The sequence below is a fragment of the Akebia trifoliata genome, chromosome 11 (genome assembly GCF_017979445.1).
Source record: "Akebia trifoliata isolate Shusen 1 chromosome 11, ASM1797944v1, whole genome shotgun sequence".
NCBI lineage: Eukaryota > Viridiplantae > Streptophyta > Magnoliopsida > Ranunculales > Lardizabalaceae > Akebia > Akebia trifoliata.
Window position 1 is genome coordinate 29,571,375 of NC_141385.1, and position 144,179 is coordinate 29,715,553.

Genomic DNA, 144,179 nt, shown 5'->3' on the forward strand with positions numbered 1-144,179 from the left:
ATTTTTTGGGTAGTCTGATGCTTAGATCCTTGACTTATAAGTGATAAACTTTTGACTTTCTTGTTAAACATGCGAGTAACTCCTCTCCATTGACAACCCCAATCTGTTTCTAACAATTAACTTTCATCAATACCTTAAGATACAGGATTTTCCCTTTTAATCGGTAAGATTGCTTCCATATCATACTAGAGTGACTCTAGTAGAAGACTGTATTGAAGTGTAATATGTCCATAATGCGAATGGTAACTTCTCTGGCCAATCCTGGTGTGATGTGTGATTGACACATTTTCACGATGATTGTCTTGAGATTTTTACTGGCTGCTTCAACTATTCCATCAATTTTAAAATTCCAGCACTGATACATTTTATAATCCCTCCTCTGACTATGTCAGTCTATTCTGGTTTGTATATGTGGTGTTCTCACAGGATGGGTATATATTTCCTATTGAACAACACTCCAAATTTAACCGACATATCCTTATAGGACTATGTAAGCAAGTCTTTTGAATTTTTTGAAAAAATTCATAATCTCTTTGTGCTCCTCTAGGGATAAGTTAGTTCCAATCTGAATTTCTTGGAAATTATTTTTGTTCCGAGGTTAATGACCTTTAGTTCCTTGAGCAAGACATTTATCTTCTCATTCAAGAGGGGGTTCCTTATTAGAGGAATTTCTCTTTGAAGCCAATTATTAGTTAACTTGTTAATGCACTTAAGGTATTAAAAAATTTTCTTTATTCAATTAAATTTAGATAGGGCGACTGACACCATTGCAGACTCGACAAACTAACTTAACTAGAACAAAATAAGAAATAAAATGACAGACTTAATTACTGAATTGATAGAAAGAACTAGACTCAAGACTCATAAACAATTAAAGACAGTTACCCACAACGGGTTTGATTACAAACTAAGGACTCGAGAAACTATTTCTAAGCGATTAGACTGAGTCTTCTTCTTCAGATTCTTTGCATTCTTCAGACTTACTTCTTCCCTCTTGGCCAAGACTGTATGGTAGTGAAAACCTCATTAGGGACCGTCACTCTAGTAAAAGGGAGGCAAGGAGGTTTAAGATTGACTGATCGAATGAGAAAGATTGGGTCAAACGAGAGTTGAGTATTAGATATCATGTTCAAAATCTGAGGACGTTGGTAAATGGGTAGAGGGTTGGTAGTAACATTTGGCTGCTCAGGGGCAGGGACAGTAACTTTTTTGGCATCAATGAGGTCTTGAACTGTATGACGAAGAGCAACACAACGATTAGTAAGATGATCGAAATTTTGGTGAAACTCACAAAATAGGTTGGGATTGTAAGAAGTGGGGAGTGGATTTGATAAAGGTCGAGGTTGGAGAGGTGTAATGAGCCATTTACTTAATAGTTTCTGAAAGACAATGCTCAAAGGCATACCAAGATTGGTGAATTTCCTACGTGGTCGAGGTTGATTAGGGTTAACTTGGTTACTAGGCAAGATAGTAAATTGGATGGGTGTAGTAGACGTATGGGCTACATAGGCGTGATCAACGCTAGACTTAGAATTGGTGAAAGGCTTTTTGAACTTGTTGTCTAAAGGATTGGAAAGGATTCCGGAAGCGAAAGCATCTTCCAATTGGCTACCAGCTTGCAATAGAGACTCGAATGTAGAAAGGTATTGGGAGACTAGATGTCGGGCATACCCTTGCGAGAGGTTTTTTAAGATAATAGCCACTTATTCTTTCTCTGAAGGTCTATCCCACATTTGTGCAGCCTTGGCCCTCTAACGACCGATGAAGTCAGTAAATGTTTCCCCATTCTTCTGTTTAGTTGACTCCAAGTCCCTTCTTGAAGTTTCAATTTCAGTACTGTATTTGTATTGATGCTAGAAAGCCTTTGACATATTCTCCCACGTACCTACTGTAACTGGATCTTGAGACATCAGCCATCGTAGAGTTGATCCTGACAGAGTTCGTTGAAACAGTAATGTCATATGTTCGTCGCTAAGCCCCATAGTGCACATGTTAGTAACATACACTTTAAGATGCGTTTTTGCACAACCTACCACACTGAACTTGTCCATTTTAGGCATCACGAACTTCTTTGACAGATGAATTCTAGGGATACGGTTCAGGGCTTCAATGCTCGCTGCAATTTCATCGATACCCTTTATACTCTTCATAGCTGACTCCAGTTGAGACATTTTGTTGGCTAACACTGGATTCTCATCAACATACTCTTCATCTCCATCGAGTTCGAAGACTTCATGGGCACGTCTCGCTATATTTTCTTCTACCTTTTTTCCTTTCGGATCATCAAGGAGATTGCTAGCTGATTCTGAAATCTGTTTCAAGACTTCCACTTTGCCCTTTATATTGTTGATATCATTGGCAAAGGCTGCCAAAATCTTACGGATCTCTGTGAGCTCTGATTCTAAAGTCATTTCTGCCTGTTGACTTGGTACCAACGTTCGTTCTAACCGACTGGACTTACGACTCCAACTAGGAGGTGGACGTTTGAGTTTGGATGCAATGATAACCCTGAAAACCCCATCAAAGGTGGATTACTAGTTACGGACCCCAGAGTAGACTTTTAACAAATAGAGGTTTCTCTTGATAGCATGGGTTAAGTTAACCCCTAGATTCAAGATCTCTAACCAATAAAATATTCCCATCAAGAAATATTACATGAAAATGATTTACTGATCTTGTTAAGTATGAAATATTCAGACCATTGAATTAAATTGGCCGATGCAAAGTGATTGGGACTATGTACCCATTTGAGTTTGGGCCGATTCGACCCACTGGATCTGAATATTCCACTTGCAATACTTTATCTAATATTTTTAAGCCAATTAGTTCAACCGGTTCATTTGTTGATCCATAAGATCCATTTACCAATGGAACTAATTGGTTTAACTTGATATTGACCAGTATGTCCCATCAATTAAGTTTATTGGGTTGGACCGATATTGCGGGTTTGATTGGAGCGGTGTGGACCAGTCCACTCACTTACCTTTTGATTGGATTAAATAGAGCAACCCGGAAACACCCACGATAAGTTTGAGTCGTGGCCTACAGGGGAGGTTTCTAGACTCTAAGCTTACTATATGAAATATATTTTTATCTGGCCACCCTTGCCCAAATACACCTATATACCTCTCGATACGTGGTGACTTGGTTTGATATACCATATAGGTGATAATTTAAAACATCAACTCACTTCTCTAAAGCCAAAAACAGCCAGTTTGATCCCCAGTTGAGAGGTAGCATACAATGCTGAGCAAGAGCTCACTTAAATACCTCTCGTCTAGAATAGACGTAGTCTATCCCCCTCGTACAGTAGGGTACAGCGGGGCAAGATCTTGCTTAGGCACCGATTTTAACCAAGAAGTGCAATTGATATACTTAGATTATCTTTTACATACCTATGGGTACGAGTCAAGAGTTGTACCTTTCATAAATGGTTTGGCATCCCACGAGGGGACCGACCATGTACTAGTACTACGTTGGCAATCGGGACATGTGACTGTGTGACTCACAATAGGTCAAAGGTTCAGGTCTCTCCAGCCTGGTGCATCAATATACCTCTCAGAATCACTTGATCAGACGGTATTGATGCCCAAGTTTGATATACCCTAAGGTACGTGACTGGAGTTGTGGTTTTCATGAATGACGTCGCATCTCCGAAGAGACCGGGCCACGCACTAGGGCCACGTTGGCTATATAGGACGTGTAAGTGTGCAAAACAGTAAACGTGCATGTGGTATGTGCAACACAGGGTGGGGTGTGCCTAGGGCCTTTTCAAATAAATGGGTCTATAAGCCTAATCAAACCATCATAACATGAATATCATATGAATATTACCCATATAATTCATCACATCAAGATTAAGATCAAAACCTGCACATCAAAAAATATCTATCAAGATCATAGCAAATCAATTAATGAGCATGACATATAATAATTGATCAAACAAACATTGCAATAGGCATAATTTTTATAATTTTTAAGGTCCAATCAATGATCAATTTTGGGTGATCCAAAATAAATCGAGATTCCAATAGATGTTACATTGATGATAGAATGACAATGGTTGAGATGAGCTCACTCTCAGGAACATTAATTGTGCTAACATTAGATAAATTCAGATTTTCTGTGAATTAAGAAAATACAATCCGAACTTGCATCGATGATATCTAAGGCTCCCGATAACGAAATTGAGTGAACTCAGGTTCTAAATTAACCTACTCGATGAGATCTACATTTTATTAATAGATGCCCAGACTTAGTTCTCACTAAAATGTTCTGTAAAAACGTTTTGACATTGCTATCCCAACCTTCATTCAGCAATAATTCCAGATTTACAGATTGAACTTGCATCGATGATATCTAAGGCTTCCTATAACGAAATTGAGTGAACTCAAGTTCTAAATTAATCTACTCGATGAGATCTACGTTTTATTAATAGGTGCCCAAACTTAATTCTTATTAGAATATTCTGTAAAAACGTTTTAACATTGCTGTCCCAACCTTCATTCAGCAATAATTCCAGATTTACAAATTGAACTTGCATCGATGATATCTAAGGCTTCCGATAACGAAATTGAGTGAACTCAGGTTCTAAATTAATCTACTCGATGAGATCTACGTTTTATTAAGAGGTTCCCAGACTTAATTCTCATTAGAATATTTTGTAAAAATATTTTAACATTACTGTCCCAACCTTCATCATTCCATCATTTTCATATGTCAATTTGAATCTTTCATTATTTAGGGGTCATCAAAAAGTGATCCTTAATTGGAAAAAAAAATGTAATACCCAAAATCATCTACAATCAAGTTACAAAAATAAATAAATAGAAAAAATAAATAAAATAAATCAAAGTAAATAAAAAAAAACTAAGTCATCTTGGCAATGCTCCAATACTTGGGGTTTTTCAAGTTTGATCCTCAATAGTCCCCAGTGGAGTAGTCACTAAAAGCGCCCTCGATCCGCGAGGTGCGCGGATCCGCTTTTGACCCTTGAGGTTTGGGAGTCACCACCTAGTTATTACGGTTTAGGAACCGATCAATAACTTTAAACGGATAAAGAACTAATCTAAAACAGAAAAAACTGAATTCGAGGATCACATTACGGGGTTGGAAGGTGTTAGGCACCAACCCCGCCCGGCCAAAGCCGGTCTCTACTAATTTTTCAAATAAGACATTGCTAAAAAAAAACCTAGATAATAAAAAATAAGAAATTAAACATTTCCGATAGCAAAGACCTTGTTCCCTCAGATCCGACAAAAACTGATCCTTGCTTCGTTCTGTCTCCGAATTTGATTTCTGATCTCCGAGGTAAGGTATCTCTTTTCTGATCGAGTTTGTTATGGACTTTTGAGGTGTTTTTGAAGGGCTTTTAGGTATGTTTTAGGCTAAAATCGAAGAAGAGATGTTAGATAAGGAGTTGGGACTCCAAAACTAGGGTTTATGGGAGGCTAGGGGGCTTTTAGACCTACTTCTCTTAGGATTTATGATTTGATACGAAAATAGGGTGTGAGCACCCCTATTTATAGATTTTTTTAAGGGTTAATTTAGATAGAGTTAGTGTTTAATTAGAGTTCTTTTAGTTGGAGTTGTATTTTAGTTAGAATTGTTTTAGGTAGAATTGTATTTTAATTATAATTATTTTAGGTAGAGTTGTATTTTAGTTAGAACTCTGTTAAATAGAGTTATTATTTAATTAGAACTCTATTAGGGTTTTTGACTTTTGGTCTTATTTGATTGACTTTAATATTTTGACTTTAGTCTTAATTGATTGACTTTTAATATCTTGACTTTAGTCTTGCTTAATTGACTTTAATTTTGACTTTAGTCTTACTTGATTGACTTTAATACCTTGACTTTAGTCTTGCTTGATTGACTTTAAATTTTTGGAAAACCCCCCTCTATTATATCTTTAATTCTTTAGACCCCTAAATGGAGGGGTCCTTAAAGAAATATCCCACGAACCCTCAACAATTTTTCATTAGAGCCCGATTGATTGATTTTTTTAGTTTAAACTTTCAAATTAATTTTATTAATGTTTCACTTTAATTATTTAATGTTCTATTTATTAATTTCAAAATTTTCAATTATGAAAATTGTGAAATTACCATTTTACCCCCGGAGAGGACTTTTCACGTTTTAAGTCGGTTTTTAATGTTCTATGATGTTTTAGAATCGATTTTTCATAAGGAATTCAATGGAAATATTAGTTTGTGTCATTTATGAAATTTTTTATGTGAAATGGTCATGAATTTTATGAGGGGCATTTTCGTAATTTTGTCGAATTCTGTTAAAATTGGTGAAATGATTTATTTGGTTTCGATTTGTTGTTCTATGTCTTCGAAAGGGTTTTCCTAATCGTAATGTAGGCTTTAGGGTTGTTTTGATGTTAGGGGTATTTTGGTAATTTGATTAATTTTTAGTGATTTTTATCGTGAAGCTTCTTTTTGTCTGAAAAATGATGATTTCTAAGTTTTTGGGGTTATATTTTCCTAGCGTAACGTGGTTTCTACAGTCTTATCAGTTCGAGATACCTCATCCGGATTTCTGAAACATTTCTGGTAACAAAATAAAACAATGTAATAAACATCCATCATTGGGAATCATTGCGATCGGTTGACGAGTTGATTAATCAGGTGAGTGCAAAAATGAGGTGTCTACAGTGTGACACAAAACACTTATAAAATGAAATAGAGAGAAAGTTGAAATTCAGTAGGAGAAAATTGCTATTTTTTTAAATCTATTGTTAAAGCATATAAAAATTAGTACAATATATATATATATATATTGGATTGGTTCGGTTCTATTATACCTCTAATTCGGAACTGAACCAAATCAATTGGATTTTTTTTTTACAATCCACATCCGAACCAATCTAATCCAAAAGGCTTCGGATTGGTTCGGTTATCGGATTTACCCAATCCAATGTGCACCCCTACTTCTTACTGTGTAGACGTGAGCTAGGTGCTCCACTCGATGTCTCTTGATCCTTTCGTTAGCCCTACTCTGGCATGACTTTTTGCTCTCCTGTTTGAGGACATGTATCGCTACTACTCTTCATTCTTGCCCTTTAACAAGTGACTGATCAGGCCTCTGGTTCTTGTCTCGGGGTGGATTCTTCCTCTGTTTTCTATGCAGGTTCCTCAATTTGCCTTGCTCTGTCAACCTCTGCAGAAACCTTCCCAAGGCCTAACATTTGTTGGTAATGTGTGCCCACGACTTGTGATACTCACAGTATCACTCATCTCGATTTATCTAATCTCAAAGAAGTGGTGTCGGCTACTTAAAATAGGGCTCATTCGCTATGAACAACAAAATCTAACTAGGGGGCATAGAAAAATATGTCTCCTATTTTTTTCGTTCTTTGTTCTGTTCCAACGGTTTCTTTCTACTATGTTGATGTTGTTTGCTGGGCTTCACCACAATGTGTGTCACTTTGCTCTTCTAGGCCACATTCTAAGGATCATCTTCTAAGAAAATATACTACTCTACTCTTTCGAATAGTTCGCTTAAAGCGTCTGGTCTTTTCTTCATAAGAGATTTATATAACCCCGAACTAGATGGCAAAGAGTTCCTGAATGCCACTACGACTGTTCTCTTATCCCAATTCTCTAGGGACATTACTTATTCCCTGAATCTCCTTGTAAATTCTCTAAGGCTCTCCCCATACTTCATTCTCATGCTGAGCAACGCATCCATGTTTCCGTCATTCTTCTTGTTATCAATATAACGTGTTACAAAGGCAATGCAAATCTCCTCAAAAGAAGTTATAGATCCACATGACAACTTGTGGAACCATGTTAACGTGTTCCCCTGCAAACTTGAAGGGAACAGTCTTGCACAACAGTCTTTCATTTCCTTCCTACAAGGCAAGCATCTGTCGGAAGTGGAAGAGATGCTTTACCGAGTTTTTTGTCCCTGAGTAAGGGGTGAAGCACAACGGTATGAACTTCTTTAGAATTTTTTCCGTCAAAATCTTCGTTGTGAAGGGAGACTTCTGAATCCCCCTGATAGCTTGTGCTATCGTTGTGCCTATATCAATACTCTTCATCATCTCCTTCTTTTTCCTCATCATCTCTCTGATCTCCTCTCGAGTCAAACCCATTACGGGTTCTGCTCGAGTAGTTGCAATAGCAACTTCTGTCTCTCCTTCTTCCGTTGGGATCAACAGTGGAATACTTCCTTCTATATTCGAGGCGCGATCATCTTTAACAGAAGGTTGAGGATTTCTCAATGGGAGATCTTGTCTCGTTGGCTATTGATTTTCGAGACGCTCCTTTAGATTTCGATTCTACTCAACTAGATCATCCATTCTCTTCCATATCTCTTCTTGTTGCTTACTCATGGCCTTTAACATTATCAATAGTTGAACATCTGTGACTAATGCCACGGGTGGGGGTGCATTGACTTCGATGGTTCTTGTGGATCTCACCATTGTTTCAACTAAAATCAATATGCTATTGGTGTTCCCACAGACGATGTCAGTTCTGTGAGGCCAGAATTTGGTAGACAATGCTCCTAGACTCTGCCTCACTGATCCAAAGTCGTTCCTATCACCTCCTTCCTCGTGCCGACGTGGTACCTATCAAAATTCATTCTGACGCTCAAGTTAGTGAAATAGAGGAAATAATCTAAGGAACTAGTTATACCTCCAATCAACTAAAATGATCATTTCTTCTGTGTTTACTATGCTATTTATAGATCTTTATTGCAAATCAGGATTTTCTCTCTTTCATGGGTGATGATCTTGGCGAATCCCCTAATTTTGTGGATTCATAAATGGAAAGAGGATCTTTTGGATTGGTTGTACTATACTACATAGATCTCCTTCAAGATCTCTAGGATTAACGTGCGCATATCAGGATTACAATTATTTTATGACCAAGTTTGCCCTGCTTGGTAGATCAGGTCTCATTTAGTGCTGTGCTGTCTTTCTAACTAGACTAGGGAGATCTCTGCTTTGACCTGCCCTGTTGAAGGGTAACACCTGTATGCTGATCTGTGCATGGTACCACTTAATCAACTTGGACACATGTATAACTCAGATAATTGAATAGTTATTTCCCTCTACACTTAGAATACACAAGGAAAAAGATCTAAGGTTATGTGCACTTGCCACGTCGACCAAGTACATATTGAGTGAAAATATTCGAGTTAGATTACATTAGTCTTTATGATATAACAAAAGTTAAATTGATTCTTCATGAAATGGTTCTCATTTGTTAACGGCGGCCATTTCAAAATTTTGAAGAAACCCCTCTATTAGATGAAAGATATGTGGTGTTCACATGGAGGTATACTAGAATTAATAAAAATGTAGCGACTTCAAATGAATACATAAAATTACGTGTCATGTTGGAAGGTGGGTTCCTTCGAAAGGTTGAAGAGGACTGTCCGCTTGAAAGTCGGGACTCCAAAGTTTTTGTACATTATTATTTTCTTTCTCGCTCCACATTTTCCCGCGTTTTTTCTCAAAAGATCAGACGGACTAGAATCTTTTTAGGGTTTTTTTTATATTCATTTCTCATTTCTCTTACTCTGTTCTCGGTTTTTATTCTCTCGTAGAGCTCATAAGAACCCTAGTAAAAAGCATGGGCGACTCTAAGGTTTTCTATGAACCTCGCTCAACTCCTCCCCCTTCTCGATCGTTAGCTGGGATTATCTCGAAGATCTGCGTCGAGAACTTCATGTGCCACAGCAGCTTACAGATCGAGCTTGGTGAATGGGTTAATTTCATTACTGGACAGAATGGAAGTAAGTCGAAACGTGCTTTCGATTATAATCAAATTCTTCTAATTGGTAATTTCGATCTGTTTGTCTTTGTATCCATTACAGGTGGTAAGAGCGCTATATTGACCGCATTGTGTGTTGCGTTTGGGTGCAGAGCGAGAGGCACACAAAGGGCTTCTACATTGAAGGATTTCATAAAGACTGGCTGCAGGTTTTGTTTTGTTGGGTTTTTCAGATGTCATATGTTCTTGCAGAATTATTCTTCAATCGAACATCTTTTTTCCCCTATTGTTAGGCAATTATTGAGCTAATTGTAAAAACTTAGTTCCATGATAGCTGATTAAACTAGCTCAGTGAATTAGATTAAATTTTGATGGAAACATGTGCTCTTTCTTGTTGAAAGAATTGTGTCAGATTTAAGTCATTGAACTACTATTGATTCCAAAGATAAAACTCATATATTGGATTGACAGATGGTAATGAGATGTTGGTTATTAATCCATCCAACATACAAAGATGAGTTTGAGAGTTATGTTATGGTAGTAATGTTTATCCACCCACAAGGTGAAAGGTTCAAGGGTAAGTAGATAGCGAGTGATGAGAGACTTGATTGTAGATGTATTTTAAAATACCAAAGTCTTCAATACCAACCATTTGGTAGGGTAGATGATGTGTATTGTTGTTACAATCTCACCAGTGTGCCTACCTAGGGCAAGGAAAGGGCTAGTGTGACCTCCAGAGTAGAAGTGAAGCAATATTGTGTGTTTGACGGAATTGTAGGGGGAGTTGTGAGTTTAGCCCCATATTGACTAGTATAACACTTTTTAAAACTCAAAGAGGACAATGTATTGATGTGGGCCAGGGGTACTCAAAGTTGAGGACGGATCATCTAGTTGGGTGGGGAGAATTTCATACTCTCACTGGTGTGCCTACCCAAGCTAGAGAATGGGTTGTTGAGACCTTTGAGCTTGTACTGTTGAAGTAGAGCCGTTCTGTGTCTTGGATGTCATGACAAAAGGAGTTTTGAGTTTAGTTCCACATTGAATAGGTAGATGTTTAGAACTGGGCTATAAGGGTCAGCTTGACCCCCTTCGGTATGGCGTGTTTTAAAGATGTGCGAGATAATCTTAAAGCGGATATTATTATACTGGTGTGGGCCAGGGGCTTTACAATTGCCCCATTGTGGGAGGCCGGAGGTTCCATTCTCCTTTGTTAGTTTTTTCAATACCTACTAAATTTTTTCTTAGTTACTGGGATTTTTAAGCAAGAAAAATAGACCCGGGCTGAAACCTTGTTGCAAACATTTATCCAAAGGATGTGCATTTAGTGTGCAACTTGGAGGTTGGTTACCAATCCCCTAAAAATGATTTTTGGTTTTTTTTTATTATTAAAAGGGGATAAAAAAAGAAAGATTGGTTCAATATGGTGGAAAATGCCAATAGAAAAGGGTAAATTTTATATTAAAAAACATCATGCGTGATGATGTTTGCATACTTTGGACTTTTCTGTTTTGCTGTTTTTTCTTTCCTTTCTCCGTTGTGCCATTCTTGATGGTCACCTTGACTACTTGTAATGAAATCTGCATTTATCTATAAAAAAAATGTTTGCACACTTTGGAGCAAACTCAGCAAAAATAAAAAAAGATCTTTCTTCAAGTTGTTTTTCTAGTCTATTTGTCCTTGTGCTCGTTCTTATACCTATTTTTTATCTGATCAATGGTGCCAGGAACCTTTCTCATGTTTACATGCCTATTCTCTCATGCTTCTGGTTACTTGTTCACTGACTTGTGTTTCCCTTCGATGCTTGGCAGTTGGTTTTGCCTAATTTTTCAACATTGCCAAGTTGAAGTTTTCTGGATACTTTGGAGAGATTACTGTTAAAACAGGATCCATCTGGCTTAACTAGTTAGCTTTTTGAAAATAAGTTTTTCTACCCTCGAATAGGCATACTGGATCTTGGCATAATTGCAGTTGCGGTTCTAGCTCTCCATTGTACTGATTTTCTTTAAATGAAGTGACACATGCTATCCATTGTACTTTTTAGTTCACCCTTTAAGTTCATCATGATTTGTGATTTAGTTACTTTTAGTTTTCTAGTCATGCATTTCCCTAGGTATGACCCTTTAGTTGTTGTTGACATTAAGGCCTTTCGTGATAACAAATGATGTGACTTCTATTAACTTGTTATTTGCTACTATTATTTTTTGCAGTTATGCTCTTGTTCACGTTGAAATTAAAAATCAAGGGGAAGATGCTTTTAAGCCAGAAATTTATGGTGACATCATAATTGTAGAACGCAGAATTTTGGAATCGAGTAGCACCACTGTTTTAAAGGATCACCAAGGTTTCCATTTTTGCTCTATTTGTGTATCATTTTAACATCGTTATTTGTTATTTTTTTAATGTTTCTTGCAACATTTAGTTTTATACATTTTTTGCTTATGGATATATTTGGTCATAAGCAGAAGCTGCAGTTCGTAATAGCTAATTTTGCATACTCTAATCATTTGTCAATTTTCATTTCACCCTTGATGTTCTTTTGATTCTTCTAAATGTGAAATTTCAACACTTATGGATTTGGTGCTTCTTTAAGCTAAATTTTGATATTTTCTTCAAGTATTTGTTTTTGATATTAACTACTCACAGTCTCACAGATTCAATTCGATGAGAAAAAAAGTGTTTTACCTAAGGGTAGATTTAGTTGTAATTACCTAATGCCCAAAGTTTTGCTTCATAATAATCAATTTAGCCATAAAAAATAAAAATGAAGAATGAGAAAGTTGGGGTGAGCTGCACTCAAGGATTTTGTCAAAACCAATAAAAGTAAGCTACCAACCACTAAGTTAATTCAGTGTGTGTGAGTTGGGGGGGGGGTACTTTTAGAAGAGAATCATTTTCAAGATGGGAAAAGTGAGTCAAGTTTGACTGTTGGTGTAGCGATTTGTCTCTCATGGATCACTTTCTTGATCTATTTGCCATTTTTCACAAGAGAGGTAAGCTTATCTCCAGTTTCATGGTGTGGGAAAATGGAAGGGTTTTCAATGATTGGGGGATTGACTTAGTCGCAACATCCTAATTTGGAGGTGGAGGATAGAAGAATGTGGAAGGGCAACATGGATGGATGTTTTCAGTGTGTTCATTTTCATTTGGTTGGCAGCTTGGAGTAAAATCTTAATTACGGATCAGTTAATTAGGAGAGGTTTCTCTTGTTTGAACTCCTGCTACATGTGTAAGATGGATGGGGAGTCAGCTTGCCACATTCTCATTCACTATAGAGTGGAAAGAGAGATTTGAGCTCACTTTTTATCTCTTTTTGGAGTTGGTGGGTGTTTCTTGAAGTCCATCAAGTCCATGTTCGATGGATGGTTGCATTTGGGTGGTGAGTTCGTTGCAGGAAAGAGGTGGTTGTGAAGTGTTACACCTTTTTTGTTGTTTGTTGAGGGTTGCAGGGAGTGGAATAGCCATGTTTTTGAGGGCCGGGATGGTTGCATCTGGATACATCATTGTATTTCGTCTAAAATAGGTCAAAATAAGTGAAACATGAATGGCCCAAAACAGACTTATCACAAACTTTTGATTTGCGGCCAAATTTTACAATTCCAAATCTAGATTAAATCTAAATTGACACTTCAATTCTCTTTCGAGTAAGGTATAGAGAACATCTTAAGTTGTATACAAAACTGTAATTCTTTAATATTATAAATTTCGTTATATTAATTAATTTATTGTATAGTTATATAATTAATGGAATCATCATCTGATACTTTAATGCAGCTAGTTCCTTATTTTTGTTTTTAAGATCTCTTAGATAATATCGATACTATATTATATACATGTATATGGAAATGTTGGAGTTTTGGGCTGCTTTAAGACATCATGTTGGACACTAATTTATGTTAGACGCTGTTGCTGATAGACATGTCATTGTTATGGTTTCCAGATGATGGTTACTATGATTTGGTTTGCTTAAATGACTAATGTTATAAGTTGTATGATATAGCTTTTCGAAACTCATTTTTTTACCTTGAATTTTTTAATTTTAATTATAGTTTTGAGCTATGTATTTATTTGTTGCTCATGGTCTTATATTTTCTGACAGGGAAAAAGGTTGCCAGTAGGAGAGAGGATCTTCGTGAGCTTGTAGAGCATTTTAATGTGAGTGTGTTGTGTGCACCCTAATGCAATCTGTATGCCAGATGTCCTTGTTTAGACTCAGGGTCATGCAAGCTTATTAGTTTCTGTTGATTGTTTGATGGAAATTTAGCAATAAATGATCAATGTCCACATAATAGATTATAGGCATTTTGCGACAATGAGTTACTTGGTGTATGAATACATCTTTATCAATACAAGGATTTTTTTCTGAGAAGTAGAGTGAAAGATGTTTAAGGTGGAAATCAAATGATGAAATGACTAATCATCTCCGAATACGTTGTAATCTAGCATTGAAAATCTGGTGTTATATTATCAATCGTTTTGATTTAAGGACTTTACTCCAATCTATTGTCATTCTATTCCGAAGGATTTTTTACAATCTTTCATTTCTTGAGGTAGGAATCTATGGGGATTGACTACTTGCAGTTTGCTGGGGAGTCTTTGAAAGAATGAAACAGGAGACCCTTCAATGTAGAGGAGAGCTCTGTGCAAGATGTTATTACTAGTATCAAAGCACTTACATTTGTATAGTCTAAACTCCACAAGGAATTCCCATTTGCAATGCCAATCATGCAGGAAACAAATCAGAGTGCTTGAAATCGCTTGTTCTTTCAGCTGATATAACTTGCTGAATTCTTGCCCAGTAGAAGCTGGACTAGGACTCTCGATACTTGCTTGAATGTAAGGTTCTATAAAGGACTTTTGAGGTCCCTCTTTGATGTGCACTTTGCCATAATGGGGGATAGGGGGGGGGGGATTGGTTAGAAGTTTTGTTAGAAGATTAGGGTTAAGGAGAGAAGAAGGAAACTAGAGAAGAGAAATGAGTAGGTCACTCCTAATAGGGTTCAACCTCTCTTTTATATTAAAAACATGTGGTTGGTCGTGTGGGCTTAAGTATTGGGCCCACATGACATTAAATAAGAGGTCTAACACTCCCCCTCAGGTTGGACAAATTTGAAATGCCCAGCTTTGTACAAAAAGTAAGAAAGAAACTCCTAGACAATGGTTTTGTGAGAACATCTCCCAACTGATTTTCTAACTTGATATAGGGACTAGATATCTTCTTAGCTATCACCATATCACGAATACAGTGACAATCAACCTTAATGTGCTTGGTTCTCTTGTGGAATACTGGATTACTAGTTATATTACTAGCAACCTACTTATCACAATACATAGGTATATGAGTAGGAACTTCAATCCCCATCTCCTTTAGAAGATTCTGAACTCAAAGCATCTCACATGTAGTATATGTCATCACCTTGTATTCTGCTTCAACACTAGAACGAGTTACAACTTGCTAGTTTTTTATTGCGCCAAGTCACCAAATTACCTCGCACAAAGTTATAATACTCAGAAGTCGATCTATGATCAGTTTGACTCTCCGCCCAGTTAGCATCTGAGCCAGTAATAGATATAAGAGGTTAAGGTTTGTATAATAATCTTTTGCCTGGTGACCCCTTTAGATACCTTAGTATCCTATTATCTTCTTTGGAGTGAGCTACTTCAATACCCAAGAAGTAGCGAAGAAGACTCAAGTCATTAGTGTGACTGTTTGGCTAAATGAGTCTTCAAATTTGAGATACCACTAGGATCACTTCCAGTGATGATGTTATCATTCACATAAACTATCAACACAATAATTCCATCAGAAGAGTGCCTCACAAACATTGAATGATTAGAAATAGACCTAACAAATCCATAGGCGAGAACAACTGAGTTAAATTTATCATACCAAGCTTTAGACGACTGTTTCGGCCCATAGATTGCCTTCCGTAGGCAGCACACTAATCTAATGTTACTAGAGGCAACATATCTAGGTGGCTGCTCCATATATACCTCTTCCTGCAAGTTTTTATGTAGGAAGATACTTGATTGTATACACTCATCTGCACCCCACAGCTTGCTTCCCAGATGAAAATGGAGATAGATCCCAAGTATGATTATGATGAGGGCTTGCAATCTCCTCATCCACAGCTAGTTTCCACCCAGAGGAGGATAATGCTTGCGTATAAGAAGTAGGAACTAAAATAGCAAACAAGGAAAGTGTAAACTGGTGAAATGAAGGTGACATTTGATGAAAAGACACAAGATCAACAATTGGGTGCTTAGTGCAAGATTTAGTACATTTCCTTAAAGCAATATGTAGATTACTAGAGGTAAAAGTAGATGTTAGTGGATGTGGAGGAACCTCAAGTGAAGTTGATGATGAATCTGGGGCTGACCGAGAAGATGAAGATGCTTGGAAATGAATGCGTTGATATACTTAAGAGGCATAGTGGAAGGGTCACCCGCAGGAAGAATTAGAAGCACAAGAGATGAGTAAACTGTAGGAGACAACTTCCCTTAACGAGAAGACACAAGCTCCAAGTCAAATGAGACACAACATCTGAAAAATAAGGTTTAGACTCAAAGAATGTCACATCAACACTTATATTGCAACGTTGAGTGATAGGACAATAACACCTATACTCTTTTTGTATATGAGAGTAATCTAGAAATACACATTTGGTGAATCTTGGGAAAAATTTATCCAACCCAGATGTAAATTAGTGAATAAAGCAAACACAACCAAAAACTATAGGAGTAACAAGGGTGAACTTGAGGATAAACAAGAGAGAATGGTGATTGACCATTTAAAATTGATGATGACATGCGATTAATAAGATGACAAGCTGTGAGGGCAACATCACCCCAATAAGGCTTAGGTTCATGCATTTGAAACATATTGGCGCGCGCAACATCAAGTAAATGACGATGTTTTTGTTTGGCAACACCATTCTGCCGAGAATTATTAACTCAACTGATTTGATGAATAATGTCATTGTTTGGCTAAAAAGTATGAATAGAAGATTGCATGTATTCTAAGGCATTATCAGAACGGATAATTTTCACGAGTTTTTTTAATTGGACTAAAATTTCTATATAAAAAATAAGTAACACATAAGGTAATTCAGTGCGATCTGTCAATAAAAAAAGCCATGTCATATGAGAATAATCATCCACAAACATTACAAAGTAATGAAAATCAGGTACATTTTTTATTCTTGATGGATCCAAAATATCTATATGAATTATTTCAAAAAGATTAGATTGATGACTCTCACTATGACTTGGAAAAGAATTACAGTGATGCTTGCCCAAATGGCAAGTTTCATATTTTAAAATTGACATTGAACTCAACTTAGGAATAACATGACGTAAATTAGACAAAGACACATGATCCAATCGATAGTGCCACTGAAAGGTTGAAACTGGAGCACTTAAGGCAGAAGCAGGCGCATCACACATTAAATATTATAATCCATCTTTCTCATGTCCCAAATCAATCATCTTCCTCGTGAAATCCTGAAAGACACAATAAGAAGGGAAGAAGGTTACAAAGCATTGCAATGATTTTGTAAATTGACTAACAAAAAGTAGATTAAAAGGTAAATCAAGGATCAAAATGGTAGAAGATACGAGAAGAGATGAGTTTGAAAAAACATCACCTTTCCCAACTACATTATAAGTGAACCCATTGGCCAGTACAATGTGAGAATTAAGAGAATGAAAATTAGAAAAGAGACAATATATACCAGATATATGGGCACTAGCTCTTGAATCGATGACCCAAGATGAGTGAGACTTGACATTCATAAATGTGAGATTATTTGAAGTAGCTATGGGTGGAGTAGGTCCTGCAGTCAATGTAGTCAATTTTTGAAAAATCTCTCTCAACTGTGTGGTAAGATTGGAAGATGCAGTTCTAGATGTAGTTTGAGATGTGGAATCAGTGGAACTTTGAGGAAGTTACTCTTGAACCTGAATAACCCAAGCAGGTTTACCCCATTTATCCCAACAAAATTGCTCAGTGTGGCCAATGTAGCCACAATAGGTACACTTCAAATCACCACCATGACCACTACGTCGTCTTCTATAATGGCCACTACGACCACCTCTAGCAACACCATAAGAAACCCCAAATTTGACATCCTAGGAGGAGTAAATTGAAAACCTGAAAAAAAATCTCAAAAAATATATAGTATCCTTATGGATATTCTATGAAATGCGGCTAGGGTTGAGAGGCCAACAAAATAACGATACGAATAAAATCGCAAAACCCAAAAAACACTCGGAAAAAAAAATTGAGGTTTGGAAAAATTTCAAACTATTGATCGAGAAGCTGAAGAAGTCTATTTTTTTTGTTTGCAGAAAATATTGTTCACATGGCACTATTCACATGACACTATTCATAGATTTGTTATGAACATTGAATTTTGAGGCTTCAAAATTGTCTACCAATTTCTCAAACATTCATAAACACTTTAAACAAATACAAACCAAGTCCTAGATAAATATTTAGGTGTAAACAAACAAACCTCAAACACCTAATCCATTTTTGGAACCAAGGCCTTAGGGTTTGAAATTACCATATTGAAAAGGGAAGAGAAAGGGATTAAGAAAAAGAAAAAAAAAGAAGAGAAATCAAGCAGATCTAAGGGAAGAAGTGCTTTGATACCATGTTAGAAGATTAAAGTTGAAGAGAGGAGGAAACTAGAGAAGAGAAATGAGTAGGTCATTCCCAATAGGGTTCAACTTCTCTTTTATATTAAAAACATATGGTTGTTTGTGTGGGCTTAAGTATTGCGCCCACACAACATTAAATAAGAACTCTAACAAGTTTCGATGTGGGTTAACATGTTTTTAATGAGATGAGTAACTCAGGGTGAGCACTAGTTTTGAACTTAGGTCTATGGTTTCGACACCATAAGAGCTCTGCACAACATGCTTCCAAAATAATGTCCTTTATTGGTTGAAGCTCAGAACACATCCCTACTTCTTCAACTCAAAGGTTATCATCTTAATTAAACTCTTCATAACTAATTATATGTTACATAAAACATGCTCTAGAACAAAATTGAGATGTACCTGATTCTGAAACCAATTACTGATTGTGCTTCTAGGAGTATTGGTTGGGTATGTTGCACGAGTATTACAATTTACAGTTACAGATTGAACAATAGAGTTACGTTGGAACGGAGATGCATTGTTTCTTAAAACAAGGACTTTATGTATACCTGTGGCTGAAGTCTGGCAGCAGAAGGGGAGGCAAAAAGGGAAATGTCCCTCACTGGTCATAGAGTTTTATTTTATTATTTTGAGTGGTTCGGTTTCTTGCAGATTTTTGCACTGAGAAACTGAATAATTGAGAGTATTGTACCTTTGTTTCTAGAGTTCTGATTGTTATTTTTACTTTTTATTCCACTTGTTTGCAAAACTATTATACATATATAGGGTGGTGTTCGGAGGTCCTAAAGAGAGGCAAACATTGTGGCAAACATTTTGCAATGTATGGGTTAGTAGTTTCGAAACGGGCTGATTTTTGGTGAGGATGATCTATATGATGAGGAGATCATCCTCACCAAAAATCAGCCCATTTTGAACTTCTAACCCTATCAAAAGTGGTTTATAAAAATTGAACGGTCCATGATTCTTCAACTTGTAAACTAGGGTTAGAAGTTTCGGAATGAGCTGATTTTTGGTGAGGATGATCTCTTCACCATAGAGATCATCCTCACAAATATCAGCCCATCCTCACAAAAATCAGCTCATTCTGAAACTTGTAACACCTATTTTGAAAAATGTTTGGCTCAATTTAGGGCCTCCGAACACTTCCCATATGTATATATATGTATGTTCTTTTCCATTGATGGATAAAATTGCTCTATTGGAGGCATCATTTTATGTTCTCCCTCTCTCTCTCTCTTGATATGTAAAGGGTTAGTGGTTAGCAAGTGAAGTTGGGTTCACACCTTCAAGGGGGTTTGAACCTCAACTGTTATACTGTCAATTTTCTTCTTGCAAGCTCTTCAATCCTTTCGAATTGTTGGAGTCCTTTTTTGAACTGGAGTCAATTTCCTGTATTTTTGAGCATTTTAACTCTGTTCTTGAAATGGATTACATGTGGTATTGATGTGCTATTCTATTCATTGTGCAGATAGATGTTGAAAATCCGTGTGTAATAATGAGTCAAGACAAAAGCAGAGAATTTTTGCATTCAGGAAATGACAAAGATAAATTCAAGGTGAAATCAGGGTTTTATGAGTTGAGATCACATGCAAGGTTTCAGCTTCACACTTTTATTATTTTCTATTTATGCTCGTTGGCATTCATAAGGTTTTTACATATAGTGGTATACCTGCTCACAAAGAAGTTAAAAGGATAATATTTTATTTTTGTTACTTTTGTAGCAAATTCTGTCCATGGCACTGTTTTCTTTACTTGTTTATATTTACTATTTGTTGAACAGTTCTTTTTCAAGGCCACACTTCTTCAACAAGTGAATGATCTACTACAGAGTATCATGATTCAACTGGATGATGCCAATGCACAGGTTGATGAACTGGAGTCTTCAATAAGACCTATTTTGAAGGAACTTACTGAGTTGAAAGGGAAGATTAAAAGCATGGAACATGTTGTGGAAATATCTCAACAAGTGCAACAGTTAAAAAAGAAACTTGCATGGTCATGGGTATATGATGTGGACAAGCAAATCAAGGAACAAGCTGACACGATTGAAAAATTGAAAGAACGCATACCAACTTGCCAATGTAGAATTGATAGACAACTGGTAATTTTTTTCTTTCTTTTTTGATGGGTATAGAGAACTGGTAAGTTAGATACTTACAAGCCCTTGGTTTTACATTATTGATTTTCAACATGGATGGCCGTTGTATCCCTTGTTGAAGCATGGGTGAATTTTCACTTATATTTATTGGATACCTGTACAGTATCATTAAAGTAATTGGGTATATTTCCACGACTAGACACGCAAAATTCCATCAAGATGGCCTCTTAAAACTCCGAAAAAATAATGATAATTCCTAGAAAAATCAGATCTACATCCCCAAGTGATTTTTCTGACCTAGGATTTCTGCTCAATAGGTACGAATGCTAGTGTTAGCACCCCAGTGAGATTTATTTGCTTTTTCTCTAGTTTTTTGTTGATCTAGATCCTCTAGGGCTCTAATACCAAGTTGACAATTAATAAAGAACTAAGAGAGAAAAAGAAAAAAAAAATGATTGATGAGGAGAAAGGAGATTGTGTATTATGATTCACGACTCCTGAGGTTTTCTGATTTAAATTAAAATATACTCAGTATGGCAATATTACCCCTTAGGAAAAAGAAAAATGACATGCATGCATAATAAAGATAAAGAGTCTATTTTACCCTTACAACAATGCCAACATACATGCAGCCAAATAGGGAATCAGTGTCATCTTTTGATTCATTTTTTTGATAGATTATTTCTTGATCCATTGTTCTTTTGTGTCCGAGATTTTGTCCCAATTCCTGTCTTTATTCAAAATTCGTTGGGTTTTTCCTATTTCCTTCATGTTTTATTCGATGGGCGGAGTTTAATCCTGTTTACCAAGTGAAAATAATTGCCAATTCTTCCTTCTGTTATTTGTTTTAAGATGGGACCTAGTTTGTTCAATGTAGGTATACGTCTTTTCTATCTTCTAATCTTGTCATAATCAAGGTGGGTCATCTCAACTAACCCCCCCCCCCCCCCCCCTGCCCTTTTTTTTTTTTTTTTTAATAAATTATACTTTAAGAAAATACCAACATCTTGTAGGAAAATATGCCAATTTGCAACCAGGGATACATGCGAGGACTCAACTACCCTGACTCCAAGCACCTTGCTTTTCAAATGATTAAAGGCCATATCGGATACCGCATAAAGCATTACAAAAGACCTCTTAGGAAACTAGAAAAATTGAGAATGAAACAACATTGGACATTGGGACCTCAAAATTGATTAAATTCCCGCTGTCCACTGCCTTTGAAAATAGCCTAACCAAAGTCTTGACTATTATGTCGAAAAGGAAAGAAGATAGAGGGTCATGTTGCCTTAAATCTTTAATAACTATTAAAAAGCCACGTGGGCACTATTTCACCCAGATGGAAAAGTGTGTTGTGGACCTAACAATATTGTAAGTCCAAAACTCATACACACCAACTTGTATTTTAGAAACTCCCAGTCAATTTTATCACAGGATTTGTCAAAGTCAATCTTATAATCTGGCATACTTGAATTGATTATTTAATCAATATGCTCATTTGCAATCAAGATCCCATCTATGATCCATCTTCTTAACAGAGGCTCCATGTTCCGGATCAATCACAACATGAATTACTGATTTAAGCCTCAAAGCAAGCATTTGAACTATGATCTTATAGGTGGCTCTCACAAGTTTATTGGCCTAAAGTCAGAGATATCTTCAATCCTCTTCTGTGTGGGAACAAATGCTATGCAAGTATTATTGAAATAAATTGTCTTGATGTCTCTTGTCCTGGAAATCTCTAACCACCCGCCTAATACTTCCTTTGCTAATCTCCCAACTAATGATCTGAAAAAGCCATAGATATTCCATCCGGAGCAGGAGTCTAATCCCCATCAATACCTCTAATGATCTCCTGAACCTTTTTGTCATCAAATGATTTCTCTGACGAAGGCATAGTGAAGCGATGTATTTTCAGTTGTATCTTTCCTGTTTGGCCAAAACATGCAAACGTCTAACTTCCATCAATGCATTTTCAGTTCTATCTTTCCCGTTCGACCAAAACATGCAAACTTTTAGCTTCCATTAGAAAATACGTTGGATATAGAGAAGATTAGTACAAATTCTCCATGCCTCTCTCGAGATTTGAAATGGATGAAAATATGGTCAATTTTTTACTAATTATATAGAAGATTTATTTTTTATGATGTATTTTCTATGGGTGAGATAATCCACAACATTGAATATTTACCTTTGGGATCCCACTTCAAAAGGCATCGATCCTTTCATACTAGTGGCGCAAAGACATCTTCTAATTGCTTAAAAGCATAATACATTCATTAACCTTGCGATCCAATGATTGCTTAGAAGTGCCAGGCATTACGTAACTTCTCGATTGCAGTCAACTCTTTAATAGGGACTAATCTATCAAGTCTCGGGCAAATATCAAAATAACTTAGCACTTCTGCGCACTCATGTTTCCAAAGACTTATCTTTTTTATTGACCTTGAACTGAATCACCATTCTTGAACTCTTCATTGTACTTCTTTACATGCTGTTAGTCTCTATTGTGCTCTGAATCTTCATGTTTGAGAAAGAATTCCGAGAGTAATGAATCATGGTTTTACTGGTTTTACCTATGGTTTATCATCTTCATTTCTGCATAAATTATACTACAGTGTTATAGGCTTACCTTTATTAGCTGGGCTTTGTGGAATGATTGCAATTTTGAAATCAATCAGTATTCCCATTGTATTCTGGTTACTGTTGATAAGATTCTTTCCTTGCTTTCCTATATTTGCAAATAATCATACGTGAAGTAGCACTTCTTCTTCGAACTGGGATGCTTTTAGTCCTTTGATTTCAGTTTCCTGTTAGTATATTCGTAGCTAAATTTTGGTTGTTACATTACTAGTAAGCTGATTTTCTGAATACATTCTGTTAAATTTGTTTTACAGGGTAAGGTGGAGGAATTGACAGAATGTCTTACTCAAAAGAAAACTCAATTTGCCTGCCTGATGGAAAAGACATCAGAAGTGCAGCGAATGAAAGATGTGTTGCAGCAAAATCTTTCCTTGGTATGTTAGAACTCTTTATACTTCAAAGGCATGTGGGAGGCTAACTAGGACGGGGCTGTATGAGATTGGATAGTTTTTTTCTTCTTATTCTTCTCAATTTTTATAAGATTGGATAGTTAAAAGGTTAAAATCACTATATCTTAATTTTGAGATTTTGTTTCATCTCAAAACTCAATTAAATACTTAATATCAAATATTAATGATAGTTTAGAGAGTGGAAAGTAGTGATTTGGTCTTATGCTCCACGATCCCAATCAAAGACTGAGGGAGAACATGGTTACCCCTTTTTTGTCCTACACAACATGATGGCTTCAATTATACTCACTTGGAGGAAATATTGGACATGAGAATAAGCGCTAAATGGCATCCTTCAATGACATGCACAACATCAATAATTAGGTGAAGTGAATGACCAATCATTGTGAGATATTCTATTACTTACAAAACTTATCAAAGAAAAAATGTGAGACATTCTATTATTTGATCTGTACTCGTGCCCAACGTGGTAGTTTGTTACTAGCTATTGTGTATGGTGTGCACGAGTGAATTTACTACAAACTTTTACTATGATATCGATGAAATTAGAAATCATGTTTGTATTTTGGTCATAATTTAACCATTATTTTAGCTAGTTCAAGTTAGTTGTAGCCAGCTTGTTATGCTGACTTTCATTGAAAGAACACAACTGGTGTGTAATGCGGGACGCAATTGTTTTTTAATCTCACAGCATCATATTAGACTTGTTTACTTAATCCTGCATCAATGTGAAATTAGCCAAAGGGAGGAAGTAATGTGAGACATGGTGGATTTCCTGAAACAATATGTTGCATCAGTGTTGCAATTTTAAAGACTTAAGAATTCTGTAAATGATAGGTTCATAATCAGTATTTCTTGGTTTTTCTTCTAGGTTGTGGAGTAAAGCTTTTATATATGTATCCTCTCAAGTAAACCCTCCATGCTAATATTTGTAGATGGTGTTCAAGGAAATCACGTGTTCCTTTTTCAGTTTTTTTCTCACTTTATATGTACTTTTGATGAGAGTATTCTTCTCAGAGAACCCTGGTTTGGAGGAGTTTTTGATTAATCTTGGTTCTCTTCTGATTGTAACCTCCCACTTATGTGTCTTACATTGATGGATGAAAATTGGTTCTTTTGATCAGCTTGGGCTCTCTGGTCCAATTTGTGCTAGAATGTGGGGCATCCCTTTTCACTGTTAGTCCCTTTTATTGCTTAGCAAAATTGGAGAAGCCTTGGGAGGATTGGTCACTATTGATGAAGAGAATAAAATTCTTAGGAAGCTTGACTCAGCTCTGTTTTGTGTGAACGAGATAAATTATATTATTAGGGTGTTGACTATTTCACATAAGGGTGAATCGCGTGCTTCCATTCTAAATCATTTAAGCTGCCATGTTTATTTATTTATGATGGGGGTGTCCAGACCTGTAAGCAGAAGCTGCCATGTTCATTGCTACATAACCTACCATTACCAATTACGTTCAATGTTGTACATCACTTCCAATTGTTTAAAAAACCTAGGAGCGACTATAATGCCAGAAGATGGTGATGACATGGTCTTTCTTTGCAAGACACGTAACCTTTCAGATCAACTTAAAGGCCGTCTACACGTTGTCCCTTTTTTCATTGCCAAGATCCGTGGAAGTTCAATTAGAAAGAATTTGCCGTGATTTCCTGTGGCATGGTAAGGAGGGCTTGAGAAAATATCATTGGGTCAGATGGAGCAAGTTATGCTTGCCCAAAAAGCATGGGGGTTTGGGTTTCCGCAAATTTGGTTCGATGAATTCGGCTCTGCTGGGTAAGTGGCTTTGGAGGTTTGGAGAGGAAGGGGATAGTCTTTGGAGGAAAATTATAGTGGACAAATATGGTGTAAATGGGAATGGTTGGGAGAGTGGCCCGGTGAGGGAAGCGTTTGGGTGTGGAGTGTGGAAGGGAATCCTTAGAAGACTTCCGATAGTTAAGAACAAAGTGAAGTGTAAGGTTGGGAGCGGGAATAAGGTGAGGCTTTGGGAGGATTGGTGGTGTGGGAATGGTCTTCTTAAGGACTCGTTTCCGGATCTTTTCGATTTATCTTTGAAGAAAAATCAAGTTATTTCTACATTCAAGAGTGTGGAGAATGGGGTGCTGAATTGGGATTTTGGTTTTAGAAAAAATTTCAATGATTGGGAGATGGACACTCTACGGAGATTTATTGTGGTGGTGGGGAATAGCTATGTGCAAAACTCCTTGGAAGATAAAAGAATGTGGATAGGTACCCGGGATGGGAAGTTTATGGTTAAATCGTTGTATGATAGCATTGCTCCAAGGGGTACAACGGTATTCCCTCATTCTTTCGTTTGGGGCGGTAAGATACCTCCGAAGATATCAGAAGAGGTTTCATTTCTCCAAACCAGTGCTGTATGTGTAGATCTTAGGCGGAATCGGTGGATCACTTATTCATCCATTGTCGGGTGGTGCATCAAATTTGGTCGCATTTCTTACTTCTATTTGGGATAGTGGGTTGCTTTCCTCATTCAGTTAAATCGGTGTTAGACTGTTGGTTGGCCTGGGGAGCTTCCTTCTCTTCTTCGAAAAAGATTCTTTGATTTTTGGTTCCTTTTGCTATCTCTTGGGGTATTTGGAACCATCGAAATCTTTGCATCTTTGAAGGAAAAGTTTCAACGATAGAAAGATTAGTTATTTCTGTTTTGGAACTCATGTTTTCTTGGAGTAAACTTTATAAAGAGTTCAAAGGAATTTTCTTTGAAGACTTTGTAGTGCGGTGGGACAGGGTGTGTGCGCTTCAGCGAGATTAGTTTGGGGGTCCATATTTCTTTTTAGTGTTTTGTTGTTCTTGTCTTGTTAGTCTTGTTCTGTTTTTGGGTTGGTCATCTCGACCCCCTAGTCTTTTATTTCAATAAATTATCTTTATCGATAAAAAAAAAAAAAACTTAAAGGCCGATTTAGGGTTAGATGTATGCTTTTAAGTGGGTCTCCATGAGTGTATCAACCCCTTCAATGGGATAGATGTGATCCTCAAGCCCTTTTTTAATCCTATGTTTAGAGTTTTAGATGGGATAGACAAAAGGATAAGCTGGCACATGGGGAACTTTGGAACTAAGACTTGCTAGGTGTAACCAATTTGGTAGAAGAATGGATGAAGATTCATTGTATGGGTTGATTAATCAGGTCCTTGATAAAATTAAGCTACCATCGATTTTTGGTTCATTTGATTGTGATGTTAAGCACAACCTTCATGTTTTCATCATGATTTGGGACACGAAGTGGCAATGCTAGATGTCAATTGAATGACTCGATTCTTGTCTTGATTCAGATTATTTAATCTTCTGATCCCAAGATGGATATTGGAATAGGTCTCGCATGTCTTTACTTTAGATAGTTGACTTCATAAATAGTTTGGAATAGTTGTAGATTAGATTCAAAGAGGAAAAAGAGAAAATGATGGGGAAGATAGAGGAGATTAGGGAAAGAAAATGCCAGATTCGGGAAAATCAACTTTTTTCTCATTATTTAGATAAAACTTCTCCATAATTACAAGATATTCCTCATGCTGGTAATGATTATGTTAGAAATTCTTTAAAATAAACATATCACATAACTTAGTTATTTCTACCCCGTTCAAGTAGGGCATGGATATCAATCGTGCCCAACTTGCGAATAGCTTCATTCGGTTTTTTATTTGGAACCCCTTTAGTCAGCACATCTAGCAGTTGATCCTCCGACTTCCATATGGAGGCAAATAACTTTAGACTCCACTTTCTCCCCAATAATGTGTTTGTCAATCTCAATGTGCTTTGTAAGATTGTGCTAGATTGAGTTATTTCCTTTGCTTTGTTATTACATTAAGGTCTCATAGGGTCTGTTGCCTTAACACCAAGTTCACCTAACGTAATTTGAAGCCAAAGAATCTTTGCGGTACTTGAGCCATGACTCAATATTTGCCTCAGTACTAGACAAAGCAACCACCTTTTCCAGTACTTAGCCGCAATCCAATGTGTAGCTGTAAATGCGTCTATTATGAAATGACCATGATTAACGTACAAAATTTCCTTTCCAATGGATGCCTTCAGGTACTTAAGAACTATTTCCATTGCTTCGAGGTGAGGAGTCTTTGGGGTATGCATATACTGACTAATAGCATTAACCACATATACGATATCTAGTCTGGTCAATTGCAAGTATAGGAGACAGCCTACTAATTTCTAAAATTGTCTAACAGCTATTAACAGTTCTCCCTTTGTGTTATCAAGCTTCGTATTGGAATCTATTGGACTTTTTGCAGGTTTGGAACCAAGTTTCCAATATCACGAAGTAAGTCTAGCACATACGTACGTTGAGAAATAAATTAGCTTTTCTTGGAGCAAGCAATTTAAATGCCAAAAAAAAAAAAAAAAAAAAATCTTATCTCTTAGGTCCTTAATTTCAAATTCATAGGGTAATAACTCCTTCAACCTCTGTATCTCATGACGGCAATTTACTGTCACCACAATATCATCAACATATACGATGAGGTCCATGAATTCATTCTCTTTTCACAGAGATAGTGTTACCCGCATGACTTTGAGTGTGCCCCACTTTCTTCACTGTTTCATTGAATTTGTTGACTATGCTTGGAGAGTCTGTTTCAACCTATAAATGGATTTTTTCAATCTCCATGCCCTTCACTTTTTAGAGTTTGAAATCTTGGGGGAGGATGCATGTACACTCTTCTTCTAGTTCTCCATTTAAAAAGTGATTTCACATCTAAGTGATGTAAAAGCCAAAATAAATTTGAAACTAGGGATAACAACACTCTAATAGTGTTCATCTTGACTATTGGAGTAAATGTTTCGATGTAATCAATCCATTGGGTTTGAGTATGCTCTTTAGGTACATGTCTTTCCTTGTACCTTTCTGTTATGCCATTAGCTTTATGCTTTATAGTAAGCACCTACTTGCAGCCTACTGGTTCTTTTCCCTTGGGAAAAGCTACCATCTCCTATGTATTATTCTTTAATAGAACATCCATTTCTTCTTGGATTACCTTCTTCCATTCAAGATTTTTAATGGCTTTTGTAATACTGCTAGGGTGAGTGCAGGTGTACTTTTCGAGTGCTATTTGATCGTTGCTTACTCAATTAAATTAAAAGAATTTTTTCATTTGATAGTATTAAGACCAGATATGCTTTGTGTAGATAAATGTTGGGTGGTCAAGAAGCATTATGTTAGTAAATTAAATGTAATAAACATGAGGATGTGGGGATGGATAATTGGAAACACAAGATCACAAAATTAGAAATGAATGCAGTTGAGAAAATGTAGATGCTCCAATAAGCGATACACTAAGGTGCTGTTTGTTAAACTAAACAAATAAGTGCTGAAACTGTATAAGCGATGAATTTAAGTGCTGAAATTGTTGTTTGTTTATCAATCTGAATTGTGCTGAACTGATTCAAATTAAGCGCTGTAATCACATAAATGTGTTTGTTACTTAATGCTGAAAACTGGTAAATTGACTATATTACCCTTTTCAACAGTTGTATGTTTAAGGGGAAATTATTAATAAAATCCAAAAATAAAAATTATTTATTAAAAAAATACTAAATTTAATGAAATTCGTTTTGAGAACCTAGCTGAACAAATTCTCTCTCCTCCACATCATTTAAAAAGTAAATTTTAAATTTTTTTAATTCAAATTAAAAAATAATATTAATTCAAATTAAATAGAGAATATTAAATATAAATATTTCGTTAAATATTAAATATTAAATATTCCAAAAAAATAAAAAAGGAAAGAGGAAATTTCTCTCTTTAATTTGAATTAATATTATTTTTTAATTTAAATTAATATTATTTAATTTGAATTAATATCATTTTTTTAATTTGAATTAATATCATTTTTTTAATTTGAATTAATATTATTTCATTTGAATTAATATTATTTAAATACGTAGATGAGAGAGAAAATAGGAGAGAGATAATATTGGTGTGGGTTGCCTTATTAATTTGTGGGGTGCTTATATCATTATCCATAGGACATAAGAGGTAATATCATTTCAAGTATAAGGGCATACTTGTCCGTGTTGAAAAAGACCGGTGCTTATCGCTTCAGCAAAAAAATTAAGTGATTCAACTTTACTTAATGCTTTTCACTTATTTTTCAGCAATAAGTGTTGAAAATGTGGAGTAAACAATCGTGCTGATTGCTAAAGCTGAATTGCATTCAACATTAAGTGCTAAAATCAGAGTTAAACAAACACCCCCTAAGAGAAAGTAGATTGAGATAGTTTAAGCTTGTTCAACGAAGGTCCTTTACAACCCTAATTAGAAGAAATATTTAAGTGGAAGGTTCAAAAAGAGCGAGAGGTAGGCCCCCAAGAATGTGGAGTGAGATAGTGAAAGTGGTAAAGAAAACTCTTTCAAATAGACAATGTGGCTCTGGATAACGTGGAATGGAGGAGCATGATTCGTTTACCAAACGCTAAATCCTTTGTATAAGATTTTGATGATGATGATGAACCTAGGATGGGATGGTGGTACTTTTACATCTTCTTGTTGTTTTGGGTTTGCAGTGATGTGCATAATGGTCCGTCTGAATTCGTTGAAAATAGGAAAGGGTAATAGGGTCAGGTAATTGGAGGACAAATGTTGTGGGGAGTTTTCTATTATGATTGAGTTCCCAAGTTTGTCCCCCCTATTTAAAAACGAATGAACAATGTAGAGTTTCATTGATGCAATGCATAAGTTTCGTCTCTTCTACACTTAGTGTTATATGTTGGTTTCCATTAGTTTGTTATTTTAGTAAGGGTTAGTTGTTTGTTATTTCGGTTAATAACAACCTGAAATAGTTAGTTGTTTGTTGGAGTTAGTTAGTTGTTATGTTTCTATTTTTCCCATAAATAGGCCATCAAAATGTAGTTGTAAACAAGTTTTAAGTTGAATGAAATAGATTCAAGAGAGATAGTTTTCTCTTCAAACTTAACTTCTCAACTTCTTTTGAAGTTTTCAGACAAATTAGTCTAAATTCCATATTTGATTGCAGCATTTGGTATCAGAGCAAATGAGTTCAATCTAATTTGTCGGGAAGTTCAATCCAATTTCAGATCTGGTGAATATTATAGATTTTCAGATCTGTTTTGGATTTCAGATCTATTGAAGTTGCAGATTTTCAGATCTGTTTCTAACTCCAAATCTGTTGAAGATTGCCGATTTTCTGATCTGTTTTCAATTTCAGATTTGTTAAAAATTGTAGATTTTTCAGATCTGTTTCAAATTTCAGATTTGTTGAAGATTGCAAATTTTCAGATTTGTTGAAGTTGCAGAATTTTCAGATCTATTGAAGTTGCAGGTTTTGAGATCTGAAAATTTTGGTGTTTGACTATTGAAGTTGTGCCATTAGTTTTTTAAAATGAACCGACAACCATGAGGATGAAATCAACATGGTGGGGGATGCACCAATGCCACTATTAATCAGGAAGGAAATGAGACAGCACAACTTCTTAATCCGTAAGATGAGATGGAATACCTTTGAAGACAAGTTGAGGCTTTAACTGAAATGGTTCAATGCCTTCAACCTCCAATGGAGCAACCTCGAAGGCCTCAAATTCCTTGTTCTATGTTTGGAGATGATGATACTTCTAACTTGAGCATTTCCGACTTCGAAAATCTTTTTAGAATGAATCGGAATAGTACTTTCCGATTGGTGAATAGTATCAAGTTAGATCTACCAGAATTTCAAGGTAGCCTCAATCCGGAAAAAAATGTTGATTGACTTTATACTCTTGAACGATTTTTCGAGTATTATGAGGTTTTTGAGGAGTGGAATGCGAAATTAGTTGCCATCAAGCTTAAGGGAAGAGCCTCTGCATGGTGGAAAATATTGTGAGTGAGTTGAGTTCGAAGAGGTAAAGGGAAGATGAATGATTGGTGCAAGATGAAGAAGAAGCTCAAGGAGTAATTTCTTCCATGCAAACCATATATAAAGCCTTACACAATTCTCGACAACATAAGTGTGGCTCAATACACTGAGGAGTTCTATCAATTCATAGCAAGAGTTAATTTGAACAAAATCGAAGAACAAATGGTTGCAAGGTATCTTAGTGGCTTGAAACTATCTATTTAAGATATCCTTAGTCTACAAAATTTGTTGACTGTTTCGGAGGCCAATAATTGAGCATTGTTGGTGGAAAAGCAATGAAGTAGGAGTATACCATGGTATGAATCACAATTCTGAGGTAACTTTAGGACCGGACAACCATTTCGAGTTGATGATAAGGTTGACAAGTCGTTGAATGTGGGTAAGAGTGATACTGCTAAGGTTGGACAGTAAGAAAATTCTATTTTTAGTGCACTTAATTAGTCCCATACAAATCAATTTGGGGTTGGGAATCAGTTCCAAGGTGGCAGCTTCAAGTGTTATAAATGTGGTGAGCCCGATTAAGTCTTTGGACTGTAGGAAGAAAAATGGTCCGCGCAATAAGGCCACTTTTATTGGAGGAAATGGTGAAATCAGAGCCAAATGAAGAGCTATCTGTCTATGATCAACCTTTCAATGAGGACATCGGTAGAGATCTTAATGAAGAAGAAGGGCTAGCATTCATGAAGAGGAAAACTCTCTTTTGTTCTAAGTATCAAAGTGAGGACATGGTGGAAACAAAACCAATAGAAGAGCTGCCCATATATGACCAACCCCTAAATGAAGAGATTGGTGGAGATTTTGAAGAAGAAGAAGCTCTAGCACTCATGATGAGGAAAACACTCCTTATTCCTAAACATAACAAAAAAGAAGAAATTTTTGTTTCTGAGGTGCCAAAGGATGTCGAGGAACTTATGGAGTAATATGCTGATGTTTTCTCTCAAAGAAAGACAACCTCAAGGATCTTATATGCTAAATGATAGAAAAGTGGGTCCTTGCAAAGTTTTAAGCAAGATTAATGACATGCTTATAAAGTGCAGCTTCCTCCATATTTCAATATTTCTAATTTCTTCAATGTGAAGCATCTTGTACCTTATAATGCTGCTGACGTGGGCGCTATTGATGCTACTCCAACTTAAGGTCTAGAGGGGGGGGGGGGGGGTCTGATGCAGTGCATTAGTGTTATATGTTAGTTTCTATTTGTTTGTTATTTTAGTTATGGTTAGTTGTTTGTTAAGAGTTGGTTACTTAGGTAATTGTTTGTTATTTCGGTTAGTAACAACCTCAAATAGTTAATTGTTTGTTGGAGTGAGTTAGTTAGTTGTTATGTTTCTATTTTTCCTATAAATAGCCCATCAAATGTTGTTGTAAACAAGTTTTTAGTTGAATGAAATAGATTCAAGAGATAATTTTCTCTTCCAACCTAACTTCTCAACTTCTTTTGAAGTTTTCACACAAATTAGTTTAAATTCTAGATCTTATTGGATCATTCATGGTACATCTGGTGTGAAGTATCTTGGATTTCAGTTCAAAAGAAAACTAAAATGATAGGGAGATTGATTCCATTGCCAATATTTTTAGTTGCAACAATGATGCGCCCAATGTCCAAGAGACAAGGATAAACAAGTTGGTTGAGGTATCATGAAGGTTCTTTGCGGTGAAATCCTTTTGCTCTATGTTTATTGCTTAGTACTTCCTTTCCAGCTTTGATTGTCTGGGATAGTGTTACATAGACACATTGCATGGGTGCCATTGTCAGGGTATCGATAAGTGTTTGGTATGCCAACTTCTGGAAATTTAAATATTACTCCACAAAATAATATAAAAGAATAAATATCCAAGACCTATTTTAGAAATCATGCTTAAAATGAGCACCTATTACTACCATAGAAAATAGAGAAAGCATAATGTAAGAAGAAAAAGGGACTGTTGGGAACCGTTATGGTAGAACTGATTCTATTATTCAGAATTGTTATGCCATAGTTAATTGCGTTCGGAATATTTTTTGAAGAATGTGAACCCCATGATTGAAGATAATTAATTATTTATATTGAAAACAATACTGGGCCCAATCATTCTTCACCTTTTTGTGAGGGAGGTAGGGAAATTTATTTTGTTTATGTTAACTATTATATTTTTTTATATTTTTATATTACTAAATTAATCTATTTTTCTGTTTTTTTTTTTTAAAACAATTGATTACACAAGTAGTTCTAAACACCATTAACATCCCTTGATTTGTCTTATTTTTGCACGAACTTCGCTAAAGTATTTGTGATTAAGTGAACCATGCTACAATGCTAATTATGTCTTATTTTTACGCGTTGTGTTTATCAGGCTACAAAAGAGAGGCTTGAGCTGGAGGAAGCACGTTCTCGCAGAAGTAACCAAATTCAGAAGATGGTCAAGCGTGCTAGGTTGCTTGAGAAACAAATTCATGAGATTGAAGATCAACATATTAAAAATACACAGGTGGCTATCTGCTTCTTTACATGGACGTTAGGTGCTTTTGCTTTTAAACTAGTTTAAAACTTGGGGCACTGTTCCAATCGTTTGCTTTGTCTATGCTCTTTAAAAACTGTTTTCTTTCTTTATTGCCAAGTACGTTTTTCAGCTTAGAATCTTCTTTGGTCATTGTTATGTAACCAATAACTCCATCTGGTTAGTTTTTCTTCTATGTTACATTTCCACTCCCAACCCAGTATAAAGGACGACAGCTTCGCCAGGTTAACAGCCTGTGTAAAAACTTCACCACCTTGTAACATTTGTAGGCAATATTAGGTATTCTTCAAGTTTAATTTGTTTTCCTACCAAGATACGTGTTGTTGGAAAATACTTTTCAAATGGCTTGGTATATTAGGGAGGGAATTTGTTGACTGGCAGTATATTCTATTTTCTAGAGCCAAAAATAGGGTCAACATTTACATTTTTTGGATGGAAAAGGGAACTGAAACTGAAAGCACCGTGGCGGACATTGGATGGTGGTTCATTTAAATTTTGTGGTAAAGCATCTTCTCCCACAATTTTGTGTAAAGGTCAACCCTACCAACATATCTGTTTTTCTCCCAGTTTAGGGTTGGGATATCTTACTTTCAGTTAGGTTGAGGCCACATGTGCTGTGGAGTCCTGGACCTAGTCCTCAACCTGAGTCACCAGATGGCTAAACTGTCTGGCCAATCCACCCAAACTTGCTTAGTTTCTTTCTAGGTGAGTGTTGGGGGTATCTGACCTGCAATTGGGTTCATGGTGAAGGTCACAAGCATCGGATTGAATGGTAAGTCATTTATCTTTCTGATTGCTACACGAGATGTTATGTATACTCAATAGAGAATATATCCAAATTGGTGTTGGGATCATGGACACAACACTTTAACCTGCTGCTCCTAATTTATATGGGAGTAATGCGTGCTAGGTTCTTGGAGAGCATAAAATAAAAAAAAAGTAGAAAAGACAGAAGAAAATGGTGAAGTTCACGCCAGAAGAGGGCAAATAATTCCTTTAGAAGTGATTGCACTTCTGCATAACGTATTGAAATCTGAAGTTCTTTAATTATTAGGTGCCTATAAAATATTCTTACCATAACATCCTGACTCCATTCATTGTGCTTTCCTCGTATTATCGTGACCATCCAATAAATAATGAGTACCATGATCTTTGTGAGCTTACTTACTCAAAACCCCTATTCCTACATTGTGTAATATTTTAATTATTATACATACAATACTAGGTACTTGTAACCTATTCATCCAGAAGAATTATAAAAAAGTAATTCTCAAGTCTCATTAATGAGAGCTTGATATATATATATATATATAACCTAAAAAGTAAATAGACATAAATGTCCTTACATAGAATTAAACTAAACTAATTAAAAAGACTACATCATTTTCAATACTCTCCCTCAAGCTGGAGTAAATATATCAATTAAACCCAGTTTGACAAGATGAGAGTTAGTGACAGAAGGACCAACAGACTTCGTAAGCATATCAACAAGTTGTTCTGAAGAAGATACAAAGACTGTTTGTGGAGCACTAGAGCGAATTTTCTCCCTAAGAAAGTGAACATCAACCTCTATATGCTTGGTTCTCTCGTGAAAGACTGAATCAGAAACAAGCATGATGGCAGATTTGTTATCACAAAACAAAGTAAAAGGGCCAGAGGTTGGAAAATCTAGCTCCATCAGTAAAGATCTAGCCCAAATAAGCTCGCAAGTGCCAAGGGCCATAGCATGATACTCAGTTTTAGCAGAAGAGCGGGAAACTACATTTTGTTTCTTACTTTTCCATGAAATCAGATTACCATCATGGAAAGTACATAACCCAGAGGTAGATCTCCTATCTGTAAGAGAATCAACATAATCCACACTAGTGAAGCAAGACAAATGTGGTTGAATAGAGTAGTAGAAAAGTCCAAGACTAGGGCAAGACTTCAAGTATGGAAGAATACGATAAACTACATCAAGATGAGAAGTGTGTGAGACATGCATGAACTGACTGACCACACTAACTGCAAAGGTCAAATCCGGTCTTGTGTTAGATAAATTAAGCGGCTTACAAGTCTCTGATAAGAAGGATCAGGTTATAAATTATCAGATTTGGCATGAAGATGATTTTGATTCATAGGGGAGGAGGCAGGATGACAACCAAGCATATTAGTGTCTTGAAGGAGATGCAGTGTGTATTTAGTGAAATACCATGATGACAGCGGGCCACTTCTATTCCCAAGAAGTATTTGAGGGAACCCAAGTCCTTAACCCTAAACACACGATCCAATAACATCTTTACTTGGTCAATCCGTTGTGCATCATCTTCAATTACTATAATGTCATCCACATAGACCAATACAATAGTGCAACGACCATCTACTCCTCGATGAACAAAACAAGTATGATCTGAATGGCATCTAGAAAACTCCATAGATAAAGTGATCTCAGAAAAATATTGAACCTAAGCTCGAGGAAATCACTTCAGACCATACAGAGATTTGAGAATGTGACATACTTTCCCAGAATACTCCCTCTAAAGATGAAATCCGGGAGGAGGATCCATATAGATAACCTCAGTTAGATCTCCATTTACAAAGGCATTCTTCACATCAAATTAGTAAAGAGGTCAGGAATGACAAGCAGTTAAAGAGATAAGGAGGTAGATTGTAGAGAGTTTAGCTATAGGAGCAAATGTAAAACCAAAATCTTTTTCTGGAGTCTGCGTAAATCTTTTAGCGACTAGGTGGGCCTTGTATTGATCAACAGTGCCATCCGCAAGATACTTGATAGTGAAAACCCATTTACAATCAACAGGCCGTTCCCTAGAAGGAAGATGAACAAGTTCCCAAGTGTGATTCTTCTGCAAAACATCCATCTTAGCAGTCATGGCTCCAGTCAACTTAAGATCTCGTAAAGCTTCTGATAAAGACTGATATACCCGAATAGAATCAATAGCAACAAGGTAGGCTTAATAAGGAGAGAGTCCCTGATAGGAAATAAACTGGGCAATAGGGTGATTAGTAACGCATCCTCGCTTACCTTTGCGAAGTGTAATAGGCAAGTGAGAGTCAAAAATGGAAAAAATAGGTGTTAGAGTAAAAGATGGTATACCTGATTCCAGAGAAGAGGTTGGCAAGTCTGGTGAGAGGTGAAGGCGATGAGAATAGATCTTAAGAAGTGGCAAAGAGGAAGATGGATCCGGCAAATGAGAAGAGTCTTGTAAAGAAGATGAAGGTGGAGAGAAAATTGGAGAGGGTAGCACTATAGAAGAAAGATCCTACAAAGATGATGTACGAAAAAAAGGAACATTTTAAAAAAATGTAACATCAAAAGAATAAATGACACGATGAGAAGGAGGGTCATAACAACGATACCCCTTTGACATAGGTGAGTAACCCAAGAAAACACAATGAATGACTTTGTCATTTAATTTTGTGCGATTGGGAGTCTTATTCTGAAGAAAATAAGTATATCCAAAGACTTTGGGTGTAATGGGGAAGAGAGTGCTATCAGGTTGAAGGACATGAAGAGGTACTTGTCCTCCTAAGGTGCGACTCAGAACGTGGTTAAGAGGAAAAGTCGCAGTGAGGATTGTCATATTCCAATATAACTTCGAAACATGCATACCTCGAAGAAGACATCATACAATGTTCATGAGATGGGAATGTAGAGTCAAGTCAACTAATGAAGTATACCATGCTCATGAGATGGGATTGAATCCTATCAGAAATGCATTCCCTTCCATTATCAGATCTAAGAGATTTAACTGTGGTGTTGTATTGGGCCTTAATCATTTTAAGGAAATTAACAAAAATGTGGAGCACCTCAGAATGAGAACGCATCAAATAAACCCAAGTACAATGAAAATAGTCATCAATAAATATAACATAATTCCTATGACCATTAAAAGCAGTAACAGGGGAAGGTCCCTACACATCAAAATGGACTAAATCAAATGTTTTATTAAAGCGATGCATGTGAGGAATATAAGAGGTATGTGTGTTTAGAAAGCTCACACATAGAGCATTAAAACTTATGTTCACTACAAGAGGTTTTTAAAGTAGGAAATAAAGAACATAAGTGCTGAAAATTAGCATGTTCTAAGCGAGTATGCCATAAATCTAAGGTTTAAGTTGAAAAAATATGACTCTCGGAGAGTGGAAGCACAGACGTCGAAATCGCAGTAGGTTGAGATCCAAACAAATATAACCCATCTCTCATACTCCTTATTAAAAATCCTCCTTGAAGTCAGGTCTTGAAAAATACAATGAGTAGGAAAAAAAGGTTACGGAGCAGTTTATAGATTTGGTAATGCTACTTGCAAACTTTAAGAGATAAATTAGAAATATGAAGCACAGAGTCAAGTTAAAAACCAGAAGATAAGGGGATGGTACCCTTGCTAAGGATAGGAGTAAGGGACCCATCAGAAAGGCGGACCTTCTTATGGGTAGCAGGTAAAATAGCTAGACTCACCGGTTATATGATCAGAGGCACCACAATCAATTATCCAAGTCAGAGGAGCAGAGCCAGACCGAGTAACATGGAATGTAGAAGATGTACCTGGGGGCGTAGTAATTGATGTCACGTTCGAGGATGAGTGAGTATGAGCATGGATCTGATCCCATACAATAGCATCAATCTGAGTCTGAAGTTGTAGATCAATAGTGTCAATGGAAGCAGAAGTATCAGTAGGAGGAACTGATGATGATTCCACAGCTGCAGCGCGGGGAACAGACTTTCCTAAAGAGGGAGTGGTAGATGATCGCAACAGATGGGGATAAAGCTGGAAGTAGCAGGCCTTTTCATGTCTAGTCTTCCCCCAATGGCTGTAAGTAAGGCCACTCCTTTTACCACGGCCACGGCCCCACGACTTCTATTCTCAAGTCCTTGAGTACGAGAGTCAGAAAAAACCCGAATTGGCAGCTAGAGCCATTTGATCTGTAGCTGGAATAAAAATAATACCAAGAGCCGGAGTCTGAGAGAAAACAACACAGCGACGACGTTTATCACTATCAATGGTCGCAAATGTTTCAAATAGAGAAGGTAAATGAGTGGTGTTAAGGATCTAGGTCTGAATTGCCTTAAACTCAGGACGTAAACCCATGAGAAACTGGTATGTTTGATGTCGAGCAATCCGTGTAATCACATATTTGGCTGCCTTTACAAACAACACCATAGACTCAATAGTGAGAGAACTCCTCCCAACAAGACTAGAGAAATCTAAAATAATCAACATTCTGAGTTCCTTGGGTAGCTTGGGCAATCTCTCGATAAAGTTCATAAATCCTCGAGTCATTTTGAGTATGTGCGTATGTTTGAGTGATGGTTGCCCACAAAGAAGAGATAGTGTCATGATACAAGAACATGGTGTAGATGCACTGCTCCATGGAGTTAAAAAGCCATCCAAGAATGGTGCAGTTATTGATATTCTATTACTCAATTTTGAGATCAGTAAGAGGCGGTTTATTAATGGTTCCTGAAAGCCATCCTGATTTCCTTTTACTTCCTAGATAGTGCCGAATGGATCGAGACCTTGACTAAAAATTGCGACCATCTAATAAGGCATTGGTGATTCGTTGTGTTGAGAAATTTGCTCTAAGAATGATGTTAGAGTCCTTTGTCTCTTGATGCGATGCCATTACCTACTACGAATGGCAAAGTAAGAAACTTTGGTTTGAAGGGAGATCTCTTATAGTCTCAGTCAACAAAGGAAGAACCAACACCTTTTTCTTTTGTAAGTCAAATTAACCACGATAAAGTTTAGCTTAATTGCTGCCGCAAGTCAACACTATCACCCTTGGTACTGTCGAGAGATACACACAGCCAAACACTGCTGCCGCAAGCCAAAAGAAATTGAACATAGCAGCCCTAACAAAGCAGCCAACACCCACTCAAAGAAAATTGTAGCAATCCAAATCAGAAATAGCAGAAATCACCTTTGTTGATGTCGTAGGGCAAAACCAGTTCCCCAAGTGTTGTCGCAAGGCAGTAAATCTCCCAAACTTGCTGTCGTAGGACTTAAAAAACACAACAAACTGCTGTCGTGAATGCTAAAACAGCAAGGTGTTGTTATCGTGGGTCCAAAAACATAGCAGATTGTTGTCGTGGATGCTAAAATAACAAAGTGCTGTTATCGTGGGTCCAAAAAACCCTGCAGACTGTTGTCGTGGATGCTAAAACAGCAAGGTGCTGTTATCGTGGGTCCAAAAAACAAAACGCAGAATAGTATCACGATTAAAAAAAAATAAAACCTATTGGAGGGCACAAAAAAATCACAGCGTAGAATCGCAGCATGTGGAAGAATCTCAGAAAATTTATCGCAACATGCGATAAGTGGGATATGAATCAAAGATAAAAAAGATCCAGGTATTTTGAGAAAGGAGGAAAAGAGAAAAGAGGAGAGGAAACTTCAAGGTCTCAAAAAAAATCGAAGAGGAGAACCCAAGGAGAGAGTGGGACAACCTCTAGAAAAGCTCTGATACCAAGAAGAATTATAAAAAAATAATTCTCAAGACTCATTAATGAGAGCTTTATATATATATATATATATAGGATTAGGATCCGTGTACACACAAATCTACTCGTATATCTACAACGTGTTTTGTCCTATGTGGGCTAAAAGTTTCTAATTGAGCTGATTTTTGGTGACGATGATCCCTATGACGAGTAGATCATCCCCACCAAAAATAGCTAATTCTAAAACTTCTAACCCCATATTTATGAGTTGAAGAATCGTGGACCGTCCATTTTTTGTAAATCACTTTGACGAGGTTTAAATTTTCGGATTGAGCTGATTTTTGGTGAGGATGATCTCCGCATCATAGAGATCATCCTCACCAAAAATCAGCTCAATCCGAAACTTTTACCACTAGGAAAAAATATGTTGTAGATATATGCGTAGATATGTGTGTACACAGAACCCGACCCATATATATATATAACCTAAAAAGTAAATAGGCATAAATGCCCTTACATAGAATTAAACTAAGCTTACTAAAGAGACTACATTATTTCCAATACATCCCATAATAATCCAGCCTTTATCATTCATTTGCTTTCCTAGTCCAATCTTGGCCATGCAATAAACAATGGCTACCATTGGTGATTGCTCTCGGAATGCTTAGTGTTAGCTTTGCTACAACAATCGTGTGTGTTTGTCATGTACATCATCATGTTATTAGGTGAGCATATTTCTGTAGTATGCTTTCTATGTTGGGTTGGGTAGTTTATTTGTGTAATACTTTGTTGGAAATATCTTCCTATGTAGCCTTTTTTCCTTATGAAAATATCTTCTACTGTAATTAACATTCAAGTTACTCTTTGTTTTTGCATAATGACATTATTGTGGGGTCTTTCTGTTGTTTTATTTAGATGGCATAAGGTCTTGAAGTAACATTTTAGGAAAACAAGTACACGAGTTGTCTAGGGCAGACCTGTTTATCTAGTTCCTTGTAAACTTGAAACGGTAATAGCTGAAGATGGGATTCAGCATCTTATTCAAATGGTTGAGACAAATAAATACTCTGAGATAGGATGTCATAGTCTTGGTTATTGAAGAAGTTGACTTCAAATTGATGTTGATGTATTACTATATACTTCATTAGGACTTAGGAGCCAAAAATAATACACTTTGGTATGCTTGTTCGTATGGCATCCAAAGGGCTTAATGGTTAAATTTTTTATGACCCTAATAATCAGGAAGTATTTCCAAGTAGAAAGGTGAGGGCGCTTTTGGATTGACTTCTCCAAGTGCTTCTGGCTCTTGCGGGGAGCTAGAAACACCTTCATGTATGTTTGGATTAAGAAGTATTTCTGACAGCAATTTTTGTAGGGAGTTATTTTGGTGCTTTTTAGAAAAGTACCTCAACTTATACTTCTCAAATTTGCTTTTGTGGAGAGCACCAAATTCCTGTCATTTTAATAGTTTGTTTCTAATTATGCCCTAAAAAAAAATTGAAAATTACTCCCTTACCTATTATCTTCTTCGTTTTGTTCAAACCCTAACCCATACCCATCCATCTCCAACTGTGTTGCAAAGAAGAAAGACTCATCTCCTCTCTGGTCTAGATTCTTTCTCTTCCTTCTTCGTTCTCATCAAATTAGGTCTTGCGAGACCTTCTTCTCCGCCCAAGCTTTATTCACGAACAGTCTCATACGCTTCCACTCTTCGAATTCGATCTCTCGAAATCATCTCTTCTACATTTCAGTTGTTTGGTTCCTTGCCTTCGTTTTGTTTGAACCCTAACTCATACCATCAACGATTTTGTTCGTTTTGCTCGAACCCTAACTCATACCCATCAATGATTTTCTTCATTTTTTTCAAACCCTAACCCATACCCATCAACGATTGCAGCAATAGAAATCAATTTTATTCATCGAAAATTCCGATTGCAGCGGTGACGAAATCTTTCACTTCTTCAATCGATTCAAGGGACGATTTTATACAAGGTTAGTTTATCTAATTGTGAGTTTTCAGGATTTCTTGGGGGTTTCCTCTATCTCCAATTTCTGCAAATACATGTGAAAGATCAAGGAAACCCTTAAATATACTTCATCGTTAATTGTTGTTCTTGAATCTTAAATTGCATGATGCTATTGAATGCTGATTGTTCCTCTACCTGATTTTAAGATATCATGGTGAGATAGATGTGTGTCAGATTGGAGTACTTGAAAATATACTGGTTGAATTCAGATCGAGGGTTTCCTCTATCTCCAATTTCTGCAAATACATGTGAAAGATCGAGGAAACCCCCAAATATACTTCATTGTTAATTGCTGTTCTTGAATCTTTACTTGGACGATGCTTCTTGAATGCTGATTGTTCCTCTACTTGAATGATTCGTATATTGTTTAACAAATTTTATCATCTGATTATAATTTTCTTAATCTGTCAGTTTTTTTCCCTTGTCTGAATTCGGTAGAAGTTTGTTTTCCTATCCTTCGTAAAACATAGACATTCCTTGAATGTTAACCTTAACTGACAATAGTAGACGGGTATTTATGTGCATGTTGATTTGGTTAAACTACTTAAGTATAGGCAACTATTCTCTCTTCTGATAATTATCTCAACACCCAAAAACCTTTGTTACATCTATATTTTACTCTTACTAGGTATGTGCAAAGGATTATCTTTAGTTTCTTTATGTGATTATGTATTTATGACTATCTAATCTGATCCTTCACCGAGACCAAAGTTTTTAAAACGCAGAAAGTTTAGACCATCATACTAGTTATGGAGTGGAATGTTATGGTTCCATATGTGATTGTGATTATGTACTAATGGAATCAAATTGTCATTTACTTCTTATTTTTATGAAATATAATTTACCATGGAATTTCCCATGTTTGGGGACTAAAATGTAGAAACATTTTTTAAAGCTCATGAGTAGTTTAGATAAATAGTTTCAAGCCAATATCTTCATAATAGATAATCCTCTTAAGTTGTGCTAATGTTTCAACAAGCTTTTGAGGCTTACATATTGAGATTGACCTGTGGACCAGGGTTCCGAAAATGGTTTGAGGCTTGTGTGGAAAGTGAAAAAAATTTGTAATGTATTCATGCTATTTACACTTTTTTCTCCATTAGTGATATTAATAGTGCTTCAGTATGACTCCATTTTTGCTGTCATGTTTTTATACAGTTTTACGTATGGAGATATAGGTTTTATTATATGATAGTTGTCAAGTTTTTATGCAGGTTTTATTTTTCATATGTCCAATATTTAGGGGAGGTTCTGTCGATTTTTTTTTTTTTAGTAATAAAAAAGAAGTATATTTTGAGTTTAAAATGATGTTATAATGTCTTTATTGAATAAAAACAATAACTGTTACTTTTTGGAGCATAAGTTGTTGAGTTATAATGTTAAAAATAGTAATTGTTACATATAAGGGCATTCCGATCATTTTAACAGAATCCGGAATAGTTCCCAAACACAAAATTCTGTCAGAACTACTTCAGACAGTACTTCAAAAAGTACTTTTGGGAGTACTTATGTTCTGAGTACTTCTGGCTCCTGTAACCACACGGGCCCTGATATTCTTAGAAGAGGATTACCTCAATCACCAAAAAAATAGGATGTTCTTGAGGAACTATCTGAGCATTCAATTCCTTTTCTGTCCTCTCAATCTATTACTCCTACACAATTTAGCCTTGTCCAAACTATCGAACACCTATAAGTGTGAGGACTCCGAAGCTTCCACTGAAGTTGACATATTTGTGGGAAACCTTCTAAATGACCTCAAAAAAGAGTTTTGACTTGTCTTCTTGAGGAAAACAGTAACTGATATGGAAAGTTTGCTTGAAGCCATGAGGTTCTAAATGGACTTCATGTATCTGACAATGTCTGTACTCTACTGGATTAGTCTGAAAGTATGTAACCCATTGATTGGAATTGGATCTATAGGAGGAAGAAAGACACTGATGATAAATTGTAGTCATTTGAAACATGACAAGTGATGGAAGGTGATACTGGAAGGAGTTGATTTATATGCATGCTCAAGTCCATAAAGATTTTGCTGACAATAGCTGCATACCGTCACTATGAAATATGACAGATGGCTGTAAAGACAATGTTCTTGGATATTTAATACTGGTTCCCTTAGTACCCCATGAATAAAGATAGAAAATCATGGGTTTTGGAGTTCAGATTAAAGTTCTTATTTCTTGCTTTGTTTGGATGTTAGTCAATTTGTGCCTACGTGCAAAGATGGGGAATCTGTGAACTATTAATTGTTCTCCAGCAAAGGATACTTAGTTTGTTTCTTGTTTCAATTCCGAATTAGCTGAATCATGCCTATATTTGTGAGAGGGGTTTATTGTAACTTGGATACATCTGTCTTTTCTCTCAGAAGATGATTTCTTTGTGAGATTTCTCCCTTTCACGGTCTTTTGGTGTGTTTGGAAAAGATTCATGAATGTTCAATGGAAAATACATGTTAATATTCTTATCATCTAGTCATTTAGGTAGTTCATCTTAAACGCCCAGGCCTTTGATTCCCTTGTTCTTGTTCGCTTTGCCAAGTTCTTCAATGAGTTTCATACTTATTACAAAATAGGTACTGTTTAGGTTCAGAACTCCAAAACAAATGAGTAGTGTTTAAAACATTGCTGTCCTCATGTTTTCATATTTTCTTGTGTTTGGGATTTTTCTAGGTGAAAAGAAACCACGCTGATTAGGGTTTTGAATTAAAAACATCTTGCAAGTGTTAATATCAAGATGAAACATTCCCCTGGTTTCGTATTTTAACGTTCTTCTGTGAAAAACTGCATTTCTCTGTAATTTCTTGGTTTCTTTCATGTCACATTAGTTTTACAAATGTGTAATACATCATATCTACTGATCTATGTTGCGTTTATACGATTTATTTTACTTTCTTTTTTGTAGGATGAAATAACTGGGAAAGCTAGAATTTACTGATTTTCATTATAAATTAGCAGAAGCAACTTTTTTTTATTGTAAATTCGCTGAATTTGCTTCCTTTTCATTAATTAGCAGATTTAGGATTTTAGATTGTCAGATATAATTTTTTCATTTATTTTTATGGATTCTCCTGTTACTGCTTTGCTTCCCTTGATCATTGTAAAATTTAATTTGGTACAAATATCAACTGTCATGGACATGTGTTCTGTACATCTTTTTAATCTTTCATCACTATAGGCCGAAGAGTGTAAGATAGAGGAACTATTAAAGGGGCTCCAGGATGAGGTCGATGCGGCTAGTTCCAATCTAACAAGGTTTATTTGCTTGTTATTTTTCATTATCATCAGTTTGGCTACTCACGATGTTGCTATTTATTTTAAGATGTGTTTGTATTTTAGTAAGTGAAGTATTATTTTCAGGTATAAAGAAGAAGAGAATGCCTTATCTGATGAGCTGTCGATGGCAAGGGACATAATAAGTAAAATTGCTGCTGAGGTGCGATATGTTGTAAATTTTCTGTAGGTTGGACAAGTAAAACTTTTGATGAATGTTACTCTTGAGTTTTATCAGAAGAATGGTTTTTCCACATTTATTCATATTTCTTAAAATGTGCTAATCTAATCTGGCAATTGTCTATTCTGTTTCTTTGTTTTGTTTCCTGAGAAAGTTTTCTTAATCAAATTTTGTGTCTAATCATGCAATAAAGTTTTATTGCTTAGTGGTCAACAACGCAACATAGTAATGGTACCTATGACTAAGTTTTATTGTTTGAAAATAAAAATAAAATCTAGGTTTAAAATCTCATTTGGAGGCAAGGATTTGGTCAGGAGAAACCTGGAGCAGCCCCTATCAAAAAATTACGTTACATTCTAAACATTCAACGTGTTGTTTCAGTTTTTGTCCGAAACTTTCTGAGATGGCTTGTCATTTTGAAGCATATATTTAAGAACAAAAACAATATTACCATTTTTTCAATGCTCCTTTATTGATCAATGACATCCATTTAATTGTTCTCCAGTTCTTGTTTTAAGCCATGTTTCTTTCATTTTCCGAGAAATTGGGTCATCAAATGTATATTGTGTTTCCATATACTACAATTATTTTAAACAAAATGGTTGTACTTGTAACTTGCTTACATGCTTGAATTATCTATTTATCTATCTATCTATCTATATACATGTATACCAAGAAACAAATGATTTCTATCTAGCGTACTATGAACTGGATTTATTCTAGAGTAATTAACCATGAACAGAAATTCAAAACAATGAATCAGGTAGCATAAGTTTGAACCACCTACAATAGTTCTTTCATCCAATAACATAATAACTAAATGCTGGAATTAGGACTTCTACTACATTTTCCAAAAACATTCCTCCTAAGTGTCTATGTACTTCCTATGGTTAATGACATGTATTTAATTGTTATCCACGTCTTGTTTTAAGCCATTTTCTTTCATTCTCCAAGAAATTGGGTCATTAAATGTATATTGTGTTTCCATATAGCTTACAATTGTTTCTAACAATATGGTTGTTATCTATCTATCGATCAATATATATATATAAAACAATTGTAAGCTATATGGAAACACAATATACATTTAATTTTCCCAATTTCTATCAAGTGCACTATGAACTGGATTTATTCTAGAGTAATTAACCGCGAACCGAAATTCAAAACAATGAATCGGGTGGCATAAGTTTGAACCACCTACAGTAGTTCTTTCATCCAATAATGGGGGAGGGGAGGGGAGGTGAGGGTGTGCTACTAGTGGCAAGGGATGAATTTTTTGTCTCTCTCGTAGGTTCGTTTTCTCTACCATCTTTTCTTCTTTTTCAAGAAATTTTATTTGTCAAAATAAAAAAAAAGCATGCAAAATGTTTTGAAAGAGTTCAATTCTTTTTGTTTTCTTTGCATGTTCCAAGTGATCAACAACCACTCCATTAATTATTTCGTGTAAAAAACGTGATGTGGACATTTGAAATCATGGGCTTTTTCTATTGGGTCATTAGTTATATGTTATGTTTTATTTAGATTTATGCTTAGGAAGGTCTATTTTAGTGTGTAGGATTAGTATTTGGACTTATTATTTTTATGTTTTATTAGTCCATGATTTTAGTATGGATATTTGGGGGTAGTTTGATAACTTTATTATGTCTTTTTATTTAAGTTTACATGGGTTGAAAATTTAAGGGAGATAAAGTTACAAAACTTAGGGTATCTTTATAATTTTCATCTTTGAATTAAAGGTAGTTTAGGTATTTTTCTATTTAGGATTTTGTTAAAGTATTTAAAAATATCCTTGTTTTTTTTACAGCAAATTATTGAATAAAATTTACAGGATGTTCTCCTATCTCCATGGTTGGACTGCTTGGCGTGATGCCTTACTCCCTTGGTGTGATCCCAAGGTAAAACTGTTGGAACTTCTGGTCAAATTATCCCTAACTTTCACAAATACTGCTGAACCTTCTGGCCAAATCATCCCTAGCTTTCACAAAAACCTGTCAAATCTGTTTCTAAACCCTAACCCTATCTCTACACCTTGCTGCCCCATCAAATGCAACCCAGCTGAACCCTTGCAGCAGTCCAATATTTCTGCCGCACCCCGAGCCCCTAGAATAAGCCTTAAATATCCCAAACCAGTCCTAAACCCAACCTGCACCCTTCTAACATCCCTACACATTATTACCAACCTTTATCTCTAACCTTAATCCTACTTTAACCCTAACTGAACCCTGTAACTACCCCTAAACTTCTACCCAACCCTTGTACCCTGCCGGACCTTCAAATTACAACAACCAATAAACCAATCTAATCCACCCTAAACCCACCCGAATACTACCATTTATACCCCACTGAAACTAATTTCCATCCTGTAATACTGTCCTGAACAACCCCATAAGACCTTCCAAAACCCCACCTAACCTCACTGCTGCTGCATACCTGGCTGTAACTCCATTCCAACCACTTAAAACCTTCTAAACTATTAATTTAAACCAACCCAAACCATCCTGTAAACTTCCATACTATTGCACATGTGCAACAGCCCTGAAATCAGGCCACCCCTGGGGAGCTTTATCTTTTGTTGAGGCATGTGACTTCATATCCTTTCTTAACCTCAGTCAATTCCATTTTTGGCTACACTAACAAGAAAATATTTCAATAAATTGAGATTTGTCTGAATGTCATGTGTTTGAGACATGGTTACGATGTCGTGTCCATCATGGAAAATTCTTGAAAAATAGTGGCATTCACTTGAAAAATAGTGGCATTCACAGAGAGAATTAACATTGTGGTTTTCTTTTGATAATTAATTGTGGTTTATTAACTTTAAGATCCTTGTTTCCTCATCCTTCCTGTTTTATGTGTATCTTTTGTTGAACATTATTTTAAGTTCATTTGTTTTTTTTTTTTTTTTTTTGGGTTCGGAAAGAATGTACAGTTCTTGTTAATATCTTAAACTAAGTATTTATGCTTTGATATTTGTAGATTGAAGATAGTGAAAGAAAGTATCGCGAGATCTGTAATAACATCCGTGAGCTTCAACAACATCGAACAAACAAGGTAACATGGTCAATGGCACTTACCTTATGCAGGTATGTGAAAGCTTAGATGCATGCGTACTCACCATGCAAGCCTTTGTATCCAACAATATCATTCATTTATTTGTGGATTCATTTCTTTTGTACATTGTTGTTGGTTGCTTGGTCATGACAACTTTTATTTCTTGATAGGTGACGGCTTTTGGAGGTGATAAAGTAATCCATCTTCTACGTGAAATTGAAAGACACCATAGAAGATTCAAAATGCCTCCTATTGGTCCTATTGGGGCTCATTTGGTGAGTAGTGAAAAGAATATGATATTATGTGCATGTCATACTAATTGTACATTTGTTCATTTCCCATCTAGAATATAAAATTTGTTCATTCATTAATTTTGTCAATGCATATAATTTTTTTTTTTGTTTCCACATGTCAATTCTAAAATAAATTTCTTATCATAAAGAAAAAAATTCACCAGGATAGAAAATTATATGGTTGGGTATGTATAAAGTCAAGTCGAATGGTGAAAAACATTCCCTTGATGTATCATCTGAAGCTCTATCTTGGGCTGCTACCAAATAATTGATTTAGAAAACCTCTGGCCATTGCGATTCACTAGGTTCATATTTTTTCAAGTTTGACTTAGATTTTGGATACGAGATTTATCAGTGTAGTACTTATAGAATACCTCTTGTTATAGGGTTATTTTATATAGTAGTGATTTTTGTTGTTAGTCCATATTTTGATAGGTTTATTCTAATATAATAAAGGTATAGAGTGCAAGTAACTCTTTATCTCATTTTTTTTTTAAATTATTCATTTTCAAACCCTAACCTTAAAAGACTAGAAAACAACAAATAACTTGGTATCATAGCTACCGTCAGATCCTAAGAAGCACAAAATTGATCGAGAGAGAGAGAGAGAGAGAGAGAGAGAGAGAGAGAGAGAGAGAGAGAGAGAGAGAGAGAGGAGTAGAGAATTACCACTTGCGACATCTGATAATGTCAACATACATGTTGACACTATCTGACGCATTGTCAAAGTTCAACTTTGATGATTGGTTTTAAAAGTTCTCAATTTTAGGAATTTTTGGGACTAGTATTAGGTGATTTGTAGCATATTTGAGTGAGATGAAATTTTTTGTGAAAAATCAAAAAATTATTGAAAATCCAGATTTCATGTTTTTCTGACTCCTATATTCATTCGGCTTGATTTTTTTGAGGTTGATCACAAGGAAGATAATTTTTTTCCCCAATAGAGTTTTATAAATGAGGTCTTGAGTGATTTTGATCTTTATTAATGTATTGATATGGTATTTTTCAACCTATATTTGTCATTTTTAGGTCGTTTTTGCTATTTTTCGAATATTCTTACAATTTCCTTTTTGGTTGATTCTTTCATTGGAAATGAAGAAATTTTTTTGTTGGGCTTTAACAATGTTTGGGGTTGGAATTAACATCGAAATGGTTGTGGAGCCACTCTGAGTAATGTGAAGAACTTATTTTGGAGTTTTTTGTAGCCAACATAGTAATTGATATCTAGAGATAAAGAGTAAAGTTGTAAGGTCTGATTTGTGTTAATTATTTACTTTTTCAATGCCTGAGGTTAATCCATCCTCCAATGTTCGATTGAATTGTGTGGGGAGCATTGGGGCTCAAAATCATGCTCCCAACCATTAGGTTACAATTGTAAAGTATAATAGAGAAAATTTCCTTCCTTGGTTTTAATTTTTTGTGCTATACGTTAAACGAAAAGGAAAAGGAAAGGCTCAGGATACTTGACTGGTGCCATCATTGCCACTAGCCTTTTTGACTGTACATATGTTAGATGGGATCTATAGAATGTCTCTAAGATGTTTTGGCTTCTTCATCCCATGCAATCGAATATCATTGATCAATATCTATTCTTATCCACTGTTAAGTAGATATGAGATACCATCAATGCGACATGTAATGATGTTGGGAATACTACTTGTGCATATGAGATGCGAGATAATATGTAGAAGATGAGATAGGAAGATAAACCCATATGCACTTATTTCTTTACTCTTCGTCATTTTTGTGGGAAGAGTTAGGCTGATATTCATTTATGATGTTTAGAGACTGTTGCATTTAAGCAGTCGGTCGAAGAAAATAATGTTTGAATTCCTTGTTGGTTTGAGTTTTGATCATGAGCAAGTGTGAGTTCAAATTCCAAGCAAAGATCATCTTCGCTTTTATATTAGGTGAATACTTATCTATACTGAGAGGAGCAATGTTGTAATGTTATGCAGTAATCTCCTTTTCTTGAGAGATTTGTTTCGGCTTACAAATCTCAAAGAGGTGATAAAGATGGTGGTCATGTTAGAGGATTTGTTTGAGTGGGAACACCACTCGGATTGAATATCAACTAACCCATTGTAGTATGAGGTATGCTCAAAGAAGAAAACATCCCGAGAAATGAAACGCCTTCGAGAAGGAGGATGAAAACAACGGTATCCTTTCTGGGTAGAAGAATAACAAAAAAAAATACATTTAACGGCCTTTGGGTCAAGTTTATTACGAGTTTGGTCAAGAATTTGAACAAAGCAGACGCACCCAAACACGCGTGGAGGAAATGGAAACAAAAGACAATTTGGATGGAGCTTATAGAAGGGCGTGGCAAACTTAAGAACTTGGGAGGGAGTCCGATTAATAATATAGACAGTAGTAAGAATTGCATCGGCCCAATAGGATTGTGGTACGTTCATGCCAATAGAGAGGACACGGGTTAATTTAAGAATGTGACGATTTTTCCTTTCGGATCGACCATTTTGTTGAAGAGTCTTAACATTGGATATTTGGTGCTCAATGCTAGATTCTAAACAAAGTTTCAAAACCTCACTATAAGTGTATTCGGTACCATGATTAGAACGGAATGTCTTAATGGTATGACCAAACTGGGTATGAACCACAACAAGAAATTGCTTGAATATCCCATACACTTTACTCTTGTGTTTCATAAGATAGACGCAAGTAATACAACTGTGGTCATCGATGAATAAGACAAAATAGCGAAAATCAAGAGTGGATGTAACGGGGGAAGGACCCCACACATCAGAGTGAATTAGGTCAAACATAGTAGGTGCCGTAGTATTCATACTAATAGGATAATGAGAACGCACATGTTTAGCTAATTGACAAGTTTCACATGAAAAATCAAGTAAATTTTTATTATTAAATAAACTAGGGAACATGTGTTTCAAATATCTAAAAGAAATGTGGCCTAAACGTAAGTGCCAACGCATTACAAGAGCCTTATTAGATTGACTATTACTACTAAGCTGAGAAACAGAATGAGTGCTAGGTGAACCAGGGGTATCCAAGATATACAAACCATTCACTTCACGTCCAGTGCCAATCGTCTTCTTTGACCCTAAATCCTGAAAGACACAATGAGAGGGATAAAAAATTGCACTGCAATTCAAATTTTTGGTAATGCTACTAACAGATATAATATTAGTAGTAAGTTGAGGAACATGCAGTTTATTAGTTAAGGATAAAGAAGGTGTAACAGAAATTTGACCTTGACCAGCTAGAGAGGACAAAAAACCATCAGCAAGGCGAACCTTGCGATGATCAGAACAAACACTATAGGTTTGGAATAGGGAGGATGTACCGGTCATATTATCTGAGGCACCAGAATTAATTATCGATGGTGAGGAGATTGTGAACACTATGTGCAGATGTTAAGGTACCTGAGTGAGCGAAAGTAGAGACTGGCAGAGATGAAGCCTCCATCTGAGTGAAGAATCTCCTGAATTTTTCAAACTCGGCTTGGGATAGAGATATCGAATCCGAGAAAGAGGTAGTAGTTGAAGGAGGTGCTAGATCAGTAGTCGGCTGAGAGACTATATGCGCTGAAGGCCGTTGAGATTGTTGACGTTGTTGATTAGGACGCCTATGAAGCGCATAACAACAGGCCTTTACGTGGCCCAACTTTCCACAATGATCACACTTGTGTCATTGACGTGTAAGCAGAGACCCACTAGGAGATTGTGGAGAAGGTAGGCAAGCAGGCATGGCGGAGTGGTCTCTTGAAGAATGAGGTAGGACAGTTGTGCGACGACTCTCATCAGCCAACACATACGAATACGTTGTCTGTAAGGACGGAAACAGATCCATACCCAACAAATGAACTCTTGCATAAGACTCATCCCGGAGATTGGCTAGAAACTAAAAGACTCGATTTTTATCCATAATCAACGCATATAATCCCTCATCATATGGGTCCTTCCACGCATAGGACGAGGAATAGAAAGTTAACTCTTCCCATCGAGCACGAAGTTGTGATATGTATGTAGTGACTGAAGAATCACCTTGAGAAAGGCGGAAAATCTCACGTTCTAAATTAAAAATACGAACATTGTTTTCATGTTTGGAGTAGATGCTCTTTACGGAATCCTATATTTGTTTGGCTGTCGTGGAGAACATAAAACCCGTTGCAATATGTGGTTGTATAAATATAACTAACCAAGAACGAACCATAAAATCATTAGCAAACCAGTTGGAGTAATTAGGGTCGATCGGTGCAAGTTATTTGTCCATCCTTATGAAGTAGCCGATTTTTTCCTTTCCCACCAATGAACATTTCAACTGATCTTGCCCAAAGCAGATAATTTTGACCATTTAATTTCACGGTGGTAATTTGAATACCAGGAAAGTCAGTCGAATTAGAGGTAAGACCACCCGATCCATTACTATTACCAGTGATCGAGGAAGAAGACACCTCGGAAGCCATTAGAGATGATGTGTTTTGGTTTGAAGAGAATTCAAATAGGAAACTGATCGCAGCACCCCACTGCTGATAATACACGATCGTAAGAGGCGTGGAGGATGATCAATTACTACTGTAGGTGACCCGAACAGCCACTTGATGTGGTTACAACTGTCAAATAACAACTCTGCTGTGAGTGCAGTCGCAAACAGCAATACTACTGTGATCGCAAGTGCTAAACCAATCGTTTTCTGTGATTTTCAACCCCAACCAGCAACACTGTGATGATCGCAGGCTCCAAAAAACGACCAAACAGCAAAAAACAACCAAACAGCAACTCTGCTATTTTTTCCAGACTCAAACAATAACACTGTGATGATCGCAGGCTCCAAACTCAACCAAACAGCAATTCTGCTGTGATTGACAGACCAAAACAGTCACATGGTGGTAATCGCAGGCTGCAAACATTCCTTTTCTGTGCTCGCCAGCCCTTGTGGAGATCCAAAACTGTGTCGCCTGACTTAGTTTTCATCAAACAGCCAAGCTGCTGTCATCGTCAGCCTTTGTGGAGGTCAAAGATGCCATCGTTAGGCCAAACTAACCCCAACCAGCAACCTTGCTGTTGCTGCTGCCTTTGATAGTGACTACACTACTACCGTAGAGATTCAAACAATCCTCAAGACCCTATCACATGATGTGATTAGGGTGTGGAGCAAACAACCCCTGTAGGGGTGATCTAGTTATTGAATTCGAGAGCTGTTGATAATAGGTTTAAGGAGGAAAAAAAAGAAGTTATAGCAAGAAGGAAGAGATGAGAGAGAGAGGAGGAGACGATGGAACCTGGCTCTAATACCAAGTTAAAAATAATGAAAAGAAAATTAATTCATTGATTAACCCTAATTGGGCTTTAAAGGGGAATTACAAAGACTAATAACAGGTAAAGACAAAAAAGGACAAATGACTAGATAATTCTAATAAACCTGAATTATTCAACACTTATCTTCTTATTTATTTCTTTAATTCTATAGTTGTTTCACTCATTTAAAATTTAGGCTAAAATTATTATCTTTTTTAATTATAAACCTAGTCACTTCTCAAGGCCTGTTCTCGCTTTCTCGAGGAAGAAAAGTTTATATAAGCCTCATGATGTTTGAAACATCGATTGTACATGAAAGGTCTTATGGTGTGTTATAACAATTGTTGAATGCCTCAGTAGTGTTGTAAGCAAAGATTTAATTCGTGCTTCAAAGAAATGGGAATGTGAGATAAATGTAGAGATACTACAATATTCATGGAAATGATGGAAACATTGAAAAAGTGATGGAAATATTGGGAAACTTTTCATTGTAAGGGTAGAAATGGTAACACATACATGAAAGATCTTATGGTGTTTTATAACAATTGTCTAATGCCTTAGTAGTGTTTGTGATCAAAGATTTAATTCATGCTTCAAAGAAATGGGAATGTGAGATAAATGTAGAGATACAACAATATTCATGGAAATGATGGAAACATTGAAAAAGTGATGGAAATATTGGGAACTTCTCATTTTAAGGTTAGAAAATGGTAACACATTCATGAAAGATCTTATGGTGTATTATAACTATTGTCGAATGCCTCGGTAGCATTTGTGATCAAAGATTTAATTCATGCTTCAATGTCTATTTCTGTCTGTTTTGAAATGGTAATGTGAGATAAACGTAGAGATACAACAATATTCATGGAAATGATGGAAACATTGAAAAAGTTGTGGAAATATTGGGAAACTTTTCATTTTAAGGGTAGAAAATGGTAAAACATACATGATAGCACACCCTTAAGTTATCAAACTATAATAAATAAATAAAAAACATATGGATGTGGAAATGAAGATAAATAATGTTGTGTGCCGCCTTGACACTGGGATTGTGAGTTGAACAACAAAAATCAATAATATTCTATATGGAATGAAAATACATGCTAAGTGAACTAAAAAGTTAAGTACAACAGTAAGATGTAATTAATATATTACAAATACATCCATGTAACTAGAACATGTATGTTGTAAGTGTGTGCTTGTATGAACGTTCTAATGTGCTTAGAAGAATCAAAAGTTGATGGTATACAGATATCTAACTAGTTGCAGTTCATTTCTACTCACTAATGCATAGTATGTGTAGTTTACAAGGATTTTCAACATTAAATTTATTTATTTTTGTCAAGTTTCTAAAATTTATCATTAATTTTAGAATGTTTTATACAAAAAGAATACTTCTATCTTATTCTTCTGTTCATCTAAATATTTTTTCAAAAATCTTGTATTTTTATACTTAAAGAGTTTGATTTTTTGGGTCAAAATTTATTGTTCACTGAAATATTTCGTGAGATGAATCATGATTTTCCCTGAAATATATACGTATTGGTTATTTCCATATTGATGCTTCCAGAAATGGAAATATTTATTGGAAGTACATAGAAATTTTATGGATGGCTGCGATTATGTGATGCAGACATTGGTAAATGGTGACATGTGGGCTTTGGCTGTTGAACATGCCATTGGAAAGTTGCTGAGTGCTTTTATTGTGACGGATCATAAAGATTCTCTTATCTTACGAGGATGTGCTAGGGATGCGAAGTATAACCAACTCCAGATTATCATATATGATTTTTCTAGACCCCGGTAATAAAATTTCTATGATCTCATTTAATCTAACATGTAATTTTTATTTTATAATTTATTTAGTGGTGTTCATCTTGGCATTTTTACCTACTTATCTAGGTTGAATATTCCAAGTCACATGCTTCCACAAACAAAGCACCCAACTACTTTATCTGTTCTGCACACTGATAATCCTACTGTGTTGAACGTCTTGGTGGATATGGTAAGTTGGTAACTATACGACAGTAGCATAACTATTTACTTTTTCCTTTTTCTATTATTATTTTTCTTTATTTTTCTTCATATTGTGAAATGGTTGTTCCTTTGCATATATAATTTTGCTTCCATGATTTTAGAACTTGATCATGAAGTCCAGTCCATTGGTGTTAATACCAAATTGACTCAGATAATTCAAATCTGAGTCCTTGCAAGTAGTATATGCAATAGAGGTTCGAAGTCTAGTTAAGACAAGCGATGGTTGAGTAATGAGCCTTGTCAAAGGAAGTCAATCTGTGTATTAGTTCATAGTGCAGTGCCTAAGATTGAGTGTGGAGGTCCCTATTCTTGAGCATTGACAAAGGAAACCTTTAGTGCAAGACACTGTTATAGGATATCTCACATATTCTTTTCAAATTATGAACATTTTTTACTGTTTTACTTTCTTGGGGACATATTAGTTATTTTTTCTTTTAGAAAGGGTATTTTTATATACGAGGTCCTTTTTCATTGAAATAAAGGGTTGGGATTGTTTTGGCAATCCATGGGTCAGGGTTGGTCCATAAATCGGGTTCATTATATATGATTTTAAGATATTTGGGTTTATCCCCTTGAGATAGAAAGAATCCACTGGGCTTTTCTCTTTGTGGGCTACTTACAAAATCATTATACATGTATTTCATTTATTAAATAAGAAACATAATAATAAAATTTTGAACATGTACATAAAAAAAAAAAAATCAGCGTGCCCTAATAAAAAAAGAAAAAATTCCCCTTGTGTTCAGTTTTAAAGTTGAGAAAAAACAATTCATCTGTATTTCGAAATGCCTTGTTCATATTCTGTTTTGATTGCACAAAAGCCTTTTGTTTTGAACGTATGCAAAAAGGACCTATACTCCAAAGTTTTTTTTTTTCTTAAGGCTTTAAAAGTCACTATTAATCACGATTTGTTCACTATGTACTCTTCCATACTAGTTATTTTCATGTTATAAGGAGAGTTCTAAACTTAGATACATGATTCATATGGATCCACTTCATCAGTCCAAATTTTACTAGATTCCACTTTTAAATAACACAAGTAATTTTTGGTAACAATTTTAGTGGCAAGCTAGGTATTCCTTTTCCATTATGTGTGTCTGGCCTTTTCCGATTAAGGATTAGAATAACACCTTATGTATATATGGGTAGTGTTCAGCAGCCAAAGTTAGGGAGCCAAAAATTTTCCTATATGGCATAAAAGATTCGGATTGGGCTGATTTTTTGTGACGATGATATCTATGGGGAGGAGACCATCCTCACAAAAAAATCAGCTTAAGCAGAAACTTCTAACCCCATCAGAAGTGGTGTACAAATTAACGACGGTCCACGATTCTTAACTACTTTTGATGGGATTAGAAATTTCAGATTGGGCTGATTTTTTGTGAGGATGATCTCCTCACCATAGAGATCATTCTCATAAAAAATCAGTCCAATCCGAAACCTTTAAGTCATATAAGACAAATGTGTTGGCTCCTTAACGTTGGCTGCCGAACGTGACCCTATGTATATATATAGAACAGAAGTTAATATTTAGGTCAATAGATTTTTCATTTTAATCTCATATTCATGCTTATTTTGTAGGGTCATGCTGAGAGGCAAGTGCTTGTTAGTGACTATGAAGTGGGAAAATCAGTTGCATTTGACCAAAGGATTTCAAACCTTAAGGAGGTTTATACGTCGGAGGGATGTAGAATGTAAGATATTTCTTTTTAAGATGGATTTCTTTTCCCACTATATGTTACTATTCATATGTTACTATTCTGGCTGATTACTCTAGCTAGTTGCAATATCATATCAAACAAATAAATGTTTCAGCCATACTAATAGCCACAGTTAAATTGCTTTTTGTGAGAGTTTTTAGTGCAATATATTCTGCTATACAGTGTTTTTTCTGGGAAGTTCTATCATTATGGATGTTTGTTGGTTGATCTATGTTTATTTTCTCTTTGTTTATTTTTGTGAGTTAGTGCATCTGCTTATGCCAATCTTTCAAACTAAACTTACGTGTTTTTCCCTCAATAGATAATTTATCATTGATGCCTTTGTAGGTTCTGTCGTGGCTCAGTTGAGACCACTCTCCCTCCAAATAAGAAGATAAGAGCTGCTCGACTATGCCGCTCATTTGATGATCAAATTAAGATATGTGAGAAAGATGCCTCAAATATGCAGGAGCTAGCTCGACAAGGCCGAGGGAGAAAAAGGGATGCAGAGGAATGTCTTCAGGATCTTCAACGGAAACACCAAAGTATAAAGGTAATAATCTATGTTGTCATCTTACTGTCTTAATGTATGACTTGAAATGGCTATCATTTTTGTCAATTTCCTTTCTGTTACTGCAATTATTTTATTGCTTTGTCTGTATTTTCTGTTTCCTTCAATTTTTTGGTAGGATTGTGTGTATACCTGTTCCCACAAGGGTAATCTGCAGATTTTATATTGTTTGATGTCAATATGTGTTGTGGTATTTAAAAAAGTGATTCTAAAGGAAATCAAAGTGCTTGATGGGAAGGAATCAGAATTCAATGTTGTTAAAGATGTAAGAAATAAGTTTGAAGCAAAAAAAAAAAAAAAAAGTTCAATTGAATTCTAATTATAGCGGGTTAGCCCGAAAGGTAGGGGATAAGACAAAAAAAAAAGAATCGACCGTTCGAGTATTCCAAATCGCGCGGAAAAATGAGAGGAAGAGAGGCATATATATGTGGTATATATCCATCCATATTGAATTGCGGATACATCAATGATAGAATCATCTCTGATTCGACCAAATACAGGTACTCCGATAGAGAGAAGATAGACAAGAAATCAAATAGGAGGAGACAGAGCCACTTTTTCGATATAGGAATCCGTATCTAATGTCTAATGAATTCAACGGTTCCAGCATAAATGAAAGAAAGAAGGGGATGGCATCCCAATGAGATCCTAGTCTCAAAACAAAAAAGAAGGGATCGTGGATTATCATTTTGAGCTTTACTCAAAGAGAAAGAAGGAGATACTGATGGTCAACTTGATGAAGAATAAGGTGTTTGGTGTCAAACCCCTTACAGATTGTAGGGTTTTATCAAATTATGGGATGTAAGATGGTTCTCGTCCTACCTCATACTTTTGTCCTCCTTTGGGAACTTGTTATAGAAGAATTGTAAAAGAATAATTGTCAAGTCTCTATATGAGAGCTTGGCAGGAATTTATATTAGTAAAAAGGTAAAAAGACCAAAGTGCCCTTACAAACGAGAAATAAATAAAAGCTAAATAAAAAGTAACTAGAGTTAAAGTAATAACTAGATTATTTCCAATACTCCCCCTTAAGCTAGTGCAAATATATCAACTAAACTCAACTTGACAAGATGAGAATTAGTGATAGACGGACCAATAAACTTCGTAAGCATGTCGGCAAGCTGATATGAAGAAGGTATGAAGACTGTCTGAAGATCACCAGATCGAACTTTCTCCCTAAGAAAGTGAATATCAACCTCAACATGCTTAGTTTTTTCATGAAAGACTGAGTCAGAAGCCAACATAATAGTAGACTTGTTGTTTGTTGTCACAGAACAAAGTAAAAGAACCTAAGACAGGAAATCCCAACTCTTCTAGCAAAGAACGAAGCCAAATTAGCTCACATGTGCCAAGAGCCATAACACGATAGTCAACTTCAACGGAAGTGTGAGAAATCACATTCTGTTTCTTACTTTTCCAAGAAATAAGATTATCACCATAAAAAATACAGAAATCAGAGGTAGATCTCCTATCTGTGAGAGAATTAGTATAATCAGCATCTGTAAAATAAGACAAATGTGGCTGAGCAATGGAAGAGTAGAAAAGTCCAAGATCAGGACGCGACTTTAGGTAGCAAAGGATATGATAAACGGCATCAAGGTGAGAAGCATGCTGAGTATTCATGAACTGACTGACCACACTAACCGCATAGGACAAGTCCGGTCTAGTATTAGTTAGATAAATCAAACGACCTACAAGTCTCTGATAAGATGAATGGTCTGATAAAAAATCACCAGAGTCAGTATTAAGATGATGATTCTGATCCATAGGTGAGGAAACAGGACGACAACCAAGCATCCCAGTGTCTTGAAGAAGATCCAATGTGTATTTAAGTTGAGAGAACGAAATACCTCGACGAGAACGAGTCACTTTTATCCCTAAGAAGTACTTGAATGGACCTAAATTCTTAACTTTGTCAATCCACTGTGCATCATCTCTAGTCACAATAATGTTATCCACATAGACCAAAACAATGGTGCAATGACTATCTACACCTTGACGATAAAAGCAAGTATGATCTGAGTAACATCTAGAAAACTCTATAGATAAAATAACCTTAGAAAACCGTTGAAACCAGGTTCGCGGGGGCTGTTTCAGGCCATGCAGAGATTTAAGAAGACCACATATCTTCCCAGAATACTCTCCCTGAAGACGAAACCTGGAGGAGGGTCCATATAAATAACCTCAGTCAAATCATTCAAAAAGGTATTCTTCACATCAAGTTGGTGAAATGGCCAGGAGTTACACGCAGCTAGAGAGACAAGAAGTCTAACAGTGGAGGGTTTGGCGACAGGAGCAAACGTGGCACCAAAATCTTTCCCTGGAGTCTGTGTAAACCCTTTAACAATTAGGCATGCCTTATACCGATCAACAGTATCATCGACAATGTATTTCACTGTGAAGACCCATTTACAACCAACAGTCTGTGCTCCAGATGAGAGAGTGACAAGCTCCCAAGTATTATTTTGTTGCAAAGCATCCATCTTAGTAGTCATAACTTTAGTCCACTGAAGGTCTTGCAAAGCCTTTGATACAGATTGAGGGACTCGAATAGAATCAGTGGCTATAAGGTAGGTTTGATAAGTAGAAGAGAGATCCTGATAGGAAACAATCTGAGCAATAAGATGATCAGTAACACACTACTGCTTACGTTTGCGAAAGGTAATAGGTAAGTGAGAATCAGAAATAGAAGGGATAATAACAGGTATATGTGTGGAGGTAGGAGATGAGATACCTGAATCCAAGGAAGAGGTTGGCAAGGGTGTAGGGGAGTGAGGGCGACGAGAGTATACCTTAATCGTTGGCGAAGATGGAGGAAAAATGGGAGATGACAACACTATAGGAGACGAATCCTGCAAAGTTGATGTGGCATAAAAGTATGAAAGATTTTCAAAGAAAGTAACATCAAGAAAGTGTATGACACGGTGATAAATTGGATCATAACATAGATACCCTTTGGATATAGAGGAGTAATTCAAGAAAATGCATCGAATGGTTTGTCATCCAATTTGGTACGATTGGGTGTCCTGTCTTGAACAAAACATGTGCATCCAAATACTCGAGGTGTAATGGGAAAAAAATATACTATCAGGTTGAAAGACATAAAGAGGCACTTGTCCCTCTAAGGTACAACTAGGGATGCGGTTAATAAGATAAGCCGCAGTGAGGACTGCCATATTCCAATATATCTTAGGAACATGCATTCCTCGGAGAAGACATCGAACAATATTCATGAGATGGCGATTCTTACGTTCTGCCACCCCGTTCTGCTCAAGAGTATAAGGACAAGTCAATTGGTGAAGCATACCATGCTGTAGAGGGAGCAGAGAATACCAAGTGCCTGAATTTGAGATGGAACAATACAACAATGACGCTCATAACCGTCAATGGTCGCAACTATCTCAAATAAAAAAGGTAAATGAGTGGTATTAAGGATTTGAGTCCGAAGTGCTTCAAACTCAAGATGTAAACCCATGAGAAACTGATATATCTGCTGTCGAGCAGTCCTCTTAACAACAAGTCCGGCTGCTTTTGTAGATAGCTCAGCCATAGACTCATAATGAGAGAGCTCTTCCCAACGGGTCTGGAGGAATCCAAAATAATCAGCTACACTCTATGCTCCTTGGGTAGCTTGTGCAATGTCTCGGTAAAGCTCATAACTCCTCAAGTCATTCCTAGCGTGAGTATATTTCTGAGTGAGGACTAATCACAAAGACGAAACAATTTCGTGATACATAAACAGTGTATAGATCCGTTGCTCCATTGAATTGAATAGCCATCCAAGAATAGTGCAGTTATCGATTTTCTATTGTTCAAATTTGGGATCAGTGAGAGGTGGTTTAGTAACGGTTCCCAAAAGCCATCCAGATTTACCTCTACTACCCAAATAAAGTCGCATAGACCAAGACCAGGACTGAAAATTCTGACCATCTAGAAGGGCATTAGTTATACGCTGAACTAATGAATTTGCCCCAAGAGTTGTGTTGGAATCCTTGGTTTCGTGATTTTTCCTCATAGCGCACTAAAAAACAGTAAAACTTTGGATCGAAGGGAGATATCCTGTAGTATTAATCCAAGGTAGAAGAAACCACAGGTAGAAGGGGCAGCAGCACTGTTGCAAGTCTCTTAGTAGTCTAAACAGGAATATACAGCAAATCTACTACTGTCGCAGATCAACAAGTCTGTTGCAAAGTCTCACAAGCCCTCACAAGCAGTCCTACTGTTGTTTCAACCCGTCACAAGATCCAATGGACCTATTGCAAGTAGTCCACACAATCAAACAACAATCCTGCTGCTGTTGCAGGTCTCCACAACAGTCCAAATAGCAAAAAAAAAAAAAAAAAAAAAAACTGCAGCCAGCAGCCACACACACTGTCGCAACAATTTGTAGCCTTATCACAGTCAAACAACAATCCTGCTGCTGTAGCAGGTCTCCACAGCAATCCAAATAGCAAAAAAAAAAAAAAAAAACAGCAGCCAGCAGCCACATGCACTGTCGCAACAATTTGTAGCCTTATCACAGTCAAACAACAATCCTGCTGCTGTAGCAGGTCTCCACTGCAGTCCAAATAGCAAAAAAAAAAAAAAACTGCAGCCAGCAGCCACACGCACTGTCGCAACAATTTGTAGCCTTATTGCTGCTTAGGCAAAACAACCAAATCCAATTGTAGTCTAGTCAAAACAGCCAGTAGTATGGATCAGCGACCCTATCGCAACACTATCCTTGTCGCAAAAACAAAGTAAAAGAGGTGGAACCTCTGCATATCAGCAGTACTATCGTAGCTTGCAACACAACAACCTAGATCACAGACAACAGTCAGCAGTACAGAGGAGGGCAACACAACCCTTATCGCAACACCTTATTGCAGCCAGCAACACAACCCAGCTAGCAGCCCTTATCGCAACACCTTATTGCAGCCAGCAACACATCCCAGCCAGCAGCAGCACAGTCCAACACTATCGCATGGAAAAGGTATTATCACAACATGCGATTGGGAGCAAAAAATAAAGAAAAGGAAAAACCCCCAAAGGGGTGAGCCTCCAACGAAGACTTCTGCTAGGGTTTTTGTCGCAAGGGTTTGAAGGGGTGGATGGGAGGAGAAGAAAAGAGAGAAGAGATGGAGGTGGCAATGACGAAGCTCCAAGAGGCCCAAAAACGAAGGAGAAATCCCAACGGGGGTTGTCGATGGATCCTCTTAGGCTCTGATACCAAGAAGAATTGTAGAAGAATAATTGTCAAGTCTCTATGTGAGAGCTAGGCAGGAATTTATATTAGTAAAAGGGTAGAAAGACCAAAGTGCCCTTACAAACCAGAAATAAATAAAAGCTAAATAAAAAGTAACAACTAGAGCTAAAATAATAACTAGATTGTTTCCAATAGTTATAAATATGAGGCTATTTGGGAAAGGGCATATAAAGGGTGCATATTCTTGTTGAAAGATGGGATTTCTTTCTAAAAGATGAAAGATGACTCATATAAAAAGTATTTTTTCTAATGACCCTATGTTTTTCATGTCCTTATTTTCTATGGCAGCATCCATGGCCTGTGGTAGTGAATGATTAGTAATAAGTTCACGTGGAATGATAAAGAAAAATCTCATAAACATCATCCTGTGAGAGGGGGAAGTAAGCGTTTGCCCCAAAGTCATCCTGTGAGTAGGCAGTTCTTTGGTGAAAAGTTATCCGAAAAACGGTTGTGTATATCGATTTTGGATGTGAAAGTTGTAAGGTTATTCTTGTATGTTACTGAGTCTGGGGAGGTATCTAATAGGGAGAAAGAATGTAGGAAAGGCATTAGATTTGAAATTGGGAAAGAGTGTAAAGTCAGGTTTTAGGATGACCTTTGGTTGAGGATTTTATTGAAGATCCAGTTTGCTAACTTTTCTTCCCTTTCGAGCAAAAAGAACTAATAAGTTCATAGTTTCTTGGTTAGTTGATGTCTTCTCTTGGAACTTGGGTCTTGGAAGAAATTGAATGATTGAAAAGTGGGTTCCCTTAGGAAGCTATTCCAAGTCTCCTTGTCGTGAGTACTCTTAAGTATGGAAAAAGAGTTGGGAATTGGGATGAACTCTTCGTGGTTAGATTCTTCTGTGACGTATAGTGGTGTTATCAAAATTCTCTCCAATTGCTTCTTTCTCCAGTTCATTCATTACAGTTCTAAATCCCATCTAGAATGACCTTTTTTTCCTTGTCAATTGTGTAAGATAAAATTTTGGTGGTTGATCATCTAATAGCTCATAGACAAATTATTGTTTACCTTTATGTCATGTGCAAAGCAAGTGGGGAAAAAGTTGATCACCTTGATTAATTATAAAGAGTCTTGCACAACTTGGTCCCATTTCTTGTCCCTTCTAGATACATTGGAGTCTTCCCTAGCTGTTGTCATCACTGTTTATCGGTTGGTTTGGTAATGCTTTTAGTTCTAGAGGCAATATTCTTTAGAGTAAATTACCTTTTCCAATATGTTGGAGCCTTTGGAAAGTAAGAAGCAGTTGACCTTTGAAAGGATGGAGGAAAGCATTCGTTACATCATTTTGGCCGTTGGCTTGTTTTTCTTGTTTACATTGCACCCAGAATTCAAAGGGGTATTCTTTGTGGGTTTTGTATTTAGGTGGGATTCCATAGTGCATGTGTAATTTTTTTTTTCCTGTTTTGGTGGTCTTTTTTTTTCTTAACATTTTTGTAGCAGTCATTAGAGAGCAGGTTGTCTTCAAATTTTGAAGGCGCTCTTCTAGATCTTCTTTTCTTTTGGAGTTGGGCTTGTTTGGTTGAATCCTTGTTTGGTTGAATCCTTATTAGAAAAAACCCTTAAAAACATGAAATTTTGAGTTCGGAACAGTTGATGTTTGAAAGGAAGAGACCATAAGGGTATGATTGGTTGCACATGGAAAATAGGGTGGAAAACCATTTTCCATATGTTCGATTGGTTTTTGTGATGGAAAATGGTTTTTCACCCTCTTAAAAAAAAATCAGCAAAGTTTGGATTTCATTTTCCCATCTATACCCATTGGAAAGTGTAATCCACCTCTAATTTCCATCCCAAATCAAAATCCTAACCTCATATCTTCTTCCCCACCATCACATTCACCCTCTTCGTTTCCATTGCTAGCCACCTCCCTCCTCCTCCCTTCTCTCTCCCTCAGATTTTCCCCCCATGGTTTTGTCTAGATGAAATCAAACAATGGAATTCGATTTTCAAACCCTACCCATTTTCCACTACCATTTTTCCATGGATTTCAAGTTCCATGGAAAGTCACTTTCCACGCAATCAAACATACCCGAAGAAGAAATTGGGTTGATGAATAAAAGGGTGGAAGTTGTAAGTAAGTAGATCATACAATTTATATTGCTTCCACTGACATCTACTTTTCATCATCTAATGCCTTTTTCTGTTGCCTTTGTTTTTTCCCCAGAGGCGGCGTGAGGACACTGAGAGGGAGTTGAAGACTAAGCAATTAACAATGCTAGATGTGAAGAAGTCGTATACTACTGAGACTAGTTCGCTTCTCACATCCAATGTTGATGAGATTCATGAGGATATTTCGGTTTGTATCTGAGTACCAGTACTGTCTCTTAAGTTTCATTTTTGATGTGTGAATGCTGATTGTATTATATCATTATCATTCATGTGAGAGCATCATCTAGAAAGTTCATGCTGAAATAGAAGAACAGGAATTGTCCTTAGAAAAGTTCCAAGTGAGGATGGCTGAGGTGGAAGTAAAAGCCAATGATTTAAGACTAGAGTTTGAGAATCTATGTGGTATGCCAGCAAAGGTTTCTTTCATACTTTTTTTCATAATTTCCATCTTCATTTCTTTTTTGTTCATTAAAAGGTTTCTCAGCCATACAACTATTGTGTTCTTGATGGAATATGTAGAATCTGCAAAAGCGGATCTTGAAGCCTTTGAAGAAGCAGAACGTAACCTATCGATTATTGAAGACAAACTCCATTTGGCAGAAATGGTATTTCTTGCTGCTATGTAATTTTAATTTGTTTAATTTTTTTTATGCTTTTTATTAATATCCTAAAACTTTTTGGTCTCAGGAGAAGTCTCATTATGAAGGTATCATGCAAAATAAGGTTCTTCCTGATATCAAAGAGGCAGAGGCACTATATCAGGAGCTTCAACTCAATCGTCAAGTATGTCACTTTGTATTATGTGTATACACCATATATTTAGCATTCAAGTCGAGGCATTTGGATATAACTCTTGCATATTTCTGCTAGGATTTATTTGATGTTGTTTAAATTTACAGGTTCTATTTTTGTGGTCACTTTTATACTTTATTCCATACTTCATGTGTTTTGCCAATTTCAACCATCCTTTAGCTTTTGCTCTCCATTATTTTTATGGTTTTTCCTTGCAAAATATTAATTAACATCTTTCTTTTCCAATTTAACTTGTCCATGTAGCAAATATAACATTAAATATATGTATTCTCTCCTCTATTGACGTTAGTTACAAATCATTAGATATTCTATTACATATTCTGTTAATATCTTTATTTATTTATTTATTTTTTCTGTGAAGAAAAAATAACTGCTTATCTAAATATTACTGAATTTTTACTAAAAAGTTTTGACTTCAGAATATTCCATTAAACAATTTGACTGAGAAAATACTCCATTACAAGATTTGACCGTGAATACTCCATTACGGCTCTTAGTCAAAATTCGGTGGTCCTCATCCATAGGAGATATAGGGATGTTAGATATTTGACTAATAAAAATAGCAAAAGTGCACCATATCCTTATTAATGCAATGTAGTCTTGAATCTCATTATAAATACCATACTCATTCAGTGCATAAATAGAATTGGATTATTCAGTTCTTCCAGTATGAGGTGGTCAAATTTCAACTTTCTTTGCACCTCTGTAATTCATGTTGCTGAAAGTATAGCTGTTCCTCTCTTGTTTAATGCTAAGTCGTTTCTATGTTTATTCTAATTAACTCTGTTGAAAAAAGGTAGTTGTCCTGCTCAGGCAAGTCGTTGATGGAAAATTATTTTCAAAAGTAACATGTATTGCATGTGTCTCAGTCACCAAGTGAAATTGTAATTTATTTAATATTTGATGATGTTTTTAGTTATAGCTCCTCCATCTAATTGTTTCTTTGTCCATTGATTTGTTTTTTTTGTTTTACATTTGGTTAAACTGTAGGAGAGTTGCAACAAGGCATCTATTATTTGTCCTGAGAGTGAAATTGAAGATTTAGGAGGCTGTGCAGGAAGTACTCCTGAGCAACTCAGTGCCCAGTTAAGTAGACTCAATCAGAGGCTTCAGCAGGAGAATCAGAGGTAAGTATGATGGGCATGGTATGTCTTTCATCAGCATTATTTGGAGTACTTGAAAGTATCAAGTTCATTTGAGGACCTTCATTGGTAGATATGCTGAATCTATTGATGATCTCCGAGCATTGTTGGATAAAAAGGAGCGGAAAATTTCAAGAAAACAGAAAACTTATGGAGCTTTCCGTGAGAAGTTGAAGGTAAGCTCCAGTTCTTTTTTGGCTCAAATGCTGGCATTGTTGATGATCGAAATGCATACTCTTATCTATTTTATTTAGTTGTTTAATGATATTATTTGTATGACTAAGAACACCCATGTATCCATCATGAAATAGAGCGAGAGGAGAAAGTTCCTACTCTTATAACCCAAACACCATTTTTCATATTACAGAGTACAGCCGTAATTAATTTATAAACTTGTTAAAGAAATAAAGATGAAATATCGTATATCAACTTTAGCTCATCCTTACATGAATTTCAAACCTATTTCAAGGTTTGAAATGGCAAATTTTGCAACATCTTTACAGATGGTCATTCCTCGAATCTTCTAAACAAGCACAAGATCAACCTGTAGCCAAAAGTTAACATTCATATAATGCGCATCAGAAAGAAGAAAAATCTTCCAGCATGGATTCATCCACTAATTATTATTTTTTTTTTGAAATTTCTTTTGTATATCTGGTCGGTAATGCCTTTTAATTTGTGGCATGCCATAATAAATATCGTTAATTGGGCGTTCACCATTCACCAAACTATTGAAATTTGCTTGTATTTCCTTGTGCATATGTTTGTATGCCGGTATTTTATGGATGTTTTTGTGTTCACCTGGTTGGGTAGATATTATGCTCTTATCGCATTTTATAGGCACAATCTATGTTATTTTATGAAATCTACCTTATTACACAGTTATTAAAATTTTGAAGAAATTACTGTAACATGAGAGAGAGCATAACTTGGAGCTGTATCACTAGATCAGATAAAACTAACTTTTGCAGATTTATAGAAAGTAAAATACCGCTGCTTCAGTGTTTGGAATTCGAGGCTTATGCCTCGAGGTGGGGGTCCTTATAACACACTGCTACTTATTAAAAAAGCGTAAATGCTTGTGAGGCATATGGCTCATCCAACTGAGGCTTGAAAAAGTCTGATGCCTCATGCCTTATGTGTTGGAATCAATATCCTATCAATCGGGTATTAATTTCTATCAATCAAATATGTTATTTCAATCGATCAGATATGAGCTCCAATCATTCAAACATTATTTTCTTTGTCGGACTTCTTTCTTTTATTTAGTTGTCTTTCGTCCTCTGGGCACACATGGGTTGTAATTAGGGTTTCTAACGCATTCAATGTAAATATAATGTGATGGGAGACTGAACTACGTTAGTTCATCTCCTGTTCTATCGTATTTTCTTCTTCCTATGAATCTTCTTTTCTCTAAATCATTGTCTATTGGTTACAACCTTAGAATTCAACATGGTCTCAGTGCATGATCGTATTTCTGTCAGAGAATCTATCCAAGTATAAAACCAAGAGATTGATAGGGGGAGCCTTTGCAGGTTTGATTGATTGTGTATGAGAATTTGAGGTAAACCAGAAACCTCAAATAGTGGAATATCAAGGCCCTAGGATACGGTGCTCTTGGAGTGAATGTAGGCAAGTTTGTCAAACCACCAAAAATCGCGTCTCATAGCTTTGTTTGATTAAATTAGATTTTTGTTCCTTATGTTTAACAAGATTTATTTCCATTTTGTTTGCCTTTGTTTATCATTGTCTCTTCATGATATGCTAGTATAACTTATGACACCGTGTGTGTGTTGGGATAGGTGATTAGCCCTAGGTTGTTGATCACTCACATCTAGCCCTAGGTGATTAGTCCTACTCATATCTACATCTACGTACCTGCTGAATTCGTTTATTAGAGCTCCATATATAGATAACTCCTTCATAACAACTTAGAAACCTTTTAAAATACTAAAAAGTAACTTCCTAATCTATCTATAACATATTGCTAACCTTCTAATCCTATTAGAATTCAATTTGGACATCTAAAAGGACTTCTAATTATAACCTAAAGAATAAAAACAAATTTTAGAAGAGAATAGAAACATAAAAAAATTAGAAACTAACTAGTTAAGAGAAGCTTTTTAAAATTGAAATAGAAACTAACTAGGACTACTTAAGCAACTTAAAAAATAGAAACTCAATGAGGACCTGTCAAAGATTGGATCGAGTTGATTCGGTCAAACCGAGTTGACTCGATCAATGTTTCTGATTTCTTTCTTTGATGTATTTTAACTCAATCATATGCATTGAGATAAGTGTTGGCAAGCCTATCTTCATCATATAAAATGAGAGAAATATGTTTAAAAAGTAACTGTTGCAACCACTATACCTAACCAATTGGTGTTAGGAGAAGGCACAACTATGTATATAAGAATGTTATGGGTCGAACTGGGGTACAATATGTGAGCTTGTGACACTTGGGAGCAGAGGCGGATAACACAACACTCAACACTCTCCCTCACCCATAAGGGTGGAAAATTCTTTCGAGAAGATTTGAACCTGTGATCAAGGTATTAAAAATTGATATATTTCGGTCGAAATATGTTGGTTTCGAGAGCTATTGACATGAAATATGTTACAATGTCTATTTGCCAATATTTGGGTCGAAATCATTGGTTGTTTCGGTAAAATTTCAAGAATCTAGAGGTTCCATTTCTTTAAATCAAAATTAGAAGGAAAAAAAAACCCCTAATACCTCTATCGAGAGAGAGAGAGAGAGAGAGAGAGAGAGAGAGATAGAGAGAGTCACTCCAATCGCATTTTCTTCTGTGGGAGATTGTCGATTCACATGCATTGGCTTTGGCTTGGATGAAAGAATGGGAAAGAGAGAGAGAGACGAAGAGTCTAGAACTCTCCCAAATCTTTACTAAATGAAATTTGTTAATGTAAAGCATGGAGTTGGATAACTATCCAACTCTAAGCTTTGCTTGGAGAAAGCTGATACTTTTTTTTTTGAATGAGTTCATTTATTTTTGTTTTCTTCATTAAGAACACTTCTTTTCATGCTGACCACCCATCTATGTCATTCAAACAGTAAAAATTTTAAAATATAAGTTAATTCAAAGTTTTAAATATTAAATTTGGAAATTTTGTGGCTGTCTATTTTCAAAGCTTTTGATGAAGCCAACAAAATATTTTTATTTTAATTTTAAATCAGATCTATGGGGTAGAGATGTTATTTTGTCGACATGTCATTCTACATGGGCCCACAACTCTTTAGTAAGATTGGAATCAATGGGTCTTATCATTGTAATCAATTTAAGAAGTAATTTGGGATCATTTTCTATTTAGAAGTGGGATTCAAGGGATAAGTGGGCCTTTCACTCTAGTAATAGAGTGATTGTAAATTTGTAATTTGTTGCTGCTCCATTGCTATGTTGCTATGCATCATTTATCAGATCCTAACATTTGGACAAGATTTTTTAGACATTTTTATAATATTTTCATTATTTCCATGAAAATGTAATTATTTCCACACTGATCAAAATATTTCCATTTCTAGGCTGACCGAAATATAGACTGAATCGAAATTTAATACCTTTCCTGTGACTTGTACGGACCGTGCTGCTTTGATACCATGTAGAAGCCCATGGGCCTAACTCATCCTCACAAAACCAGCTTGTAAGGTGAGGATTGCCCCAGGTTTATATATAGCCCAAGGTCTTGATACCTAGGCGATGTGGGACTATCACTCTCACTTCCCACCAATTGGTTTTTGGTAGAGTGGTTCCCAACATGGTATCAGAGTGGGTAACTAAAGGGATGTAGGAGACACGTTACATGAGGAGTGTGAGCGATAGTCCCACATCGCCTAGGTATCAAGACCTTGGGCTATATATAAACCTAGGGCAATCCTCACCTCACAAACTGGTTTTGTGAGGATGAGTTAGGCCCATGGGCTTCTATAGGAACATTTTTCATGTGCTGTATAACCATCCCACAACATAAAAATATAAGTAGACTATGTTAACAACTTACTAATTTTGTACATGGAGGAAGAATCACATCAGTCCTCTAATGGAAATCAATATTTCCTGAAAAAATCAGTCAAATAAAGCATGACACGGCCTTATATGTTAGGATGTGTGTTGGGTTGGATGCATCCACTTTGGTACATTTTGACAACCAACATCTGTCAACTTCCATGTCCTAGTTTTAATAGCTGTTTGGCATAAAGTAGAACAAATTGCTTTGATGAGGATTTTCTACCCTTTATCTAGAATTTATATCTTTGTGTTTTCCTTTCAATAAGAACTTGTATTGGAAAAAAAAATGGTATCTACTTGGTAAAATGGTAAAGTACGCGAGTGGTAATACCACATATCTGGGATTGGAACCCACCTTCACCCTTATACCCATAAAAAATGGTGTATTAATAGTGTTCTTTATTTGGTCAATTCTTTGTTACTTCCGCATGCCAGTGGTTCTAACCATCTGTTAAGGGACAATGCTTGATGCATGTGTTGGTTAGCGATGGCATTGGTTTTATTTATTACCAACTTAGTTTTTCTGAGTACTAAGACAATTTGCTTAGACTAAAGTAATAAAAAAATTCATTAAAAAGCTGATTGGTAGCTAAAATAACTGTATTATTTATATTTTAGAAAATATTTGATAATGGATATTGTTGTGAAGTTCTTTGCGAGAATTTTCTTCGAACAATACTATTTTCAACATTTTTGAAAAACCAGTAATAAGAACAAGATACACTTTCCTTACTAACTTAAGGGTCATTGCTTCAAATGGATTACCAAATTGGCAATTGAACAGCACCGCCCTCTTGATTTCATGGTAAATCTTATATCCACAGAAAAAAAAAAAATTTGGCTTGATCCAAGGTTTTGAAAATGGATGGCTACTGAATTCCCAAATTTAAAATTAAAATTTAAAATTAAAATTTAACACTGAAAAATAATCCTTTTTAGATTGTTTTCTTAAAGTTCATAGAACTTTGTCCTCTACATCTCCATAGCATTGGATCATGTTTTTAGATGCCACAAGGCTAGCTCAACGACCCTTAGTAAGATTTGAAATCTTACTAAGTTACTAAGTCTAGACTTACTGGAAAAAACCCTACTTTTAAGAGGTGAAACAGATGGATATGGATGGATACAATTAGGTACTTCAACAATTTTGTAAAATTGAGGCTACTTTAAGTATGGCTTGGGTTATCATTTTAACAAAAGAGTTCAAAAGATAATACAGAAATGTCCCCGAAACCCAGATTGAGTTCCGGCTGAACCATCAATAGAGCAGCCGTAATCCCTTTACCCACCCTAGTAGAATGTGATTTGGTGGGGTGCAATGCAAATAGAAAACATCTCCGAGCGAGCGAAGGTTCAGGTAGTACTTTCTTTCCACAACCCAAGTGTGTGTCTGCAAGAGAGCTTAGGTTGCAAAGCTGCAGGATCAGTTCTGTCATCCAGAAAGATACATGATGCCTAAACAACAGTATTATTATAACTTGATAGACAATGGGCTTTTGTGGAAAAGAGTGGCAAAAAAGCATCATGTGCACAAAGGGTGTGCATGTGTAATATACAGTAGATAATTTCTTTGTTGTTCTTATTTCCTGATTTACGTCATTATGATATCTTTTAACTGCAGGCATGCCAGGATGCGCTAGATCTACGGTGGACCAAATTCCAAAGGAATGCGACTCTTTTGAAACGTCAGTTGACTTGGAAGTATGTGCTATTCCAGCCCTAATACAATCGAACACTCTATGCGCCTGCACAATTTGTCTGCTATTCTGATTGCAATTACTTTGTTGGATTAGGGTTCAGTGTTTCGCATTACTTGCACTCAAACTAGATATTTCACTTGTTTCTGAAATAAATTATTCTTTTCAATTAGATTTAATGGACATTTAGGGAAGAAAGGAATCAGTGGGTCCACCAAGGTTAGTTATGAAGAGAAGACTCTCTCAGTGGAGGTAAGTAAACTGTGGCTTTAGTTCAATGAGCCAAGTTTCTATAACATTTCCCCCTTTGTGTCACCTTAATGATTTTAAAATTTTCAATATGATTCTTATTTGTTGTATTTATTTATTCTGTCATAGGTAAAGATGCCGCAAGATGCATCTAACAACACTGTTCGTGATACTAGAGGGCTTTCAGGTTTTCCTTTGTTTTTTTCTTTTTTAATTTGTAATATGAACTCTGATATCCCTTCAGTGCTTTGAAAACATATTTTTTATGATCATAGATATTTTATTTTTGCATTGGATTAGTGACAGATGTTTGTATGTGATTGATAATTAGGTGGGGAACGTTCTTTCTCTACATTATGCTTTGCATTAGCTCTTCATGACATGACGGAGGCTCCCTTTCGAGCGATGGACGAGTTTGATGTGTTTATGGTTAGTGGTTTTTATAAAAAGTTGTTAACTTGTTTTCTTTTTTGGATTGTGAAGCTACTAAGATCACTTTTAAGTGTCTCGCATGGCTTCTATGTGTTCTTCAGGATGCGGTTAGCCGAAAGATAAGCTTAGAGACTCTTGTCGAGTTTGCATTGGCGCAAGGGTCACAATGGATATTCATAAGCCCACATGATATCAGGTAAAGGTTTATTTGCTTCATATCTTTAATGCTTATGTAGTCTATCAACAAAAAATGCGGTATTGCTTTATATCATAGATTTTTCTTTTTGATGCCGTTTCTGGATGGTTCAATTTTTAGGCCATATCTTCTAATGGCTAATACTAATACAATGATCTCATTTACTCAATGTGTTATCAATTTTTTCCTCTCCATTGCCTATACGTATCTTGGTTGGTAAGCTACATGGGCTATGGTCTGTTGTGAAGGTTACCTAAATGGTTGTAACTTCACTGATGCATAGGCAAGCCATGTTTATAGTGCTGAGTGAAACCAGCACACCTTCTGTGCGTATGGTAATGGTGGATTCGGCCTATTGCTGCAGAGTCAGCAAATCAGCTTGGTCAACAAGTCAGTCTTGGATACTGAACTTGGTCAAACTGAGACTGATAATGACACAAGTATTGTCTCATGTTAAAGCAGTGTTCCATAATCCTCTTTTCGTATAAACCCCATTCTGTCCAGTCAGTGTACCATCTCATATTTCCATCCTGAACTATTCAAGTTGCGGGCTGCGGGCACCTTTGACATCAGTCAGCTCCCGAAATTGCCCTCATCGTATAAAATTATTACATTTTCATAATGTATTATGGACCATTGTCACAAAAAATGGTTTATTTATTTATTTTTTTAAAGTCATTAGAATGCATTTTGAACCTCTAGCGAATAAAACGAGCAAAAAGCGTATCTAAGAAAAAAAAAATGTTTTTATGTTTTAAACCCTTTTTTAACTTTTTTTTTTTCTTATACAATTTTGTGTGGGCCTGTGGCTTACTTTTGTGGGCTTATGGTTGTATGTCACCTGGTTCATAGTTATTGTTTAATGAGATTTGGTACATAATTTATGATTGGTGATTTGTCAATATAGTTTAATGTGGGATTTCATCGTAATGTCTTTGTTATGGTTATTTTTCAGTAGGTGTGTTATTTTGCTCAAAAAATGTTAATGGTTAATTTTCTTTTTTCAGCATCATAGTATCTATAATTTTGTTGCAACATGTTATCATGCATATATGTTTTCAGTAGTGTGTTTTTTTCTAAAAATATATTGAAGACTTTGAATAAATGTCATTATATATAGTTTTTAATATTTTATATTTTATTGTGCACCCCCCTTGATGTTGATAGACTTGCCGACAGTTATCTCAATGTATAGGATCGAGTTAATATGCGTCAAAGAAAGAAATCAGCAACATTGACTGAGTCAACTAAGTTTGACCAATTGAATCAACTTGATCCAATCTTTAACTGGTTCACAAGGCCTACTCCAACTTCTTAGGACTCTTTCTTTTATTGAGTTTATAGTTTTTAAGTTGTTTAAGTAGTCCTAGTTGGTTTCTATTTCAATTTTAGAAAGTTTCTTTTCCTAGTTAGCTTCTAATTTGTTTTATGTTTAAAATTCGTTTTTATTCTTTAGGTTATAATTAGAAGTCCTTTTGGATGTTCAAATTGAGTTTTAATAGGATTAGGAGGTTAGTAATATATTATAGATAGATTAGAAAGTTACTTTTTAGTATTATAGAAGGTTTCTAAGTAGTTATGAAGGAGTTATCTATATAAGATTCAAAGAGTTCGTTTTGTTGAAGATTGATTAATAAAATAAACAAAAAGGTACTTATCTTTTTTGAGCATTAGATCCCGATATTGGTTCTTAATTTTAGAGTTTGCGATTGATTTCCATCAATCTCAAACCTAAATTAAGTTTCTAATCTGTTTCGCTTGACGTAGAGATTTTTCATTACTCCTAGTTCTTAGGATTTCACCATAGAACCGGATTTTAAACATAAACTCTATTTTGTGTATTCTCCCCTTTTTTGAAGTTATCTCTCACCATTTTAAACCTGTCGACTTGGTGACTGGATTCTAGACTGTGCCCCCATTAAAGCATCTCTTGGGTTGGATCGGGGTTATTCAATTCGTTATTGAGGTGCCAAACCATGAACCGGTTCAAATCGAACCAATTCGTGTTACAATTGGCATTGGGTTTGTGAAATGCAACGAACTACATCAATTTACTGTAATTTTTTATATATCCATTCAATAGCCCCTTTAACAGTCAAACAGATGGCATGCCCCGTAGACCCTTTTATGATGAGATTAATGAAAAATGAGCTTAATGCTCTCATCTTCAATCTAAAATGAAAAAAAAGCTTGAATTTTTTTTTCTTTCCAAAACCTACCATCTTCAACCTTTTTTACCCCTACTATTCTTTTTCAACCTTCAAATTCCATCATCTCTAACTACCCCTACAAACTGGGTACCTTTTTGAATGGTGAACCTCGAACCACGAACCCGAATTCGAACTAAGCGAACCCACTAACTTGGTAACATAGGGTTGGATTGTACATGCATGATCATTAAGACATACTCCCTCTTTGCAATCATTTCTGTAGAACTAAATCAAATGGTAATCCTCAAAAGGAAATGTACTATTAAAATGTCATCTTTTCACCAGAGACATGGGCCAAGGTTTGTCAATTGATCTGGTTGGGCACACAATCTGGTCCAGTCTATAGTCTGGTAATTTAGATTTTTGGATTTGGGTTCACATAGAAATTTGATAATGTAAGAAAATATATGATCTCTTTTATTTAGATATACGGTGTTTATAGTTATTTGATGCATTAAATTGGATTTGATCTGATTGGTCCCAATTCAACCCTAATCCAAACCAAGCCTGGCCCATTGACAGCCCTACTAGTGCCTAGTGCTATGTAACAAATTTGCTGCCACCTGGTAGCAGTCTGGAATTGCTTTTTCACTAATAATCCTAACAAAATAGAAGCTTGGTATCCATTATTTTAGTTGATTAGTTAAACTTGACTGAATGTGTTCTTGCTTTGTTGTTACTTGATTTTGGGATTCAGCATGGTGAAAGCAGGTGACAGAGTTAAGAAACAGCAAATGGCAGCTCCTCGTTCTTGATTTCAGAACGTTAATTGGTGTACTTAGTTTACCTATAATCAAATATTTAGGTGGCCCATTTCTTGTTTTTACAGTCTTTTGTAGAGCTGATCAAATTATTTTTGATCACTGAACTATATCTATTTTGTGGTTGTCTAACTGAATTTTCAGAACTAATTTCTGCCTTTTTGAACTTAGACTCATCATTTGTTCTTTGTTGATCAAACTGGATTTAATGGGTTTATACCTATGGATTGTGTTCATGGAGTGGTCCTGTGGTGTGTATGTTGTAAATGAAACTTGAACCAAGATGGATAAGTAATTAAAGGGGATCAAGATAGTTACCATATCATGGTTTAGTGTTGAGTGTATTTTTTTTATAAATATTTTGCATTGGATATCATTTTTCCGCTCATCATTTTTAAAGAGTCCCTAGATCCAGTGCAGGGATGCCTTGGCCACTGCACCGGCTTGTCGCTTACACATATTTTTCAATTTGTGGAAATTAAATTGATTTGGAAGATTTAACTCATTTGAGTTGGATCCAGAAAAGTTAAATCAAATTAAATCATGCATCCACCCAACCCTTATCCTCGATCATTATTTCTTAAAACATTTGACATTACATTTTAAAGAGGAATGTTGATGTAGGATAAGTGGTAGAAGAATTCATGGAAGGCTTGGATTGTGCAAGCTCCAATTGAATTGCGTCCGGAGTTAAAATCATCTGGTGAGACCCCTGTTTAAATGACAACGTCATCTTCAAGATCCAAAGCATGGTTGTGAACGTCACTTTTAGGCCTAAAATACCTTTGTTTACCCCTTTATGGAGTTAAACCTTCAATTCAATTTGATCTTTTCGCATCCTTCACAGCTTTTTTAGCTCGATGTAGGGATTTTAGATCTACTTGATAGTCAAAAGATTTCTATGCATATTAGTTTACGATTGAAGAAACCTATCTTTTTATTAAAACTATTGGGGTGAGATGATACTTTCACAAAAATCATGTTTAGAATTACATTTGATGTTTTTAAAATGGACTTTTATAAAATTTTATTTTTGGAAGATCAATCAAAGAACAATTTATTAGGGGACAAATAATTGCATGTTGGGAAATTTGCTGGTGTTGGAAGGCGTACTAGTAGTCCCACCGGTGTCATCACCAAGCCTAGAGGTGGCACTACCAGATGTGACTTTCTTCCACAAGAAATATACCCTGCAACGGCGGTACTGACACCTGCCACTGATTGTCTTTTGCTGCGAGAAAAACATGTTTTTGGTCATTTTGGTATTTTTTTTTTCTTTCTTCTAAAGGTTTTATAAATAAAAATAAATAAATTTGGGTATCAAAACTTGATTGAGAACTTTACTATTATCTCTTTTCAAAGATAGCATAAGGTTGAATAATTTTTTAGATGGAAAATGATTTGGGCCTAAGTTTGAGGAGTTAGTATTTTTTTGTTTCTTCTACTTATAAGTTAAAAAAGTCAGATAAATGATGTTTGTTTGGACCTTTTTGACTCTTGCGGATTTCAATTGATACCTAAAAGTAGTTCCTAAAAAAAGTCATCCAAGAGAGACTTCTTCAAATGGTTTTTGCGGGAAACCAAAAATGTAAAATGGCTCAATTGTAATTATCAAAATATCCTTCATCTTTAATAAAATTTTCAATCAAATTTATCCTTAAAAAATGAAATGAGATTATTAAAATATCCTTCACCCTTCATTTTTACTAAAATACCTTTCATCTTTAATCAAATTTTCAACTAAATTTAACCTTAAAAAGCAAAAGGGAATTATTAAAATACCATTCATCTTTAACCAGATTTCTAACCAAACTTAACCTTAAAAAACAAAAAGGAATTACCAAAATACCATTAATTTTTAATCAAATTTTCAATCAAACTTTACCTTAAAAAATAAAAAGGAATTATTAAAATACCCTTCATCTTTACCAAAATACCCTTCATCTTTAATCAAATTTCCAATCAAATTTAATCTTAAAAAAAGGAAATTATCAAAATACCTTTCATCTTTACTATCAAAATCAAAAGTAATTCATCATCACTATTTTATCATCAAAACACTCTTCATTTGCATGTGGATGTTAGATTGTGTATTATGTAGGTATTTTCTTTATCATATGTTCATTTTTAAGAGGATATGTTGGTGAAATTTCGATAGAATTATAAAATTTATAAATTTATTTAAATTGAAAATAATTATTTTTATAATTTTTTAATATAAATTTATTATATTTAGTGTAATTATACATTTATTAAGATATTTTGTTAATTTTTGGTGCATTATCAACATTAAGGGTATTTTGGTCATTTTATTAGAATCCAGTAATAAAAAACTGTCAAATAAACATCAATTTTTGGCTTATGTGCTTCTGTAACGAACATGTTTCTACTGGATGTGGCTTTTTAAGCTCTGGGTTTCTACTTCTTCTAAAAGCTAGCTTCTAGAGCTGGAGCTGACTTTTGTAAAGAACAAATCCTTAAAATTTTGAGAATTGCATTGTAAGTATGATGTCTTAGATTTTTAAACAAGAGTGTAGACTCTATTTGGTTGCGTATGTAGGCGAGTAGATATCCATAACTAATATTTAAATTTTATTATCTTGACGCGATGTGCATGTTTATTTACTTTTCAGTGTGAGCATATATATATTAGAATCTATCAAGGGGTCTATGAATGCTTGATGAGATAGTCTTCTATGTCGTTTTTAGAGTGACATGCTATCATAGGATAAATAGTTTAGATGGTAAGTTCTTTGTATGACACAATGTTGATGTGGGAGTGTACATAATCAAGATTTTTTTCCTTGTATCTTGAGGAAAACATCTATGTTTTTGCACACTATAACGTCAACTAGTGTTGAGTGCATTGTCGTAGGAAGTCATTTTAGAATGTCACTTTTCTGTTAGGATGTGTTGGTGGGTGTACCTGATTTAGGGTTGTTAATGGATCAGACCAGACCAGATCTAATCCGATCCGATAACTTTGGGTCTCAATTACGATTTAGATTCCGATAAACATCCGATCCGACAAGGTTCCGACATTGATATCTTATTGGAACTGATCCAATAAAATGTTAGAAATTATATTATATATATTTTAAATATATGAAGTTATTTTCAACGTTATTAGATCCGTTTGTTATTGGATCGGGTTTGAATCTTAATATTGAGATCCAATGAAAACTCAATCTATTAAAGAGACTGATCCATACTTATCAGATTAGTTTCTTTGCGTAAAATAAGATGCAATTTACGGAAGATCGGAACTTTCGACGGGAACATCGGATTACTTTTGATCCTTTTTAGAGAGAAACTCCGAGTGAAAAAAAAGAAAAAAAGACAAAAAAAAAAAAAAAAAAAAAACAATAACGTGCACCCCTCTATACCAAGGACCAAAGAGGGGTGCGCTATACTCGAAGAGAGACACTTAAGAAGCATAGAAAGACCGCAACTGGAAGGCAAGCAAACAAAAACTAGGGAAGGTCTCAATCTTTATCCTACCAAATCAACCCCAATCTGATCCGAATTCGATCCATTGACAGCCCTAATGTGAGATCAAAATGTTTGTTTCCCTCTCTCTTTACTCCCCTATAATTTTGAACAAGAGAATCTTTTCAGTTTCTCACTCTAGCTACACACCAAACGCACAAATGGACTTGCATGATAACTTGTCCCTTTTGGAGGCATTCTTCGAGTTCAATTCTTACTCATTTCAACTCAAATCTTGGAGCATCGGTTCCATTTTTTTTAAAGGATAATTTACCAAATAATTATTGGTATTTTCGTTTATTATCAAAACGTTACTAAGTGAAAACATGATTGTATTTTGCAAAAGTGACCAAACTACCCTCTCATAAAGTAGCTGTGAGATTTGACAGCTAACTGTGAAGATCATCCTCACCAAAAATCAACCCATTCCAAAACTTCTAACTCATGTAGGACAAAACATGTTGGGCAAATTGTTGGGTATATGGTTGGGTGCTAAACATTTCCCATGATTAATATGTAACTAAATGACAAATGTTTAATATAGAGTTGATTCAGAAAGTATATTATGTTGACAACCATTAAGTAATATGTTGAGAGACCTATCATATGAATATTAATTTATTGTATTTTTATTGTGTTTCCTTTTGACATTATATTCATCCTATATTTAAAAATATTGGATCCATTGTTGACAATTTGAAAGGATTTTGGGTCCATTGTTAACTAAACATACAGTATATGATGACATACTTTTAATATATTGGTGACTAAACGATTATATTACGTTCACATATTTTAAGCATCATATTAACAAAGAATGTTGATCAATTATGTCTTCCTTTGATGTTATATTCATCTTATATTAACAAATTGTGGGTCCATTATTGACAATTTGGAAGGATTTTGGGTCCATTGTTAACTAAAACATATATTACATGATCACAAACTTTTAATATATAGTTGACAAAATGGTTTGTCACGTTGAGAAATTTTAAGCAGCACGTTGACATAGGTGCAATATGAATAGTAATCAATTGTGTTTCCCTTTACAAGTTGGATTATATATGGAATTAGAAATAAACTTAGATTTGTTGTGTTACTATAATGGAGTGATAGATGATAACAACGGAGGAAACATCTATAAAGGAGATTGTAAGAAGATTCGAAATTGTTCTAGATCAATCAATTTTTTATGATTTTAAGAAGATTTTTGAAGTGATTAATCAAAATGATTCGAAAAAAAAACAAGGATAACCTTCAAATTATTATTTTTTGATTTATGTAATATTGATGGGGAACACGACTACATCACAATGATGAATAGACATCGCAAGAACCCTGACAATCTCACAATCATATGGATTTTGAAACATGAAAAAATATTGTGCTCTAGTCCGATGACTAACCTTTCTCCATTCCCGAATCAATCACAAACATGCACTTTGAATAAAATATACTCATTACTTTTTGGATTAACAGACGACATGAACACAAGAGAAAATATTAACATTGAAGAAGTGAAGATAGAAAATAGAAGACTTATCATCAATGAAGTAGTTTATCATACTTTGTCAAACATTAGAGAGAATAACACTGAGTTGGGCTCTTTCGAGAGTCAAGTCCTCGTAGCTCTCCTCTGCCTTAGTTGGTAGAGTGAAGAGTTGGATGGCCATGTTCTATTCTGAGTGACAGAGCATAGAGTTAAGCTCTTTCAGGAGTCAGGTCCTCGCAACTCTTCTTTGCCTTAATTGGTAGAGTGAAGAGTTTGACGGTCACATTTTTTCCTGAGTGACAAAGCACATAATAGGGCTCTTTTAGGAGTTAGGTTTTCACAGCTCTCATTTGCCTTAATTGGTAGAGTAAAGAGTTGGACGGTCACATTCTGTCTTGAGTAACATAACACAGAGTTGGGCTCTTTCGAAAGTCAGGTCTTCGCAACTCTCCTCTGCCTTAATTGGTAGAGTAAAGAGTTAGATGGTCATACTCGGTCCTAAGTAACAAAGCACAGAAATGGGTTCATTTGAGAGACAGATCCTCGCAGCTCTCCTCTACCTATAGTGGTAAGGAAAAAAGCTGGATGACTGCAATTAGGCCTAAAATGACAAAGAACTATAGTAGAACCTTTTTGAGGATAAGGGTGTGCATGATAAAACTATGCCTTGATAACATTGAGCTATATCAAGTATTGCATTAATGGCTGTAACATTGAGTTAGAACCTTATTGAAGGACAGTAACTCACCAAAACTACTCCAAAGCAAAAATGTTATATTGGTTAAAATCCTAAGCCATATTTTACTGTTCACCTATTTTCAAAAAAGGTTCAACCTAAGTAAAAATAACATAAAGTAAATCTTAGGTAGAAGAAATAGTGGTACAGTGCAAAAATTAGATAAGATTTTTTGCTGAAATGCTTAAGTAAAGCAAAGTATACAATGCAAGTAGTGCAAAAAGTAGATCAGATTTTTACAGTGCATGCAATTCAAAAATTAGGTCAAATTTTTTCTAAAGTACTTAAGTAAAGCAAAATGTATTGTGCAAACATTGCGAAAAGGTAAAGTTTATGCTATTCAGATAAGTTAAGAGCAAAGTAGCAGTTGTAATAAAAATAGAGTTTTTCATTAATAATGAAAGGTGTACAAGAGAAATCCCAAAAATGAGAGAGTACAGAGAAAAACAACAAAGTAGAGTATAACAAAAACCAAGAGACATGTTCTCATTCAATAGTAGACGATTGGTTGACAGGAAATGAGACCTTAGTTAGATTGGGAGGTGAAAATGCCCTTAGTCTGTAGGTTGCGGATCTGTTCTTTTTTTTTTTTTTTTTTTTTTTGTGTTTAGGAGTTGCCACCTAATTTTACGGTCTAGGAGCCGAATGATTCTAAACAGATAAATAACATTAATCTACGAAAAAGAAACTACAGGTCCAGGGATTATGTTATGGGATTGGAAGGTATTAGGCACCAATCCCGCCTGGCAAATGCTGGTATCTATTTTTTTCAAAAATTACATTGCTAAAAAATGACCTAAACAATAAAATAAAATAAAAAAAAACTAACTTTACCTGGATGATTGTGATGGATGATTCCCTTAGAACAGACGGAATGCGCTCCTCGTGTGAGTCTTCCTATTTTTGTCTCCGTCACTCAATTCGCTTCCGATCTCCAAGATGAGGTATTCCCCTCCTAGATCTGATTGTTTTATTTTTTGATTTTTCTGAATGTTTTGAGAATTTTTGGGTTTTTTTTTAGAATTTCTAGGTGTTTTTTGAGTAAAAAATGAGGTTTGGGTGTTAGGTAAGGATTTGGGGCTTTAGATTTAGGATTTTGGGAAGGCTAGGAAGAATTTTTGGCCTCTCTTTCCAAGAGTTTTTCTTGACGTGCGAGATTAGGTTGTGGAGTCTCCTTTCTATAGAATTTTTTGGAAGTTTTTCAGTTTGACTAGGTTTCTTTAAGATAAGATTAATTAGGATTTTAATTCTTACATACAATGAAAGAATATTATTTAATTTGTTGAAGAACCCTCTTGATTATATTTTTAATTATTTGGGACCTTCAGATAAAAGGGTCTTTTATAAATATCAAGTGGGTTCTATTTGAATAAGTGGGCCACCACTTAAAATTTGACCTGTGGGCTTGATTGATCCATGTTTGTTACTTAAAAAATAAAAACTATCTATCATGGTTGTTTTTATGGGCATTGATTATTGTCGGGCTGATTGTACTGCTCACCAACCTACAAAGATGATGCAACAAAAATTAGTCATATCAATCAATATTTATTTATTAATAAAATATTTTAAAATACAACATATTCAATTATCAGTGAGAATTTACCTTTCTAATTAGGGTAATAATCAAGTCCTTGAGTTTTTCCACCTCAGCATCTCTCATAATTTGTTGTTGCTTCAAAGACTCCAGTTTCTCCTTCAACCTATGTACCTCATCAGAATCGTTAAAAGAATTTTTAGAAGATGATGCAAATAATTTACTGGGAGTCAGTCCTAGGCCGACACCACGAACACGACCATGTCTATCAGGACCCAAGACCTGAGATAATACATCATTTCCACTTGTAATATCTTGAGAGCCTTCTAATAATAAATTCAAAAGTTTTTTTTATCTTCTCTTGCAAGATATTTAAAAAATTATTAGTATCTTCAAATTTAGATATTACCATAATTGGTAAATGCTTAATGAAAATTATTGTAAAAATAAACTTACAATCTTCTCTACCATGGCCAAATCATTGGGCTTGTGTGTTACGAGAAATAATATTGCTTGACTTGGCTCAATATTCGTTGAACTCTTTTCTAAAACCCCGAATTTTCAATTCGTATCTCGAGAAAAAAATAAATAGTAGAATTTTAAGAAAATCTTGAAAGTGGGACTTAGGGGTAAAATTTTAGGATGTTTCTGATCATTTTTAATAGAATCTGACCTCACCATGGGATTTAAAATGATAGAAAAACATACTTTAGCCTGTAAGCATGCTTAAATGCGAGTCCGAATATAAAAATTACAATATCCTCGATTACCGAGTGGGACCAGACTAAAATAGTAACTTTTTGATAGAGAAAGAATTATTAAAATTTGATTATAGTATTGGATTCGTAACGAAAAATTATTAATATAGACTATTTATATGCCATTTTTGGAGATCAGGAAGTCGAATTATCTTCAAAAATGAAAACGAAGTCAAGTTTAGGGGTCACATCAGGCCAAAAGTGTAAACTTTTGATAGAGATATAATTTGTAGAAATTGACTGTACCATTAGATTCGGAACGAAAAATTAGGCGAAACAGAGTATTCATTCGTCATTTTTAGAGTCCGGACGGTCAAGTTATAGTCGATCAAAACAATTGACAAAATACCGAATTCGTCCCAAATTTTATATAAATAAAATTTTAAATTTTTTTTTAAAACTTCGTCTCCTCCAACCCACCCAAACAGCGCGACATATATAGACGAAAATTTCGTTTTTCTTCCGATCTTCCACCTCAGATCCCTCGCAAACGGTCCACTTTCGATGATCGTCGCAGAAGAGAAAAAGATCCGCAGCTGCGTTCTCTATAAAACCCACCCAAGATCCATTCATTTCATCTTCACTTTCACCCCATATCGTCGAAAATCAACTGTACATATATACCTAGATTTCGTAAGTTCGACCTCGGATTTCATCCGTTTCGGGGTCAAATCGTCCTCCGCCGCAGAAGGGAGAATGGACGAGTACATCGGGATCTTCAAAACCACCGGGCCGGTTTCAAAAATCAACCACTTCGAAGTTTGGTCTGTCTCGATTTCCGCACCGATTGCCTGGATTTTCGCGCACGTACTTCGATCCTTTCGCCTAAAGATAGTAAGGAACTCTCAATTTCTATTATTAATCGTAGATTGTGAAAATTCATTTAGAATTTTATCAGAAATTTTTTGATGTATTTTCAAAATATAGAATTATTTTGTTATTTAAAAATTCACGCCAGAAATTGGATGTTTGATATGTTTAATTGTAATTTTTAACAAATTATACGTTGGTAGGGTATTTTAACGGGTTATTTCCATCAATTGGGTCGTGTGCACTGCTCGGACCCTGTTTTGATATAAAATTTATATTCTTTTTCAATATTATTGGAAAAAAAATAAATTTTATAGTTGGAAAATGTGATTTAATATTTAATGAACTCATATTGAGTTGATGAATATCAGAAAATGGATATTTTATGAAGAGATTGAAAACTATAAAAATCGAAAAAAGGAAAAAAGGGTATGAAATGGTAAAATGTCAGAGTCACACCCGAGGGGTGATGTCTGCATTTTACGTTGTTGTGTTGTGTGCAGGTTGGTGAACATATATCCAAGGAAAATATTGTTGGTTGCATGTTTATTTAAATTTCTGTTAGCGCGAGGCGCTGTTTACGTTTCCGTTATGTTATTTATTTTAGGCCGGGTGGCCACACTTGCATGGTAGGAAACTGGATATCCATTCTCAACCTTGTATTGTTAATTTCTCTTTTATTTTCAAATGAAAATAATATATATATATGTAGCTATTTTGTGAGTTGTTAAAGAGTCTGTGAATGCCTGAAGGGATAGTGCGTCATATCATCCGGAGTGGTGTACTATCCTAGGATGTACGGTAGGGACCACCAAGCTCATACGTGGTATGGGATGCGTATGAGAGTGGAGTCACAACTGGAATCCGGGTTTATTCCTCTCTATCTTTACCAGTGAACTTGTAATGTAAAGGTGGTCGTATACGAATGGTTTGTATATTTGGGAATCACATGCACGCCCGATAGGCATAGACGAAGATGATTAGTCAGTGATCACTAATAATCTATAGTAGTCGAACGTTCTGACACATCGAAAAGAGACCCATTGCTTATGGTCACGTCAAATGGCCAGCCTGAGCCAGATAAATGGTTAATCAAGCGTGGTAAACAGCGACCAGTCACAAAATCAAGAATTAAAAGCCAGAAAAGAATTATAACATCATGTCCCGACTGGGAGCAATCCAGTCGTGAATCCCAACTCTCTAATTCCAATATTCCACCATTGTGTATTACGTATCTGTTGCTTATTTTGATATATAAAATGAAATCCATGTTTAATGTTTCCATTTGATCAATTAGATTTGTATAAAAAGATAATGTTATAGTGAGTAATGATGATCGATGTAATGTGAGTTTTAAAATGTTTAGTTGCTCATCCTTGGCTATATGTACCAGTTAATCGTAGTTTCTTTTGTAAAATTTTACAGATTTTAAAATGATTTAGTTTGCTTATTCATTCATGTTAGAAAAGGTTATTGGTAGAAATTGTGTTCTTCCTTATTGGGTAACCATTGTTACTCACCCTTTTCTTCTTCATTTTTTTTAGTTTCAGATCCTAAGCTTGGCGAGGCAGGTATAGGGCACGAGTGAAAATCATCTGATGGGTCAGATAGACAGCCAGAGTTCGTCACTTGGTGAGTATTGGGGTTATTACCCCTAGTGCTGTCGATTTATCTGAGAGTAATATAGATTTTGTTATGAGTGATAGGAATTTTGTTAGAGTGAGGAATTCCTGTATAATTCTGTATATAATTTTTCTTCTTTCGCACTCTGATCTATCGTATATGATTAGACGTATATAGGCTTTCGCTAGTATTATATTTTGTTTGTTATATGCAGGATTGTATGTCGTTTATCAGGTGCATGTTGAACGCTTTGGAATGCTAACATAAACAGAGGAGACCATGCCGAAATTTTGAGGTGCCACCTAGTACCTCGAGATCTGACATGAGGATTTGTGTTAGAGTTTGGCGGGGCGCCACAGATGGTATCAAAGCATAGTATTAGATCCGTATGGGATACAGATTTGCTATGTTTTGAAGAGTTGGTTGATACCATAGATATTAGAGCGTTAGTCATAGAGTATCATTAGGAATTCGGTATCCGAACTCATTAGTAGTTCCACATTAGAATTACGAGTTCTTCTGTGTCTAGAAGTCTATAGAGCCTAGTAAACCTAAGATAAGATTCTACGTTTGTTCTGTTAGTAATGGAAATGGAGTCAATTACTAAGTTCCAGGCTACGGTAGTAATTCTTGGTTGCGTAAGAGCAGTTTTGGTCTTCTTCTGATAAGTGCCTTAATACGGATGAACATAAGCGAGAGAAGTGGACGAGGCAGAGGTCGAAACGCAGTAGAGACAAGACAAGTTTTGATCAGACCACTGACCTAATAGCACAGCTAATGTCATTAATGAGACAGATGGCTAAGTCTCATATCAAGTTTATAGAAGAAATATGAATAATACAACCATCACCACCTTGAAGCCAAATGGAAGGAAGGCAATTAGTATTTAATAAGAGACAAATAATTACGAAACTAGCAATTTATAGGAAAAATAACCATATGTGAGGTGTGATATTATAGACATACCAACTCAATGGATGGAAGAATTTTATAAGAAACAACATATACTACTAAATCAGTTGAAAAGAAGAGTTGTGATATATTACGAATGTGATAAATTGGGATATAAAGGAGAACAATGTTTGGGTCAATATCAATCGATTAAGGATGCGTGCCTCAAAAAGATGCTAGACAAACCAATTGAAGGAACAACAAGGCCACCAGATTTAAATAAAATTGATAATGTATTCGTGCCATCCCGAACAGACAAGACTAGCGATCTGAAGTGAGAGATGGTACAAGACTTACCACGATTGCAAGGTGCACCACTAAATCCAAGAAATGAGGAAGCGCTGGACTTCTTCGCAAAAGGGAAATACTATTCCACCTTAGAGACCATTACCACAAGGTCGTGTCTTTGAAGAATAAGAGAATTCTCCAGCCCAAAAGACAGGTAAATCCAAGGATGTGGTTGTAGAATTTTCAACGATTACGTCTATCAAGATTTGGGGAATTTTTCGATCTGATTGAGGTCAATAAGTGGGTTTTGAAGACCTGAAAGATTTTGAGTGACATGTAATGCCCAAGAGATCAGTGGGTGACGATCGATTACATTTTAGTTGGACGAGGATACCAATCATTAGTAATGTTTTGAGATGAATGTATTGGGAAATGGATCGTTTGAGTGGGTAGAATTCGAGAGGATAGATTTATATCCGAGACTGCTCGAGAAATCAAGCACAAGGAATTTTTGAGATTAGTGCAGGGTAATCTATCGATTATAGACCATGATATGATGTTCACTAGGTTGTCACGATATGCACCCGAGCTTATCCTGACAGATTTGCAGAAGGCCCGTAGATTCTTTAGAAGACTATAACCCTACCTAAGGGCCAAGAGATTGATAACTGAGACTACCAATTATAGAGATACGGTAAATCGAGCTTAAAGGATAAAACGAGAGGAGATAGAGTTTCAGACCTCCAAGGGGTAAATGAGTTGACCTTAGACTTCTTTTCCTCCCAGATCAGATATGGGGCAAGAGACCCATGTATTCGAAGCCAATCTCCTCCGGATCCATATATCCATAATATAGAACTCCTCAACTATCAAGTTGTAAAGTTCCCCAATCGCCAAGTTATAGAGCAGTTGGAGCTCCAATGATGCCAACAGGACCAAAGGAATCAACAAAGCGGGTTCAGAGCCTACAGACCCTAGTCTACCAACTACCTACTCCACAGAGATTTAAGAAGACAAGATCGTTGACATGTTATGCGTGTGATTAGGTGGGACATATCAAGAAAGAATGCCCTCTATCACAGTCGCGAGTAAGGGTTGTGACCCAGGAGAAAGTACCTGTCTCCGACGAAGTTTTGAAAAGTACGATTTCTAATTATAATGTTATAAATTGGAGTTCTATTCAATACTAGTTCCTCTAGATCATATAATTCCGCTGAGAGTTTGCACACTTGCTAGAGTTAGAAACTACTGACACGAATCGAGTAATGAAATTATCTATACCATTGGGAGGCCTTGCGAAGAAAGAATGAGATTTTTGGAAGATCATTTAAGAACTTGGAAAACATAGGTATTAGAATAGTTGTAAAGTGTGAGAAGACGGATGCAATTTGTAAGGCTAGTGATGTGATTATGTAGCAAGTAAAAAAATGTGTGATGTGGACAAGATAAAGTTAAATGAATAAGGTTTAATCGACATTACAATGATATTTAAGTAGTATCTAGTAGAAGTTGTAATTTTGGGGGTAGAGTAAGAAAGTGTGTGTCTTGCAGTATAATTCTACCACCGCAACTTGAGCAAGCCTTTAAGGTGTTCCACGTTTCCATGCTAAAGAAGTATTTGCTAGATCCTTCACACGTGGTTAATTTGCAAGAAAATTTATTGGATGTGTTTAAAGAAGAAATGTAGTATCATTATATTTTGTCAGTTTCGTCTCAACTAGTTAACTCCGACTGATTTCTAGTTGTAATTTCATCAAGTGCTGTTCAATTGGTACGCTAGTCTTTATATCAGTAGTCTAGTCAATTACTCTGTATATTACACTAGTCGATAAGTAGGTGTTTCTTGTATATCCTTCATGTCGAGAGCTACTTCCTCGAATATCAACATAGGGAGTTGCGTATCTTTCCTTTCGATTGAAGATGACTTAACTTTGGGAGGTCTAACGACTGAACTATTAAATAAAGCAGATCTTGCTTTACGACTTCTTGAATCGATTCTCCTCTTTTGAAAAGATAGATCATCTTTTCCCTTTTAGCTTTCTATCATCGGTGTCGGTTCTAACTCTTCTTTTGCCTTCTCCTTTCACTATCGCCTTCTAGTAGAGGAATTCATTATTATCGTTCTCGTTAAATGATCAATTCTTTCTACAGACAAGCGCTCACTTCGAGACTTCGATCGTGGCTCCTTTTCACTCCTCGAAATGAAAGCGCTATAAGTAAAGATATTGATTCCGTAGAAGCAGCGACTACCACCTGTCTGTGCCCACATCCATCCTAAAGAGATTTAGTAGAGTATAAGTTAGGAAGTGGGTCAATGTAAAATGTGAGAAAGAATAATCTTGTGACAATGTTGCATTAATGGTGACTTAATAGAATTGTGAGAAAACAGATGTAAGATTTAGCCCATCGAGTAAGATTTTAAATTATAAAGGTATAACAAAGGTTTTGAGGAAATATCGCAATAAGTAGAAATGTAATATTGAATTGAATATAAAGATAGTGGTGTGTTTGCGGTAAGACTATGCATTGAGGAGTAATATTCATAGCAAGTATAAGTAAAACATAACAGACGGTGTAATTGATAAGAGAAATAAAGATAAAGAATAGAGAAGATGTGAAAGGATTGTTGTTGATAGACATTGGTGGGGAAATGATACAAGGTGAATTCATTGTTATCTTAGGGTAATATAAATAGTGGATTAATTGGAGTATGAGTTTGAATTAGAGTGATTAATTAATGAAAGTGTTGAGTTGACGGAATATGGGAGATATAAGTCAACGAGTTATAAATGAGATTGACTTGGGACTAAGAATAGATGGTAATCGAAAATAGGTGGTGTTTATTATACATGTCGTGTTAGTGGTATCACGACTAAGCTCGATAATTTAAGATTTTAATTTCGAGGATTAAATTTTTATTAAGGGGGGGAGAATGCAAAACCATGCATTTTCAATTCGTATCTCGAAGAAAATAAATAGTGGAATTTTAAGAAAATCTTGAAAGTGGGACTTAGGGGTAAAATTTTAGGATGTTTCTGATCATTTTTAATAGAATCTGACCTCACCATGGGATTTAAAATGATAGAAAAACATACTTTAGCCTGTAAGCATGCTTAAATGTGAGTCCGAATATAAAAATTACAATATCCTCGATTACCGAGTGGGACCAGACTAAAATAGTAACTTTTTGATAGAGAAAGAATTATTAAAATTTGATTATAGTATTGGATTCGTAACGAAAAATTATTAAATATAGACTATTTATATGCCATTTTTGGAGATCAGGAAGTCGAATTATCTTCAAAAATGAAAACGAAGTCAAGTTTAGGTGTCACATCAGGCCAAAAGTGTAAACTTTTGATAGAGATATAATTTGTAGAAATTGACTGTACCATTAGATTCAGAACGAAAAATTAGGCGAAACAGAGTATTCATTCGTCATTTTTGGAGTCCGGACGGTCAAGTTATAGTCGATCAAAACAATTGACAAAATATCGAATTCGTCCCAAATTTTATATAAATAAAATTTTAAATTTTTTTTAAAACTTCGTCTCCTCCAACCCACCCAAACAGCGCGACATATATAGACGAAAATTTCGTTTTTCTTCCGATCTTCCACCTCAGATTCCTTGCAAACGGTCCACTTTCGATGATCGTCGCAGAAGAGAAAAAGATCCGCTGCTGCGTTCTCTATAAAACCCACCTAGGATCCATTCATTTCATCTTCTCTTTCACCCCATATCGTCGAAAATCAGTCGTACATATATACGGAGATTTCGTAACTTCGACCTCGGATTTCATCTGTTTCGGGGTCAAATCGTCCTCCGCTGCAGAAGGGAGAATGGACGAGCACATCGGGATCTTCAAAACCACCGGGCCGGTTTCAAAAATCAACCACTTCGAAGTTCGGTCTGTCTCGATTTCCGCACCGATTGCCTGAATTTTCGCGCACGTACTTCGATCCTTTCGCCTAAAGATAGTAAGGAACTCTCAATTTCTATTAGTAATCGTAGATTGTGAAAATTCATTTAGAATTTTATCGATTTTTTTTTGATGTATTTCCAAAATATAGAATTCTTTTGTTATTTAAAAATTCACGCCAGAAATTGCATGTTTGATATGTTTAATTGTAATTTTTAACAAATTATACGTGGGTAGGGTATTTTAACGGGTTATTTCCATCAATTGGGTCGTGTGCACTGCTCGGACCCTGTTTTGATATAAAATCAACTCGTCAACCCGATCGCGACGGTTCTCAATGATGGATGTTTATTCCAATGCTCTATTGGTTATCAGATGTGTTTCAAAAATTCGGATGAGGTATCTCAAACTAACAAAACTATAGAAACTGTGCTATGCTAGGAAAATATAATTCGAAAAACATAAAAATCATCATCTTGTAGACAAAAAGAAGCTTCACAATAAAAATCACTAAAAAATGACTAAATTACCAAAATACCCCTAATCTCAAAACATCCCTAGAGCCTACATTACGTTTAGAAAAATCCTTTCAAACACATAAAATAACAAATCGAAATCAAATAAATCATTTCGTCAATTTTTACAAAATTCAATAAAATTATGAAAATGCCCCTCATAAAGTTCACAATCATTTCTCACAAAAAATTTCATAAATGACAAAAATCAATATTCCCATTGAATTCTTTACGAAAAATCGATTCCAAAACATCTTGGAACATTGAAAAATGACTTAAAACGCAAAAAGTCCTCTCCGAGGGCAAAATGATAATTTTATAATTTTAATAATTAAAAATTCTGAAATTAATAATTAAAATATTAATTAATGTAAATTAAAATCCTAATTAAAATTAAAGTCAATCAAGTAAGACTTAAGTCAAAATCCTAAAATCAAGTTAATTAAGTAAAACTTAAGTTAAAACCTTAATCAATCTAATAAAACCAAAGTTAAAACCCTAATAGAATTCTAATTAAACTCTAAAACTATCTAAAAGAAACCTAATTAAATTCTAAAACTATCTAATAGAATTCTAATTAAACTTTAAAACTATCTAATGTAATTCTAATTAAACACTAACTCTATCTAAAAAGTACTTTAAAAAATCTATAAATAAAGGTCCCTACAACCTATTTTTGTATGAAAAAATAAATCATAGAAAAAATAGGTCAAAAAACTTCCCCAACCTTCCCAAAATCCTAATTTTGAAGCCCTAACCCCTTACCTATAATCCAAACCCCAAATTTTGTTAAAAAAACACCTAAAAATCCTTCTGAAACACCTAAAAATCCATAAAAAAATTAAAAAACTCACAGATCTAACAAGAAGATACATCAACTCGGAGATCAGAAGCAGATCCGGTGACAAGAGAATAGCAAGGAAATACATACGAGGATACTCTCCGTTAGTGTTGAGGGAATCGTTGTAATCCGTAAGGTAACTTTCTTTTATTTATTTATTTTTTTGTCTATTTTACAATGTAATATTCTTGGGAATTAGTAGAAACCAGCGTTTGCCGGACAGGGTTGGTGCCTAACACCTTCAACCCCGTAACGTGATCCCCGGACTCAGTATTTTTTTAAGTAGATTAGTTATTTTTATCCGTTTCGAGTCGATGTTTGGTTCCTAGATCGTAATAACTAGGTGGTGACTCCCAAACCTTAAAAATCAAAAGCGGATCCGTGCACCCCGCGGATCGAGGGCACTTTCACCTTCGAATATAACTCGCAATTGTGTTCTTACCTGATAAAGGAGCGTTACGAGAGTAAGGATTTCACCCCTATAATAAATTCATCTGAATTCAGCTTAACAGCAGCAGCCTCTGCCACAACCTTCTCATATTGCTATTCATCTCAACAAGAATCTATTGTTGTTTATTAAAGAAAAATGTAAAAATAGTAAAGCTTGTTCATGGTTGATATTTTCTTTCCTCCTGATTTTTGGTTAAATATTGCTCTTGGTGTCTTAGTATTAATTGATGAAATTTTCTTTTGTTCTTTTTACAATGCAACTTTTCTAGTTCTTATGTTTGTTTTGGAATGTATTTTCGAAAGAGTATTTTCCAATTGTAGGTAACCAAAAGGTGTGTTCAAAGAGACAATTCCGCTATGAGATATTGGTATAGATGACCCATCACCAACTAGAACATGATCAAATCTAGCATAAGCCTTTTTATGAACAAAATTACCATGTGTGTGTTATATGTGTAGTGGCACCACTGTCAGAATATCAATCTAGGTCTTGAGGATCATTAATAATGAGAGAAGTGAAGGCTTCCGAAATATGAGTTGTTTGGTAGGCATAATTTAACATGTTGTAGCACTCAAGAGTGGTGTGTCCTTTGTTTCCACAAATCTAACATGTAGAGGTAAGAGAGAAGTAACTAGAAGATTTTTTTGATTGTTACTTGTATTGGGAAGAAGACCCAAAAGGCCTTATTGAGATCGTTGGGGTGTGAAAGCACTTTGATAATTTCTTTTATGACGATTCCCTTGATGTTTCAAAAAGGGTTTTCCATGATATCTTCCTCCTCTCCCATTTCTTCAACCACCTCCAGCATTCCTTCTTGTGCGTGATTTTCTTTGAACAGAAAATGTTGATTCATAAGGTGTGGAATGAGATGTCAGACTTTTTAAAAGGAATTCATGACTAAGAAGATAAGGGATGATTTCCTTGAATGAAGGTTTTGTCAGCATCAGGCATAGTGTTTCCCATGACTGCAATTTGATCACAAATTGCCTTGAACTAACGAGCATGTTCTGAAATTGTAGTATTGCCCTTTTTGAGAAGTTGAAGTTCTTCACGAAGTTGCAATTATCTTATTTTTGATTTGAGAAAGAATGACTCTTCTAAGGCTGTCCAAATTTCATATGAAGTGCTAGTCCCATAACTTCACTATCCAATAAATCATAAACAATATAATATATATTATAGAATTATCTGAAAATGTTGTCCAATTCTTTTCATAAAATTTTATTATTTGAATAGGGATTCGAATTCAAATTTTTGACTATCCATTAACAACCCCTTGCATTATCTTGAACCTATAATCAATCCACTTCTCTCATCCTAATGGTTTCAAATTTGAGCTGGTCTCTTAGCCAAGCCAAGTAGTCTTGGACTCAAAGCCACATGGATGCTCTTAGCCAACTGGGTAGTGACCATCAGGATACATAGGAAAAAGGTAAGCGGTTCTGTGCCCTTGCCACATCAGCCGCACCAAGACTGTGTGCATTCATCATTATTCAAAATTTCCAGCCTAATAGTTTTCTACTTCAGATAAATTAACATCTTTAATCAAACTGCAACCAAAATCAACGTGCATCCGATAAAACCATAAACAATGGTGCTAAAGATGTCAAGTTTCTTATGAAAATGGTTATATACTCATACAAATTTATAGTTATTGGAAATAAGTAGGTACGAGACAAATGGAGATCTAGTTCTATTATGTAAATCCTTTAAAGTAGTGCAAAAAGGCAAAGTTTACATAATAATTTTCTGTTCTTTAATAAATAAAAACAAAAAAATGAATTTCACCATCCAATAATCAAATAATCAAAAATATTTTGTCACAAAGGCTACAAAGAAGGAATACATTTAACATGTGGAAGGTGGAGGGTGTTAGGCCTGTTCATCTTGGGGAGGATTTGCAAGGCAATCAAGTTCTTCTTCTATAAATGAATCAAGGCTGGGTTCGATCCAAGTGTAGAACCATTGTTCAATCTTTGTCCAGAACAATGGGAATTATTGGTTGGGGTAAAACACTAGGAATAACCCATCATATACAATGTGTAGTGGGTCGATGCTTACGGCCAGAATGTTAAAACCAATTGACTAATTTACAACAAAATATGAATTTACGTATCCACTAGGCTTCCTAACAAAGATGGGTATTCAAAGTGAAACATTATATAATGAGCACATAGAATGATTAATGGAAAGCATGCCTTTCTGATTCAACCGCTACAACTTTTCGCGGTTGAAATCAATAAATCACTGTGACGTGTAGTTTATCATCAAATGATTTGATAAGTATTTTTTTTCCATGATAAGCATTGAGAGTTATTAGTTAATATATGTGGAATGATATGAGGGAAGTCTGGTACACCATAAAAACAATCTACAATGGCATAGCAAATCAAGTTGTGTAAATGAACATTGGTGGAATCTAGTATTCAATCAAGGTGTGCCTCATAAGAGATTGTAATTGATTCTCATTAATTTTTTATAGTATAATTTGAGAATTGGGGATCTTCAAGTGGGACACATTTAATATGGGTACCATGTCCTCTAAGTGCTCCACCAGTGCAATTGTGTCAATAGTAGGCTGTTTTCAGGGTCTAGCACAAGAGCACCTCGTATTTTCCTCTAAAAGAGAAATTTTTAGTCTAAGATACACACCTTGACAATAATATATAGTGTTCTTAGATAGTATTCAATATATAGTGTTGACTTGAATTGAGCCCATAAGACTAGACATATGTTAAACTAACACATTGCTCAAAAATCTTAGTCTATCGATTTGTTAGACTTCCATGTTCAAATGGGTGGAGTAAATTGCACTAAAATAGAGCTAATAGAACTAGTACAACTCCTTGAACAAACCAACTTCTCTACAGAATAATAAGTAAAGTTAATTTTTGAAACTAACCCTTTTTCCCATCTAGCATATAATCAACCTGACACAATCTACTTATTAGAATATTTTCCTAACTAGCAGTGAGTTTTGGAATTTTTATCTTTTTATTTTTTATTTTTTACATTTTAGTACTTCTCAAGGACCCCCACTGCATTAAGATTATTTTGCAAGCATACCACACCTCTTTCGAGATGTATAGGCATTGTTATTTGACATGGAAGGATGAGGATACAACAACTAATATTCTGACTATAGTGTAGTCTTGTAGCAAATGTCTTGCCACCTCCTTTTGGTTATTTCAGTCAATGCATTGCTACTCTATGCTGCTAACAAAGTAGCCAGTTCAGCCAACTTACCCCCATGTGTTGTCATTTCTTCTCTGCCATATGGCTATAACCTCAACAACACAGCCCAACATACCACCTCATTTTATTCAACCCCTCAATTAACAACATACTAGCCATCTTGCCCTCAAATACCACCACATTTTTGCCATTTTGTTGGCAAGTCACAACATCGTGTCTGCATTTTTTTTTCCTCTGCCATTTGGTAGCTCACATGTTGCCATATGCTCACTTAGTCGTGTTATATGGTTGCTCACAAGGACTCCATATTGCTATGGTCTTCCCCATATTGTTATTTTAGCCGATTGAGATTAGCAGCTCATTTTCACTTCTTTTCTCTTTCATATATATGAAATATAAATGCTAAATAATTGAGAATAATTATATACAACTTAAGAATTATTCCAAAGATCTTAAAAGGCATGAGAATTTGTTTGCTAGGCATACCTTAGAAAGTAGAGCAACTACAACTGCGGAAATGCAAGGGATCTCTTTAACAAGTAGGAAGATAACACGCACAATAGTGAAAATTTGAAGATCCTTCAACTGCAATAGATACAATAAACCAAACGTCAATCAATCAAGCCAAAAGGCTTTAAATGATGAAAAAAATTCAATATGCTGATCTTTTCAAATTAAAATGACCACACAAACATTGTATAAGAGATGGTTGAGTAAATAGGGAATACAAATAAAACACAAATTCTGAAACCTGATTTACACCCCAAAGGTGGAGTGCAAACCAAATATTTTTATCACAAACTCTCCTCACCATTACAATAAAGATTAGAACTTCAAAACAAAAAAATAAAGCTACAACAGAGACCAACAATCATTATAATTGTCACCATTACAACAAATATTCTAATATCAACAATTGTCATCAAAATCTGAATCAATTTCATTGTCAACATAATCAATAGAAGAAGCGGGTTGCGAAGAGAACAATTGAGGATGTGCATCCACTATTTCTCCAGGCACATCTTCTCTAACCCAACTAATATCGACATCATCATCTTGTTCCAAAACCTGTCAGTGTCGATTTTTGAATGGCTCATTCTCCCAAACCACATCACCATCTTCAATATATTCGCCATTCATATCAAACAAATCCCTTGATTTAATCTTGATCACAATTTGTCAATCTAGTTCAAGTGAATCTTGCACATATAAAACTTGCTCTGCTTGAGATGCTAACACATATGGTTCATCAGATGGATGAGATCCTTTGAATAACAATCGTATGAAGTTCACAAGAGTGAATCCAAACTCATCAATCTTAATCCCTCTTCCTTGGGCCCTCACATCTACCCAGTCACATTTAAACAATACAAATTTAAGATTTTGAGAATACATAAACTCGATAATGTCAGTTAAATGCTCATAATACACTAAGTCTCCTGTAGTAGGCCTTGTGTCCCTAGCACTTGCATAGCTTGTAATATTTGCAGTGATCGCAACACCACTATTTTGACTCATGCGTCCCTTTTCTTTATACATAGTTTGAAACCTATAGCCATTTTGAACATATCCTTTGAGCCTTTTAGCTATTGAATCTAGACCCTTAGCACCACACTATTTGCTTGTTGCATGAGTTGAACTTATATAAAGAAATGAAGAAAATAAATATAATAATCGAGACATAATTTAAGTCATTAACTTATATGTATTAGGTGTGACTTACATGGTTCTTGAACCAATCTATGAATTAGTCGATGTGTATTTTTTATATATCACGGATACGTGATTGTAATCTTGGATTTTGCATCTTAACTTATCGAACATGTTGTCTGCAAGGTAGTGCACGTGTTAAGACTTGTACATATTTAGTGTAGAAAACTACACTTAATGAGAATGAGAAAGGTATGATAATTCGCCTTACTTTAGATATATTGCAACTTTTTCATGGTTAAACAATACATAACGATGCATTTGTTGCCATTCTATCTCACTCAAGAAAAATGGTTGGGCACTTCCTATCACACTTTCGTCAAGATTTTGTATTATTCGATTGAGCTTTGTTTGAACATTATGTAAGTATCTTGAGCAGAATGTAAGACATTCTTCTGCCGAGTAACCTTCAGCAATAAACCCCTCTGGTGGTGCTTTATTACGTGCATAACACTTTAGTTTGTATAGGTACCTATATGCACACAAACGTAAAATATGTGAAAATATGAAAGTACAATAAGTCACATAGATGTTTGATAACTTATAAAGTAAAAAAAGTAAATCTTTGATAACTTAGAAGGTATGAAAGGCCTTTTAACGGGATACATCCAAGGATATTGGACAGGTCTGCCAAGCCACATCTTCATAGTTAGATGGATGGATAAATGCATCATAATATCAAAAAATGCTGGTAGAAAATCCTCTCCAAATGATAAAGTGTAAGAACAATGCGTTATTCCAATTGTATCATATCTTGTTCTCGATAGACTTTAGAACATAATTCTCTAAAGAAATTACTTAATTCAATTAGTACTGAACTCACATTCTTGGGTAACAACTTCCTCACAGTCAATGGTAGCAATTGTTGCATTATAACATGTGAGTCATGGCTCTTTAGTCCTGATATTTTGCGTTCTCTAATATTGACACGTTTTGCGATATTTGAAGAGTAACCATTTGAAACCTTTACACTCTTTAGCACTTTACAAAATAACTCCTTCTCAGTCTTATCCATAGAGAAGCAAGCAGTAGGAAGATAAGCTTTGTTTGTGCCAAGTAGCACTTATGGGTGAAGGGAATGTCTCATGCCCATATCTATCAAGTCGAAATGAACTTTTAAGTTATCCTTCGACTTTCCTTCAATATTCAACAATGTACTAAGTACATTATCACATACATTCTTCTCAATATGCATCACATCTAGATTGTGTCTCAATAAATTATGCTTCTAATAAGGCAACTTAAAGAATATATTCAACTTCTTCCAATTATATGGTATGTTATTTTCACTCACTTGTCTTGATCGCTTACTACCAATATGTTTATCTAACCTAAAGGTAGTTTTATCAAGTTGATTCAACACATCAAACCCAGATATTGGAATTGAAGCAGATCTGGACTCTACATTGCCATCAAAGGATTTTTTATCACGTCAAAATTTGTGATCAATTGATAAGAATCGACGATACCCCATGTTATAATGTTTTCAACCCTTATACAAGTAACGACTACATGTCTTCTTCTGACTGTTAGGACATGCAAGCTTCCCTTTCGTATTCCAACCAGACAAGATGGCATAACCTGGGAAATCATTAATGGTCCAAATCAATGTCGTGTGCATAAAAAATGTTTCATTCCTCGAGGCATCATAAGTATTTAATCCAGTTTCCCATAAATCTTTTAGTTCTTCTATTAGTGGTCTTAAGTACACATCAATGTCATTTTCAAGCCCAAGGAGACCTGGAATAAGCAATGATAGCATCATAGAAAACTGTTTCATACACATTCAAGGTGGCAAGTTGTATGAAATTAGAAGTATAGGCCATGTGTTGTGAGCAATACTCATTGTCTGAAATGGATTGAACCCATCACTCGCCAATCCAAGTCTAATATTGGAAGGTTCTAAAGTAAAAGAAGGGTTAATGTTATCAAAATGTTTCCATGCTTTAAAGTCTGCAGGATGCCTTAACATCCCATCTTAATGTGACAATCATCATGGCATCTCATGATAGAAGCCGTTTTCGATGACATGAACAACCTTTGTAGTCTTGATTTCAATGGAAAATGAGTAATTGCTTTTCAACGTCCCATTGATAGTTGCTCCGTGAGTAATTGCAAATTCAATGAAGCCTTTCTCTCCTTCAATGTATTCTTGACTAAGCCTTGACTTATTGATCAAATTCCTATCCATGAGGTAGCTATGGACAAATACCTAAGGGAAAGAGGTTTCAAATGCATTACTTCAATATACTTTGACACATGGGAGACTCAAACTATATATATAGACTAAATAGGTCAAGGATCATTATTGAGCAAAATGAATAACAAACAAATAATAATATTTATACGGGAAAAAAGATAAAAAAGAACATGCATTTATCTTGGGAGAAAAAATATGGATTAGGTTATCAAGTATGAGTTTTGTTATGAAATTATAAGAAAGTCACTGTAAAATACAAATGTCGCTTTGAAATTGAAACAACAGATTTTTTATTCTTTACATAATAATTGTTAGTTAGCCAAGTTCACACCAAGTCAATTATCCTCAAAGCATGGCTACCTATGTCGGAGTTCTGAAAGCATTCAAATCTCAGTCAGAAATTCAAATCTCAAAATCAAACATCCAGTTTTACAAACTCAAAAAATAAGACTGCAATCATTACAAGAGGGGTTTTAGGTGGTGTTCATTGACCTTCTTCGGATTGTTCTATTTTTTCCATCTTAAGTAACCCTTATATTTTGAAAAGAAAAAAAACAATGAAACTTATAATACTTAAAAAAATTAAATAAATGTCAAAGTCCAGCTTACTTATAAAAATATTAAATATCATTGGATACTATGATTTTCTATTCTATTAAAATTGATAACTTGTTCGGAATATCTGTCAACGCAAAACCATTTGTCTATTATTGATGTCAACTTTGTAAGGTTCCCAATGAGGAACACTTCTATTCTTATAGAAATGTGCTTCACATACTACAAAGTATGTGGAAATTTGCTTCTCAAGGGCTTAAAAGACTTGTTTTGGTCCAACTTAACACTACATTAGCATTGTTTGTCTAGAAGAAGTCATGGAATGACATACATATATCAACTAGAAGTAGATTTTCACCTAAAATAAGCAGGTTATTTAAGTATTTTAGTAATACAACTTCCAATAAAAGTTATAACTATTACATATAATATAAAAAAATAGAAAAGAAGAAAATAAAGGGTTGGAACATACTCTGATGTGAGGAATTGTTGAAATAAAGCTCTGATGAGATCAAGACCTTGCCTAACTCTATGTAAACTCGAAGAATAAGACTGCAATCATTACAAGGAAAATCTGTCTTAGATGTGCTAGCTTGCAAGGAGACACTAAGCAACTAGTACGCACGTAGTGGTTTGTTGGCTGAAATGTGTAGTGAAAATAAGAGAGCTTACTTGTTTTGGGGCACAATTTGTTCTAACAATGACAACAACAACAACAATGGCAACAACTACAGTGGTTGATGTGGAAAAGTTACAGTTACATTATTTGGAAGCCAATTCAAATACCGTAGTGGTTAAAAGGCCTTTGACATATATAGGAGCTGTTGGTCCACCCACGAAGGTAAGCAATGTTTTATGTAGGATGCCACTTGGAGCAGTCATCTCGTTTGTGTGAGTGTTTCTGAATGAGGCTTGTTCAGCTTTGGAAGCAAAGCAAAGGATGAATTGGGTATCACAGGGAGGAATGGGATTGCTATGTATCTCTACCACTCATGATGGTTAAATGGATTTCAACTCAAGCAAGGGACTTTTGTAAGAGCAGATATGAACACACACTTGGATTGACATTATTTTAAATAGTATTGAATAAATGAACGAAATTATTTCTAATGGAACAATGCACTCCAATCAAGTTTGAATGAAAATTTTGTGAGATGGTAGTTAAACCAACTTCACATTACAAAGCTAAATGTTGGAAGAAGAAAAAAACAGCATCTTAATAGATTGAGCTAGCATAGAGAAGGATACTAAGATTTCCTTATGACAGAGAAATTTTTCTCAGGTCTATTAATCCAAAATTACCCAATCATATAAAACAGAATCAAAACAAATTATGTAAGCATAGAACAAACCATCATCATCATCATAAAAGCCTTGCAAGACTTAATCAATCTCATATAACTCATTACAACCCATATAATATGATATACAAATATGATTACACAATAAATATACTACAAATTTCATAAGTCCAATATTTTGGGAATATTGAGGTACTTGCTACCTCAGTTGGGATTCTGATACTCCTATCCATATATATGAAACATAAAGTATAGCAAGGGATTCTGACAGTCCAATATACATGAAATTTTTTTTGCTAGGCATACCTCAGAAAGTATAGCAATTACAACTGCGGAAATGCAAGGGATTTCTTCAGCAAGTTGGAAGATAACACGCACAACAATGAAAATCTGAAGCAAGGGAGATTTGATTAGTAATGTTAGTTTTCAAAGCAACAGGGCAGATCCACAACAATATAAATTAGCATTCTCTTAAATGGTTAAATGATGAAAAAAATTCAATATGTTGATCTTTTCAAATTAGAATGACCACACAAACACTGTATAAGAGATGGTTGAGTAAATAGGGAATACAAAGGCATCTTCAACGGCATTTTACTACAACGACAAAAATGGAAATCCTTTCTCTTACTGAAGTCAGAAAAGCTTCAAAAAATTTGTTGTTTCAACCAACCTCATATTTCTAGAGTTGCAAGAGCCCCCATCTCCACTACCTTAATTACCCAAATATTGAACATCTATCTACCCACAATCACTAATCTGCTCAAAACTAACCATTTAGTTTTCTTTTAAAATAAAATAAAAAATAAAAAACAAATTCTAAAACTTGATTTACACCCCAGAGGTAAAGTGCAAACCAAATATTTTTACCACAAACTCTCCTCACCATTACAACAAAGATTAGAACCCAACAAACTAGAAATACTACGACATATAAACTTTTCTTAGGTCTATTAATCCAAAATTACCCAATCATATAAAATAGAAACCAAAAAGGAAGCTTGCATAAACAATATAAAAGAGAGTTTTGGGTGGTGTGCTATGTGATCGAACAATTGAGATCTTTCAATCTATTGGTTGTGGAGAGTATGGCAATAAACCTCCAGCCAAGTACTTAATAATTGATAATTTCTTTGTTCATAGTTGTAATACCCTTATACTTTTCAACGAATGGGATCACATATAGGAAAATTTGGCATTTGTTTGAATTTGAAATTTCCTAATTGGATCAGAGTCAATTAAAACCTTTAAATTGCAGCATTTAGTCAGTATTGTAAGCATATTTGGGCATATATTTCTTGTAATAGTTGATGAGATTTAATATGCTGGTCTATTATTTTCTTTCAGAGCAATCGATAAATTAAGGTATTAAATAGATTGATATAGGGGCATTGCTGATTTATCTAACTCAAATGGGACCATAAAACTGTAAAGGGAGGTAGATTCAAGTGGAGAAACCTTTATATTTCAAAGTTGTAAAAAAAAAAAAAAAAAAAAAAGAATTATATCATTTAAAAGATCTAAGATTCAAAGTGACCATTCTCACAACAATACTAAAATTCAGGGAATCACTAATGCATCTTGATACATCATTTCCTTCACCTAGACTTGTTTATTTATGTAACACCCCAGATTTTCAACTCATATCTCGAGAAAAGTAAATGGTGAGATTTGGAGGGAATTATCGAATGAAAGACTTAGAGAAAAATATTCGAATATTGCTATGATTAATTTTAAGAAAAATCGACTTCGCCATTAGATTCAAAAGGATCGAAATATATACATTAGCCTGTAAGCAAGTTCGAATTCGAGTTCGGAGGAAAAAGTTATAAAATCCTCGAATTTCGCATTAAGTGGGACCCAAAATAGTGAAATTTCGTTAGAGCGAGAACCGAAAAGATTTGATGATACCATTAGGTCCGTAGCGAAAAATTATTCGAAATGGTATATTCACTTGTCAATTTCCGAGTCCGAATGGTTAAGTTACGAACAAAGTTAGAAATGTTGGGGAAATTACAAGTATACCCTCAGCTTTATTATAAAAGAAATCTTATTTCTTTTATTTCATTTCATTTCTCTTCTTCTCTAAGAAAACCCCAAACGACAGCCACTTCTCCACCCTAGGGTTTCGACCCATTTCCGTCAAGTTTGTGAGCGAACGAGTCCGAGTTGAACCTCGACGAAGAAGGCAAAGTTATCGGCCACGACGAGGGCTACAACTTCACCATCCTTACTTACCCATTCTTGTTCGTTTTCTCCATCCTCCATCAAAACCAGCCAGGTAGCTCGAGTAAACCTCAACATCTTCCATCCAAGGACTTCATCGAGTTAGGAGCTAGGTCTATACTTCATTGTAGAAGCGAAGGAGAACGTCATTGTCGGATACCTTGCAAACCCTCGCTCATTTGGCATCCAAGTCAACCCAACCTCAACTCTTTCGCCACCAACTTTGATCCTTGTACGAGTTCATCACCTTTGACGTCCACAACCAAGTAAGGGACTTCCAATTCTTATTGGTAGCTTTAGATTTCCGAAATGTGCATTTAGGGTTTTGAAACAAAACTTATTGTTTGTATTTAAATCGTAGAAAGTTGTTCTTTGATTTCAAAATCATGGTAGAAGTAGATGCTTTGATGATGCTTTATCAAGTTTTAACTAAGAATTCGTGGGTGGGTCGAATGGGAGAAGAAATCGAAAAAGGGGATCAAAAACTCGAAAGTTCGAGTGAGGTTCAGGCTGTAGGCGGGTAGGGTCGGTGCCACCGGCACCTACCGAAGGCATTCTGTCGGTCCCACCGACAGAATGAAGCTTCTGCCACCGATGAAATCAAGAATCGCCGAAAATTTTATACTGTCGCAGAACCGTCGGTCCCACCGACATCTGCCGATGACCAATATGTCGGTTCCACCGACAGAATACTGGTTCTGCCACCGACAGACACAGTTTTGATCAGAACAGTGTTCTGACTCTTGGCTTGACCTCTTCACACCTTATACACTATTTCTCACCCTTTATTTCATTAAAAACATTTAAGTAAATGTCCTCTTTAATTTTTACTTTCCATTTACTTTAAGTTCTTTAATGAAATTAAGGTTTTACCCCCCATTTCGGAACAATGAGAATGGTTTTAAGATCCAAATCTCAAAGGATCAAAATCTGAATTTTGGTTTAAAGAACAAAACGTAATTTTCGACGTTTTCGGCAAGTTTTCAAAATGAAATAACTTTCGCGTTTCTTTGAATTAGATTACAAAAACTATATGGTGTCGAATCTCATGATCGAGACTTTCATTTCGAAAAACCCGTTTTCAATTTCGAAAACTTGGAAAATTTGAGTTTCTGACACTTAGCCAAATTTTCACCAGCTTTCATTATTTTTAACAGCTTTTGCCCCGAGCATCGCTGGGACCTTGTTTTTTTTATAAACTTCGGTGATTTTCAATGGAAAGACCAAAAGAATGACTTTGAAAGATTGAAAAATGAATGGTTGATTTGAAAGGATGAAAAATGAGAATGTTGAGAGAATGGGAAAAGGGAATGAACGGTAAAATGTCAGAATCACACCCGAGGGGTGATGTCTGCATTTTACATTGTATGTTGTGTGTAGGTTGGTGAAAGGATATCCAGGTTATTAATGAAAGGGTTGCATGTTTATTTCCGATTATGTTAGCGCTTGCGCTGAGTACTGTTATTTATTTTAGGCCGATTGGCCACGGTTGCATGGTAGGAACTGGATATCCGTTCTCAACCCTGTTCTGTTAATTTCTCTTTTGTTTTAAATGAAAAATCATATATATACGTAGCTATTTTGTGAACTGTTAAAGGGTTTGTGAATGCCTGAAGGGATAGTGTGTCACATCGTCCGGAGGGGTGCACTATCCTGGGATGTACGGTAGGGACCACCAAACTCATACGTGGTATGGGACGCGTATGAGAGTGGAGTCACAACTGGAATCCGGGTCCATTCCTTTCTTATCTTTACCAGTGAACGTGTATTGTAAAGGTGGTCGTATACGAGTGGAGTGTCATTTGGGAATCACATGCACGCCTGATAGGCATAGACGAAGATGATTAGTCAGTGATCACTAACAATCTAGTAGTAGTCGAACGTTCTGACACATCGAAAAGAGACCCATTGCTTACGGTCACGTCAAACGGCCAGCCTGAGCCGGATAAATGGTTCCGCAAGCGTGGTAGACACGACCAGCCACAAAATCAGGAACTACGATGTTATTGGGGAATATCATGTCCTGACTGGGAGCGATCCAGTCGTGAATCCCAACTCTTTAATTCCAATACTCCACCACTTGTATTATGTATCTGTTGTTATATTTCGAATTACAAACTGAGAAGCATGTCTATCGTTTTAATGTTGTCAACGGTATTTGCATAAAATGGAAAATGTATAATGAGTATGGATAATTGATGTTATGTGTAATTTTTAAACTGTTTAGTTGCTCATCCCTGGCTATATGTACCAGTTGATCGTATTTTATCTTGTAAAACCTTGCATGTATTAAAAATATTCAGTATGCTTTATTCGATCATGCTTAGGAAGGGTTATTGGTAGGAATTGGCTGTGGACTTGCTGGGTAACTTTCGTTACTCACCCTTTCCTTCCTATTTTTTTTAGTTTCAGCACTTGCAGTTATCGAGACAGGCGCAGAGTCAGAAATTGAGGAGCATTTGGTCGGTCAGATCGACGACCAGAGTCTATTGCCTGGTGAGCACTAGGGCCACATCCCTTAGTATTGTCAGTTTCACCCAGGATGTATGTAATTTTTGGATTGAGAGTTTAGGCCTATGTTAGAGTGATAGTGTTTTGGTAAGTCTGTATATTGATAAATCTTCCGCACTCTGATCTACTTACATGTTAGATGTAATTAGTCTTCCGCTGTTATTTTCCTGTATCTGCATCTTTATATACAGGTTTTGTTATAGATTGGTTTATCAGGTTTGTGTTCCGTGAAACGCTGACATAAACAGAGGAGATCATGCCGAAATTTCGAGGTGCCACCTAGTACCTCGGGATTGGGCATTGGGATTTGTGTTAGCGTTTGGCGGGGCGCCACAATTTATGCCCTCTAAATCTCTTTTTGGAAAAACTCTCAGGGACTGACTTACTCCTTTTGTGCCTTTGATTCCATGTATGAGCATGAGCATGGTTATTGTTTAATACATGACCAAGTGCAGTCATTTTGTGAGATTGGCTTGTAATGACTCCAGATGTTGATGTATTCTAAGATAAAAATATCTCATAACCATCATAAGACCCTCGAATATGTTCGAAGATCTCGAAATGATCTTCAAGTTCCGGGGATAATTTGCAAAACTCCGTTTCCATCGATAATTTCATGGAGTTTTCCCGTATGTTGACTAGAGAATCTAACAGAGACAATTGTTCCTCCACTTCTTGCTAAGTTGTAGATGTTCCTGTTAATAGTATCCAAGAATGAATCCCTCTCACTTAAAGTGTATCCTTTATATATATCTTTATTTTATTTTCCAAATTCAGCAAAAACCAATGGCTTTCTTAAGATCATCCTTGAGCCATGGCACTCAGTCAACATAATCATGATTAAAAATGATTTTGTGAATAAAACAGGGAGTTCTTAACTCCCAACTCTACAAAGTTGCCAAATAACATTTAAATTAGAGCAACCATGCTAACCTGACTTACAAAGAAATACTCAAATACGCTCAACTAACGTGGAATGTGCACAGAACCATAGAATTTTTCCTCGAGATATGAAAGGAAAAAATTTATGGTTTTGTGCCCATTCAACGTTAGTTGAGTGACTTTGAATATTTTTTTTTTTTATAGTTTGTTTAGTATTATTCTTTAAATTTAAACTCCACTTTAAAAGCCTAAAGGCTGAGGGACTAGATTCCAAACAATCAGAAATGAATAGTAGAAGATGATGAAAATTAAATTTCAATGCATCTAGAACTAAAACACAAAACAATCAAATATATTTAACCAATTATAGAAAACCTAGATAATCTAAAGATAGAAACAATTTGACATAACAAATCAAGCTATTAACATCACAAAACTATAAATGAAGAAACATCGATTCACAAATACTACAAAGAAAAAATCCCTCGTAATCGAGCAAAAAAAAAAAAAAAAACTCTCAAATCTACCACATCTCAAATCAATTACACATAATTTGGAGTTTCAATATTGTACCTACTAATTAAGTAATATTGTTTATCTCGATCTCTAAACCAACAAACTTAGCTCAGATTCCAGTAATCTCTATTGAAAATCAACCTCAAATGTCCCATGACAAACTTAGCTTAGATTCAAGCAATCTCTGATGAAAATCTTCCTCAAATGCTACAAAATCTATAAAAAATTAATCCTAAACTATAAATCCATCGAATTTGATGGGAGAAAGAAATCGTATAATTCTTATTATAAGAATCATACCTCGTTCTACGATTTGGATTCTAAAAAACTCAAAGAGCTATGAAATCTACGATTTCGATTATCAAAAGTTCAAAGATGTAAATAGAAGATGAGACGAACTTGAAACAGAGAGAGAGAGAGAGAGAGAGAGAGAGAGAGAGAGAGAGAGAGAGAGAAATACCTGTTAGAAGAGAAGATTTCCTCCCTTAACATTGAAACCCTAGATGTAGAGGAGATGAGACAAATTTGATGTAGAGAGAGAGAGAGAGTTTCACAAAACTTCGATGAAACAGGGAGAGAGGTTTTTCATGAAATTTCGTTAGTTTTCGTGTGCAGTTATGTTTAATTTCTAATTGCTCGTATTCTGTAGTGACGCGTATTTTGGCCTACCTTAACAATATGTTGCTAAAATCAAGTATTTTTATTATGAAGCAACGTAGCATTGAGGTTCACAGATGAACATCTCATGTCTACAAATATTATAATATTTTATTAATTTATAATATTTCATAATATATTATTTTATAATGATCTTTATATAAATTTAACAATAGTTAAAACTAAAAAAATATTAAATAAAAACAAATACCATAAACTAATAATATAAGATAAATTGATAGATTTCTTCTATTAAAAAAAGAAAAATCATAAAATTCAGCCAATTGCTAAAGTTTAGCCATCAAAATCAGCCTGATTGGTAACCGTCTATTGAAGTCATGGGGGCAAACATTCATCGTGTGGTGGCGAGGTCGAGTATGCCACGTGGCAAGTAAAGTAGCTATGGAGTAAAGTTATAATTAGTAAGTACAACCTGAGGGGTAAAAACGGAAAATTTTCTTTTTAACCATCGTCAGTGATGAGATAAAGTATGCCACGTGGTAAGTACAGTGGGTGTGGAGTAAGGTAAAGTTAAAATCAGAAAGTACAACCTGGGGGAAAATCGAAAAAAGCTCTCTTTTTTTTTCCTTCTCTCAGCTGAAAATGACTGAAAACAACGTCCAGCCTACAAATTTTTCTCTTTTAATTTAATATAGAGAGATTTACCGAGCAGACCTCACTGTTCAATTTTTTTATTTTTTATTTTCTGATAATTCGAAGGCAACCTTACTTTATAAAATTTATTACCCACCAAACCTCACTTTATCCACGACATAAAATTTAAATTTATGAGGCCAATTTGTTACATAGCATACCTTAAGTGTGGATTTCAACATCATCAATTTGTGACCTTCAAAAATATAATCTGATGTCATAAAGTTTTAAATGATAAAATTCTAATAATTTTTCAAATAACTTAGAAAAAAATTTGAATTTTAACTATTGAATTTTAATTTTAAATTTAAGAGTTTGGTAGTCATCCATTTTCAACACCACTTATCAAATTGAAAGGATTCATTTGTTTGAATTTTTATTTTTTTAATCTGTGTTTTTCCTTGAAATCTAGAAGACTATTAAGTTGGATTTTTATTTTGATAATCCATGTGGGCCTAATGATATTTAGTAAGATTTGAAATCTTACAAAATAGTACTGATTGCAGGTTTGTCAAAGCAACAAACTTCATAAAGCAGGGAGTTTTTGTAAGAGAATTACAAGAGAAAGGTCTGCCTCTTTAATATATGATAGGCGCAACAAGTATATATAAATATTAAATATAATTATATAAACATGTAGACCGACCTAAACTTCTCCTCCCCCTCTTTTCTTAGTTTCTCAATCTCATCTCTGCTGTAAACCAAACTTCATTAATGGTAGATCTTCAAACTGTTTGTTGTATGTGCGGCGACATCGGTTTCCCTGAAAAGCTGTTCCGTTGCGCCAGATGTTGCAATCGGTTTCAACACTCGTATGAACATGTTTCATCATCATCATTAGCATCTCCTTCATAGTGTAACATCATCATCATAGACATCATTTTCATTCACCATCATCAATAGATGCCCATCACAGAATCCATAGGATATGTTGTGATCATTGATAGATACCCATCATCATAAACCACCACCACCACCACCACCATCATCATCATCATCATCATAGATATCATTTCCACCATCATTGATAGATACCCATCATAGAATTCATACCATAAGTGATCATTGAAGATAGCCATCATCATATACCACCACCACCACCATCATCATCATCATCATCGTCATCATCATTATTATTGAATATACATAATTATTTGTAAATGATGAACAGGTATTGCAGCAACTACTACAATGAATCATCCATGAAGGCAGGATTTTGTAATTGGTGTTTAAGTGAAGAAAGATGTGCAAAGCATGGGGACTCTTCAAATAAGTCTTCAGGAAAAGAAGTAGTGATAACCAGGTCTGATCATTACTCTGGAGAGAAGATCAAACAAAGTGCTAGGAACGAGACCGTCGAGAAAGGGAAGAACACGACCGCGGCGCCTTCTCCAAGGCCGGCCAGCCGAAGGTACAAGTTCCTCAAGGATGTATTGTGTTGATCAAGAATTAAGATGTGTGTGTGTTAGAACATCAATTATAAGTTCAATATATAGTTTTCAGTTTTTAGTGTATGTGTATATATATTAGAACCATAATTTTAGGTTTTCTCTCCTTTAAGTTCTCAAGGAGATATATTTGGGTTAGTCGTTTGTTTTTTTTTTCTTTTGCAAAGCAAGATAAATGAAATAAATTACAAGATTGGTCACCGTATATCCCAGATCCCATAGAATTATAATGAAATAGGCCTAGTCATCAGATCTCCAACATAGGCCACTTTCATTTGTTGCATCGTTTTTATTTTGTTTTCCTCATAAAAATGACAGTAAAGTATCTACTACTGAGTTTCCTTCTCATATTTGAAATAATCAACTTCAGATCTTTCATGTATTTATAATAAATGTTGTAGTAATTGATAAACAATAAAGGAAATGGCTAGATGATAACAGAAACCCTTCTTGTTGATTCACAAACTTAGTAGTTCATAGGGTTTAATATTTCCTTTTCTCCTTGATAAATATATTATTCTAATTTTATCTCTATGTCATCTAACCTTGAACAAACAAATAAATGGCACCACTAATAATATCATAAATAACTTTTTTGTTTCTTTCCCTATAATCATTTATTTTACTATTGCAAAATATTTCTTGTACTTTTAAGAAATATTTACGAAAAAGAGATCAACTTTTGACAAATTTACAATTCAGGCTCACTGTTCATATTAATTATCATAACCTGAAATGATAACGATTTTGAAGGTTTTTAAAGTGAGTATTTCGCAGGTTTAAAGTGACAATTTCACTTTGAGCCTGTGAAATTGTCACTCTAAACCTCCGAAATAATCAATTCGTTCTAAATATTTTTTAACATAAATGTGGTTATTCGCGTTTTGGTAATTAAAATGAAAAGCGATTGGAATAGTAAATAACTCATTTTCAGCTCACAAAATAGTAATTCACCCTAGTTTTTATCTCGATTTAAAGTTTTGCATAGTTTTGGAATGGTTTGATGAAGTATTCCAATTTTAATTGAGCCAATCAAAATATTAAATATTTCGAAATATATGAAATTATTTCGGTTGAGACCGTTTCGTTCTGAATTTTCTCTTGATTAAAACATTTCTTTAGAATCTTATTTTAAATTATTCTTTTAATCACCCTTTGATTTCATATCTTTGAAACATATCATGTAGGGTACTTATAGTGTACTAGGGACACCATTTTATATACAATAAAATAATCCTACACTTGTCCAAAGATTGGTGTGTTCTTTCAAACAAGTGACATACAAAAATTATATAATAAATTATCAGATATGTATGGTAAGATTGGTGGATTCTTTCATTAAATTAGTTTCCATGGTTGATTAGGGTTTGTCTCTTCAAGGACTTGCGTCCGCATTGCTGTTTTGAGTCTCTTGAGGAGAATTGAATGCATTTGGATTAGTTTACTTAACCACATGGTTGATAGTATCTAAAGCTGATTCCTTTTGGGGTTTGTTGAAACTATTTATGAGAACACTTATCTCTGTCTTCTTGTTTCTATATTTTAAGATACTTAGCTTTTTGGGAAATTATTTTTTCATTGACTGAGTTTTGTAAAAATGGGTAGAACTCAGCAGGAGCAACTCGAAGTACTTGAATAAAGAATTGAAGGAAAATAGTTGAGTGGTTGTTCCTTCTTGGCCATTCATTTATTTCACGGGCTCTTAATATTTTATAAGCTTAGTAATAGTGACCTATGAATATCTTCAAAGTGCACAAGTTGATCAACTTTCTTCCACATTTTTCTTTGGCCATTTATGAGAAAGCAACAAATGTCCTTTTCATTGGTCATGAAGTGACAATGAGACCATGACTTGCTTGTACCTATTCTCTTTCATTTCATATTTAACATATTAATTAAGGGCTGCTCAGTATCCGATATTATATCGATAATCTTACGTGGACACAAAGCATGCTTTTGAATTTAAGCTTTCTTTTTATTTGTTTTTTTCCTATCTGAGACATGTATTTTCTTCTAATTCACATGGACCTACAAACCATTTGTTTCCTTTGAAAAATCCTTTATTTCTTTTGAAACTAAGGTATCTGAGCCTCTTAGAGCTCCTGATTAATTTTCAAGATTAATTTTCAAGGCACGTGCAGTCCTCCCCGACACTCAGGACATACAAACAATTTTAATGATATGTACATCCCTATTTTTCTTTACTCCAAGTAATCACTTTTGTAGGACTTACACGGATAACATTATGGACAATACAACTGCGATTGCGAAGAGTGAATTTTTTATATCTTGAAAATTTTAATTCATTTTAACACCCTTAATAACCTTTTGAAGATTTTATTAAATTTAAAAGATATGGATTGCCCATTTAAATAAGAGAGTTGGAATTGGCGCCCCAAATTTTACTTATTACACTCGAATTAAAAATAAAAATCTATGTAAATGATCTTATAAGTAAAAGTTGGAGTGCCAATAAAAGTTCTCTCATTTTTTTTTTCTATATATTTTTTTTTGTTTATGATTATATGAGCCTAATCACAAGTGTAAACAACTATTGAAATTGTTTGAACGAGTGTTGCAACGTTGAGATAGTAATTTGAGCCATAGCCTTTAAATATTTGAATGGTGTGTTTTAATTTTTAATTTGGGTGAGATAAATTGTTTATGAAATTGGAGTGTAATAAGTAAAAATTGGGGTGCCAATAGCAGCTCTTAAATAATTAATTTAAGTTAACTGTTTTAGGTAGTCTACAATATTAGAATTGTAGACACCCCAATTTGAACGAACTCCCACTCGAAAGGGTCCAAAAACAACAATCTTTCAATAAAATTGGCCAACGGGCCTTAAAAGCTCGAATCACTCAAATATAATATTTTGATCGAACCGAGGCCCTTGAGACCTCCTAGTGATCTAGTGAGCCTATCAAAAAGAATTGGTGGACCCCCACCTTCATTGCTCCACTCCCAAACCCAAAAATACCCTATTTTTAATAAAACTCGCCAACGAGCCTAAAAAGCTCGACTTGCCAACACATTACATTTTGATCAAATCCAATATTTTCAAAAACCTCAAAAAAATGAATAAAATAAATAAATGAGACTTGGAACACCTATCATTTCCTCTACCTTCACTGCTCTATCTCCGAAATTAAAAATACCCCAAGTCCATCTATGGCCCACCAACCTTCAACTCTCTAAAATCAAATCCTTACTTTACCCCCTTAACCTAAACCTAACTCCACATAACCTAAACCCCAAAATATCTCCAACATACCCCACCCTACCCTAAAACAAATCCTACCCAATCTCAAAATAATTTAAAACCCTCCTAAAACTCAAGCCCAATACTATTAAGCCCAAACCCATATCTAATTTATATCTAACCCACAACCCTAACCTATAAACCACTACCCACATTAAATCAATCATCACTTTTTCATCAAAAATGACACATGTCCTCACCTCATCTCACATTCTTCATCAAACCACCAACTCCCATCTCCTTCTCTAAAAAATTAACTACCCCATTATTTTTTCTCTAAAAAAATCACATCAATCCATACCCCCCCTAACCTACTATCATCACCCCCTACTAACCAACCATCACCTTCCCCTAATCTACCCTTATCATTACCTACAAGCCCATATCTACAACCTAAATCTATACCCCTCTTCTCAAATCAAACACTCATTCTCTCCCATCAATTAAATTTAAAATCTCCATGCATCTTGCCACGTGTCACCATCTCCCTCACCCTCCTAACCACCCTCTTACACCCTCCATTCTCTTAAACCAAACACCACTCAATTACAATCACCCTCTTAAACACCCATCATCTCACCTCACCAAATACTCCACCCATTGGACCAAAACACAACCTATTTACCTCCATTAAATAATTACCCCTCTCACAACTCCTAATTTCATACCCCCACCCTCAAAACTCATGCCATTCTCTACTCTCCCAACATTTCACCCCATCTTACCCCTAACAATAACTTACAAACTCTATAAAACTCCCTCATTCTCAACTCTTACTACCTAATGAAAATTTGAGAAAAATCCCCAAGTCTCATAAGAAAAAAAATCTCTCTCTCAACCCTCTAATCTCAACTTTCAACTCTCTCTCATTATCATACCCAATCCCTCAATTCTCCCAACTTATCAACTCAATCATCAACCATCAAAAGACTAACTCATTATCATATCAAGATCAAGAAAAGAAGACTCATATTTTGGGAGGATAAAGAAGATTAAATCAAGTTCAAGGTAGGCTTAGGAGAAGAATCATCCCCCTTCTCTCTTCTACTTCTCTTCTTTATCTACACCTACACATACACCACCAATAGCTTGAACCATCAAAGGGCCCCTTTTTCAATAAGGGTGCCCTCAATGGTTTGAATCAATATTAAAGTCCCTCATACTTGAAGGCACATTTTAGATTTTTCAATTTCCTTTTATTTTATTTTTATTCTTAAGAATGGATCGAATCCAAGGTTACCACCATGGTGGATGGAGTAGGGTGCCTAACACCTTCCGTATATCAAACTGGGGCATCAGTACCGTCTAATCAGGTGACTCTGAAAGGTATATCGATGCACTCAGGCTGGAGTGACCTGAGCCTTTGACCTATTTTGAGCCATACAATCACATGTCCTGATTGCCAACGTGGTACTAGTACGTGGTCGGTCCCCTCATGGGTTGCCAAACCATTTATGAAAGCTACAACTCTTGACTCGTACTCATAAGTATATAAAAGATAATCCAAGTACATCAATTGTACTTCTTGGTCAAAACCAGTGCCTAAGAGAGATCCTACCCCGCTGTACCCTACTGTACGAGGGGGATAGACTACGTCTATTCTAGACGAGAAGTATTTAAGTGGGCCTTTGCTCAGCATCGTGCGTCACCTCTCAACTGGGGATCAAACTGACTATTTTTGGCTTCAGAGAAGTGAGTTGAAGTTTTAGATTATCACTTATACGGTATATCAAACCAAGTCACCATGTACCATCTGATTGAGTATGCTCGAGAGGTATATACGTGTGCTTGGGCAAGGGTGTCCAGATAAAAATGCATTATACGTAAAAAGCTTAGAGTCTAGAAACCTTCCCTGTAGGTTACGACTCGAACTTATCGTGGGTGTTCCCGGGTTGTTCATTGAATGGAATCTTATGATTGATGAGTGTATGTGAGTGAGTATATGATTGTCCTCAAGGATCAGAAATTTTGTTTTTAGAAATTAAATGGGTACACCGACCCAATAAAGAATCCATTTCTTGCAAAAATTCAATAATGACCTAGTCCATCTCGATCTAATAATCATGATGGACTGGGCCATTTAAATCAAAATGGAAATCAAATTTTCAAAGAAGAAAAATAGTTTACAAAATGAAAGTATTTTTCAAGAAAAGTTTTTTTCCAAAAGAAGTGTTCTCTAGAAAAATACGTTTTCAAAGAAAAAGTATTTTTCAGAAAATATTTTCCATAAGAACAAGATTTTTCAAAAGAAAAAGTATTTTACATAGACCTTGGAAGTGTACTAAAATACCCTTTTGTGTCAAACCAGGATGCTAGCCGTTGATAATAATCCGATCGACCAGTTAGTCAAAACAACCGTCATAGGGATGCACCTTGTAGAAAAGATCAATTTTGGGAAATTCATGTTGAGGAGTGATCTTTACTTCCATGAGTTTGAAATATACTGGAACCTGTTACGTGCTATGGCTAAGCGATGGAACCACTATCTTCATATATTACATATAGGGCATATGCACTTGTGCCCCACTCACGAGGATTATTGTGGCATCATGGGGATATCCACTTCAGGACCTTTAGTCAGGCCCTCATTGAAGATGGGATATTCTGGTGACCTCGCCACATGACTGAACATTTCCAAGGAAGAAGCCAAGGCCTTTAGTCTATAACGGAAGATTGGACTTAGTACCTTTACTAGGCCCGTATCGCTCCCGCAGTCATCCCGTCAATGTAAAACCAGAAGCCTGGTTAGTCACTAGAGACTATCTATTATGCCTAGGAATCCTAGCCCAATACATACTGACATCCAATAGTGATGGCCAAACTATCCCTGAGTCCTTTATAGATATAGCCTCTCAATTCTCAAAGAAAGCCACTCAGTACCTCTCATCCTAGTTGAAACTTTCCCAGGTCTAGATGTCATCAAAAATGGTAAGTGGGAAATCTTCAAAGGAATCTCCTACTTACTCTATATGTGACTTTGTGACCGTCTCAAAATTGTAGATGTTCCTTCAAACCTCGAGTATGGGCCAGAACACTTTTCCAAAAGAAACCTGTTAATGCGTCATAACTCAATCAAGGCTTGGAGCAAATGGTTAGACTCTCGTCTTGTCCGTCATATCGATTTAAGATGTCCTTGGTGGATGACTGATCCCCCTGTTCTAGGAACGAAAGGATCCCATTATGTTCGTCTAATTGGACTAGAAGAAACTTCTTTTTACCATCCTAATTTGATCTCAAAATAGTATGAAGTACCTACAGAGGTCTTTTTGCCTCAACCCAAAGCTTTCTTTCTTCCCGAGCCATTGACTGAAAAGTTAGTGCATCTCATTGAGAAGGCTTGGAACAAAAGCACCTTAGGGTATCCAGACGGACCAGTAAAATTCAAAGAGCCAGTTGTTAGAGTTAAGAAGGTCAAGCCTGACAGCAATCCTGATGACCATCAAGACAAAGCCAAGCGTCCATGTAAAAAATAGTTTAAATCAAATTTGTTGAAAGATGTTTTAATAAGAACATTTATTTTTCAATCATTTTCAATAAAACTATTTTTCTTTTGAATAAATATTTATTTCCTTTTTTGAATGATCATTGCGTGAATGGATTAATTAATGGATTGGTGCACAAACCTCAATAAAATGACTCCTCAAAATGTTATCAAAGGGGTAATACTGAAATTGATTAAATTTACCTTTGATAGGGTCATATAGGATTATCATTGCACCTAAACTCAAGCGTCCATTCCTAGTTGGAGTCGTAAGTCTAGTCGGTTAGAACTAGCTATAGTACCAAGTCAACAAGCAGAGATGGCTGAGATCACAGAGATCCATAAGATCTTGGCAGCCTTTGCCAGTGATATCAACAGTATAAAAGGCAAAGTGGAAGTGTTAGAACAGACCTTGGAATCAACAGGCAATCCTCTAGATGACCCAAAAGGAAATAAAGTGGAAGAGAAACATCCACGTGAAGTCTTCGAACTCGACGAAGATGAAGAATATGTTGATGAAAATCCGGTGTTAGCTAACAGAATGTCTCAATTAGAGTCAGTTATGAAGAGTATAAAAGGTATCGATGAAATTGTAGCAAGCATTGAAGCTCTGAACCGTATCCCTAAAATTCATCTACCAGAGAAGTTCGTATTGCCGGAATGGACAAGTTTAGTGGTACAAGGTGTGCAAAAACACATCTTAAGGTGTATGTTACTAACATGCGCACTATGGGGGCTCAACGACGAACAAATGACGTTATTATTTCAGAGAACTTTATCAGGATCAGCACTACGTTGGCTGATGTCTCAAGATCCAGTTACTGTGGGTACATGGGAGAACATGTCAAAAGCCTTCTGGCATCAGTATAAGTATAGTACCAAGGTTGAGACTTCAAGAAGGGATTTGGAGGCAACTAAACAGAAAAATGGGGAGACATTCACTGATTTCATTGGTCGTTGGAGGGCCAAGGCTACCCAAATGTGGGATAGACTTTTGGAGAAGGAACAAGTAGCGATTATTCTAAAGAACCTCTCACAAGGATATGCTCAGCACCTAGTGGCCCAATATTTCCCTACTTTTAAGTCCTTGTTACAAGCCGGAAGCCAACTCGATGACGTTTTTTCCTCTGAGGTTCTTTCTAACCCCTCGGATAACAAATTTAAGAAATCCTATGTTCCCAAACCTAGTACCAACCATGTCTACATAGCCAACACGTCAGCTACCCCAGCTCAACCCCCAGCCCGGACTAATAACCAGGTTCACCCAAGTCAACCTCGAACTCCGCATCAATTTACTAATCTAGGGATGAGTCTCACTGTAGCTCTTCACAAATTGATGGAAAAAAGGGCTTCTTACTCCTATCCAATCTCGACTTTTGCCTAATCCTTTGTAAGCTGGACACAATTCTAACTTGTTCTGCGAGTTCCATCAAAACTCTGGCCATCACACGGATCAATGTATCACCTTGCGCCATGCCATTCAAAACCTTATTGACAACAAAAAAGTCACAATCCTTAGCCCACCAAATGTCACCACTAATCCACTACCTACCTATCAACCTCCACCAACCCTGAACATGGTTTCCTACACTCTATTATTGTTTGATCTTATTTCTCTCATCCATCCAATCCAAGTCAAACCGCCTAGTTACCCCCTTACCGGGATAGCTTTCACTAATGAGGTTTTTATCACAAACTATGAATCATTTGATCTAACCTCGGAAAATACGTATTGTCTATCCCCGCCTCGCTATAGTAGTCCCGCATTCACTAGTTACCTATTGACTCAAATGAACCCGAAAAGTCCGGTATCTTTGACAGATGAAGATCCTTACTTGTTAACTAAAGAAGATGAGCCTTTCTCCCTCTCTTGTGATGAAGTTAGACATATGACTCGAGGGGGTAGAGTTTTTAAGCCACAAGAACTCTGTGTTGATAACCCTGCGACCTTGACAAGAAAGAAAGAGAAGATCCTATCAAAGAAAATATCGAAGAAGATAACTCCGTGATCAAGCAGTTGAAGAAATAAGGGGCCAATATCTTGGTTTGGGGTTTACTCATGGCTTCCACTACTCATAAGGAGGCTGTTCTCAAACACTAAACACAGTCGAAGTCTCCCTTGATATTTCTCCAGATCAGCTGGCCAGTATAGTAGGGGTAACTTACGTAGAGGATATCTTATCCTTCTCAGACTCAGATCTCCCAAAAGAAGGAGCAAACCACACAAAGCTATTGCACATCACAGTTGACTGTAACGGATGAGGGTACCTCTGGTTTTGATTGATCATTGGAGTGCACTGAATGTTTGCCCTTTGAAGACTACTACTTGTCTCGAATTTAAAGCTGAAGATCTCAAGCCTACTAATCAAGGGGTTAGGGCCTATGATAACACCAAAAGGGATGTACTGGGAATTTTACACATTCGATTGTCCATAGGCATAGCTGAATTTCTTGTGAAATTTTAGGTCAATGATATCCAGTCTTCTTTCAATTTACTGTTAGGAAGACCATGGTTACACTAGATCAAAGCCATCCATTCCACGCTGCACTAGAAATTCAAGTTTATCAAGGATGGGCTAATCATTACTCTCTATGGAGATGCTGGAATTGTAGGAATTGTAAATAGTACTGAAGCCAAGAATGAGCCGTTGCTTGAGATTCAACTAGAACAATAAGGGATAGAGCTTAGCGGGTTTGAATTTGAGAAAATCTGCCCAATTCAATGGGACCACTCCATGAAAGAATATTTCCCTATTGAGAACACCTCTAACTGTTACATGGCCAATATGTTCAAAAAAATGAGATTTTTCTCTGGTATGGGCCTAGGTCGCAAGCAACAAGGTATTAAAGAAGTACTAGTGATTAAAGAAGTCATCGGCACATCCAGACTTGGATATAAGCCTACTAAGGAAGACTGGGCCCAATACTGGAAGACAAAGCGGGATAAGGCAATTGTGAAAAGGCAAAGGCACACCACGGATCTCATTAAAATGAAGTCCTATCATAAGATCCTGAATGGCTATTTCGTGAAAGAAGAAAAAGACTTCCGTTATTGTGGGTTACCTAGAGCCGTTCATTGATCATATCACAGGTACTCGTCTGTCGGGGTTTGAGATATTCTTTGGTATGGATTGACCTGAAAATGAAGCAAGCACAGAAGATGAAGAAAAGAAAGTTGAAGACTAGCAGCTCAATCTGGACTCCCTCAATATTGAACAGTTATTCATTGAAGATCATAGTGTCTTAGTGTTATCAGTTGAGAAGGAGGTCCCAAATCTTCAATCTGTAATCAAACCCGCTGTTGGGTGTTTCTCTAACTATCATGTAATTAGTCCTTTGCTGCACGTCAAGATTGAGTCTGTCAGTCCTATTAGTCCTGTTTAGTCTGACGTACCTGATGAGTCCTTTATTTTTGTTGAGTCAAGTAAGTTAGTTATTTCTGCTGAGTCTGTTATTTCTAGTGAGTCTGTTTTTCCTGCTGAGTCAAGCGAGTTTGTCAAGTCTGCAATGAATCCTTTACCCCATCTCTTTTTAATGAAATGAAAGAAATTTTTGATTACCCCGAGGACAATAATAATTTAACTAATAATCTAGATTCGGAGGGAGAGTCTTGTGACGAAGAACCTCCCCCTGAAATAATCAAGTTACTTGAACAAGAAAATGAACGTCGGGCTCAACCTCTAATAGAGGAAGTAGAGGTTATCAACCTCGGAACAAAAGAAAGTCCTCAAGAGATTTGGATTGGGGTTACCTTATCTCCCGATGAATGCAAAGAGATAGTAGACTTACTCAGAAAGTTCAAAGACGTGTTCGCTGGTCTTATGAGGATATGCCGGGAGTAAGCACAAATATTGTTCAACATCGGATTCCATTATATCCTGATGCTCGACCAATCAAACAGAAACTTTGATGTATGAAATCGGAATGGACTCTGAAGATTAAAGAAGAAGTTACGAAGCAGATTAACGTCGGATTCTTGGAAGTAGTAGAATACCCTGAGTGGATTGCTAATGTCGTCTCAGTGCCCAAAAAGGATGGAAAAGTCAGAATGTGTGTGGATTTCAGAAACCTAAACAAAACAAGCCCAAAAGACAGTTTTCCTTTACTACACATAGATGTTCTAGTAGACAGTACAGCAGGGCACGCTTTGTTGTCCTTTATGGATGGTTTTTCGGGGCACTATCAGATAACAATGGATACTCGAGATATGCAAAAAATGTCGTTCATCACACAGTGAGAAACCTTTTGCTACAAGGTTATACTTTTTGGTTTGACGAATGCCAGAGCCACCTATCAAAGAGCAGTCACGACCTTACTACATGACATGATACACAAGGAAGTCGAAGTCTATGTAGATGATATGATAGTTAAATCTAAGGAACGACTGGGACACGTCGCTGCGTTAGAAAAGTTTCTCACAAGGATTCAAAAGTACCAACTCCGCCTCAACCTAAAAAAATACGTATTTGGAGTAACTTCTGAAAAATTGTTAGGATTTGTGGTCAGTCAAAGAGGGATTGAAGTAGACCCTGTGAAGATTAAAGCTGTCCAAGAGATGCCACCGCCTGAGACTGAAAAACAAATTCGAGGTTTTTTGGGTAGAATCCAATATGTCAGTAGATTTATCGCTCAACTCATCAACGTTTGCGAATTATTTTCAAGCTTCTCAAGAAGAATGAACCAACAGTTTGGAATGAGCAATGTCAAAAGGCTTTCGACCAAGTCAAGGAGTATCTCTTGAACCCACGTATTTTGGTTCCACCTACACCAGGTGAACCACTTCTTCTTTATCTGTCAGTTACGAAAGAAACTATGGGATGCATGCTTGCACAATATGACAAAGATACTCACAAAAAAATGGCTATATACTACATCAGCAAAAAGATGTTAGACTATGAACGAAAGTATTCAGTCCTAGAAAAAACTTGTTTGGCACTGGTAAGGGCTACTCAGAGACTCTAGCACTATATGCTATCTCATTCAATTATCTTGTTATCTCAGATGGATCCTCTCAAGTATCTTTTCGAGAAATCGACGTTGACAGGGAGAACTGCATGATGGTTATTGTTGTTATCAGAGTTTGACATCACGCATGTTACACATAAATCTATTAAGGGGAGAGCTGTAGTAGAATACTTGACAGATCACCCTGAAGTAGATGAAATAAGGCCTGTTGATCAATTCCCAGATGAAAAAATGAGAAAAGCAAAACAAAGTCTAAGTCAAAATGGTCAAAAAAGTTTTTTTTTTTTTTAAAGATTAAAAAAAAATAGAAGAATTTTTCTTGGTTTAATGTAGAGACACACAATTCAAGAAGAAATAAAAGTATCACGAAAAGATGTATCGGAGCACACAAAAGACAGAAGAACAATAGAACCAAAAGAGATAAATTTCAGAAGATGAATCAAGCATGATTATGCCTTCCAAAGGTTTGGTGCAATGATAAGAGCTTGAGGCCTCTAAAGGACGTGCGCTTAAACCTAAGCCCACCAAAGTTATGGCGTAGTACTAAGAGCTTGAGGTCCCTAAGGGACGTGCACTTAAACCTAAGCCCACTAAAGGTGCGGTGCAAGGATAAGAGCTTCAGGTCCCTAAGGAACGTACGTTTAAACCTAAGCTGACCAAAGGTGTGGTGCAATGGTAAGTGCTTGGTGTCCCTAAAGAACGTGCACTTAAACCTAAGCTTACCAAAGGTGTGGTACAATGGTAAGTTTGAGGTCCTTTAAGAGTGTGCACTTAAACCTAAGACTACCAATGATCTGGCATAATGGTAAGAACTTGAGGTTCCTAAGGGACGTGCGTTCAAACCCAAGCCACCCCTTTCAGAGCATGATTCTCTTTACTTTATAACCCATTTGTGGACTTATAATCATCATTAAATACTTAAGTTAAACCCAGTCATGGAAAGTTTCATCAACTCCAAATGCAAAGTCAACTTTTAACAAAGTGAACATAGATTTAAATCCTTACCCTCAAATCATTTCTTTTATCAAACAGTTTTAAGAGCCCTACATCATGCCACAAAACTTATTCTTTTTAAAAGCTTTGAGAGCGATACATCAAGCCAAGAATCCTAGAAGTTTAGGTCTATTCTTTGTCAGACCCAGAGTTTGGGAGGACCAACTTTGTGTTTTAATAGATTCAATCTAAGTTCACTAAAGGGAGATATGAACAAATAAGTAAGCTCGATCTCGGATAGATAAAAAGGAGTTTGAGTCTATGTCTTTGTGATTCGTTGCATGGAATTCTCATAAAGAGGGGTAAATGTAGACACCCCATTTTCACCTAAGCCAAGCTCGAAAGTACTAAATACTTTTCGAGGAAGTACATGATCTAAGGTAGCTTTCCAAGGGGTTCGAAAACCCCAATTTGCAAACAACCAAGGTCGAAAGACCATGTTTAGACAATTTTGACCTGGCCAAGGGTAACCTCAGCCATACAAATTTTTAAGCCTGGCCAAAGGTAACCTACAGCAAGGCAAATTACCCCTGAACCCTCTCATTAATGACTTTTTTTTCAAGAAAGCCCTTATATTTTACTCTTTTGCCCATTTTTTTAATCTTTCAATAAACCTACCATCATGGTCTTCTTGTAAATCCCTTTTGCTTTCAACAAAGACCCTTAGTCAAAATGGTCACCACATGAGTGTAATTACTACTCTAACCTCATCATGTTAGAATTAAATTAGGTAGTTTACTCTTATGCCCCCCAAGTCTATCCTCAATCCTGATAAGTTCAATGTAAATTGATCAAGTTCAAGAGGTTTTGACAACTTTGCTTAACCCATAGAATTCTCTAGAACTTGTGAACAAAGACATTCTTAGCCTTAGGTTGTTAGAGAATTAGTTAGGCTAGATGACCTTAATGTTGGAAATCCAAATCCATATATACATGCCATCTAGCCTAGTTATCTAGGATTTGACCCAAAGCAAATGATCTAAGACTCTTTTGCCCTCCTCAAAGAATTCTCTAGAAGCTATGATCTTTTATAATTCTATCATATTAATTATCATGATTGATGAGACTTATAGTTGAGTGAAAGACCAGTAAGTCCAAGGAGAAGAAATGTAATTTGGATTTTCTCTAGAGATTTTATTGAAAATATTGGGAACTCTATGATTTAGAAAAAATTTATCCCTAAGGGTCTCCCAAACTCCAATAAATAGGACCCCCATTCAAGGCAAAGAGGGGAAGAGTTAAAGTGAAGATAAAATTCTGTCCAAGTCTCTCATCAAAGAACGCTAGCCCACCAAAACTCTGTCCAAATCCATTTTCAAATACTTAAGAAGTTCTAACCAAGAAGAAGAAAAAGAGACCAAAGTGGGGTATAGTTTAATATTTCATATTTTTCTATGTAATTTTCCCTTCTAAACCTCTCTTCTCTATCCACTCCCCTCTTTACATTTATGTTTTCTTTTCCTATAACAATGTAGATCTTAGCTTACTTTAGTGAGGCTTGAAGGTAGAGAGTAAAACCTCCTAAAGTTAATCTCCTCTAATAAGCCCTTAATAACCTCCATGAGAGCATTTGATTTTATGTTTGTTTACCATCTTACTCATTTCAATTTCTTAGTTTATTTTTTGTTTACTTTTATTGCAACTTTAAATTCTTAGAATAGAGTTTTTTCTATTTTATTTCTTAATGACTAAAGAGCTAGAGAGTAATACCTCGTTGGAGGTAATCTTTTCTTTTTAAATCCATGACATGCATACACCATATGCACAAACATCACATCTTTCCTCTAAAATAGCTAAGGGTCAAATGTGAGAATCTACCTAGATACATACTTAACTCTCTAAGCTAACAAAAAATAGTCCAAAATGGATAAAAAATTCTCATACATGAGGTCTCTAATCTTCCATGGTGGTGTCCAACTCATGGACACCTTCTAAATATTAAACCAACAAAATGATGCTCCCAAGTGAGTATATAACCTTTTAAAAGGGCCTTTGGATCTAAGAAAGTGAAATCATTGTGAATTCTCATCAAGATTTTAGGCTCATAAAAATTTCAGCAAGCATCTTCTTTTGTTTATGACTTACTCATTGTCTTAATTTTTTTCATTTTCTAGAGATAAACTATAGTTAATTTTTCTTGACTTTTCTCTATAATCTCCTTTATTTTCAAAATCCAATAAAGAGTATAATCTTTACTTATGGCCATATATTGGTAACCATCTTAGGTGCTGATTGATTCAGCTTCTTAAATCTGTTGTCAGAATCTGCTGTCAGAAGACGAAACATTGAAAAACCTGTTTGATAGAGTTTTGTAAAAGTGCTGTGCTGTTGACCAGAATCTAGTAATTACTATTTGATACAGCTTCAAGAATCTGCTGTATTAGGGTAAAATGACCAGAATACCCTTAAGGTTGCTAGTACACCCAGAATGCATTAAAAATTATCATAATACCCCTATAAATATATAATTATAGTAAATATATATATATATAATAAAATTATATAAAAAATTTAAAAAATAATTGTATTAATTTTAAAATATTTATAATTCTAATAAAATATAGAAAATTTTATAATTTTATAGAAATTTTGGCAGCATCTCCTCTTAAAAATAGACATATAAAATTTTTCAGATAAACAAAATATATGCATAATACACAATCCAACATAATGTACGCAGAATGCATCAAAGATTACTAAAATACCCTTTATAAATATATAATTACACTAAATATAGATAAATATAATAAAATTCTATAAAAATTTCGACAGCATCTCCTCTTAAAATTGAACATATGAAATTTTCCTGATAAACAAAATACCTGCATAATATGCAATCTAAATTTCATATTTTACATAACACATCCACATTACATCGTATGTACATAACACATCCACAACCACCACATTTAGATTCTGGCATCATTTAAACATAATAATAGTTAATATAATAAATAAAACTGAAATAAATAAAAATATAAAAAATATACATCCAACAAATGCATACAAAATATATTTTTCATTCTTCTTATTTGACTCCGTTACTTTATCTTGAGGAACATTATCATTGATAATGTCAACTTCATCTACCCAAAGAAAAGGCCCTGCATGTCTCTATAAAGTAAAATAACACATGAATTAATATCAATGTCACCAAATATAAATACGTACCCAGCATTAATATCAATACCATATTACCTGTCAAGATGGACACCTATAAAACATTTTCCCATAATTTTCTTTTGCTTTAGCTGCGACTAATGTCATCACTCGACCACATGAACAACATGGTGGATACGTATAGTTTGCCATCAATGCTATTCATCATACACAAAGACAATAAATAAATAAACATAGAATCTTCGAAATATACTTAAAAATAGTATAATCTTTATTCAACATTTTTTAATAATATTTATAATTACAATATAAAATAAAAAAATAGAATATGAAAATACATCAATGATTGCCAGTAAAAATGGCATTAGCTATTAAATCCCTATGTATTTTCATTGTTTAGGGTTCTGACGACCTACTAATGGGAGAACTGGATACTCTTGATTAGTGATGCCCTCTTCTTCGAATCGAGCAAATTCTTCATCGATGATAACATGTTTTCTGAAAAAATTGTGCAATGCCATGCAGGCAATAACAATGTTTCGTTGTTTGTCCAAATTATATAAACGCATCAACTTCAAGATTGGCCATTTTACTTTCAAAATCCCAAAGGTTCGTTCAATCATGTTCCGAAGTGAAAAATATAAATTATTGAATAGTTCATTTCGACCATTTGCCCGTGATCTCCTATAGTCTTGTAGATGGTATCGAACACCTCGATAAGGTACGAGATAACCATCCATGAGTGGGTACCCAGCATCTACCAAATAATATTGACCTATTATCCAAAAAAATATATTAATTTCTAAAATTAAATATAAACAGATATAATTGGAAAACTTTTAAATACAGACCTGGTGGAGGATATGAAAATTTTAAACTAGGAGTATTCAATGTTTCAAGGAAGACACGTGAATCATTAGCCGACCCTTCCCAACCAACCACCACATAATTGAACAATATGTCAAATTAACATGTTGCCATTACATTTTGTGAGTACCTTATGTCTTCGATATCGTATTTGTTTCACTATTGGTACAAATGCACTAACATACGTCCCGTTTATCGCTTCAATACAATCCTACATATTTTTAAGGTATATTAATATATAAACATTAATGAAACAAGTATTTTTCAAATATATATATATATATATACATATTACCTTAAAATATGGTAAAAAACGAGGATTGTTACGGATGTACGAAGAGACTTTATTGAGGTCGAGAGGTACAATTAAGGACATTGATAAGTTCCCCATAGCTAAAAGAACTATGTTGAAATACTTACTAATCGATTGAACTGAGTGATCAAAACTATTTGCAACTAATCTTTGTCCTTGATTATGTCCTATTATTAATAAAAACATCGCTAGTTGTTCTTGAATAGTAATGTAGCGTTACATCTTCAGTAGACCTCGAACTTCCAAAATACTACACAGATTCAGAAATATGTGTCATTCTATTCTAAATAATGAATGACACGTAGTACGATTATCATCCAGTGTTTCCTGCACAAAATCAATCCCCTTTAACTGACTATTATTATGTGGCTCCCTATATAAGAAATTCTCGCAATAAAATACTGAACCTAGGACGCCTCCTGTAGTGACCATACTTAGAACACTTGAGTCGACAGTATTGGTGGAATCATCATTTGAATCGATAGTATCAGCCGTATCAGTTGAATCGATAGTATTCGTGGTATCAACATCTGAATCCATAACCTGCTTATGAATCCATATTAGTAGGATATATCTATCTAACAACAAATAAAATATCCATCTAATAGAAAATATTAATCACAATATCCATCTAACAACAAATAAAATATCCATCTAACAGAAAATATAATATGCATAATATCCATCTAACAGCTAAAAATAACTAATGTGTATTACACTCTATAGGTGCATCATAAAATCTACATAAATATTGTAGTAACATATAAAACATGTCTAAAAATCTTTTTCAGCCATAAAATCAGACATCTCGTCCTCCAACCACTCAAGATGAATATCTGCTGATCGTAATGCACAAAAAACCTCTCTGAATTGTTTGTTCTTCATAAATATTTTCAACGCATAACGATAGAGAGCACTGTTGGTGGGTACATCTGGTAGCTGGTCTAAGAGCTCGATCAACTCTTGAATATTGCCTTTCTTAAGTAGAGTGGGATTGGTAGAAGCGGATATCTGATGTGAACTGCATCTGCGAGCTTCTCCAATGACTGGCCAATTCGCATAGCAGTAGTTATCTTCTACCTACGACTTTGAGGTGGTAGAAAATCTCCACTTCTGCGTCGAACGTGGTCTGTGTGTGGGGGTACAATAGGAGTAGCATCATCCTCAAACTCATCAGCATCATCCTCAAACTCATCAGCATCATCAAGAGTAAAGTTTAGAGGTGTCTGAGACTCTAGATGCTGGGTCGACATTACATCATTTAGATCATCCGCATCAAGATTCTCATCCTGAGATAGTGATGCAGATGGCATTGTACCAGATGCAGGTGACCACATCCGGCTACCAATGACATATGTACCTCCAAAGATAAAATCTAATTGTTTCACAAACTTCAGAGGTTGCTTTCGAAATATTGCATCTTTTGGATGATGCTATAAAAAATAAAAAATCCTATTTTACATAAAAAGACAAAAATCTTAAAATAAATAAAAGGATAAATTAACAAGAAATGTACCTCTAACCACCAATCCCACCACTCATCACTTGCATCTAATATGCCGTTATCAACATCATAAGAGATGCCAGTATTCATGCAAATCTTATTCCAAAGTTCTCAAATGCCTTTTTTTCTATCCCATTTATTTTTCATTTGCCCTCTATCGTAATAAACATTAGTTATTTTATTAAACTCCTTAACCAAGAAATCATAACCGGTCTTGTCAAGTACTTTATGCGGTCTCCTCCCCTTCTTAACTAATTCATAGCAGATCTCGACCCAAACTTCATGTTGTTTGGGTGTTCAATCTGCTTTTGCATTCTTTGACTTATTATCTTCCATCTGCCAATGGAAATAACAAGAGAAGCCAGTAGAACGGAACATATCATATTCTATTTCAATTCATCATGTAAATTATTTGATTACTTGCACCATCTCAACCCATAATTTTTGCATAGTGTATAATCAAAGAGAGAAACTAGGAGGCAATGTCACATTATCATATAGATAGCCGAAAGAACGCACAGTTCTCAGTCCCACGGTGAGGGAGCCATGTGTTCTCAATCTTTGACTGTACAAAATATAGTAATTGTTGTGTGTATGTATATGTTTGCGTGTATAATATTTTTTAATAAATTTATATATTATAAAAACAAAATAACTTATCAAGTAATTGATTATTTAAATTTCTATATCCAAAGAAAACTGCAATTAACTGCAAATGGAGTTTTACAACACGCAAACTTTATGATACAAGTATTCCTCCTTCAGTATGATTCATACCTATATACAAGCAACTTCAAGAACGAGTCTGACTTTGAAGTAGGCAGCCCACTTCAAATTTTGAATGAATCCTCCTTTATTACAAGACACGTGGCGTTTTGAATTTATTTCATGCCCCTACATTTTCACAAAATTTTGAAACATTTCCTTGGAAATGCCACGTGTAATCTAATGGAGAGTGAGTTTCTTCAAAATTTTGAAATGGGTTGCTTGCTTCATGAAAGTCCAATATTCTCAACATTAAAACCTACGTTTTATAATATATCATATATTCTTATATTCTCCATAAATCGAATGTTTCTTTGAATGAGGAATATGTGATTGGTTACAATATTTAATATGAAACTTGAGCTCATTGATTGAATGGTGATGGTTGTTGAAAAAGATTTATCAAACAGTTGGTAGTCATTGACTTATTGTGAAGTTCTTCACCATCTCATCTTTCTCATTTTAGAGTCTTTTTTTAGCCAATGACTTAATAGGTTCTTGATCTCTTCCGTGTGTATATGATTTGAAAAATAACAAAAATACATTCAACGGTAATTTGTTTCCATTTATCACAGAGCATCTTCTTTAATCTTATTTTCTCTCTGCTTCCATACAAAGTGTGATCAATGAACAATAGTTTATTTGAATTCTATGGGCAAGGACTTGAAATTGAATTTAAAAAGGGAATAAAACATACAATATTCAGATTATTTATTTATCCCAAATATCTCAAAAATGTTGAACAAACATAGGGAGGAATCAATGAAGAAATTAGACGAACAACCAAGAAATTAAAAATGGCACAAACTAATCTCTAATGCAATCCCTTTATAAACAAATCCAAAATTTAGTTGATTCGATGATTATCCCTAAAATATAATCGAACATAATAAATTGGGAATGAATAAAAATAAAATAAAAATAATTATTAATGTAGACACCTCAATTTGAACGGGCCACTTCTCGAAAGGGCCCAAAAATATCGATTTTCTAAATAAATGGGCCAATGGGCCTTAAAGGCCCAAGTCATTGAAAAGTGACATTTTCACCAACCCGAGGCCCCTAAGACCTCTCAATGGTTTAGGAGGCCACCAAAAGGACTCGGCCTACCTTACGACTTCCCAACATTCACCGCTCCGCTTCCAAAATAAAAAACGTCAAATTTTCGATAAATTTCACCAACGGGCCTAAAAAGTCTGATTCGCCAACACGTGGCATTTTTGATCAAATTAATGATTGCAAAAATCTAAAAAAAATTAAAAATTAAAAAGGTGAGACTTGAGATGCCTACCCCTCCTCTACTATCACCGCTCCGCCTTCGTATTCGTAAAAACCATTTCTAAAACCCAAGCCCAACACTACAAAGCCCACAAATCATTAACCATATCCAATTCATTATCCAACCCATAACCCTAACCCATAAACCACAACCCACATCAACCAATCACTCTTTTATCATCAAAAGATGACACATGTCATCACCCCATCTCACCTCCCTCACCCAACTACCTACCCCATTAATTTGCTTTAAATCCCATCTACCCACACATCAACCCATCACCTTTTCTCTCAAATCAAACACATCTACCCACACCCCTAACCTATACCTCCCCTAATCTACCCTCATCATTCCCTACAAAACCTACATCTACAACCTAAACCTACACCATCCTCTCAAGTCAAACACTCAACCTCTCCCATCAACCTATCCCAACCCTTCATTTCCACCCACTTTAACACATGGCATCATCTCCTTCATCCTCCCAAAATATCATCAACCACCTCTTTAAATCCTCCATTCTCTTAAACCAAACACCATTTAATCTCAACCACCATCTTAAACTTACCTCACCAAACACTCCACCCAAATGGGTTGGGTAGGATCCAAACCATTTAGGTCAAAACTCACCCATTCAACCCCCCTTCCCTAAATACCCTCCAATCTCCTCTAAATTACACCCACTTCTCTCTCAAACTCATAACCATTCTACCCATTTTCTTTACTTCACCCCATTATATCCCTAAAATAACTCCTAAACATCTATAAATACCCTCATCCTCTTCCCAAAAATGGCCCCCAACCTTCACTACAAAATTCTCTCCAACTCTCTCTACTAACAACTATCACCCCTCTTACTAAGAAAAATCTCATCAATTCCCTCACACTAACCATTCCCAAGTCTCATAAAAAAAATCACACATTACACTCATCTCCATTATCATCTCTTCTCTACTCCTTCAATCAAAAAAAAAAGAGTTGTATTTGTTTAAAATACTAAGGACTCAAAAAGACTCAAGCAAGAAGAAGAAAAGAAGAAACAAGATACAAGGTGGGTTCAAGGCAACCCCCCCTCTCTCTTCTACATCCTCTCCTCCTCCCTCTTCTATCACCCCTCTCCCCTTCCTTTTATTTTTTAGGATGAATGGACCCCAAGGCTAAAGGTCTATAAGGGTCATTTCCATCAATGGAATGACCCTATGATCAAGCCGAAAATGAACCCCTATCTAGGGTACAAATGCACAACACGTGGCACATCATTTTTCGTATTTTTTTAATCAAATGACCGAGTTGAGTTGAGGTTACCACTATTTAGTGGGGAGAAAAGGGTGCCTAACACCTTCCCTTTTCTCCAACCGAGCCGCTTACCCCGGATCTTAAGGTTTGATCCGTACCTTATCCACGTGAGTCACTAAAATGCCAAAATGTTACTTTTTCAAAAATGCACATCGGGTGACCATTCACACCCACTTACAATATGAATGGTGGCGACTCCAAATCATAGTAGATGTGGCCGTCGTAATGACGAAATCCCGTGTCTACAGCTTGGCGACTCCGCTGGGGACCAAAGGCTCCACCCTCGTGTCAACTCGGTTATTTTGGTAAAAAAAGAAAAGGTTTCAATTTTTATTTTTTTTTATTTTTGCAAGCTAACAATACTTGTTGTGTTTGTTGTATTTATTTTTTAGGTAGGTTTCCTTTATTTATTTACTCGCTTGAAAAAAAAAAAAAAAAAAAAATCCGATTTTCACTTTATTTCTCCGATTATGTCATTTTAAGCATGCGTATCATCAAACAAATGAAATTTTTTTTTTTCTTTTTTGGCCCAAGCCAAAAACCAGAGGCAATGTGCCTCAAAATGTGTATAAAAAAATAAAAAATAAAAAATAAAAAAAAATAAAAAAGTCGTTTTTCTTCTTTTTTGGCCGAATGGACAGTCGAACTCAAAATGATCATAACTTTCTCGTCCGATCTCCGATTAGCTATTAGTGCATATCGATTTGGGGTAGAACAAAATTTTCTACCAAATGAGACAAAGTCAGCAACATTTTGACGAGTCAGAATCGGTTTTTGAGCTCATTTACTATCGTTTACGCTATCATTTCCGTTTGACGTCTCGTTGCGATACAAAATGAGTAGGGAAAAAGAGCATAAAAAAAAGAAAAAATTTGGCCCAAGCCAAAAACCAGAGGCAATGTGCCTCAAAATGAGCACAAAAAAAAAATTAAAAAAAAAAAATTAATTAAATAAATAAATTAATTAAATAAAAAAAAAAAAAATTTTTTTTTTGCTCAACTTGTTCATTATATCAGTCTTGGAAACTTTCCTCTTGGAATTTATTTTTATTTTAAGTTTTAAAGCTTCAAAAGATCAAAACGGATCATCTTTTCCAAACTCAAGGCGTACCGCTCGCCACTTTTTGATTGATCAAAATGAAAATTCAAAGTGATCATTGGGTGGACTATAAAAAAAAAAAAAAAAAAGAGAAGTCCTTTTATGATTAGTTCATTCGTAAATTTTAAAAAAAAAAAAAAAAAAACAAAAAGATGAAAAAAATTGATTGGTTGATGATGAATGCGCGACTCTTACGGACAAATTATCTAAAAGGCTATGATCTGGCCAACGGGCCTACTCATTTGCAAAATGCCCCGGGCGCACCCTATCCTATTTGCACACACCACTAGCACGTTTACTTTACTGTATTGCACGCTTGCATGTCCCTAATAGCCAACGTGGCACTAGTACGTGACCCGGTCTCCTCGGAGATGCGACGTCATTCATGAAAATCACAACTCCAATCACGTACCGTAAGGTATATAAAACTGGGGAATCAATACCGTTTGATCAGGTGATTCTGAAAGGTATATTGATACACCCATGTTGGAGCGACCTGAGCCTTTGTCCTATTGTAAGCCGCACGGTCACATGTCCCGATTTCCAACGTAGTACTAGTACGTGGTCGGTCCCCTCGCGGGATGCGAAAACCATTTATGAAAGCTACAACTCTTGACTCGTACCCATAGATATATAAAAGATAATCTAAATACATCAATTGCACTTCTTGGTCAAAACCAGTGCCTGAGCAAGATCCTGCCCCGCTGTACCCTACTGTACGAGGGGGATAGATTACGTCTATTCTAGACGAGAGGTACTTAAGTGGGCCTTTGCTCAGCATCGTGCGCCACCTCTCAACTGGGGATCAAACTGGCTGTTTTTGGCTTCAGAGAAGTGAATTGAAGTTTTAGATTGTCACCTATACGGTATATCAAACCAAGTCACCACGTACCGTCTGATTGAGTACGCTTGAGAGGTATATAGGTGTGCTTGGGCAAGAGTGGCCAGATAAAAATGCATTGCAGTAGTAAGCTTAGAGTCTAGAAGCCTTCCCTGTAAGTCACGACTCGAACTTATCGCAGGTGTTCCCGGGTTATTGAAAGAAACTCGATGATTGATGTATGTGAATAATCAAAGTGTATGATTGTCCTCAAGGGTCAAGATTTTGTTTTAAGAAATTAAAATGGGTACACCAACCCAATAAAAAATCCATTTCTTGCAAAAATTCAATAATGACCCAGTCCATCTCGATCCAACGATCATGATAGGCCGGGCCATTTAAATCAAAATGAAAATCAAAATTTCAAAAAAGAAAAGCGTTTTCAAGAAAGTGTTTCAAAAGAAAAGTAGTTTTACATAGACCTTGGAAATGTACTGAACTATTCTCTTGTGTCAACTCAGGATGCTGGCTGCAGGCAATAACCCAATCGACCAATTGGTCAAAACAACCATCACGGGGATGCACACCGTAGAGAAATTCAACTTCGCAAAATTCATGTTGAGATGCGCTCTGTACTTCCACGAGTTTGAGATAGATTGGAACCTTTTGCACGCTATGGCTAAGCGTTGGAATCCTTATCTTCACGTCTTCCACATTGGGCATATGCACTTGTGTCCTACTCATGAAGACTATTGTGGTATCATGGGGATATCTACTTCAGGTCCTTTAGTCAGGCCTTCATTGAAGACAGGATATTCTGGTGATCTCGCCACAGGCCTAAACATTTCAAAGGAAGAAGCCAAGGCCTTAGTCCGTAACGGGAGATTGGATTTAGTACCCTTATTGAGTCCATACCACTCCCGCAGTCATCCCATCAATGTAAAGCCAGATGCTTGGAGAGCCACTAGAGACTATCGATTGTGTTTAGGAATCCTAGCCCAATACGTACTGACCTCCAAAAGCGAGGGTCAAACTGTTCCTGAGTCTTTCATAGACATAGCTTCCCAGCTCTCTAGAAAAGCCAATCCCGTACCTCTGATTCTAGCTGAAACCTTTTCAGGTTTGGATGCCATAAAAAATGATGAGGGAAGGGATTTCAAAGGAAGCCCTCACCTACTTTATATGTGGCTCTGCGACCGTCTCAAAATTGTGGACATTCCTTCAACCCTCGAGTATAGGCCAGAGCACTTTTTCAAGAGAAACATGTTAGTGCGTCACAACTCAGTCAAGGCTTGGGGCAAATGGTTGGATTCTCGTCTTGCACGTCATATTGGTTTGAGATGCCCTTGGTGGATGACAGACTACCCTGTTTTAGGTACCAAAGGATCCTATTATGTCCGTTTGATTGGACTAGAGGAGACATCTTTTTATCAACCTGCTTTGATCCCAGAACAGTACGGACTACCTATAGAGTTTTCGCTACCTCAACACAAACAATTCTTTTCTCCCGAGCCATTGACTGAAAAGTTAGTGCATCTCATTGAGAAGGCGTGGAACAAACACACCTTAGGGTATCCAGACGGACCAGTAGAGTTCAAAGAGTCAGTCGTTAGAACCAAGAGAAGCAAGCCTAACTGTCCCAGCAATCCTGATGACGATCAAAACAAATCCAAGCGTCCATGTAAAAGAATGTAAAACAGGATTATTTGAAAGTTGTAATTCAATGAAAATCCTATTTGTCAAACAATTTTCAATAGTTCAATGAAATTTCTTTCAGTATATTTGTGGATAATCATGGCATAAATGAATTGTTTAATGGGTTGGTGTACAAAATTCAAAATGTAATCTTCTTTTTCAAAATGTTTTACCGACCCATGTCAATGCCAACTCCGTGTTGATGAAATCGTTTTTTAATTTGTACCGACTCCGTGTCGATGCCGGTGCCGTGCTGATGTAATCACTTTTAAATCTTACCGACTCCGTGTCGATGCCAGCTCCGACTGATGTAATTCTTTTTCAAAATACCGACTCCGTGTCGATGCCAACTCTGTGTTGATGAAATCGTTTTTTAATTTGTACCGACTCCGTGTCGATGCCAGCTCCGTGTTGATGTAATCACTTTTAATTTTACCGACTCCGTGTCGATGCCAGCGCTGGCTGATGTAATTCTTTTTCAAAATCTTTTTTACCGACTCCGTGTCGATGCCAGCTCCGTGCTGATGTAATCACTTTTAAATCTTACCGACTCCGTGTCGATGCCAGCTCCGACTGATGTAATTCTTTTTCAAAATACCGACTCCGTGTCGATGCCAACTCCGTGTTGATGAAATCGTTTTTTAATTTGTACCGACTCCGTGTCGATGCCAGCTCCGTGTTGATGTAATCACTTTTAATTTTACCGACTCCGTGTCGATGCCAGCGCCGGCTGATGTAATTCTTTTTCAAAATCTTTTTTACCGACTCCGTGTCGATGCCAGCTCCGTGCTTATGTAATCATTTTTAAATTTTACCAACTCCGTGCTGATGAAATCGTTTTTAAATTTTACCGACTCCGTGTCGATGCCAGCTCCGTGCTGATGAAATTTCTTTTTCAAAAATGTTTTCCCGACTCCGTGTCGATGCCAGCCACGCTGTCCGCTGATGAAACTACATTTTTAAAAATGTTTTCCCGACTCCGTGTCGATGCCAACTCTGTGTTGATGTAATTCTTTTTCAAAATATTTTGCTAGTACCCGTGTTAATGCCAACTTCGCGTTAATGTCGGCTCCAACACAACAAAGAACTCTTTCTTTAAAACTCGTCTCGTTCGCTTTAAAATAAATAACTTTTACCCGACACTAATAATGTCAGGCATTTTTCTTTTTGTAAACAAGATAGTAATGCTTGGTCTTCTGTACCCAAAGGTGGCCAAACGAAAGAAGTACAAACAACAACCTGAGAAGCCTCCTATTTCCTTCGATCTACATCAACTATGAGCAACTCAGAGGACCCACAACCTGCGACAAGTGAACTTGCTGAAGCAAATGCAATGATAGCGAAGTTAATAGAAACAACGAAAAGATAAGAACAAATGTTGATGGCTGTTTTTAGTAATACTAACTTCCTACAAGCGCAAGCCGCTCAGCACCAAGCATCTGGATCAAATCCGGAACTCCTTGAACAGACACGACCAGATCAACAGACCACCCCACCTCCTGCAGTGCCAATGTATCAGGGCCCTCCACTTTACATCCCACAGAATCAACCACCTCCGGTGGTAATCCCAGATGATGAGTGTGACTACAGGGTGCCTGAGGCCAAAAACGCCACTGATAACAAAATGGCCCAGCAGATAGAGTCTCTCCAAGAAGAGATGAGACGAATGAAGGGTGCGAATACTCTAGGAGGGACAAGATTCAGGGACCTTTGCTTTTATCCTAATGCACAGCTGCCGGCCAAATTCAAATGTCCAGAATTTGAGAAATACAATGGGGTGGGGTGTCCTCTGTCACATCTAAAACTATACTGCGGATCCATGTGCCAATACGGCGAGGATGACAGGCTACTGGTGCAATTGTTTCAAAGAAGCTTGACATGGCCTGCACTCAAATGGTTTTCCGGATTGGACCATACGCTTATCAAAAGTTGGCAAGATTTGGCTGAAATGTTCTGGCATAATTATCGGTTCAACACAGATGTAGGTCTGGATCGAAACGATATGGCTAAGATGACTAGAAAGCAAAGGGAAACAGTAAAAGAGTACGCCCAGAGATGGCGGGAGTCTGCTTCACAAGTGAGGCCTGCAATGACTGAACAAGAGATGAACACCACGTTCATCTCAACACTAGGGCATGCCTTTTATACTCATCTTCTCAAATTTAGTTCAAGTGGCAGATCGGGTCGAGGACGGGATCCGAACTGGTTTAATATTTGACTTCACATCCCTAAGTGCAGCAGCAGGGACATCGGCACAGAAGAAGTTCGTGCCTTTTGTCAAAAAGAAAGAGGAAACTCAAATCAACAATGTACAACCCAGCCAACCTCTTTTCATTCAGGCACCAGTTCAGAGGCCGCAGGCACCACAAGTCCCTTGGGCGCCAGTACCTCGAACTGCTTGGGTTCCAGCACCGCAGAATCTCTTTCAGACAGTTCCTCCGCAAGTACAACCAGTACCACAGTATGGGCAAAATCAACAAGCACGACCCAACAGGGTAAACAGAGTATTCACCAGATTGCCTATGACGTTGACAGAATTACTTACCCGCTCTTGCTTAGGGGAGAGTACCTCCTCACGAAACGACCACCAAATCCAGAGGCTGCGAAAGGACCAGGGTATAACCCCAGCTTGTTTTGTGAATTTCACATGGGTGCACCGGGGCACTCTACTGATCAGTGCTGGCAACTCAAGCACCAGGTGCAAAATTTGATAGATAAAAAAGCACTCATACTGGATGGAGCTGCCAACCCACCCCAACAACAGAATATCAATCAAAACCCCCTACCTACTCATAATGGAGAGGGGAGTGGGCATAGGGTAAATGTCATCTGCGGAGAACTCGACTTCAATCCCTCGGATTTGATAGCGCCTATCGATGCAAAAGTCAGGGTACGCTTCACGAAGGAATCAAGGACGTCAACGGTTAACACAGTCAACCGTTATACAGATTCATCGCAGAATTCACAGCTACCTCTCAGAATGGCCAACCTCACCATCCATCCCCCTCATCAAAATACCGCTACCGCACCCGACCACCTTTAGTTATACCTTACGGATCACCCCATCATCAAAATTCAACCCGACCTCCCCTTGTTATACCCTACACACCACCATATTCCCAAGGATCAACTCGACCCCCTCTCCATATACCATACACCTCATCTTCACGACCACCGCTCATCATCCCATACACTCCATCAAAACCATCGCCACCACCTCTCATCCTCAATGTAAAACCCGATCCACCTCCCATGACCATACACTCACCCAAACCATTCCCTTATAACTCTATCCAGGCAGTTCCCTGGAGTTATGAGACAACCATCACCACAACCTCCGGGGTTGAAGCCATGAAGAAAGCAATGGTGGCCGACATTGGGCATATGACAAGGGCAGGGCGATACAAAAAAATATCGAAAAATGGGGTGAAAATCAAGGAAGAAGGCAAAGGGGTGACCGACGAAGAGAAAAGAGAAGCAAAGGGAAAGGGTAAGCTGTATAAGGAGGAGAAGACGGAAGAAAAAGTGAAAGTCACAGATGAAGAAGCCACAGACTTTATTAAGCTCGTCCTCAAGAGAGAGCATAATATAGTGGACAGATTGAACAAACAGCCAGCTCAAATCAGTATCCTAGGTCTAATGCAAAAGTCAGAAGAATACCAAGAGGCATTACTGAGAGTTTTGGAAAAATCGCATGTACCTGCAACTACCACCACCTACGCAACTAGAACAAACGATTGGCCAGATAATGGCCCCCAATCCCATTATTTTCACTGAAGATGAATTTGTGCCTGGAGGAACGGGGCACGTCGAGCCACTAAACATCATGGTCATATGCAAGGGCATGATGGTTGCCAGGGTGCTGATTGATAATGGCTCAGCGCTTAATGTTTGTCCACTTGAAACCTTCCGGAAATCAACGCTGATTGGTCTCATGTGAAGCCCAACAACAAGGTCGTCCGAGGCTTTGACGCTCAAGAAGAGACTCCTTGGGAGAGGTGGATTTACCCATCACAATAGGCCCGTGCACCTTCGAAGTAACATTTGAAGTCATGGAAATACCGACAACCTTCAATTTATTACTGGGCAGGCCATGGATCCACATAGCAGGGGCAGTACCTTCTTCTCTACACCAGAGAGTCAAATTCATCATGGGACAGAGAATGATATCCGTTTTGGCAGAAAACTTGATCCCGGCGGCAGAGCTCCGACGTGCCATTTATTGATATAGAAATGACGAAGGACAAGGCACTCTACCATTCGTACCAATTCGCGGCTGTCAATCACATCGAAAAGGGGAAGGAGAAGGTAAGAGCAAAGCTATCAAGAGCAAACCTTATGATTGGTCGGATCATGAAGAGGGCAGGTTATCGACCCAAGCATGGGTTGGGACCAAGGAAGAGGAAGAGCTACACCGGTCGAAGCAAGAAAGTACTCATTATTTTGGTCTGGGGTTTAGGCCCACAAAGAAGGATATAACAGAAATGAAAGAAAAAAAGAAAGACACTTCGACTAGCAAGAAAGCAAAATCGGGAATCGAATGTCTGGAACCTCGGCCGAGTCCCTCACATTAGCGTTAGCTTCTCAAAGTCTCATATCAGACCCGACAACCTATCGGAACCACCATTGGCAAAAAGGGCAAAAACGGTAAAAATCGCACCATTGCACTTTCAAGAAGACTCAGTTGTTGAGTCCCAACCATCCTTCGTAGAAGGCATTGATGTTCTATTCAATGGGGATTCCAACGAAAGTCTATTCGAGACCGTTTTAAAATCCACCAACGTGGAAATCACTACCGACCAAAAGGAAGACTCACCCTTTTCAACGAGCATTGACTGGGCATCCGTCGTCATCCCACCAAGCTTGGGAGGGACCATGCCCCCATCTGACAAAAACCAATCGGAGATCATGGTTATCTCCGAACCACCAATCAAATCACCCAACACATCACTTTCACATCTCATCCGCCCCCTCAGAGAAGGGGAAGTGCTGAACAATTGGGAGGAATTCCCATTGACCCTTGAGGCTGTTGAGGCCTCCAAAAAAAAAACTCCGTTAAACGAATCTAGTTTGTCCGAGGATCATAACGAGCCCTCGTCCTTGGGTAAAGACTGTTTTGAGGGCTCCCTATCTTTATTAACGAATTCGCATGATTGTTGTTCCTCTTATTTCAGGTATTCGAAAAGCAACAAAAAAAACAAATATTCCTCAAAAAGCAAAAAATCAAAAATTTATCAAAAGTCAAAAAAATCAAAAAGCTTTCAAAATTGCAAAAAAATAGATATTTTCCAAAAATCAAAAAAAGAGTTTTCAAGGGATATGTCTCAATCAAATGAACACCTAGATAAAATAGAATTTGAAAGGGACGAGTATGATTTCGATCTTGAACTCAACTTTGACCTCATGGGGATCGAAGAAGAGTCTGAGGACGAAATGGAGTACCCGCCTAAAGAAATCAAAGACTTGGTAGAACGCCACGAGAAAGGTGTTCAGCCAAATATTGAGGATACAGATTCAATCAATCTTGGTACCGAAGAGGACCCACGAATTGTCAAGATCGGAGCCTTATTAACGTCACAACAAAAGGAAGAAATGATCAAACTCTTACAAGATTATCAAGATGTCTTCGCATGGTCGTACAGGATATGCCGGGATTGGACACAGATCTTGTCGTGCACAAGCTACCAATTGCCTCCGGAAGCAAGCCGATCAAGCAGAAATTGAGAAGATTAAAGCCAGAATGGACCCTCAAGGTCAAGGACGAAGTCATGAAATAGTTCGAAGCCGGATTTCTTGCAGTCTCTACGTACCCTGAGTGGTTGGCTAATGTTGTCCCAGTACCCAAGAAAGATGGGAAGGTACGC

General features: G+C 35.9%; 1 protein-coding gene and 1 long non-coding RNA gene across 2 annotated transcripts; both read left to right on the forward strand.

Annotated features, from left to right (window-relative positions):
- Positions 1-9,453: 9,453 nt before the first annotated feature.
- Positions 9,454-77,970, forward strand: LOC147391231 (structural maintenance of chromosomes protein 6B-like). The gene is made up of 28 exons (XM_086457986.1): positions 9,454-9,753; positions 9,835-9,940; positions 11,939-12,072; positions 13,828-13,883; positions 19,864-19,950; positions 20,176-20,496; positions 23,391-23,510; positions 33,757-33,891; positions 45,562-45,638; positions 45,744-45,819; positions 48,814-48,888; positions 49,059-49,163; positions 56,091-56,260; positions 56,360-56,462; positions 58,076-58,188; positions 58,543-58,747; positions 66,178-66,309; positions 66,410-66,524; positions 66,642-66,727; positions 66,810-66,905; positions 67,926-68,062; positions 68,151-68,253; positions 73,727-73,806; positions 73,976-74,054; positions 74,181-74,238; positions 74,383-74,480; positions 74,585-74,679; positions 77,587-77,970. Exons 1-28 carry the CDS (start codon positions 9,591-9,593, stop codon positions 77,642-77,644), a joined length of 3,183 nt encoding a protein of 1,060 aa, XP_086314112.1. The 5' UTR covers positions 9,454-9,590; the 3' UTR covers positions 77,645-77,970.
- Positions 77,971-111,773: 33,803 nt separating this feature from the next.
- Positions 111,774-113,062, forward strand: LOC147391232 (uncharacterized). Its single transcript, XR_015183197.1, has 2 exons — positions 111,774-112,221; positions 112,581-113,062. It is a non-coding gene; the product is annotated as an uncharacterized LOC147391232 (long non-coding RNA).
- The last annotated feature ends 31,117 nt before the right edge of the window (positions 113,063-144,179 follow it).

Coding starts and splice junctions, on each gene's coding strand:
- LOC147391231 (XM_086457986.1), top strand. CDS start 9,591: ATGGGCGACTCTAAGGTTTTCTATGAACCTCGCTCAACTCCTCCCCCT. Junction 13,884..19,863: donor AGCTTGTAGAGCATTTTAAT/GTGAGTGTGTTG, acceptor TTCATTGTGCAG/ATAGATGTTGAAAATCCGTG. Junction 66,728..66,809: donor AACTCCATTTGGCAGAAATG/GTATTTCTTGCT, acceptor TTTTGGTCTCAG/GAGAAGTCTCATTATGAAGG.